We start from the raw sequence: 114,612 nt of genomic DNA on the forward strand, positions 1-114,612 counted from the left end.
ATATTCTCTGGTAATATGATGAGCAATTGAGATTTATTGTACTTATTACAAGCTGGAGAGTTGATTTTTCCTGCCAGGACCCCTGTGAATGATCTGTGTGTTCTGGAGATGTATTTTTGAGCTCATGTTCTTCCACATGAGCCTGGCTTCTGTTCTACTAGACATGGATGTTCATGAATGGTACCAAGGTTGTTTCACCCTGGAAACAACATTCACCACCCTAGAACGTCTTCAGGATCCCACAGGAAGGAAAAGAAGGAGCAGCGCAAGGGGCAGTGGGCTTGTGGAAGCGCTGTTCCTAGCACGTCCCAGAAAGAGTGACCTCAGAGAAAACACAGTCAGTGTGAGAGGGCCTGCCATCCAGGAAACCTTTCAAACTGCTTCATGCCAAGATTTCCCATCTCCTCTAGGAGCAGGAAGTGAGGGATTGAAAAGAGGAGTCAGGGCAGAGCTGGTTTAATGCAATCACCCCCTCTTATGAACATTTGTAGTACTTTTTATTGAAGAAGAGCTAGAGAAGACAATGTTGGCTGGACCACCCAATAGTCATTCCTAACCCCATTCTAGAAGCTAAGAAACCAGAGCCTCACTTCCCCAACCCTCCTAGCAACTAAGGGTGGTCATAATGCCAAACTATGCTGGCTTTATCTTTTATCCCTCTTTACCACCTTCAACATTGACGTGATGTTTGGAGTTGTGGCAGCCATCTTGCAACCATGAAGACAAAAAGCAAAAATGCTATGGATGGCAAAGCAGAAAAATAGAATCTAAGTTCTTGAGATCTTATTAAATAAGTAAAAATGCCCTTAAAGGTTAAGATGGGCATTCTGTTACTTGCAAATGAATGCAGTCTTAATACAGTTTCCTTAGAATAATTTATACCTACTTTTGTTATTTTTATTTTTACATGTTTTCCAATTACTGAACACTCTTCTTACAAAGAAGAAAAAACAAATCCTGGACACAAATCTATGCCACAACACTTCAACACTTACTGCTCTGTTCCAGCCTCTCTCAGAGGAAGATCCCCTGGCAGGACCAAGGCTCAGTGACAACAACAAGCTTGTAGGCTTAGCAAGCTCTACAAGCTTACAACAAACGCTTCCCTCTTCTGTCCATGCTAATGGACACCTGCACCCAAGCTGTCTTCTCCTCATGAGGTGATACACATGGGAAAATTCTACAGTCCTCCATGAAAATATCTCCCAAGCTTGATTTAAAATGAGGCTGGTGTCACATTTAATTCCTGATTTGGAAATTAATCAGAAAAGTACAGAGACAGAGCAACAGCGAAGATCTGTTGGCTCCAACAGCTACTGCTAGTCATCTTCTGCCACCTCTGCTGGTGGAAAGCTGGGACATAGTGTGAGAAGGAACAAGCAGCCTCGGAGAGGAGCTGAAATGAGAAAAGAGGAGAGAGAATGGTCTTTCTGGGTTCCCTCCAGCCCTTGGTTCCTATCCTCTTCTGAGGGTCAATCACATCCTTCCCAGTATTCTTCTAATAAATTCTCATTATCCCTTGACAGAACAGACTGGGTTATTATCACTGGCAAATACAGGAGCTGTGATCCTTACAATAACCTTTCATTAATCAGCAGGTGCCAGAACTTTGGTGCAAGACAGAGAATACATTAGAAGATTAGGAAAATGTTCTGCTAAAGGCTTTGTTTAGACAAATCATCCAAATGAGTTAAAAAAAAAAAAAAGCAAACAAACCAACAGCAAACTCAAATTCTCCATGAAAATTCAGAATAGCAAAGGTATTGGCTGATTCTTCTGCTATAAATGAACTAAAAAGCTTTATTTGCATGCATCTATGATATACAAAATGCCCTCCTTTTGGTCCCATTTTGCAATGCCACAGTTAGGTCTTATACAGCCACAGTTACCATATTAACATTTATTTAGAGATTTGCAGTTTACAAAGCATTTCTGTTGTATTAATAGATCATTTGTGGAATGACAGTCATTGGGGATGGAAAGAAGGGGAAAGGCAATAGGATGCACCAAGACACCCTAGAATAAGAACATGGTCAACGAGGCCAGGAATTTACTCTTTATTCAAGTCAAATACATCAGGCTGTCCTTGCTAGAATTTGGGGACTCAGAGATTTCTAACCAAACTTTTCAGCCTTTATATTGACCTGGGGCTGCCGTGTGGCCATCCTTTGCCATGTGAAGGCAGAAGCAGACAAAATCAGGGGCACATGTGAGGTGCAGGCTCCTGGAAGAGGGAAACGGCAAATAAACTTGTAGGCAGGGACAGACAGGAGTAGAGCAGAAATCAGCCACAGTAGCGATGGTAGGAGGTGGGGCTGGACAGGTCCTGCAAAGCCTGCTCCACACATGGTAAGGAGAGTGCAGGTTCTAACAGGCAAGAGGAAACCAGAGAAGAGGGGGATGTAAAAGCAGGAAAATCACAAGATCAAGTTCCTTTCTGAGAAGTTGGCTCTGGCTGCTGGGTGGCCAAGGCTTGGACAAGACAGGGAGACAGTCAGAAGGCAGTCCTTGACTTGGTAGAGGTGGTGGTGCTTTGGGTTAGGTGATCACTGGTGGGGAAGGAGGGCAGGCGGCCGATTCCACTCTGCCTGTCTACACCATGCTTCTTTTTTCTAAAAAGGGAGACAGAAGGTTCCTCCTCTCTTCTTAGGGAAGATGAAAGTTATATGAGGTAATGCATGATAACAGTTTGATATAGAGTTAGTCCCCGATAAGCAGCACTTATTACTATTATTCTAATAATGAGAAAGAGACCTCACCATAGTTTTCCTTTCATTGTATTCTAGCGTGAGAAACAAAACAAGTAGTGAAAATAAAGACCTAGAACTGATAAAGCCCATAGGGAGCGCTGTGGAAAGATGTGTGCCTCCCCTCGAAATAAAGCAATAGGTAAGCTGACTGTGGCTCAGATCATGAACTCCTTATTGCCAAATTCAGACTTAAAGTGAAGAAAGTAGGGAAAACCACTAGACCATTCAGGTATGACCTAAATCAAATCCCTTACAATTATACAGTGGAAGTGAGAAATAGATTTAAGGGACTAGATCTGATAGAGAGAGTGCCTGATGAACTATGGACGGAGGTTTGTGACATTGCACAGGAGACAGGGATCAAGACCATCCCCATGGGAAAGAAATGCAAAAATGCAAAACGGCTGTCTGGGGAGGTCTTACAAATAGCTGTGAAAAGAAGTGAAGCGAAAAGCAAAGGAGAAAAGGAAAAATATAAGCATCTGAATGCAGAGTTCCAAAGAATAGCAGGAAGAGATAAGAAAGTTTTCCTCAGTGACCAATGCAAAGAAATAGAGGAAAACAATAGAATGGGAAAGACTAGAGATCTCTTCAAGAAAATTAGAGATACCAAGGGAACATTTCATGCAAAGATGGGCTCAATAAAGGACAGAAATGGTATGGACCTAACAGAAGCAGAAGATATTAAGAAGAGGTGGCAAGAATACACAGAAGAAATATACAAAAAAGGTCTTCATGACCCATATAATCACGATGGTGTGATGACTCACTTAGAGCCAGACATCCTGGAATATGAAGTCAAGTGGGCCTTATAAAGCATCACTATGAACAAAGCTAGTGGAGGTGATAGAATTCCAGTTGAGCTATTTCAAATCCTGAAAGATGATGCTGTGAAAGTGTTGCACTCAATATGCCAGCAAATTTGGAACACTCAGCAGTGGCCACAGGACTGGAAAAGGTCAGTCTTCATTCCAGTTCCAGAGAAAGGCAATGCCAAAGAATGTTCAAACTACTGCACAATTGCACTCATCTCACATGCTAGTAAAGTAATGCTCAAAATTCTCCAAGCCAGGCTTCAGCAATACGTGATCCGTGAACTTCCAGATGTTCGAGCTGGTTTTAGAAAAGGCAGAGGAACCAGAAATCAAATTGCCAACATCTGCTGGATCATGGAAAAAGCAAGAGAGTTCCAGAAAAACATCTATTTCTGCTTGATTGACTATGCCAAAGCCTTTGACTGTGTGGACCACAATAAACTGTGGGAAATTCTGAAAGAGATGGGAATACCAGACCACCTGACCTGCCTCTTGAGAAATCTGTATGCAGGTCAGGAAGCAACAGTTAGAACTGGACATGGAACAACAGACTGGTTCCAAATAGGAAAAGGAGGACGTCAAGGCTGTATATTGTCACCCTGCTTATTTAACTTATATTCAGAGTACATCATGAGAAATGCTGGGCTGGAAGAAGCACAGGCTGGAATCAAGATAACCGGGAGAAATATCAATAACCTCAGATATGCAGATGACACCACCCTTATGGCAGAAAGTGAAGAGGAACTAAAAAGCCTCCTGATGAAAGTGAAAGAGGAGAGTGAAAAAGTTGGCTTCAAGCTCAACATTCAGAAAACGAAGATCATGGCATCCGGTCCCATCACTTCATGGGAAATAGATGGGGAGACAGTGTCAGACTTTATTTTTTTGGGCTCCAAAATCACTGCAGATGGTGACTGCAGCCATGAAATTAAAAGACGCTTACTCCTTGGAAGGAAAGTTATGAGCAACCTAGATAGCATATTCAAAAGCAGAGACATTACTTTGCCGACTAAGGTCCGTCTAGTCAAGGCTATGGTTTTTCCAGTGGTCATGCATGGATGTGAGAGTTGGACTGTGAAGAAAGCTGAGTGCCGAAGAATTGATGCTTTTGAACTGCGGTGTTGGAGAAGACTCTTGAGTGTCCCTTGGACTGCAAGGAGATCCAACCAGTCCATCCTAAAGGAGATCAGTCTTGGGTGTTCTTTGGAAGGACTGATGCTGAAGCTGAAACTCCAATACTTTGGCCACCTTATGCGAAGAGCTGACTCATTGGAAAAGACTGTGATGCTGGGAGGGATTGGGGGCAGGAGCAGAAGGGGATGACGGAGGATGAGATGGCTGGATGGCATCACTGACTCGATGCACATGAGTCTGAGTGAACTCCGGGAGTTGGTGATGGACAGTGAGGCCTGGCGTGCTACGATTCACGGAGTTGCAAAGAGTCGGACACAACTGAGTGACTGAACTGAACTGAAAGGGGAGTTAAAAGATGCTTGTTCCTTAGAAGAACATGTATGACCAACCTAGACAGCATATTAAAAAGCAGAGACATTACTTTGCTAACAAAGGTCCGTCCAAAGCTATGGTTTTTCCAGTAGTCATGTATGGATGTGAGATTTGGACTTGATGAACATGAGTTTGAGCAACCTCCAGGAGTTGGTGATGGACAGGGAGGCCTGGTGTGGTGCAGTCCCTTGGGGTCACAAAGAGTTGGACACAATTGAGTGACTGCTCTGAACTGAAAGGGAGTCAAGAATTCGATATTTGATTCTCCTTTCTGTCCTACTTGCCATCCTTCCATCTGAATTTCTATTTTTCCGGCTACCAGCCTTTCTCCCCCTTCTACTTCCTTCCAACAGGAGAGTTCTGTGACCTTTTCCCACAGAACTACCCTATTTCTGTTCCTGTAAAATCAGTGATCACCTGAAAGGAATGAGACTCCTTCAGGATTGTTGTTGTTGTTCAGTTGCTGTCGTGTCTGACTCTTTTCGACCCCATGGACTGCAGCACACCAGGCTTCTCTGTCCTTCACCATCTCCTCGAGCTTGCTCAAACTCATGTCCATTGAGTTGGTGATGTCATCCAACCATCTCATCCTCTGTGGTCCCCTTCTCCTCCTGCCCTAAATCTTTCCCAGCGTCAGGGTCTTTCCTAATGAGTCAGACACTAATGAGTTGCACACTCCTTCAGGATACAGGGCTCACTGCCCTGCCCCAGAGAGAACCCAGGGCCTCTCCTGGCTTAGGATGCAGACCAAGGCAGGGCCATGTGCCAGGTGAGACATAGGAGGAAGATAGTGCCTGGAGTTGGGAGCCTCCATCCGTCTATTTCTAAATCTGTGGCTGGGATCAGGGGCTGAGAAGTGGACTCTGGGGAGGAAGGGAAGATGTCAACTGTTGATGTTGACCTTGATCATCTCTCTGAGGAAGTGTTTATCAGGTATTATGCAGGTAGTTACCTGCCGTAACCCGCCCTCCTTTTCCATAATCCTCTTTGGAAGGGAGCCCCTGTGTGTAACCCACACTTAAAGACTGGGTAACCACACTCCACCTCCTTGACCTATCTGCATAACTTATTAAAATTCTTCTGCATAGGCAGTTTACCTACACTTTCCATTTAGGCTTCCCTCATAGCTCAGTTGATAAAGAATCTGCCTGCAATGCAGGAGACCCTGGTTTGATTCGGGGGTCGGGAAGATCCGCTGGAGAATGGATAGGCTACCCACTCCAGTATTCTGGGGCTTCCCTTGTGGCTCAGCTGGTAAAGAATCCTCCCGCAATGCAGAAGACCTGGTTCAATCCCTTAGTCGGGAAGATTCCCCTGGAGAAGGGAAAGGTTACCCATTCCAGTATTCTGGCCTAGAGAATTCCATGGACTATATAGTCCAAGTGGTCACAAAGAGTCAGACAGGACTGAGAGACCTTCACTTTCACTTTCCCATTTATTTAATTTGGCAGTTACCTGTATTATACACAAACGTATGTGTGCTATGTGCTGAGTGGCTCGAACTCGGGTCTCTTATGTCTCCTGCATTGGCAGGTAGGTTATCTACCACTAGCGCCACCTGGGAAGCTCCATAAAAACGTACATATGATTCAATTCAGTTCAGTCACTCAGTCGTGTCCCAACTCTGCTACCCCATGAACTGCTGCGCACCAGGCTTCCCTGTTCATCACCAACTCCCAGAGCTTGCTCAAACTCGCGTCCTTCAAGTCGGTGATGGATGCTATACAACCATCTCATCCTCTGTCATCCCCTTCTCCTCTTTCCCAGCATCAGGGTCTTTTCCAAGGAGTCAGTTCTTCAAATCAGGTGGCCAAAGTATTGGAGTTTCAGTTTCAGCATCAGTCTTTCCAAAGAATATTCACAACTGATTTCCTTTGGGATGGACTGGTTGGATCTCCTTGCAGTCCAAGAGACTCTCAAGAGTCTTCTCCAACACCACAGTTCAAAAGCATCAATTCTTTGGCGCTCAGCTTTCTTTATGGTCCAACTCTCACATCCATACATGACTACTGGAAAAACCATAGCTTTGACTAGATGGACCTTTGTTGGCAAGGTAATGTCTCTGCTTTTTAATATGCTGTCTAGGTTGGTCATAGCTTTTCTTTCAAGGAGCAAGTGTCTTTTAATTTCATGGTTACAGTCACCACTTGCAGTGATTTTGGAGCCCAAGAAAATAAACTCTGTCACTGTTTCCATTGTTTCCCCATCTATTTGCCATGAAGTGATGAGACTAGATGCCATGATCTTAGTTTTCTGAATGTTGAGTTTTAAGTCAATTTTTTCACTCTCCTCTTTCACTTTCATCAAGAGGCTCTTTAGTTCTTTTTCACTTTCTACCATAAGGGTAGTGTCATCTGCATATCTGAGCTTATTGATATTTCTCCCAACAATCTTGATCCCAGCTTGTGCTTCATCCATCCTGGCATTTTGCATGATGTACTCTGCATATAAGTTAAAGAAGCAGGGTGACAATATACAGCCTTGATGTACTCCTTTCCCGATATGGAGCCAGTCTGTTGTTCCATGTCCAGTTCTAGTTGTTGCTACTTGACCTGCATACAGATTTCTCAAGAGGCAGGTCAGGTGGTCTGGTATTCCCATTTCTTTCAGAATTTTCCACAGTTTGTTGTGATCCACAGTCAAAGGCTTTGGAGTAGTCAATAAAGCAGTAGATGTTTCTTTGTAACTCTCTTCATCTGCGATTCAACAGATGTTTGCAATTTGATCTCTGGTTCCTCTGCCTTTTCTAAATCCGGCTTGAACATCTGGAAGTTCTCAGTTCGCATGCTGTTGAAGCCTGGCTTGGAGAATTTTGAGCATTACTTTACTAGTGTGTGAGATGAGTGCAATTGTGCAGTAGTCTGAACAATCTTCGGCATTGCCTTTCTCTGGAATTGGAATGAAAACGGACTTTTTCCAGTCCTTTGGCCACTGCTGAGTGTTCCAAATTTGCTGGCATATTGAGTACAGCACTTTCACAGCATCATCTTTCAGGATTTGAAATAGCTCAACTGGAATTCCATCACCTCCACTAGCTTTGTTGGAAATGATGCTGCCTAAGGCCCACTTGACTTCACTTTCCAGGATGTCTGGCTCTAGGTGAGTGATCACACCATGGTAGTTATCTGGATCATGAAGATCTTTTTTGTATATTTCTTCTGTGTATTATTGCCACTTCTTCTTAATATAATATCTTCTGCTTCTGTTAGGTCCATACCACTTCTGTCCTTTATTAGCCCATCTTTGCATGAAATGTTCCCTTGGTATCTCTAATTTTCTTGAAGCGATCTCTAGTCTTTCCCATTCTGTTGTTTTCCTCTATTTCTTTGCATTGATTACTGAGGAAGGCTTTTTAAATCTCTCCTTGCTATTCTTTGGAACTCTGCATATACGATTACATTTCTTTATTTGGCCTTTATATTTGGTAATTCGTTTTCATTTTATCTTTTAAACTGTACACGGAGAGAGGCAGAGAGGAAACGTGGATAAGGTTCAAAGATAAACGAGATAAACTGAAAAATCCTTCCTTGAACCTTTCTCACCCAGCCTTCCAGCGCCCCACTCGAGAGTCATGCGTTTATAAATACGTACAAAGATATTCCTTCTTCTTCGTTTTTTTGTTTGTTTGGTTTTTTTTTTTTTTGGTACCCAGTTACTTACTGGATACACTTGTTCTGAGTCCTGGTTATTTTTATTACACTTTTAAAAATCCGGGAGTTAGCCCTTTATCGCGGCCGCTGGATGGAGCCCGTTCCCGGTCCCTCTGGCTCTCCACCCGCGTCTCCCATTCCAGGTCCCGGACGCCGTGGGGCCGCACCCTCCGTCCGATCCTGGCCGGTACCTCGCGTCCCGGCTCGGCGCGGCTCCGGGGGTCCCGCGCGGCGGGCGTGGGAAGGGCGCCGGCGCCCCGCCCCCGCCTCTATGACGTCGGCGCCGGAACCTGGAATCCCGGCTGCGGCAGGGAAGGGCGGGAGGCGGCGGCGGCTGCCGGAGCAGGTCTCTGGCGGTCTCTCGGGGGCGCGGGGCGCAGTCATGAGCGAGTCCAGTATCAGTGCGCTCCCGCCCGGCAGGCCCAGCAGGCAGCCCTTCATCCACCAAGGTAGGGCGGCGGGGACGGGGCTCCAGGCGGCGGGCGGGCACGCGGGCACCCGGGCGCGCGGTGCTGGGAGCTCCGCGCGGGCCGAGCCCCCTTCCCACCTCCCGGCTTGGGGGAAAGCGGATCTTTCTTATTCCTGCTCTCGCTCCTCCAACCCATCCTCACTCCATTTAGAGACCTCTCTACCAAAAGAAGCACTGGAGTGGGAGTCCCGATCGCTGTGAGTTTGTCTTCCCAGAGCTGGTCGAGGAGTCCCCGGCTAGTCTCAAAATCATCCTATAAGTTAAATGAAAAGATTCGGAGAGCCCAGCTAGTCCTCACATTGTAATACGAGGTGACTGCTTCCCAAACACATGAGGCTTTACCATTAGATGGGCTTAGAACTGAATTCTGCATGGGCTGTTGATCTCTGTGTGATCTTTGGTAAGTGACTTACCCTCTCTGAACCTAAGCTTCTTCAGTAAAATGGGAATAAACTGTTGGTAGGATTAGTTGAGAGAAAAATGTGTGAAGTGCCTAGCGCAGTGCCTGATACAAGAAAGACACTATCAGTGGTAGCCAGGCAAGTATTATATGCTTTTCCCTTTTCCCTTGGGTAAAAGTTAAGAAAGTGTATAGCTCTGTGAATTTTTACACAAATGTGCAGAACTGCTACTCAGTCAAGACAGTGACGTTTTCAGCACCCAGCAGGCTTCCTTCTAGCATTTGTATTTTATATTTGCCCTTAACAAAATGCAAGACCCCTCTGTGAAGTTTTATCCAGAGCGTTTTTTTCTCTTTTAGTTTGAGAACAGAGATTTTGTTACAAGGATTTACAGTAAAATATACGTGTAGATTTGGGCTTTGGACCTTTCTAATTGGATTGATCTTAACATTTAGAAGATAAAAAAGAGAGAAACACCTCGAGAGACCCAAACTCTGGGAACTTACACAGGGATCAGAATAAAGAAGTCAGCCTGGGATTGATGTTAATTATTTTCTAATGCATTATAACAACTTCCCTGTAGCTCAAATGGTTAAGAATCTGCCTGAAATGGAGATCAATGTTCGATCCCTGGGTTGGGAAGATCCTTTGGAGAAGGAAGCAGCAATCCACTCCAGTATTCTTGCCTGGAGAATCCCTGGACAGAGAAGCCTGGTGGGCTACAGTCCATGGGGTCGCAAAGAGTCGGACACGACTGAGGCATATATATAACATAATGCATTGTTAATAGTGTTGTTAGCAGCCATGAAATTAAAAGACGCTTACTCCTTGGAAGAAAAATTATGACCAACCTAGATAGCATATTGAAAAGCAGAGACATTACTTTGCCAGCAAAGGTCCATCTAGTCAAGGCTATGGTTTTTCCAGTGGTCATGTATGGATGTGAGAGTTGGACTGTGAAGAAAGCTGAGCGCCGAAGAATTGATGCTTTTGAACTGTGGTGTTGGAGAAGACTCTTGAGAGTCTCTTGGACTGCAAGGAGATCCAACCAGTCCATTCTGAAGGAGATCAGTCCTGGGATTTCTTTGGAAGGAATGATGCTAAATCTGAAACTCCAGTACTTTGGCCACCTCATGCGAAGAGTTGACTCATTGGAAAAGACTGTGATGCTGGGAGGGAGTGGGGGCAGGAGGAGAAGGGGACGACAGAGGATGAGATGGCTGGATGGCATCACGGACTCGATGGACATGAATCTGAGTGAACTCCGGGAGATGGTGATGGACTGGGAGGCCTGGCGTGTTGCAATTCATGGATTCGCAAGGAGTCGGACACGACTGAGCGACTGAACTGATCTGAACTGATCAGCTCAATTTCAGCCTTTCAGTAACAGCTATTCAAGTACTTTCCACTTGATTTTTTATTGCTCTTATTTTGTCACAATTCATCACATTTAAGATGCCAACACTGGTTTCCCATACAGAAGGCGTGAGATTCATCTTTTTTAGATCTTTGCTGGGTGTTCACGGGGATCTTTAAGCATCTTTTCATGAGTATTATAACTAGCACCTCTAATTAAAAGGTTCCTCTCTCTGGCTGCAATGCAGGAGACTGTGGTTCGATTCCTGGGTTGGGAAGATCCCCTGGAGAAGGAACAGCTACCCACTCCAGTGTTCTGGCCTGGAGAATCCCATGGGCTGTGTAGTCCAAGATTACCCTGGAGAAGGGAAAGGCTACGCACTCCAGTATTCTGGCCTAGAGAATTCCATGGACTGTATAGTCCAAGGGGTCGCAAAGAGTCAAACAAGACTGAGCAACTTTCACTTTCGCTTCCCTTGGACAGATGATATTTTATCACCTTGTTAGCGCAAGCATGAGTGGGGGACTCAGAAAGGACTGTGTTTATAACTTTGTTGCACTTTGTAAACCATGACACACTGTATGAGCATCATGAGAGGACAGCTGGAGGGAGGCAGGAGACAAAGGGGCATCTGGTTTATAGAAATGGGAAATGTGTTTATCTTCTTAACGATAAAACAGATCACAATGCTTGCCTTATTTTTTTCTCATGGTTTATTACATTGAATATAGTTTCTTGCTCTATACAGTAGGATCCTGTTGTTTTATCCATTCTGTATGTAATAGTTTGCATCTGCTAATCCCAAACTCCCAATCCATCCTTCCCCCAACCTCTTTCCCTTTGGCAGCCCCAAGCCTGTTCTCAGTGTCTGTGAATCTGTTTCTGTTTTGTAGGTAAGTTCATTTGTGTCGTATTTTAGATTCTACATTTAAGTTATACCGTATGGTATTTGTCTTTCTTTTTCTGACTTACCTCATTTACTATGATAATCTCTAGGTCCATATGTGTTGCACAAATGGCATTCTTTCTTTCTTTCTTATAGTTGAATAAACAATATACTTGCTCGGCTCAGTGGTAAAGAATTCTCCTGCCAGTGCATGAGACCAGGGTTTGATCCCTGGGTCTCGAAGATCCCCTGGAGAAGGGAATGGCAACTCACTCCAGTATTCCTGCCTGGGAAATCCCAAGGACAGAGGAGCCTGTTGGGCTACAGTCCATGGGGTCGCAAAAGAGTTGGATGCGACTTGGTGGCTAAACAGGGCTTCCCTAGTGGCTCGGACAGTAAAGAATCTGCCTGCAATGCAGGAGACCCAGTTTTGATCCCTGGGTCTGGAAGATCCCCTGGAGAAGGGAATGGCTACCCATTCCAGTATTCTTGTCTGGAAAATTCCATGGGCAGAGGAGCTTGATGGGCTACTGTCCATGGGGCTGCAGAATCAGACATGACTGAGCAACTAACAGTTTCACTTAGTAAAACTAAGTGTTGTTTCACTAAACAACAATACTTCCTTTCTTAATTGAAACTTTACAGTGGCTTCGCACTGCTCTGAGAATCAACTTACGGCCTCCAACAAGGACCCCAGCCCACCTCTGCAGGCTCTCATCACCTCCAGCCTTACCCTTAGCCCATCTTGCTCCAGTTACACTGACTGCCTTGTCATTCCTCCAGCATATCAATGTCATTTCTGCCTCAGGACCTTTACTTCTGCTGCTGTTTGCCTGGAGTACATTTCTCTTTGATTTTCATATGGCGCCTCTTTCTGCTTCCTGTTAGGTCTCTGCTCACTTGTCACATCAGAGAGACAGACCTCTGGAGTCTTGTTGTCTGCAGAAGTGGCCCCATCTTTCTTACCCTGACCAGTTACCTTGCTTATGCCTTCAAAAACACTTAGTACCATCTGAAGTCATCTGGTTTGAACATTTCCTCATTTATTTAGCTCTTTTCCCTTCTAGACTGTGGGTGACATGAAAAGCAGAGGCTTTTTCTTGTTCCTCTGGGATGTAGAACAGCATCCGGCACATGGTACCTGCTAAACATTCATTGAATAAATCAATGATTGACTGTACCTGATTTCTCTGAGGCAGCAGTGAGTGGTAGCATGAAGCAAGATCTTAATTCTCTGCCCAGGAATTGAACCTGGGTAGCGGACGGAGGAGCCTGGAAGGCTGCAGTCCATGGGATCGCTGAGGGTCGGACACGACTGAGCGACTTCACCTTCACTTTTCACTTTCATGCATTGGAGAAGGAAATGGCAGCCCACTCCAGTGTTCTTGCCTGGAGAATCCCAGGGATGGGGGAGCTTGGTGGGCTGCCATCTATGGGGTCACACAGAGTCAGACACGACTGAAGTAACTTAGCAGCAGTAGCAGCAGCAGCCTGGATGAACACCAGGAATCCTAGCCACCACCAGACCTGCAAGGGCTAGAGGCTAAAAGCTGTTTTTCCCTGGATCTTTGCCCTCAAGGGAAATTCTTTTCTCACAGAGGCAAAAACTGTAAGTGCAGGTACAATGTTTAATATTAGAGACACAGCACAACTACAAGAGGGAGAAAACGGAGAGAAGTGGTTTAGTTAAGATGGGAGAAAAGCAGAGATGCACACCCATAGAGAAAGGGTTTGGACATCCCCCCTAGTGAGGAGGAATGCAGAAAAGAGGTGGTTACGGCATTTGTATAGATCTCCCCTACATAGGTGTGCAACTTTTTTCCAACATGGATTTCAGCCCAGAGGCCTATGGACACCCATAGCATCACATATTATGGGGTGTTGTCTCCTCCTTTTTGACTCCCAATGTCTTCCTTGCTGCAGGGATGGGAAATATATGACCCTTTAAAGGGTTTAATCTCACTCTGTCCCTGCCATAAAAATGACTAATGTCTGGTTATTAACCCTATTCCAGTTGCTGCTTTCCATATCAAGGTGTGGATCTCGAAATATAGACAAGAGTCCGGTCATAAATAGGTAGTCCTGGAGCCTGATGTCTCTTGCTTCGGGAGATATAAACAGGGGGCTGGAGCCCGTCTTCTCATGCCAGGAGGCTGAACAGGAGGCTGAACAGGAGGCCAGTTGTAAATGCCTAGGCTAGGGGCCATCTCCTGCCTCATACCTGCAGCCACAGTGGCAGCTGTAGTGTAGTTGGTTTCGAGTCTAGACTCTGGACTCCCAGATGCCCATCCTCTTTTTCCCATTTACTGGTTTTGTCCTTGAGAAAGGCACGTAAGTGCTTGGTGCCTCAGTTTCCTTATGGATTAAATAATGATAAAACCTACTTCAGGGGTCATTTCAAGGGTTCAGATAATTTACATAAATAAGTGCTTATATCAGTTATCTACACTGTGTAACAAATTATCCCCACATTTAGAAGCTTAGAACAATAATAATCATGTATCTCCCAGTTTCTGTGGGTCAGGAATTGGGAGATGACCTGTCTCAGCTTTCCTGGCCCAGAGTCTCTTATGAAGTTGCATTCGTGGGGTCGGCCAGCGTAGCCATGCAGTCATCCGAACGCTTGCCTGGGGCTGGCGGATTCCTTCCAAGGTGACTTGCTCACATGGACGGGCAGACCCTGGCTGTTGAGAGGAGGCCTCAGTTCCTCTCCGTGTGGACCTCACAGAGGGCTGTCTAAGTGTCCTTGAGACACAGTGGCCGGCTTCTTCCAGAGCAGATGATCCAAGAGAGAGCAAGGCGGAAGCTGTGGTGTCTATGAGCTGGTCTTAGAAATCACTCTGTTACTTGTTTTGTTCCCGTGGGTCAGCCCTGTTCAGTGTGAGTGGGGCCCGTTTAAAGGCATGAATATTGGGAGGAGAATATTGTACTCCTCCTGGGGGGAGGGAGTGCATCCTGGGGACTACTGCCGTGGACCATGTCAGCATTAACTGTTGCTATGATGTCGCTGTTCCCCTGTGTTCAGTCGCTCAGTTGTGTCTGACTCTTTGCAGCCCCATGGACTGTAACCTGCCAGGCTCCTCTGTCCATGGCATTTCCCAGGCAAGAATACTGGTCTGGGTTGCCAGTTCCTCCTCCAGAGGATCTTCCCGGCTCAGGGATCAAACCCACATCTCCGGCATTGCAGGTAGATTCTTTACCACGAAGGTCACCTGGGAAGTCCCTTTGTGTTCCTACAAGATGACAAACATTCGCAGAGTCTTCACATTTCACATCCTTGCTGGTAGTCAGTTGTATGTATAGTGGTTTGTTTGGGTGTCCCTTATTTTAGAGGACACTATGATTCTGGGATAATCAAAATGAAAAAGGATGGTTGGCCTGGAGAGTCTTAGGCAATGTTATGAAATTCTCTCTGTTCCATGAAGTTTAGACAGTGTCCCATAAAGTCTATCTCAAAAGCTTTTCCCAAATATTTTAGACCCTCTAAAATTACAGTAACCCATAGAGGCTCCTTCCGCCGCTTTTCCCAAATATTTTAGACCCTCTAAAATTACAGTAACCCATAGAGGCTCCTTCCGCCTTCCTCTCTCATGACTCAGAATTACTCTGACTACTTGTGCCCAGAAACACTGTTCCAGCCCTTCAGGACTTAATACCAGCCCATAAATGAGGTGTGCAGTATGTCTAAGGTAACTACATGCTTGTTCCAGTCGGGAGTCCTTCAGCTAGCATGCGCGCAATGCCTTTCTTAGGGGAGGATCGAGGTATAATTCACGTAACAAAATCACCGGTTTTGAAGTGTGTGATTCAGCACCTTGTAGTGCATTCAAAGTATGAAACAAGCATCACCTCTAATTCCAGAATATCTTCATAGCCTGGTCTGCTAGTGTCACTGAAAGGATTTAATGCGATAAGCTTGTCAAAAGGGGTTGAATGGTAGCTCTTGAGTTTGATTATTACATGTTATCATTATGCTTATTAGGGCCTTTTCTAGCCCAGTATTATAAGGTTTGATGACTGCAGGTGTTCTAGCATTACCTGATAGACACTTATGTAGTTTAACAGCTATTTTGTGGGCTAATTTAGTCTGACGGATTGTATGAAATCTGAAGACAAGTAACCCATTTGACCTGTAGTGGTTTTTCTGGTTTTAGGTTTTTACTTTATCTGCTAGGTCCATTCATCCAGGTCACTCCTCAAAGGTGTCCTGGGTGGGAGGACTCTTGTTCAGGTCTGGACACAGACTGAAGTGGTTCTCCGGTGAGCCAGCCATCTGACCTGAGTGATTTTTTTCCCTCTCTGTCTAACAGAGGCCGAGAGCTCCGTCTGCCCAGCAGCTCAGGCCCAGATTAGGGCCAAAGGCCCTCAGTGGCTTTTTTTGGTTTGTTTTTTTCAAGAAGTAAAGAATTTAAGATATAAAAGGGGGAAATGACTTTTCAGTACTGTAAACTTTGTTGCAGTCTGGCTGCTTTTAAAAGGAGCATTGTTTGGCTGTAGGACCACCCAGTCCTTCTGTGGGCCTGCCCCCACCCTCCTCCCAGGAGGAGGCCAGAAACTGACTCTGAGCCAAAAGCATGTACCAGGCGTGAGCCCAGTGATGAAAGAAGCGGGCGAGGGACGTGCTTTCATGAAGCTTCTAATCTAACAGGGGAGACAGAGGGAAATAGGGTCAGAGACAGCTAAGCATAGCTGCTGAGAAGGAGATAAACAGGTGACGGTATAGAGAGGAGAGCGGCTGCCTGCTGGCTCTCCAGGAGGGACCAGTGAGCTGAGGCCCAGGGATGTGGAGGAGCCAGTGCAGGTGAGTGGAAAGATCAGGTGGGAAGAGCATTCAAGAGGGGCGGTGAGGGGAGCAGAGGGCAGAGGTGGGGAGGACCTGTGTGCATCTGAGGAGGCCTCGGGCTGGAGCTTGGAGAGGAGACGGGATGAGCGCAGCAAGCTGGAGCTGGTTCCTGAAGGTCTGGCAGACTCCCTTAGCAGGTGAATTTGGAACTCGCATGTATAACTTTCTGGAATTCCACTCAATGTAGGTGGTATTCAGTTTCAGTTGAGTCGCTCAGTCGTGTCCAACTCTTTGCAACCCCATGGACTTCAGCACGCCAGGCCTCCCTGTCCATCACCAACTCCCAGAGCTTGCTCAAACTCATGTCCATCGAGCTGGTCATGCCATTGAGTCAGTGATGCCATCAAGTAGGTGGTATTACTTGCCCATTTTACTTCCCTGGAAACTGAGGCCCTGAGAAGTTACTTGGCAAGCTACTGAAGCAGAAGGAAGTTAATGTTGCAAATCTAGAGCAACTATATCTGTGTATCTGTGACATGTTTTTTTAGCAACTGTTATGTGCCAACCCCATGCTAATCACCAGGGGTATAAGGGTGAGTAAGACATGCTGAGGTCTTTGCCCTCATGATTTAGACCTTAAGTCAGCCTTGGACAAAGCTCTTGTCTTCTCTGAACTTTCTGTATGCAAAATGAGAGCAAAATGTAAGAAAAACCCATCCTGAGGGTCACAGGAGATAACTATGTAAAGGGTTTGACATAATCATGGCACATAGTAAATGCTCAGTAAAGGCGAATATGGTTATTATCACTTCCAGGAATGTTGGAAATCATTTTTGGAGAGGTCCTAGTCAAGGAAGATAAATTCCATCTAGGGAATCCTTAGCAAGACCTCCTCCCCCCACTGCAGACTACATTAAATTCATCAGTAAATAACCAGAGTCCTGGCTTCAAGTACATAGCACAGTATGCTGGGCACTGCTTTCAGCTCGGGGTCTGCAAACTACTGTTGTGTTGTTTAGTTGCTAAGTCATTTCTGACTCTTTGCGACCCCATGAACTGTAGCCTGTCGACGTCCTCTGTCCATGGGATTTCCCTGGCAAGAACACTGGAGTAGGTTGCCATTTCCATCTCTAGAGGGTCTTTCTGACCCAGGAATTGAACCTGAGTCTCCTACAACCCATGGGCCTAGTCTGAACCACCACCTGTTTTTATGACATTTCATTAGAAAACAGTCATGCACATTCATTTATGGATTATGGCTGCTGCAGTGGCAGGTTGAATAGTTGTGGCAGAGACTGCATGGTAAATAGTATTTATTATCTGATTCTTTACAGAAAAGGTTTGCTGTCCTCTTTTCTAAGCACTTGACATACAATAGCCATTTAATCCTTAAGATGGCTATGTGAGATGGGAACTGCTGCCCCTATTTTACGGGTGGGAAAACTGAGGCATAGCTTGGTCAAGAAACTTGCCAGGTCACACAGGTAGCAAGTGGAGCTGGGGTTAGAATCCAGGCAGCAGGCTGTGGAGCCAGTTCACTTAACCACCGGGTGGTCTTGTCACCTCCTTAGACAGACAGGATCACAGTGACTGCTCTGTGGACAGCCCACTGGGTGCTCTACCAGCTTGGAGACCAGGAGACCTGGGTTCTGGGGCCTGCATGACTCCAATTGCCCTGAGCAGTTAGTCACTGCTCCTGAAGGCTGTTTGCTTGTCTGGTCATAAAGCCTTGGACCCAGTCATTCCCCAGGTGCCCCACCCAGGTGCCCAGTGCTGTGACTCATGCAGGTCCTCCCTGCCCTGCAGACTGACTTGTGTAGCTCAAGGACCAAAATAGCCACAGGGCTGCCCAGAGAGATGCTGTTAAATCTGAGGCAGATGATGTCATTCTTCTGCTCAGAATCCCCCTCAGTTCCCACCTTAACTCAAGTATGGTAACACATTCCCCATAGGCCCTATGTGGCCAAGCTTGTTTTTTCCCAACCTCCTACCCCATTCCTCTGTTTTTGCTGACTCTCCTTCAGCTACCTTGGCCTCCTTTCTTGTTCCTTGAAGTTACTAGCCACAGTCCTGCCCCAGAGCTTTGTAAACTTTTTTTTTTTTAATGTTTATGTATTTATTTGGCTGTGCTGGGTCTTAGTTGCAGCATGGAGGATCTTCATTGCAGCACACAGACTTGGTTGCCCAATGGCATGTGAGATCTTAGTTCCCCGACCAGGATCGAACCCGTGCCCACTTGCATTGAAAGGCAGATTCCTAACCACTGGACCACCAGGGGAGTTCCAGGGCCTTTGTACTTGCTCTTCTCTGTCTATCTCTACCTTGCCCATCTTTATTTTTCTCCATGCATCTATCACCATTTGAAATGCACTTAATAAACTTTATTGTCTGTTTCCTCCAGGAGCAGGGAGAGTTTTTAAAGTCATCTTCAAGCCTGCGTCCTAGTCCTCGAACAGTGCATGGCACATAGCAATTGCTCAGTAAATCTTTTTGAGTGAGTGAGTGAGTGAATAGATGGATGGATGGGTGGGTGGGTGGCCTTGCCAGAAGTAGGGCCATAATGAGTCCCTGGCCTCGGAGGTTTTTGAGCACTTGGTGGAGATGTCATAGCAGCTTTGAGCAGACCCCCTGGACCGTGAGCCCCTGCATTAAGAACCTTTGGCAGCTGGCCAGTTATTGGGCAGATTATCCAGATGCCTAGCTCCAGTTAGCATCCAAAATAAAAACAATGTCACACACATAGACATGGGTGGAAATAAGTCTAAGAAACCCTGAAATTGTTGTCTGCATTGTCTTATTGGTAACATCAAACCGAGCGTATATGCACGTGTCTAATAAGGCTGGCTTATGTAAAGTACCTGAACTAGAAAAGGAAGTAATATATGGTCAGGGGCTCCCCAGGTGGCTCAGTGGTAAAGAATCTGCCTGCCAGTGCAGGAGACGCAGGTTTGATCACTGGCTAACCCACTCCAGTATTCTTGCCTGGAAATCTCATGGACAGAGAAGCCAGGCGGGTTACAGTCCACAGGGTTGCAAAGAGTCAGACATGACTTAGTGACTAAACAGCAGCAGCCAGCGGTGTGTGGTCAACATCTCAATACTTTTTGCTTGCTTTTTCAGTTGTGAAAAAAATCATCTCTAAAGAAAATAATATTAAATCCGTAAATTCCTTAGATCTTTTTCTCAACTTTGGTGCCCCTGTGTTGGTGGTGTGCTAAATATTTACTTTGATCTGCTGGTGGGTGGGCCAGTGTTGCCTGTATCCTCAGCACCAAATTCATTTATTCACAGTTGATGCTTGTGTTCATTAATTTAACAGATTTTTATTAAGCATCCACTGTGAGTCAGGCTCTGTGCTAGAACCTGGGGACTCAGTGGTAAAGGAGAGCAATGAGGTCCCTTTGCTCATGGAGGTCACAGTCTAATGGTGGAGGGAAAGGGTCAGAGACGATGCAGGTCAACCCTTAGGGAGGAGGATGGATGTAGTAGGCTAGACACTTAGGAGACACGTGCCGGTTGGAGGAGGGAGGGAAAGCTCTTCCAGGCAGGAAGCAAGTCTGCAAATCTTCATCGTCTCCAGAGCCCCGGGCCTCAGCCCAGGGTCCCACCCAGAGAGGGACCCCGTACAAGGTATCAAACAGAACTGATTCCCACAGCAACTGGCAGGTTGCCTGGACCAGATGACCCAGAAGGTCCCTTCTTCCCCAGAGTTCCCATAATTCTTTGAGGGAAGAAAAATCCTGCCGGGAAGCCAGCACCCATCTGGTCGGGCTAGGTTTTTGGCAAGCTTGTGAGGGAGGTGGTGGTGGTTTTAGTGCCATTTGGCCTGTGCCCACATTCTGGGCATGTTTGTGCCCTTTGGTAGCAGTTGGTGTCCTATGGAAAGAGCTGCCAGGGAAGTTGGGACCTGAAGATGCTCTCTAGATGTGCCTGCCTCTGCCCATTCATTCATTCATTCTTCAGATGGAGGGCTTTCTGTGAGCATGACACTGCTCTAAGCTTCAAAGAGACTAACTTGTTCTTAAGGACAGCGTTGTTATGCCTGCCCCTGCCTCCATATCTCCTGTAGTTATCTGACCGTCCTCCCACCTAAGGAACCACCTACTTGCTGAAATCTGGCTCCAGCAGTCAACAGATTCTAGACCTTCCTAGATGGGGGCACCCCAGTATCTGAGACATGCCCCCACCTCCCAGGCAAATGGTCATCAAGGAGCCCACACAACGCAGGCTTAAACAATCAACTCAAGAGAACATCTGACATGAATGAGACATTCTTGTCCTCTCAAACGAGAAATCCAAGGCTAGGAGAGGTGATGCTACCTGCATTTCTAAGAAGCGGTAGAACCAGGAGTCTGTCTTGGCAGCAAAGCCTTGGGCAAGCTGCCATCTCTCTGGGCCTCAGGTCCCTGAAGAAAGCCAGGGCACCTCCCCCAGGCTGGCATAAGAAATTCCGTGACATCATGCTGTACAAAGTGTGTGGTCCTAGATGCATAGGATTGGAGGTCGATCAGCTATAAAAATGATGCCTGTGTCCAAAGGTTGTGAAACTTTTTTTTTTACTTGAAGATAGAGAACTTCCAGGGATGTCTGAAAAGAAAAAAGCATTCCTCTTCAATGATGGCCGTTTCGGATTTTTTTGGTGGGGGAGGGTCACATTGTGGCATGTGGGATCTTAGTTCCCTATCCAGGGATCAAACCTGTGTCCCCTGCAGTAGAAGCTTGGAGTCCTACTCCAGGGACCACCAGGGAACCAGTGGCCATTTTGAAAATAGAATTTTCCACAAGTTGTTGGGAAATGTGGACAGGATGTATCCTTCCTGCGGTGTGGATGCAAGAATAATCCAATTGTTAATTTGTATGGCATTGTAGTGTCTATGAAGTATTTTCAAATTATAGTGAAGCCTATAGCTTTGCCACGTGATAGGTTCCTAGTTTCAGCACTTCCAGCTGCGTGAGTGGCAAAACACCTAGCCTTCTGAGCCTCAGTTTCTTCATCTGTAAAATAGGACAATTCAGTTCAAAGAGTAGCTCAGAGAATTGAGTGTGGTGATGCATATTGTATTTTTCAAATAGTTCAGATATTCAGAGCCAGTATTATTTATGCTGTTGGTAAATGTGTCCTCATGATCACGTTGATGAGATCATGGTATTATATCCCCTGTTCCTGAGATGAGAAACAAGTGACTCAGAGATGGTCTTTGTCTCCACTGGGGTGCCAGCTTCCAGCTCCAGCCCTGGGTCCCTGACCTCGTGGTCACTGAATATTCAGTGAATATGCCCCTCCAGATGCAAAGACCTTTGTTCTGGTTAATAACAGCCCTTTGTTGCTGGCCAGAGGGAGAAGCAGCCTCCAGCTGGGCTTGGACTCCATAGCCCTCAGCCCACTCCCACCCCGCCCCTCATGTTTGCTTAGGGACCACATTACCCATGGAAGTTTATGGAAGTCTGTCATAGCCTCAGGGAGCGCGGGGGCCTGGGAGTGAAAGGTTGAGTGGGATTCGCAGGCTTATACTTGGCGACTGGCAGGGCTCCAGACGCGTGTCTGTGTCATCATCAGTGGGTCAGCTGCCCTGCTCTGTGAACATGCCCATCAGAGAGGTGACGATTACAGCTCTGCACCGTCAGACTCCAGCTTGGATCAAGGCCTTGGCCGGTCCCGCCGCCACCACCACCAGTGCCCTGTTATCTATAAATGCATTTAGGGAGCCTGCTGCGTGCCGGGCTATCTGCATGATTGCCTTTGATTCTCCTAAGCTGGCGCTCCTGTGATGGGTCTCATCCTTAGCCTCAAAGCCTACAGAGTGACCCTTGCTGTCAGATCACAACATGCTTTGGCCCAGAACCCTGGGTGACTGCCCATCTGCCACATCAAAAGGTCATAGCCCAGCCCACAGAGTCTGACCTGGTCTGGCCCGGCCACCTCTGACCCCTGCTTTCTACTCTTTCTGTCCCAGCTCCCTATTATTGCTTAATAGATTGCACCACACGTGATAGCTTAAGCCATTGTAATCTTTCTGCTGATCCTGTGCATCTGGAACTGAACAGGCTACAGAGGAGACCGTTTGCTCAGCTGTGTGTCATGTCTGCTGGGTCTGAGCATCCAGTGGCCTCTTCATGCCCGTGGCGGGGATAACCCGGAGGGCTGGGGACCCTGGCTCACTGGGTTCATAAGCCAGGACCTTGGTTCTCGCTGTTGTCCAGTTCCTTGGCTGTCTTCCTTGGAGGCTTGCGATTTCTTTCTCTCCACGTGGTTGTGCCCGCAGCACAGGTGAAATTCTTACACAGCAGCCCCAGGCTGCCAACAGCACAAGTGAAAATGTTAGCTGCTCAGTCATGTCCAATTCTTTGTGACCCCATGGTCTATAGCTCACCAGGCTTCTCTGTCCTTGGGATTCTCCAGGCCAGAGTACTGGAGTGGGTAGCCATTCCCTTCTCCAGGGGATCTTCCTGATCCAAGGATCGAACAGAGTCTCCTGCATTGCAGGCAGATTCTTTACCATCTGAGCCAGCAGAGAAAGGTAGAAAGAAGCCTCCAGGCCTTTTAAGGCTTGAGTCTGGAACTGGCAGAGTGTCACCTCTGTTGCAACTTTTGGTGAAAGCAAGTCACAGATCCAGCCCAGATTCAAGGGGAGGGGACCCCAGAGGGCTGGTGTGGCTCTTTGGGGGCCACCAACAAAAGACCCTGGAGAAGTTATGAGGCTCCCACTCATTCACTCTTCCCCAGCCACCCAGGCCTCTGTCCTCTTCTTCAAACACATCGCGCACACCCCTGCCTCAGGGCATTTGCACTTGTTTCCCTCTCCCAGAATTCCCTTCACCTGATATCCACAGGGTATACATACCACCCCTCCATTTAGCCTCAGCTTAAATGCTACCTTAGTAGAGAAGCCATAGCTGAGTTGATCTTATCAAAAACAATGTACCCTGCCTGTTACCTCTGTGCCCTTACCCAACTCTTTTTTTTTTCACTCATGACATCCTGGCATGGGCTTTCCAGCTGGCACTAGTGGTAAAGAACGCGCCTGCCAATGTAGGAAGCACAAGAGACGCAGGTTCTATCCCTGAGTCAGGAAGATTCCCTGGAGGAGGAAATGACTACCCACTCCAATATTCTTGCCTGGTAAATCCCATGGGCAGAGGAGCCTAGCGGGCTACAGTCCATGGGGTTGCAAAGAGTCAGACACAGCTGAGTGACTGAGCACGCACACACCTTCTAGCATATTTATTGCCCGTGTCTTGTCTGATCTTGCTATGCCCCTCCTTAGAAAGTAAGTGCCGTGTGCGTCAGATGTTTACTTTGTTCACTTCAGTATCCCTTGCTCCACATCTGACACACTATAGGTATACTTGGTGAATGAATTCATTTTTGAGGTGAGGTAACTGAAGCAGAGTTGACTCATTGGAGAAGACTCCGATGCTGGGGGGGATTGGGGGCAGGAGGAAAAGGGGACGACAGAGGATGAGAGGCTGGATGGCATCACTGACTCGATGGACGTGAGTCTGAGTGAACTCTGGGAGTTGGTGATGGACAGGGAGGCCTGGCGTGCTGCGATTCATGGGGTCGCAAGGAGTCGGACATGACTGAGCGACTGAACTGAACTGAACTGAAGCTCAGAGAGTTTTAAGTAACTTTCCCAGAGACGCAGCTGGTAATTGACAGAGCCTGGATTCAAATCCAAGGAAGTTTTGCTGCCTGTCGGGGGAATTGCTTATTATTACAGCTGCTTCCTACCTCCTCCTTCCATGTCCTGTCTCCATTCAGGATGGTCTTCCCCAGTTAGGATCAGATCAGGCATAAAATCCACCCTGATGGTGGTGTTCATTCCTCACCTCCAAAAGGAAAGCTCTCCCTCTGTGGACTGCTGTACAGGGCGCAGTGAAACTTGGCCTCCAGCCATGACCAGCATGAATAGAGAGTCTTGAGTAGGCAGACCTGGCTCTGTTTGCAGCCCCGCTCCCCACCAACACACTTTGTAAGGCAAAGTACAGATGTCATCCTCTCATCCGCCCATCAGTGAGTGTTTGTTGAACTGCTCTGAGCCAAGCATTTTATTGAACTACTACGCTGGGTCCTGGGTCTCAATGGTGAGGAAATCATCACGGTCCCTGCAACTTAGAGTCCACGGGGCAAGACGGACGTGCTCACATAGCCATACAAATAAATACAAGATTATAGATTGTGGTAAGTGCTGTCAAGGGCTTACTGTGTATGGGAAAATATGACAGTAGAAGTACAGTGAGGCAGGGATGGTTTCCTCGAGGAAGAGACTGAAGCAGGAGCTAAGAGGTGGAGCAGATTCCTTCCAGGCAGAGGGAACACCATGTGCAAAGGCCCTGAGGAGGAGGGTCAGGCCCATTTTAGTGTATGAAGGATCCTAAGAAACGTAGTTTGGAAGGCAGAAGGGCCTGAGGAGCTGGACATGCAGGCAGGAGTCAGATCGTGCAGGGCTTTGAGGGCTTGGGCAAGGGGTTGGGGAACCATGAGTGACTTTGTTTTCTCATCTGTAAAATGGGGATGATAATAGTACCTGCCTCCCTATGTGTGAGGGATCGGTGGTCAGTTGAGCAGCTGTAGAGAAGGCAATGGCAACCCACTCCAGTACTCTTGCTTGACGAATCCCATGGACGGAGGAGCCTGGTCGGCTGCAGTCCATGGGGTCGCTAGGAGTCGGACACGACTGAGCGACTTCACTTTCACTTTTCCCTTTCATGCATTGGAGAAGGAAATGGCAACCCACTCCAGTTCTTGCCTGGAGAATCCCAGGGACAGGGGAGCCTGGTGGGCTGCTGTCTCTGGGGTCGCACAGAGGCAGACACGACTGAAGCAACTTAGCAGCAGCAGCAGCAGGCTGTAGGCTGGCCTAGAGCAATCATCCCCTCTCTGCCTGGTCTCCACCTCCAGCAGGTTAGCTCCAGCTTGTTCACAAAGCAGCAGCTGGTCCAGAGAGCAGCTGAAGCCAGCAAGGCCTCCTGAGGCTGGACTTAGAACTGACGCGGCATCACTTTTGTTGCAGTCTGTTGGTCCAGGCAGATCATAAGCCCAGTCCACATCCCATGAGTGCGTGTGAATCTCTTAACACAGTGCCTGGTGCATAGGAAATGCTCCATAAACCCTATTATTATTGTTGTTGTTGTTGACGATGATGTTCTTATCACTATGCAACCCATTTGACAAATGAAAAGCAGGTTAGGTTACTCCAAACCTCACACTTAGCAAGTGGCTGCAGCCAAACACTAGAATACAAGTATCATGTAATGTAAATCATGTTTGCAAACACGTCTACTTAAAGTGAACCCTTTTCCAGATGATTTTATTGTCCTGAGCCTGAGTACCATCCTGATAAATAAAATAATTAAGAAGTCCTTTGGCAAGCTACCTAGGCTCCTGACTGTCTGTGAGGTTTAGTTAGGGTCTCTGAGATCTGAGTGTCCTACGTAAGTTTTGGTTTTCGGCTCCCAGGTTCACTGGGGAGAATGATGGTTTTCTTCTTTCTTATGCAGAGAGCCTCTCTTTGGACTCCAGTTGCTTTTCTTCTCCACCTGTGAATTTCCTTCAAGAATTGCCAAGTTACCGCTCCATTGCTCGTAAGAGGACAACCATCCTTTCCCGGGACAAGCAAAGTGGCACTTTGCTGAAGCCAACAGACTCTTACAGTTTCCAGCTGGAGGGAGAAATCACAGAAGACCTTGATAACCAATCCATCCGAAAATATGCACTGAACATTTCTGAGAAGCGGAGACTAAGGTTTGTCCAGTCGCCATCAGGACGGTATATGATGTATGTTTTGGAAAAGGGGGCTTTTTAGGCATAGAATGCATTTCCTGACGAGTTCACATAATTAAGTTTATTACTTGGGATAAGCTAAGCTGCTATGACAAAGATAGCCACACTCATAAAATCTCAGTGTACTAGAAATTTATTTCTTGCTCACAGAAAAGTCCTGCGCTGAGGTCAAGGGGAGACTTTGCAGTCACTCAGGGACCCAGGCTCTTTCCGTCTTATGGCTCTGCAACCTCCAAAGCCGCATTGCTTTCTACAGTCACTCTGTTCCCCCTAAACCCCAGCCTCTGCCAACCATTATTCTACTCTCTATCTCTGTAGATTTGCCATTCTGGATATTTCATGTAGATGGAATCATATAACACAGGACCTTTTGTGTCTGACTTCTTTCACTTACCTGCGTGTTTTTAAGGTTCATCGAAGTTGTAGCATGTATCGGTACTTCCTTTTTATGACTGAATAATATTCTATTGTGTGGCTATATCAGTTTGCTTATTCATTTATCCTTTGATAGAGATTTCGGTTGTTGGCATCTTTTGGCTACTGTGATTAGTGCTGCACTGAATATTTCTGTCCAAGTTTTTGTTTAAGACCTTGTTTTCAATTCTTCTGGAGTATCTACCTAGGAGTGGAATTGCTGGGTCATATGGCAGTCCTTGGTTTAACTCTTTGAGGAGCTGCCAAACTTTTGCCCTGTGGTCACACTCTTTTGCATTCCCACCAGCAGTGTATGAGGGCTCCAGGGTTTCCACATCCTCTCGCTTGGGGCTTTATCTGATGATGAAGTTGGGGGCCCTACCATTGTCATGCTTGTTTATGAATGCAGGGACATTCAAGAGACCCAAATGAAGTACCTGTCTGAGTGGGACCAGTGGAAACGGTATAGCAGCAAGTCTTGGAAGAGGTTCATAGAGAAGGCTCGCGAGATGACGACCCACCTGGAGCTGTGGCGGGAGGACATTCGCAGCATAGAAGGTACCGCAGCCCATGCTGCCCGTGCTCCTCTGCAGAAGTAGCCTGCCCTTAGAGAAAGTACGGCTTTGTTCTCACCCACCTCCAGCTGAAATGTCATCTTTCCTTCCATGGGGAATGTGAGCAGCACACCACAGTTAGGGTTAATAGAGCCTGTGTCTTCATCACCGGGGAAGTCACAAGGGGTCTTCCCATCCCTTCTACGTGCTGCAGTTGTCCGGGAACAGCACGCGTGCTCGTCTTGACTTTGAAATTACAGCAGTGATTAGATCTCCCACTAGGTCTTGTTTTTGCATACTAATGAAGATGTTCATGTATTAATCTATCACCAATTTAGTTTGTAATATTGTGATATATGGACAAATAACCATTTGTATTTTGTGCATTTAAGAGTATTATTGCAAGATGGGGTTCAGTAGGACTTATCAGATTGCAGAGGCAGCCATGGCCCTTACACACTTACTTCCCCATAATGGTGAGAATTGGGATGAGGTACAGACAGACCAGGCTTTGCCAGTAGCTCCGTTGGTGAAGAATCTGCCTGCAGTGCAGGAGACCCAGGTTCGATCCCTGGGTCAAGAAGATCCCTGGAGAAGGAAATGGCAACACGCTCCAGTATTCTTGCCTGGAGAATCCCATGGACGGAGGAGCCTGGCAGGCTATACAGTCCACGGGGTCACAAAGAGTCGGACACGACTGAGCGGCTAAGCACAGCGCAGCACAGGCAGGCCTAGGAGTCACTGCAGGTTTGGTTCCAGACTACCTCAATCAAGTGGATGTGATAATAAAGCGAGTCACACAATTTGTCGGCTTCCCAGTGCATATAAAGGTCATGATTACACTATACTGTAGTCTGTTATGGAACAATAGCACTGTATCTAAAAAATAATCTATATACCTTCATTTAAAAGTACTGTCGGCATTTATCATCTGTGTGTCTCAGGTTAAAATACTTGCCCTAGTTCATTCTCTAAGATAAGGCAAATCCAGAATTTGAGCCCAGGCAATGAAGCTTCAGAGCCCACGGTTTTAGCCACCATGCCCAGCTTCCTCTCCTGTTAAGAGGCCACCTTTCTGGAGATTTTCATCATATATAATGGTGAAATGAAGTGAACGTGAAAGTCGCTCAGTCGTGTCCGACTCTTTGCAACCCCATGGACTATACAGTCCATGGAATTCTCCAGGCCAGAATACTGGAGTGGGTAGCTTTTCCCTTCTCCAGGGGATCTTCCCTACCCAGGAATTGAACCAGGGTCTTACCAGCTGAACTACAAGGAAAGCCCAAGAATACTGGAATGGGTAGCCTATCCCTGCTCCAGGGGATCTTCCCTACCCAGGAATTGAACCAGGGTCTCCTGCATTGCGGGCAGATTCTTTACCAGCTGAGCTATGAATGGTGAAATATTGAAAGCTTTTCTCTTAAGATTGAGAATGAGGAACAGGTTGATAATTATCACAGATTCTATTCATCATCATCTCAGAAGTCCTAGCCAATATACAATGATTGGGGGGGAAATTAAAAAGACACAATGACCAGAAAGGAGGAAATAAGTTGTCTTTTTTTCCCCAGATGACATGATTTATTTGTAGAAAACAAAAAAGACAAATTATTAGCACTGATGTGAATTTAGCAATGTTGCTAGTTGTAACAGCTGTATATAAAACTAATTGTATTTCTATATACCAGCGTGTGTGCTTGGTCACTGTTACCTGCGACTCTTTGTGACCCCGTGGATTGTAGTCCATCAGGCTCTTCTGTCCGTGGGATTCTCCAGGCAAGAGTACGGGAGTGGGTTGCCATTTCCTCCTCCAGAGGATCTTCCCAACCCAGGGACAGAACCTGCATCTCCTGGATTGGCAGGTGGATTCTTTACCACTGAGCCACCAGGGCTTCCCTATATACAGCAACAAACATTTAAAAAATAAGTTACACAATAGTATCATTATACCTAGGAATACATCTAAAGAACTCTGTGAAATAATTGTGCACAGAAAACTATAAAATGTTGTTGAGAGAAATTAACCTATATATATACCATGTTCATGGCTCAAAGGCTCAATATTATAAAGATGTCACTTGTTCTCAAACTGACCTATATATTCCATGTAATCTCAGTCAGAATCTCAGCACATTTTGCACATATGTATGTGTGCAAAACACATATGCTGATTTTTAATATTTATATAGAAATGCAGAGAACCAGGGATGCCTGAGGAAGAAGAGAGCTTTAAGACTTAGAGCACCATATATCAAATATTGTTTTAAGTCTGCAGTGACTGGAGAGTCTGATGTTGGTCCTAGGATAGACAGACAGACCAGCTGAACAGAAGAGAGAATTTAGAAACAGGTCCATGAATATATTTGTTGTTGTTCACTAATTCATGTCTGACTCTTTTGCGACCCCATTACTGTAGCCCACCAGGCTCCTCTGTCCATGGATTTCCCAGGCAAGAATACTGGAGTGGGTTACTATTTCCTTCTCCAGGGGATCTTCCCAAACCAGGGATCGAACCCATGTCATCTGCTTGACAGGTGGATTCTTTATCACTGAGCCACTTGGGAAGCCTTCATAAGTATATAGTCAATTACAGAAGTACTGCTGCAGTTCACTAGGGAAAAGTTCACCTTTTCAATAAATGATGCTGAATTAATTACATATTGCTATGAGAAAATGTAAATATTGACCCCTCCCTCACACCATTTCAAATTATTAATTTATAATTGATTGTAGATTTACATGTGAAAGTTTAAATCACTAGGAAATAGAGCCTTGAAGCCAACAATGGAGAATATAAAATGATCCTTCGTCCCCCCACCAAGATCCTCCAATTTCAGTTCAGTCCTCCGTGGCTGACTGAACCTGCAGTGGGTACTGGGTCAATACTCCTGGTCAGTGATTTCTGAATTTCTTTTTTCCAGGGAAATTTGGCACTGGGATTCAGTCCTACTTCTCCTTCTTACGATTTCTGGTGTTGCTGAATTTGGTGATATTTCTGATCATCTTTTTGGTGGTTTTGCTCCCAGTCTTGCTCACCAGATACAAGATCACCAACAGCAGCTTTATTCTCATTCCATCTCAAGACGTGGGTGAGTATAAGAGGCCTGGCTTGCCATGAAGAGTGTTCTTTTCATTGTGTACCTAGTTACAGTGCTTCTTTCTCTGCTGCTGCTGCTGCTAAGTCACTTCAGTCGTGTCTGACTCTATGTGACCCCATAGATGGCAGCCCACGAGGCTCCCCCGTCCCTGGGATTCTCCAGGCAAGAATACTGGAGTGGGTTGCCATTTCCTTCTCCAATGCATGAAAGTGAAAAGTGAAAGTGAAGTCGCTCAGTCATGCCCAACTCTTAGCGACCCCATGGACTGCAGCCCACTAGGCTCCTCCGCCCATTGGATTTTCCCGGCAAGAGTACTGGAGTGGGGTGCCATTGCCTTCTCCGGCTTCTTTCTCTAGTGGTCTTTATAATCTAAGTCTTGGGTGACTGTATTAGGATAGGCTAGGCTGTTTGCAGAAACAAATGACCCCATAGCATAGTGTCTGATAACCACAGAGTTTCTTTCTTATTCACACTGTGTGTCCATCATGGTTTGGTGGTGCCTTTGTTCCACATCGTCTCCTCTCTGGAGCCCAGGCTGATGGAGCAGCCTCTCTTCAGACCACTGGCAGTCACGATGTCCAGAGAAAAAAGGGTCGTGGCAAACATGTGCTGGCTCCTAATGCTTCTGCCTGGAGATGACACACATCCTTTTTACCGCATCTTATTAGCCAGGGCAAGTCACTCGCCACTCCTGGATTCAGCAAGGCATTTGGGAGAAGCAGTGAAGGGTAGAAAGTGGAATATTTAGTAAACATAATACAGTCTACTCCAGGGACTTTATTTCAGGCTTTTGTCTCCCAGAATGGTGATGCTCAGGCTGCCATTCATTAAACACTAGTAATTTGCCAGACTCTGTGGCAGTAATGGGGCTGTGTTTTCTTACTGAATGCTCGACATGTTTTGCTTCCATCACATGACTCCTTCCCCAGAAGAACTCTCTCTAAAGTCACTTCTGTGGCCCTCAGCATTCCTCTTCATCACATTTGTTTTTGTTTTAACTCTATGACACTTAAAAATCGAATGAGAATAACGTGGAAATCCTGACTCTGAGTGCCTACTGTATGTCCGATGCTGAATTCTCATTTCGCAGATAAATATCACCTGCTGCTATGGGAAGACCCTGGGTTCAGTTTCAAGGCCCACCTCCGCTAGTTGGTTAGACTGTCTGAGCCTCGTTTTCCTTATTTGTAGAAAGTGATGATATAAATAGTGAGACAGTTATTTCATTATTCAGCTAATACTATTTAATACTTGGGTCATTAAAAATGTTTACTATTTAGATTATAAATAATTAAAAACAATATAAAGTATATTATTCAATATGGAAAAAATTTTAAGTATAAGTAATGATTATTTAATCCATACTCATAATTTTTAAATGAGTATTAAATAAGATAATACAGTGCTTTGCCCATGGAAAGTGCTTAATAAATGGCAGCTGTTATTTATTTATTTAGTATTATTTCTTTCTAGAAGAACTGAAAACCATTCTGTCTCACTGGGCACCACTGCCTGTTTAGTGGTCCCTTCAGCTGTGAGCAGGGCCTTGGGCAGAGGGAGGCCACCCTCTTGGAGGAAATGGAGCTGAACTCTGAGCGTGGATGCCACGAGTCTCTGCTTTCTCATTATTTCCTTTGACTACATCCTCCTCCCATGCATGCTTTTTTTCTTTTTTTACTTACCTACTAGACTTTGTGCCTTCAGGAAAGAATCAGAAGTCCCTCTCTTCTTTTTCTTACCTTCCTTCCCTTTTTCATTCTTTTAGTGTTTATTGAGTACCTGCTGTGTGCTAGGCCCTAATTCAGGTCCTGGCAGGAGATACCACACCTGAGTCCATGTAGTGCCCTCTAGCAAAGGATGGGGGTTAGGAAGGGATCGCATGACGAGGCATATGAAGGATGAATTTGCCTGTGGGGAGGGGAAAGGATAGGGTACTGAGAGGCTGGACACCAGGACACTGGAGGGGTCCCCTGAGCCCTCTGTGAAGACAAGTGAGCCCAGCAGGACAAGGAGAAGGCTTCCACTGGAGAACTTGGGGAAGCATCTTCATGCAGACGAACAGCAGCTGCAACGGTTCAGAGATGAGAATAACTCAGCATATTGGAGCCATGAGAAGCCTAGTGTGACTGGTGCGCACACTTTCTGGGAAGGGCCAGACAGTCAATATTTCAGGATTGGTAGGCCATACAGTCTCTGTTGCAACTACTCAGTGCTGCCATGATGGCACAAAAATGACCATGTGTAGGTGTCCTGAATGAGCTTGGCTGTGTTCTGATAACACAGTACTGACAAAAAGAGGCCTCTGGCCAAATTTGGCCCTTGGGGACAGGGTGACAGCAGAGAAGCAGCCATCTCATTCCATCTTCCTGACTCTGCTCCCAAACAGAGTGACTATCTCCCTCCTCTTTACCTCTAATACTGTGTTCATAAAGCATTTGAGTACCTTACATATACCTGACTCCTACTTGCTTTTTCTCCCACTAGATGGTAAGCTTTTCAAAGGCAGTAACTTCTACTTACTCATCATTTTATCTCCAGCATCTACCTGATGCATAGTAACTAAGAAGTGTTTGTTGAGTAAATAAATAAGCACTCACATTAAAATTATAAAATAGAAAAGCTGGGATTGGCCTTGGAGAAACTGGTTCAACTCTCTTATTTTAACAAAGGGGAAACTAAGGCCCAGAGAAGGGGTAGTAGATTGGATTATTTTCCCCAGTTTTTCACTCTCCTGTAATTGTGACTTGGAGAGCCTCCCACTGTGGGCCGAGAATACTTTCTGACCCCACTGATATTGCACGTGGCTATGTGACTTGTTTTGTCCAGTGGAATTTTAGCTTGAAATGGCTTTATGTGGTTGGCCTGCCTTATAAGAAGAGTCATGAAGAGAGCACCCTCCAGATAGCCATTGCATCTCGAGTCTGTCCCCTGAGTGGAGTCATACAGAGAAGACCTCCATGTACCTGGGAGCCTGGTATCCATCCTGGCTTATCCTGAAAGAGCTTCATGTTCTCAAACTGCAGACCATGAAGAAGAAAATAAATTTTTGGAGGTTAAGTCATTGAGACTTGGGGCTATTTATTACACAGCAATAGCTGACTGATACAAAGGAAGTGAATTAGTTGATCAAGCACAACGTAGTGTCACTAAAATTGGTGTTCAGAAAATTTCTTGATCAGTTTTACATAGGTAAATATGTGTTTTTTTTAGAGTGAAACAGCTTGTTAATTTAGATATCTTTTAAAATTGGATATGCTTAAAATGCAATAATAATTATATCAGCCACATCTTCTAAAACATGTGCAAACATGAACTCCAAAACATAAAATACCAATATAGTCAGAAAACTTGTACTGTAGTAGACCCTTATACAAAATGTATAGAGAAACGTATATCCCTAGATACTTAGAATAGTGAAAGGGGAGAATGGTACTGTACTTGGTGCACTGGGGTTTGGGTTGCAAATAGATTCATAAACACAGCTATACATAACTGTATATGACTACATATACATGCATATATACACAAATTATGATAAGCTTCTAAAGACTGAGGCTGTTTCCACTGATGTTCTTATTTTTGTGTTTTACAGATATTCAATGCACAGTGTATCCAATAAGTAGTTCTGGACTCATTTACTTTTACAGTTATATCATAGACTTACTTTCTGGCACTGTAAGTATTTAACATAATTCTGGATTTGGATCCTCAGTACTGAAATAGGTTTCTGAATGTCTGCAGTGAGAGTCAAACATGAGTGTTGACACAAGTATTGGTTATAAAAGCAGTATTTGCAGTGACCTTATCGGCAAGGATGAAGTTCATCCACCCCTGCATATACAGGAAAAGTGCTTTGTCACTTTCAACCCTTGGCTCTTGCCTAATGCCTGCCACCTTCTTATTGACCTGTGACAAAATCTGAGATCCCCTATAGACAGAAGCTTCAGTGAATATAAACCCAGATAGAATGTGTTTAACTTCTCTGATGTTGAAAAACCTTAACATTTTGTAGTCCTAGACCACCTGGATGAAAGCTATGACTCCTCTCCCCAGAAATTACACACACAAGCATGTGTGGTGCACACGTGCACAACATCCACACACACGCACACACAACTGTGCACACACAGATACGTCCCATGAAATCTCTTAAAAGACTATTGAGATGTGTGCTTAGTCACTCAGTTGTGTCCGACTCTGTGACCCATGAACGATAGCCCGCCAGGCTTCTCTGTCCATGGGGATTCTCCAGGCAAGAGTACTGGAGTGGCTTGCCATGCCCTCCTCCAGGGAATCTTCCCAACGCAGGGATCAAACCCAGGTCTCCTGTATTGCAGGCAGATTCTTTACCATCTGAACTACTAGGGAAGCCCTGAAAGACTGTTAATCCCATGTTAACTCTGATGCTCTGAAATGGAATTAATGTCATCCTTCCTATGATAGTTCCAAAGGTTTTCTTGTCTTTTTATTCTTGACTCTAAAAAATGATTTTTGTGTGTGTGCTTTCATTTTTTTAATCCCACTTTTTTTCAGCAAATAAGAGTGCCCATGAAAAGTGGCTGTCTCTGCCTTCTGGATAGGGTTACTCAGCCTTGGACCTCATACTCCTATATTACAGGCCTGTCCTGTGCCCTGGGGGGCATTACAGCATCCTGCCTTCCTTCCACTCAGTGCCAGTAGCAGCCCCACAGCTGTGACAACCAAACATGTCTCCAGACGTTCCCAGATGTTTCCTGGGGCACGGAATTGCCCCAGGTTGAGAACCACTTCTTTACATGTTTTTAAAAACTGTTGTTTAGTCACTAAGTGGACAATATGTAATTGTCGTTGTCTTTTGCGACCCCATGGAAAACACAACTATATTAAAATATCTTTCTGAAGGTTACTGGTATTAAAATGCCGTGTCATTGAACATTTCTAAATTAACAAATAGAAAGCTTCGAATTTGCCCACTGTGTTCAATTTTAAAAAAGTGGTTCTTACATCTCTGCTTTCATGTTCTCCTTAGAACAACTGAGAGGAATTGTCAGGTGGGTGTTAAAATGTCCACTGCACAAATTGGAAAACTCAAACTTGCAAACTATACAAGGAGAGAGGCAAGTCAGTGACTCACCCGAGGTAAACGCTGGTGAGATCACATCCCAGAACTGCGGTTAGCCCCATTTGGTTTGGTCATATCCCATAAGTGAAGTTTCTCCTTGTGGAGCTCCGCACACTTCATCATAGAAAAGATTTTATAGAAGACTTAGATGCACTTGATCATAAATATTCAGTAAATTACGCATGATGAAAAATAGCCCTGCCCCAAGGAATGAAGTTTCTATAGTGATGAGAATGTTCTGAATCTATGCTGTGAAATTCAACAGCCACTAACTCTTAAGTACTTGAGTTAACGTGGCTACTGTGACCAAGAAGTTGAATTTTAATTTTATTGTTCATTTCAATTTCAACTTATTTGTTTTCAATAGGTGTTTTAAAAACCATTCAACACACATTACAGAATGGCCATCACGTACATTCCCTGTGATGTCACGGTTCTCACCTATGCAAGCAAGTTGCAGATTTACATAGTTTTCATGTGTTTTTAAACACTTCTGTTCATGTTTATGGAATGAGCAGAGCACCTACTCATGCTACAGGATGTTCTATGTAGTAAGCAAATGCTACTTGAACGTATTTCTTACAAGTGTTTTTTTAACATTTCTACATATATTACAAAACGACTGTCACATCCACTCGTGGAAATACTGGGATTCATTTCTCCATGTGTGTTGCAAGTCTGTAGCAGTCTTACAAACTTCTCTCACACTGACTTTTAAACACTTTTCTACACGCATTACAGAATTGACATCCCATGCACTGACTAAAATAAAAGTATTCTGAGCATACTGAGCATGTAGCGCTTTGACAACCACCTTTTGTCCTGAGGTTTTAAAATCTTGACTAATGTAGTAGAGTATGCCTGTCACATTTAGTCACTAAAAAACACAGTTTTCAACACAGCAAGTAAGTAGCATTCTTACATCTTTTGTGTGTGTTTTTTAAAAATTGAGATCTGATTGACATATAGTGTTATATACACTTGAGAATGTACAACCTTTTGATACATTCATGTATTATGATGTCTACAGTAGTTTTAGCTAATAACCTTTATCAGGTCACATGTAAATTTAAATTTAAATAGGCCCAGGAGGGAGCTGGCCACAGATTAAGCAGTGGCTTGCCTTTGCTGAAAACAATTGAGCCAAGCTCATGATCACACCAGAGAAACTGTTTTCCGGGCCCAGTGGACCTTTGTCCTGTTATGCTACTTGATTGAGGACAGTCCTGATACCAACCCAGGGCAATAAAGACAGGCTTTGTGTAGTTGGGCAAGTTTTATGGCCTGTGTGCCCCAGTTACAAAAAAAATACGGAGTCTTGTGTTTCTACATTTTTTATTTTACTATTAAAAATTTACTTAACTATTCAGTATAAGAATACGTGGTTTTAACACATCAGAAATATAAGACTTAATGAGTGAAAAATTAAATTACTTCTTCCCAGAGACCACTAATCCCTTCACGCCATGGTTCATTGCTTTCTCCACCTTTCTTATGCACTTATATGGGCTTCTTAATGTTCTACAGTATGGATTTTTCATGATCTAGCCAGTCCCTGATTGATGAACATTCAGATTGTTTCCATTTTCCCCTTTCTAAACAATACTGTAGTAAACATCTAGTTGCTACATAGACTATTTCTCTTCTCTGTATATTTCCTTCTTCACTCTCCTAGAATGTTCTATCCTTGCTATTCAAGGAGGAGTCTGAGGTGAACTCATTTATTCCCACCATAAGAGTCGTGGACTTTTCTCTGCTGTATTTTCTCATAGGGTTCCTTTGGGCTTGGAGAGGGGGCGTTGTTTTGTTATATTTTTCTCTGATAATAGCTTTATTGAGGTACCAGTCACATATTGTACAATTCACCCATTTAAAGTGTACAGTTCACTGGTTTTTGGTATATTCATAGAGTTATGCAGCCATTACCACAATCAATTTTAGAATATTTTTATCACCTGAAAAAGAAACCTGTACCCATTATCACCTACCAATTCCGCTAATCAATGCTAAGCAACCGTTAATCTACCTTCTGTCTCTATGAAATGCTTATCCATGACATTTCTTGTAAGTGGAATCGTATAATACAAGATCTTTTGTCTCTAACTCCTTGGCATATTTTTAAGGTTCATGCGCGTTGGAGCTTCTGTCAGTCTTTGATTCCTTGTTGTGGCCAAGTAAGAGTACATCGTGTGGAAATACTGCATTTTGTTTATACAGTCATAATGGACATCAGGATGGTTTTCACCTTTTGTCTATTATGAATAATGACGCTAAAAATATTCATGTTCGAGATTTTGTGTGCACACATCTTTTCACTTCTTTGAGGAGTGGAAATCACCGGGTCAGATGTTTAACTTTTTGAGGGACTGCCAAACTTTTCCACAGTGGCTGTATGCTTTCCATCCTCACTAGCGCTGAATAAGTCTGATGTGTCTCCTACATCCTTGCCAGCACTCGCTGTTACCTGGCCTTTTGATTATAGTCACCCTAATTTGTGTGTGGTAGAATTTCTTTGTGGTTTGATTTGCATTTCTCTAATGAATAATGTTGATCATCTTTTCATGTGCTTATTGGTCTTTTGTGTATCTTCTTAGAATAAATGTCTGTTTGGATTCTTTTTTTTAGTTTTAATTGGATTATCTATGTTTTTATTGTTGAGTTATAAGAGTTTTTTTTCAATATTCTAGATGTGCTGTTCTCAGTCACTCAGTCGTGTCCGACTCTTTGCCACCCCGTGGACTGTAGCCCTCCAGGCTCCTCTGTCCATAGAATTTTCCAGGCAAGAATACTGGAGTGGGTTGCCCTTTCCTTCTCCAAATGTTATAGATACAAATACTTTATCATGTATATGATTTATAAATATTTTCTCCCCTTCTCTGGATTGTCGTCTCACTTTCTTGATAGTGTCCTTAGGAACACAAAAGTTTTTTATTTTTTATGAAGTCCAGTTTCTTTTCTCTGTTATTGCTTGTGCTTTTGGTGTCATATCTAATAATCCATTGCCAGATTCAAAATCATGCGGATTTAACTCTCTGTCCTCTTCTAAGAGTTTTATAGCTTTAGTTTTTACATTTAGGCCTTTGGTCTATTTTAGGTTAAAATTTATAGATAGGGTAAGGTAGGGGCTCTGCTTTATTTTATTTTTTGCATGTGGCTATCCAGAGAGGAGCCTGGCAGATCACAAAGAGTTGGACACGACTGAGCAACCAAGCGTGTGTGCACACCCTGTTGTCTCAGCAGTGTCTCTTTTTCCCCCATATCAAAAATCAGCTGACCACGGATGTATGGGTTTCATTTTTGGACTCAGTTCTATTCCATTTACCTAGACATCTATTCTTACCCTAGTATCACATTGTTTTGGTTAGCGTTGTTTTGTTGTAAGTTTTGAAATTGGGATATGTTAGTCTTACAACTTTATTTTTCTCATTCAAGATTATTTTGGCTATTCTGAGACCCCTGCAATTCTATATGAATTTTAGGATTATCTTAGCAGTTTCTCATAGAAGCCAGCTGGGATTCCGATAGTGATGTGTTGATTCTGTAGACCAGTTTGGGGAGAGTTGCCATGGATCTCATGATCCATGAACAAGGGATGTTTTCCCATTTACTTAGTTCTTGTTTAATTTTTAAAACAATGTTTTATGGTTTTAAGAATCTAAGGTTTATACTTGATTTGTTAAATCTGTTCCTAAGGATGTTATTTTTTTTGCTGTTATTGCACATGGGATTGTTTCCTTAATTTCATTTTTGGATTGTACCCCTATGTATTTTCAATGCTCAGACTTTATCTGTGCTTTATTTCCCAAACCCTAATTGAGCAGCTATATACTTCTGGAATTTTTTTTAATTGGTCTAAATTTTAAAATTAATTTTAAAAAATTGAAATATTAGTTGATTTACAGTGTTGTTAATTACTGCTGTGCAGAAAAGTGATTCAGTTATATGTATATTTGTATAAATGTGTATATATATCTTTTTTTATCGCATTGTGTGGCATGTGAGATCTTAGTTCCCTGACCAGGGATTGAACACATGCCTCCTGTGTTGAAAGTGCGAGTCTTAAGAACGAGACCACCAGGGAAGTCCAGTACATTATTTTTTTTATAATATATTCCTACTGTACAGCACAGAGCTTGTTTATCCATTATTTATATAAAAGCTTACATATGCTAACTCCCAACGTCCTCATCTTTGACTACCAGTTTGCTCTCTATATTCATGATTCTGTTTGTGTCGTATTTTAGACTCCCACATACAAGTGATATCATGTGGTATTTGACTTTCTGACTTCACTTAGTTTGATAATCTCTAGTTGTATCCATGTTGCTACAGATCTGGAATTTTTCCAGTCTCTGGGAATTCAGGGATGAACAATGACACTGGAATGTGAATTCCTTGAGGTGGAGACTGGTTTCCTGGTTTCCTGCAGTCAGTTCACCAATCTGACCTCATGCCCTTGGCTTTATTTCAGGGTTTCCTGGAGGATACCTACCTCTTTTATGGACATTACACCATTGATGGGGTGAAATTTCAGAATTTCACCTATGATCTGCCTCTAGCTTATTTGTTAAGCACCATTGCCTACCTGGCTCTGAGCCTTGTTTGGATAGTGAAAAGGTACAGTTTATCTTGTCATTGTGTTCTTTTTGAATTACTCTTGATGGTTGGAGTCTCTTGGAGATTTGTGGACTCTGGGAGCCATTGCCCAAAGGATAAGAAGAATCCAAGGGTGGGCTTTATGGAAAAAAAGATTTGTGAACGTGCTGGAGGCTGTGGAGACCTGGAGGAAATGGAGGCAGCATTTGGGAGCTGGAGTAGCAGCCTGGAGTTTTCAGTCAATCACTATTGAATACATTCCCTCAGCATTATCTTTGATCTGGTGTGTATGCTAACAGGTCTCTATTGGGTTGCAAGTAGCAGAATCCCAACTCTGACTAACTGGGATAAAGGGGTAGTGAGTGGCTGAGAGAACCAAGGAAGAGAGGAAACTCCAGATTACAGGAAGGACAAGGATGGATTCAAAACAACTCAAAGCACGGGCTCTTGCATCTCTGATTCTGCTGGTGGCAGCTTCCTTGTGTGGAGTCCCAGGGTCACAAGCTCAGAAATCCTCTGAAGGAACTCATTGGCTCTGCTTCATTCAGGCACCCAGTCCTGACCCTTCAGTTGTGGCCAGTGGGTTAGGGTCATATGTGATTGTGGCATTTCCCATGGTGGACAGATATTTTAGTGGGAGATGTCAATTCCAAGAAAAATGAGGAATATTAATTATTTTAAGTTACTTTAACAAACAACTGTCCCCGAAATTACAGTGGCCCAACACGATGAAAGTTACACGTGAACATCTTTACGTGAAGTTCTTAGTGGGCGCAGGTTAGTGTAGAAGACTCCTTCTCAGTCCTGCCAGAGCTCAGGCTGACTGAAGTTTAGCCGTCGTCTGCACGTGTGGCTTTCCTGTTCCTCTGGAGGGCTGGAAGGGAAAACGACCTTGGAGGAGAATCACACGGAAGGTGTTTCTGGGCTCAGCCTGAGAGTGATGGACTTTACTCACATTCCATCAGTATAGCTTAGTCACATGATCACAGCTCACTGCAGCGAAGGCTGAGAAATGTTGTCCTTGCCTGGCAGCCACTTCCCAGCACTTGTGCTACGCTATGGAAGGAGAGCCACACATTCCTGATGGGCGGCTTACTGTCTCCAATGCAAGTGGGAAGCATGGATGAACACCTCTCTTACCCACTTCATTGTCCCTATAAAGCCAGGCAGTGCTATAAGCCATGGGGCTGTGAAGCTCCTTATTACAGATGTAAAAGAGACCAGGCTGGTAAAGTCTGAGTTTGTCCTCCATGGAGACCAGGCTTCGCCACCACAGAGAAAACCCCAGAGCCCAGCTAGGTACTTGTGTCCTGAGTCAGAATCTATTTGAGGAAAATGATCTGATGTGTGTCTATCCCCCACCAGACAGACAGCACACTGACAGGAAAGAGCAGTCATTCTGCTCATCTTGAGGGCGGAAAGATGCTTGGTAAAGAAATATTGGTTGACTGGGGCTCTGGCTTTGCTGTTTGTGCTCGTGGTAGGGGCAGACCCAAGTTTTATGGACCTTCTGTGTAGACAATATGGAGGGAACCTCTGTAAGACAAAGAGCATGGGAATATCTTTTGCATGTTATAAAAAATAAAAACAAGACCTCATGAACGTGTTGCTAGAGGTGCTTCTGGGGCCTTGGAAGGGGCCCTGAAGAAGAAGCTTTATTAGCTGAACAGTGAATCCACCTGCGGGTCTTGATTGAGCTCTTTCACCTAATGGCCTTGATTGTTTCATGGTAAGGCCTGCAGAGAGGATGCCTGTGATGTAATGGTGAGTGGCCTCCCCAGGGAGGAGGAAGTGCTTTAGGGTAGCAAAGAGAGTGGACTTGGGGTTCAGAGACCAAGGTTCAAATGTCACTCCACCTCTTTGGACCTCATTTTCTTCGTCTGTGAAATGCACAGACCTAGAAGGGTTGTTGGGAGGATTAACTGAAACAGGGCAGGTAAAGAACTTAGCACTGGGCTTGGCACCTTGTAGACATTTATTAAATTAAAATCATTATCACCATCATCGTCACCACTCAACTAGCCCCAGTTCTGCCTCTAGCCCTCTGGACCTAGGAAATAATTTTTCCCTTCTCTAGATCTTAGTTTTCTCATCTGTAAAATGTAGGTTTGGTCTAAATCAGACCATTCAACTGGAGTGGGACCTCAGAATCACCATGGAGCTTTACAAGTAGCATAATTCTGGATGCACCCCCCGACATGAGACACACTGAATTAAAAATCTCAGGATATGGAATCACCTGGGAGTCTACATTTTGGAAAAGCAGCCCAGCTGGTTCTGGCATAAATGCCTTGCTATGAACCTTTGGCAGAATGACTGATTGCTATAATTCCTTCCACTTCTATTTGTGTTCACAACTCAGTAGCGTATCCTAAAAATACCCTGGTTTGTCTACAGAGTGTGTGGCATTTGATGTTTTTATTGCTATGTCAAGTGCCAGAGTATGTTTTCCAGAAAAGCATTTGAATGAGTATTGATTATGAAGTTGTGCAACAGAGTTATGTCTGACTTAAGCAAGTGCTCACTAAATATTTGGTTATTTTTCTGTTCAAGGCATTTATTCATGCATTTATTTATCAGATGGATAGTGGCTATATTTATATCCAGGCCCTCTGGATATAAAGGTAGCAAGACAGCCAGGGTACTTGTCTTCAAGGAATTTAAAATTTAGTCAGGATAAGGACTTACAAACACAGTGAACACGTTAAATAACATGATTGTAGGTTAGGTTATTGCTGTCAGGGAAAGTAAAGAGACTGACTTGAAGTCGGAAACCACAACTTTAGGTGAGATACTGGGGGAATCTATGGAAGAAAGGGATATTTGAGTGAAACCCCAGGGAATAAGAAGGCAGCCATAGGAAAAGGGGAGGGCAGAGAGAACTGCAAGTGCAAAGGCCCTGAGGCTGCAGGAGAGGTTTGGGTGTTTATGGAAAAGAAAAAAGCTATTGTCATTACAGCAGAGTGCCTCTCTGGGAGGAAAGATGGTGCCATGCAGGATCCTGTAGGACTCAAGGGTGTGTTGAGTTCGGATTATATTCCAGCTGTGGAAAAAGGTCATTGAATGGATAAAGGGACCGATTTTCAACACTGAGATGCCTGGTTGTCTGCTCCGTATTTAGAATGGTCCAGAGCTGGGCCATGCATGTCAAAATCTGTGGAAGGTGCAGTTGCGTGTATATCCTTTTAATTTTAGACAAAGCCAGTCCACAGGCCTGTGTTTTGTTGTTGTAATAAAATGGATAATCATGTTTTGGGGTCAGGTCGGTGGAAGGGTTCAAAATCAACCTGATCCGGAGTGAGGAGCACTTCCAGAGTTACTGCAACAAGATCTTTGCCGGCTGGGACTTCTGCATCACCAACCGCAGCATGGCGGACCTGAAGCACAGCAGCCTGCGCTATGAGCTCCGGGTGAGTGCTGCTCAGCTCTCTCTTGGTGGGAGCTGGGGTTGCAGCCTGCAGAGGAGCTAGTGGGGGCCGGGCTGTCCTGCTTAGGTACCTTCCCCTGTGAGGTTTTCAAGAGCTTTTTGTAGAACTACTTCCTGAGGTTGATCACTTTAGCTCCAAGCATAAAGCTGGTGAACTGGTGCTGGGCAAAGAGATGGTATCTTCCCTTCTCAGAACTTTTTTTTTTAATTTAGGAAACTTATTTTAATCCTAGTTGAAGAAAGCTGATTCTTTTTTTAAAAATGTTGTTGGAGTATAGTTGATTTACAAAGTTGTGTTAGTTTCAGATGAACAGCAACGTGATTCAGTAATTACATATACATACGTTCATTCTCTTTTAGATTATTTTCTAATGTAGATTATCACAGAATACTGAGTAGAGTTCCATGTGTTATACAGTAGGTCCTTGTTGGTTTGTACTGTTATTTTTCCGCTTGATGAGAACCTGTCATAAACCAGGAGAAACAGAACGTAAGACAGGACAAATAGAACTGTGAATGCTATGATAATAAGGTGGATGCAGAGAATATGAAAATACAGAAGTTCCAAATTAATCAGGATAAAAGGAGTAACAAATACCATCTTTGTCAAACCTGCCCCAAAAGGAGGAGAGACAGATGATATCAAAAGATTAACAACATGAGATGGAAGCAATCAAACCAGGTGTATTCTTTGTTTAAAGAAATAATGCCTGCTGGGCTGTTTAGTCACTCAATTGGGTCTGACTCCATGTGACCCCATGACCTGAAGCCCACCAGGCTTCTCTGTCCATGGGGATATTCCAGACAAGAATACTGGAGTGAGTTGCCATGCTCTCCTCTAGGGGATCCTCCTGACTCAAGAATTGAACCAAGGGTTCCTGCATTGCAACTGAATTCTTTACCAGCTGAGCTACCACGGAAGCCCCACAATGCCTACTGCATAATTACTACATTAGATGATGTCCTAAATGGGTTATAGTTCAGTTTTCACATATATTGCAAAATCTAATTGCAATCTTAATAGGAGGTTCTGCCTTCACTTAAGCTTTTAGTAGACTTGGAAACTGGTTGGGCTTGGTCTGAGAGGATATCCTAGGGGAGATGAGTATTTAAGGAAACTGTAAAGATGGAGAAGGAAGGGTATGACAATGAGTCACATTTTCCACCCCTAAATATCCCTTCATCCCAGTGCTCACAAATGAGTTTTCTTTGATTCTCAGGCAGATCTGGAGGAGGAAAGAATACGGCAAAAAATAGCAGAAAGGACCTCGGAAGAAACGATACGAATTTACTCCTTGAGACTATTTTTGAACTGTATTGTGCTGGCCGTTTTAGCAGCATGCTTTTATGCAATCTATAAAGCGACTATATTCTCTCAAGAACACATGAAAAAAGTAAGTGCTCCGTGCAAGTCAATTTAACTTTTACTCCGGTAGGGCGTTATGTATGCTAAGTGTATTGCAAACCTGCAAGGGAGATAACTATCATCGTTCTGTTTTACATATGGAAATATACATTTGGCTAATATGACAAAAACCCTAAAATCAGACTGACCAATTTTTTATTTTCAGTAGGGAAAAAAGCATCCAAAATAGACTGTTTGGGGTATCTACTCCTCCTGGAATTTACAGTATTCAAGTCTAGGCTGGACTGCCTGGATTTAAGCCCCAACTGTACTACTTTAGTAACTAGGTAAAGGGGCCTCAGTTTACCTAAAATAACAGTGGTTTAAAAAATCCTAGTTGGTCTAGTGGCTCTGCTTCATGAAATCAGCCATCAGGGGCCCAGGTTCCTTCCGTCTTGTAGCTCTGCCTTCCTTAGGACGTGGCCTTCCGTATGGCACAGGGTGGCCCACCAGCCAGTGGGGAGGAAGTGAAGGGGATGGGGGGCAGCACATGGAGGTTGCACTGAAAACTTCTACTTATATCCCTTTGGCCCAAATTTAGTCAGATAGGTAGCCATTTACCTAGGGAGATAGATTGTGTATCAGTGGGTAATCTACAGCATGTTCAAGGCTGTAGTGCTAATTGACCTGGAGTAGCCATTCTCTCCTTTCGTAATAATAGAATTTTGGTGACATATATGGCTATCTGGGATAAAAATAAAATTACAGCCTTGAAAATGCTGTAAATCACCCATCAATCCAGAATGCATGGGTTTTTTTTAATATTTCACCTTAATAAATCCAGTAGAGCTTGTTTTTCTTTCAGTATGGTTCCTCTGTTTGAACACCCAAGGAAGAAGATTGCTTAGTTTTAGGTGCCATGTTGAATGAAAAAATGTTTTGTTTCATTTGCTAAATGTATTTGGGTGTTTTTCCCCCTTACAGTTTAATGAGATATGATTAACATTCAACAACTGTGTAAGTTTAAGGTGTTGAGCATAATGACTTGACACATGTATAGCTGTGTTCTCTTAAGGTCAGTTTATTTGTGATGCAATTTATTGTACTCCTGACCAGTTTTGTTATCTTCATAGGAAATTGACAAGATGGTTTTTGGAGAGAACCTGTTGATTCTGTACTTGCCTTCCATTGTGATCACACTGGCCAATTTTATCACCCCGATAATCTTTGCCAAGATCATCCACTATGAGGATTATTCCCCAGGCTTTGAGATCCGGCTGACAATCCTTAGGTAATGCCTAGGCATGCCAAACAGTTCACCACTTGTCACCTCCCCTGCCCACAGCAGCCATTGCTAATCAATTGTGGTACCTTTTTCCCTGCTGGGTCAAAAATCCTCTTCAGCCTTCAGATAGTCTCCACAAATGACTCAGAGTTTTCACATGCAGAGAAATCTCTTTGACTTAAGCATCTACTCAGCTATAGTGTATTTTTGGTTCATGTATTAGCACACTGACAGCTGAGCGCATAGGGTGGGTCCTTGGAGGAATGTTGCTCTGAAAATGTTAGAATGACCAGCAGGAGAGTAAGGAAGTGGGAGACAAGGGAAGGCAGTTAATAAAGCGTATGCTGTTTGGGAAGTTATAACTGGGGCTCGATTCTGCAGGACAGCTCAGGGAGTTTGCATGGAAAATATCTTTAGGGTTTTCCTACTGAGTAGAATGTTTGTCCTTCAAGAAATGTTCACCCTCCCCTGCCTAAGGGTGGCTGAGTCCCAAGGACATTAACTCCCCCACGAGTTCTATCCCACGGCCCCAATGCGTGGGCCTTGGGAACAGAGTTACACTCGAAACTTGCAGTAGGAACCTGAGACTTTTGCTGGAGTGAATGCTGAGAAAAAAGTGGCGCAGACACCGACTGCGTGTGCTACTGTTGCCCTTTTGTAATTTGTTGTTATATCTCTTCTCATACTAAAAAATATTCGGTTTTGTTAAAAATAAATAAATGCCAAGTGTAAAACTGGACCCAGGGAGTTAACACACATGAGTTAAGGAGGACCAGGTGGGGACTGTGTGAAACTGGAATGTTTTCTTTCTGTTTCTCAAATGCCTCAGATGGTATTTGCATTTTAAAAGAAAACTTTTTATCTTGGAAATTTTCAAATAGGGCTGTATCGTGACCCCCTGTGTGTGATCATCACTTAGTTCCAACTGTTTACCAACATTTTGCTAGTCTTCTTTCATGCGGTTCCCCCACTCTGCTGGAATATTTTAAGCAAATCTCAGGCAACGTGGTTCACCTGTAAAAGCTTCATTGTATCTCTAAAGTGACAAGGACTTTTCTTTTTGAACAGAGCCATCATCATGCCTCATAGAATTGTCAGGTCCCTGATGGAGCTGCAGAGGGCTTTCTGTGATTGGTTGGTCTTGGTTTATTCAAATCAAGATCCAGAGAAAGGCCCCCTGCTGTGTTGGGTTGTTAATGTTTCTTAAATCCCTTTTGTCCTTTCAAAAATCTCCCTCCCCTTGTGTTATGCCATTGGTTTGTGAGAGAAGCTGGGGCATTTGTCTTATATAAAGTTCTTTATTTTGGGTTTAGATCATTGTTGCTGTATGTGTCTTTTGTTTTTCTGTATCCACTCGTCATAATGACTGTGGATTCAGACTTTTTAATTAGATTCCAAATGAGTTTAGAGTTATGGAAGCCTCCCTGGCAATGCTGGGTACTCACACCTCCCAGGAGGACAGAATATCAGATGGATGGTATAGGTTTGCTCCCCAACTCACACGCTTTTTAATGTTTCTATTTCATTTAATTTTTTAAAAATTATAAACCAAACAATAAGTGAACCATTTTTAAAGAAAATGAGCCCTCTGCCCTCCTGTCTTGAATCCACTTCCCCCCAGCAGCCCTTATCTACATGGTTCCTATTGTTCATGCCAACATTCACACGTTTTGTTTTCTTTTAAAAATAGGATTGTTTCTACCTGAGACTCTGCAGTGTACTTTTTTTTCCCACTTCTCAATATATCCTAAGCCATCTTCACAACTGACACTTAGAAAATTCAGTTAGTTCTTTTCAGTTGTTCTGAGCATGGCTACATCATCATGGACTCAGGACTTCCGAGCTTTCTGATAATTTTTTTTCTTTTGCATTTAAAAAAATGTGATTATATATATATAACATGAAATTTACCATCTTAGCCACTTTTAAGTGTGTAATTCAGTGGCACAAAGTACATACTCAGTGTTTTGCCATCATCACTACCATCATTTCCAGAACTTGCTCATCATCCGAAACTGAAGCCCAGTGCCCAATTGTGGGTTTGCTGTTAAGAAAGGCAACTTCTCTGCACCCAGCCCTGTTCCAAGGGTCCAGCTTGCCCCAAGCCCTTCTTATCCCATGTTCCCCGCCTCCCCCCTTCCCTGCAGGTGCGTCTTCATGCGGCTGGCCACCATCTGTGTGCTGGTGTTCACCCTGGGCTCCAAGATTACATCCTGTGACAACTACTTGTGTGAGCTCTGTGGCTACAACCAGAAACTCTACCCGGTGAGGCTGGGGGGAAGGGCGTCCTACAAGGTGAGTCATTTGTGGGGGGTGGTAGCATTAAGGTCGAGAGAACAGCCCATGGAGCCGAGGGTGTGAATCCCAGGTGATCCTCTTTCTTGCTCTGTAGCTGAGTCTGTCACACCAGGAACTGCTAAGGGTTTGAAAACCCTCGTCGTGCTGGAGCTCAGGGGAGTGTTGGCTGGTGGCCTCCAGACGCACAGGATCGGGGGGCTGGAAATGACCTCGGTAGAACCTGGCTTTTTCTGCTCCAAGTCAGGCTTGTTTCTCTCTTGGTTTCAGTGCTGGGAGACCCAAGTTGGGCAGGAAATGTACAAGCTGATGATCTTTGACCTCATCATCATCCTGGCTGTGACACTTTTTGTGGATTTTCCTAGAAAGTAAGTGTGAGGGGCACTCCTCTTATCTCCCCCTACCCCTCAGCCCCCACAACAGGCTCCCATCACAGCTGCTCTTCACAAAGTGCTGGATGATTCCACATCCTGGAAACCACTTGACAACCACTGGCGCCTTCCAGGCAGCTCCAGGCCGTCACCCGAGTCCATTATGCGCCCCATTGAAAGGCAGCACAAAGAACAGAAACGAGGCTGCTTTCCGGGGGACGCCCTCGGGGTGACTTCTTGCCACGTCACAGCCACGGGCCCTGTTAGTGCAGGCCCTCCAGGCTGCAGTGGACACTGCATCTCCTAATCTGTGTTCAAGCCCAGCACTGCCCGTTTCCTCATCACGTGATCTTGGGCAAGTTACTTGAAGTTCTGTGCCTGTTTTCCTACCTGTGAAATGGGAATACTGGCAGTATCCATCTCATACCCCTTTGGTGAAGATTAAATGATAAAATGCAGATAAAAGTACTAAGACCACTCCATGCCACAAAACTCAACAGAACATTAACTGTCACCATCAGGATTATCATTACTATGCCTTCATTAAAAAAATTTTTTTTTCTCAGCATCTTCTTGAGCCCTAAGTGAAACTGTTCACTTAATCACATGTACAAATTCTTTTTTACTCACATGTACAAATTCTCCTGGCCTATGCCAGAAGTTTAATAAACCCATAAAAGTAAACATTGAAAAAGAAACTGTCCTTTTAAAAAAATTACACAAATATGATGTGAATGTTTATATTACAATTTTTTAATATTTAAATAAATATAGAAATTCTGAGAGTAGTGAGAGCCCTCTTGTTACCTTACCTCTAATTCCCCAGACCCACCCCACCTCTCAGAGGTGGCCGTTGTTAACACCTGTGGGTAGATCCAGCCATCCTTAAAAAGAAAACAAAAGCATATTTACATAAATACACATGTAAGTAAACACAGTCTTGCTGAAAGTGTCCTTTTCTCACCCACAGATGGGATCATGTTACATTTACATGGGTCCACAGCTTGCTTTTTCCCAACACAAGCAAAATACCATGACTTTACATGTCAGGACACATATATTTTCCTCATATGTTTTAAAGACTAATAGTCCGTTGTACACATTGCTTCTAATTTGATGCTGAAGCTCCTGCTGATGGGCACTTAGGTTGTTACCCAGTACTTTTGTTAATATGTGATAATGCTACAGTGAATAGCTGTGTGTATTTATCTCAGGCCCCTGGTCCTAGGGTTTCTGTAGGAAGCTTCTAGGATTCCAGCAGTGGCATACAGGGCGATAGGTCCCTCGTAAGCCATTGTCTGTGTGGATGAACAATAGCGCTGTACACAGAGACTGCCCAGGTCATTTACTGTCAAGACAGTGCAGTGCAGTAAGCTGTGTTATAACCCCCTACATTTCAGATGAGAAAAATGAGCCTTGTCTAATGTCACTTGGCTGGTAAACTATAGATCTGAGACTTGTACCCTAGTCTTAATGACTCCAGAGTTCACTGTCCTTTGCATCTTCTAGACATGTGACTAACAGTTTGCATGAGAAGTATGCATGGAAACAGCCCTTATTGTGTGGATGTGGTGCTGTGCCTCGGCCGACGCTGGTAGTCCAGGCGGTAAGCTGTCCTGTTTGTTTGCAGGATCCTGGTGACCTACTGTTCCTCCTGGAAGCTTTTTCGGTGCTGGGGAGAGCAGGAGTTTGCCATCCCTGATAATGTTCTGGGGATTGTTTACGGGCAAACTATTTGCTGGATCGGAGCCTTTTTCTCACCCCTTCTTCCTGCAATTGCAACCTTAAAGTTCATTATCATCTTTTACGTGAAAGAGGTAAGGAGAGGTGGGGTTGAGGGGCCGATAACCCGGACCATTCTTGATCTTGCAGGACATTCAGCACACACATGCCTGGAGCCCACCGAGATCCCATCAGATGTATCAGAATTGCATCCCTTATTTGATATATATATATATTTTTTTTTTAATGTGGAAAAAAAATCTTTGAATGGATTTTCACATTTTTATCATTTTGAGAGTTGAAGAATGGTCTTGCTCCTATGGTTTAAATGTTTTTGTATATAGCTAAGAGTTGAGTTGGCAAAGTAATATCTCTGCTTTTCAATATGCTATCTAGGTTGGCCATAACTTTCCTTCCAAGGAGTAAGCGTCTACAGTGGTTCGTTTTGGTGATATTTAAGAAAAGGTTTATTATTTAAAATTATTTAATTTTCTGCTTGGCTTTTGGAGCTGGTGCATTTATTTTCAGTTCTCAATTATTTATGTGGCTCCTCAAACAGCTCATACATTGTAGGCGTTATACCTGAACTAAGGGCTCAGTGGGTGAAGTAGCCCTACAGATGACTAATTTATCTTGACTTGTTAAGCAAACTTTTTAAAATTATAGATGTAATATATGCTCACTGTTAAACATTTAAACAGTGCAGGTATGTATTCCATCCCTTCTTCTAGAGGTACCCTCTAATAAGCCCAGCATAATTGAGCACCTAGTATACCAGGCCCTAGGAATTAAAAAATGGAAGTAATAGTAGTAGTATTAATAAGTACAACAGTACTAACAGGTGATGATAATACTGTGTCCTCTCACTCTGCTGAACCACTGTATAGATAATCACGTAATACTTTAAAGTAGGTACTGTAGTAACCATATTTTATAAATTAGGAAGCTGAAGTTCAGAGAGGTTAACTAACTGATCCAAGATCACACAGCTTATCAGTGACTCCTGAGATGTGAACCCAAGTTTACCTCACTCCAGAGCCTATGCTCTTAATCCAGTAGGCCGGGCCTTTCATTGGGTCATACTTTCTACCCAGCTGTTTTGGTCTTTGAAGAATGTTCCAGTGCTTTCATTTGAAAACTCAGTTGGCTGAAGTCCCCGTAGGAGAAGTGGATGCCAGAAAGCTCGTCGGAACTTTATCTTCTTCCAGAAAGTGTCAGTTAGGCAGTGGCTTCCCAGCGTGTAGCTCAGTAAAGACAGCGCGGGGGTAAGAGAATGGGTCACAGGCACTGGACCGAGTTCTGACACCCCAGCTTGACTGGCCAGCTGCCCCCAGACACCCTGACCAGACGCCAGGGTCCCTCGGCTCACAAGATGCTCTGCCTGCCGCCGTCACAGGAGCTTGATGCTCCTGAGACAGTAGCTTTCCGCAATACTCAGGAGGTATATGCCTCTTTCTCTCCTCCTCCCCACCTAATCTCCTCTTCAAGTCTTTCCCTCATTGGAAATATCTATTTTTAATATATAGGAAAGGAACTTAAGCATTGGTGCTCCAGTGCCGAGGGTGACGTTTCAGTCCCCAGTCAGAGAGCCTGAAATCCCACATATCATAGCCAAAAAAACCAAAAACATAAAAACAGAAACATTATTGGAACAAATTCAGTAAAGACTTAATATATAGGAAAAATCCATGTGCATGTAAAAATGCAAGCAAATTATCTCCTATTCTGGTATGTATACATTTAATACATATTTAAACCCCGAAGGAGAACCCTTTTTGAATCCTTTCAAATCTTCGTGCTGTATACTGTGAATGTATCATGTAGTATACTCTACCTTATAATTTTATTTGTCAATTATACCTCAGTAAAGCTGAGAAATTTAGGGTAAAATGTTTAAAAATTCATTAAAAAAAAACAACAAAGAGATCATGCAGTACAAAGTTTTGACATCCCAACTTTTCATTTGACAGTGCCTTATACAAGGTAAAGCTCTCTTGTATTTTCTAAGGGCTAGGTGGCTTTCCATTGTATGGGTCACTTTAACCTTTTAGGAACCACAGTGATAGCTGCTTTGGTTGCTTTCAATTATTCCGTTATCAGCAACTGTAGCAGTAAATACCATATACATATGTTTTGGCGATTTTTTTCATTTTGGTCTGTATTGCTGACTACCCGCTGGAAAGGTTATAGCCAATTTATATTCCCACTGTAATGCATGACTGTGCTCATTTATGGAGAAGCAGTGCTCTTCATTTTTCCTCTTTCTTCCTTTCTCTCCTTAGATAAGTCTTCTTTACACCTGCAGACCCTCTCCGAGGCAGTTCAGAGCATCCAATTCTAATTTCTTCTTCCTGTTGGTGTTGCTGATTGGACTGTGCTTGGCAATTATACCTCTGACAATCAGCATGGCACGGTAAATATGACTTTCTTTCTAGAACATTCCCTCATTGACTTGCCCCTCTTTTGTGTTAAAGCCTTCTTTGCATTCTTTATTGGCACCAGCCGAGGTCAGTAAGTCACTCCTGGCTGTCAGGTCTACCTTTGTTTTGGAATCACCCTCTGGATGATGAAACATCTTGGTTCACTTCTGAACTTGGACTTGGAGGTTTCCCACTGGTTTTGAGAGTGTTGTTTGGGTCTGCTCCACCCGATCCCTTTTCCTAGGACCTCTCTTCTGGTTGCCTTTGGGATTGTTTGCTTCTGATTGTAAAGATAATGCACGGTCACAGAAGATTGGGAGTGTCTTCTATGTGCCAGGCACTGTTCTAGGTGCTGGGGGTATAAAGACGACTCAGACATGGCACACGGAGTGTATCATCTAGAGCGGAATTTGGAAAGGGGAAACGCTCAGTCCTGAGGATGAGAAACTGAGGGTTCCAGACCCAGTGATGCCACTTCTTCTGTTATAACCATTTATACCAGACGCTGGGAAGAGAGTAAACGACAGCCTTTGCAAGCTATATGGTTTCTATAGCACTTATTGGGCTCAACTGATTGTATATCATCTATGTTGCAACCTCTGTAGCCTATGTTGCATCTATGTATATAAGCCAGCAGGCAAGACTATGCTCCAGTAAAACTTTATAACAAATAGACTCTGGGCCAGATTTGGTCTGTGGGCTGTAGTTTGCCACTCCTTGTCTTAGTCTCATGGAATTTCGTTTCTTTATTTTATTTATCTTATTTTGTCCCATTTCTTCATTTTTTTTTTTTCTTATACTGGAGTGGATTGCCATTTCCTACTCCAGGGGATCATCCCAACCCAGGGGTCAAACCCACGTCTCTTGCACCTCCTGCGTTGGCAGGTGGAGTCTTTACCACTGCACCACATTTCTTCATCTTTAATTGAAAAGCCTAGAGCTTTGAATTCCTCTCTCAGGTTTTATTATTTTTTAAACTAATTTGAGTCTGTGTCAGTTCAGTTCAGTTGCTCAGTCGTGTCCGACTCCTTGTGACCCCATGGACTGCAGCACGGATTCCCTGTCCATCACCAACTCCCAGAGCTTGCTCAAACTCATGTCCGTCAAGTTGGTGATGCCATCCAACCATCTCATCCTCTGTTGTCCCCTTCTTTTCCTGCCTTCCATCTTTCCCAGCATCAGGGTCTTTTCCAATGAGTCAGTTCTTCGCATCAGGTGACCAAAGTCTATATATGTTTATTGTAATGGTAGTATGTTATACATTGAAAAATTCAAGTAGTACAGAAAATAGTATAAATTAAAGAGATTATTATGAAAAATGTATTTTTTGATGCATATGGAATAATACTGATTGGCAACTTAATTTGTTTCACTTTTATAGTATGTCCTTTTCCAGGCCAGCACATACAGAACTCGTGTTTTTTAATTTTTTAATTTTGAATTTTTAAAATAAGAAATGCATTCACATGGCATAGAATTGGAAAAGTATAGACGAGTATGTGGTGGAAATTCATCTTCCAATCCTGTTTCCGGCTAGTTAGTTTCTGTCTAAGACAGTCATATCTATATGTGTGTGTGTCCCTCTCGGTGGTTCTTTATTCCATTGTATGAATGGATCACAAATTGCTCATCCATTTTCTTAAACAACATTTAGGTTGTTTCTAGGAATCTATTTTTATCCCTAAAATAGGGCTGCAGTAGAAAATTTCCTACACAGAACTTTGTGATGTGACTATAGGCAATTCTTGCAAGCCTTAATTTTTTTTCCCATTGTAATTCTATTTTTCCCTTTTTATTTAAACAAATTTCAAATCTATAGAAAAGTTGAAAAAAACAGCAGCAGCGACAGCTTATATACCCTTTACCTGGATGTCCCAGTTGTTGCATCCTGCTACATTTGTCTTCTCTTCTCTCTATGCATACCTTTTGTGTGTGTGCGGATGAACCACACCATGGTTGTAGGCGGCATAACGTTTCATTCCTAAATAGCTAAACCTTCACTTCCTAAAAGTAAGGACATTCTTCCTATGTATCCACAATAACATTATCACACCTAAGAAGATTAATGCCAATACCATATTCCTGCCGTTGCCAAGTTTCTCCAGTTGTCCCCAAATAGTCTTTTAGAGCTTTATTTTGTAAATGAAGCTCTTTTTCGGGTTTTACTCATTACTTTTGGTTACCATGTTTCCTTAGTCTTTTTTACCCTTTAATTCTTCAAAAAGTCAAGGCGAGTTTCCTCACCTCTAAATTAACAGGCTGAAGAGTGGTCTCCCCACATTCTAGAGCTGTCTGTTTTCTCACAGTGTCATTTATCTTGATCTTTTTTTTTTTTAATTTCTGATGCTCAACTTATTGCTGTTCTAGACTATCACCAGAGTATCTATCTTCGAGTAACAGGTTCTTTTTTTTTTTAACTGAAGTATAGTTGATTTTCAATGTTGTGTTAGTTTCAGGTGCACAGCAAAGTGATTTAGTTATATAAATAATATTCTTTTTCAGATTCTTTTCCTTTATAGGTTATTATAAAATATTGAATATAGTTCTCTGCGCTTTGCAGTAGGTCCTTGTTGATTATCTGTTTTATATGTATGTAGTGGGTATATGTTAATCCCAAACTTCTAATTTATCCCTACCCATTCTTCACCTTCTCCTTTGGTAACCATAAGTTTGTTTTCTATGTATGTGGGTCTATTTCTGTTTTGTAAAAAAGTTCATTAATTTTTTTTTAGATTACACATACCATTTCTCTGTTTGGCTTACTCCACTTAATATGATGATCTTTAGGTCCATCTATTTGCAGCAAATTGTATTATTTCATTCTTTTTTCTGGCTGAGTAATACTCCAGTGTGTGTGTGTGTGTGTGTGTGTGTGTGTGTGTGTGTGTGTGTGTACCACATCTTCCTATTCATTCATCTCTTGGTGGATACTTACGTTGCTTCCATGCAGTGAACATTGGGGTTCATGTATCTATTCAAATTAGAGTTTTCTCTGGAAATATGCCCAGGAGTAAGACTGCAGGATCATATATGGTAACTCTTTTTTAACTTGACCTTCTGTCCTTGATTTCTTATAAGTTGGAAATCAAGTCTAGGGACTTGAGACTTCAGGGTAAAGCATTTTTCACTGGGATATTCCAGAAAGCCCACAAGGTGAGGCAGTTCCTTGTGGGCCACTGTTAATGCAGCTTTGTGGGCGTGCAGAGGAGGGCTGCCCAGCCTGTGCTGCAGGCCTGGCCTGAGCCCCATGCTTTGTGTCCTGGCAGCATCCCTTCCTCCAAAGCCTGTGGGCCGTTCACCAACTTCAACACCACCTGGGAAGTGGTCCCCAAGACAGTGAGCACCTTCCCCAACTCGCTGCAGACGCTGGTTTATGGCATCACTTCGGAAGCCTTCGCAGTGCCTTTTTTCATGATCATCTGGTAAGTGAGAACCACCTGGGCTCTGCAAGAGCACCATCGAGACTGGTGGGCTGCTTTCCACTGGGAAATGGAGCTCACCTGAGACACTGGTGTGATACTGAACCTCTCTGGGCTGTACTTTACCTAATCCCTAAAATGTTGTAATAATAGTAATTCATTTAGGATACCATTGAACAAGTTCAGGGAGATCCCAAATATAAGGCACTTAGCCACATGGCTGACTTATAAAATATAACCCAATAAACACTGCATATTATTAGTATTACTGCATATTATTAGTATCACAAAATTAGTTGCTCTTCAGAAAAGGAATTGATAACTGGGCTGAGAGAAGAGTACCAGTGTAGGAGCAGCCCCTTGAATCCTGGCTGTACCATTGACAAGCTGTGTGGCCTCAGGTCATCACATATCCTCTCTGAGTCTTGATTTCCTCACCTGGAAAATGGGAATAAAAATGGCACATACCTTGTAGGGCTGTGAGAAGAAGGACACATGGTTACATGTGTGAAGTGTTTAGCAGAGGACCTGGCCCTTAGTGAAGGCTCAGTAAATGACAAGGGTTGGGTGCAGAGGCAATGAGGGCTTTTGTGCAGTGATTCATTTTGCATGTTAAAGTAATTCTAATCACAAATGTGTGCTGAGGGCTTACTTTGTACTAGGCATGTTCTAATTACTGTCCATTCTCATTATTCATAAATTCCATATTTTTTATGTATTATAAAAATGCTTACTAGCTAAAATATTTTTGTAACCAAAAAATCAATACTAGTGATGCTTTTTTGTGGTTATTTATGGAGTGCGTTACTCATGCATTGAGTAACAAAAACTGAGTTGCTTTGATACATAGTGTCTCAGTGCATTTATTATTCCACTGCTGTAGTGGAATATCATAGACTGGGTCGCTAAATATTATTTCTCATGGTTCTGGAGCCTGGAAGTCTGGGATCAAGATGCCAATATGGTCAGGTGAAGATCCTCTTCCAGCTTACAGACTTCTTGTATTCTGTAATGGCAGAAGGGGCTAGGGAACTCTCTGATGTCTCTTTAATAGGGGCACTAATCCTGTTTGTGAGGGCTTCATCCTTATGACCTAATCACCTCCCACAGGCCTACTTTCTAATACGATCACCTTGGGATTAGGACTTATATGAACTTTGGCAGGACACAGTATTCAAACCACAGCTCAGACTGTAACTAAGTATCCTAAATTTTATGATATGTTTATAGTGCCGTGTTTCTTGCATTTCATGCTTTTGGTGGGGGGTGATTTCGCTGTTCATGCAGACATGAAGTGTTGTCTAGGGTTTTCTAAGTGCACGAAGGCTGGGATGTGTTTTATGCAGAGACTGTGCTTATTAGATAAGCTTCATTCGGGCACACATCATGGTGCCGTTGGCTGTGAGTTCAGTGATATTAAATAAGGTGTCTTTAAATAGAAGCAGTTATTATGTATTAATAACTTTCTTTCTCAAGAAACATAAAAGAAAGTATTGATCAGCTGACAAAAATGTTGTGACCAGAGGCGCAAAGGAACCTGTTCTGTATTTCCTTTGGGACCATTGTTTCAGAATTCATTGGTTCAGTGTTCCTGGAAACTATAGAACTACCCCAAATCACTGAGTTGATTGTAGCTTACCTGTACTAACTCCTGCAGTCATCACTTACCCTATGACGTAGAAATTACTACAGTAAAATCCCATGGTGATGCAAGAAGAGGGATAAAAAATTATTTGTTAAAGGTAAGATACCTTTGATATTAATACAGTGATGTGGGAGTTGTAGCCCATTAGCCTGGAATCCCGCGGATCCTGGAATCCAGCGGCTCCATCGTTGTTGGTTCACTCCAGCTGTGGTTTGGCTGCCGCCATCTGGCGGTGGTTGCCTGATCTGGCTTCCACATCTTTGGGGGTCACTCTCGACCTTGGCCATGGGGACTTCCAGAAGAGAAGACTGACATCCCTGATTCCAGTGGCCCTCATTTCCTCAGCCTTCTCTGGGGAGATTGAACAGGCAGCCACCTCCACTTCATGGATGATGTTGCCTGCTGTTTACCTGGGCACTTGCCCTTCACTTCACTTGTCAGTCTTCTCAAAGAGAATAACTTCAGCACCCACAATTGAGGTCTGTGGCTGCACAGAAGACAGGAGCAATTGCCAGTTGCTTTTATTCAGAATTGTATAATGTTAGGCTTGTTATCACTGGGTTTTACTGTTATCCCCATTTTACAGATGAGGGGGCTGAGACCAGAGAGGCTCCACAGTGATCATCCACAGTCACTTTATTCTGTGTTGAGCTGAGCTTCTGGCCCGTCTCCTCCTCTCTCCCCTCTTGTGTGTGGCAGTGGAGATTCAAGAGCTTTAGTATTAACTTGGAAAGCAAGGCAGGAATCGGTCTCTGCTGCCGTTGCCAGATAAAACCTCTCTGGCTATTTCTGATGCTCTCTGCTTGGGAGAGGTGTGGGTTTTCTTTTTGTCTTCTGTTCAAACAAAAGTAAAACTGTTCCAGGCCAAGTGGGTTGGGTCATTTTGCAGCGGCCTTCAGATGGTACAAACTCCCTAGTGACCTCTCGCCTTATATTGCAGCCTCGTTATGTTTTACTTCATCGCCCTAGCCGGAGCGCACAAGCGGGTGGTCGTCCAGCTCCGAGAGCAGCTGAACCTGGTAAGAAAGCTCCGGTCCCGGGGGTCAGGACCCAGGGACATTTATGGCAGGACATGGAAAGGAATGGGGAGCTTCTCCCAGGGAGAGAGAGGGACGCTTCCATCACCACTCCCCCAGAACTCTGCCTTCAGGCCCGGACTCCTGAAGCTCTGTGTTCAGGTCCTGGAGTCATCCATGCCTTCAACATGTGCGTCCTCATATTGTGCTGGGATGCAGAGGGGAAGAAGGGGGACAGGACTGCTCGGTGGCTAAAGGAAAAAGACACATTCTGATTGCAATCACTGCTGTAAAGATGGTATAGATGAGCTGGTTAGAGGGGCCTGGTGGGCCATCGGCTGCTGAGATAGCAGCCATCTCAGCTGGAAGTGACGATAGAGCCGAGACTTGAATGATGAGAAGGAGCCAGATATGGGAGGTCTTGGGTATGAGAGTAACAGGCGGAGACAACAGCGAGGTCTGGGCCCAGGAGGAAGGGCAGTCTGCACGGAGGGTGCAAGATGATGGGAAAGGCAAGGCGAGCTTGAGTCACAGCGCCGCCTGAGGGTGCTGGGGAGAAGTCTGGGTTTAATTCTGAGAGTGATAAGAAGCCACTGGAGGGTATTGTGGACCCAGGGGCTGGGGTGGGGGGCCGCCCGGAGGACAAGAGTGAAAGAGACAGTTTGGAGGTCACTGGAGGCCCAGTAGTTTGGATCCTTGGCCTTGAATCTGATAGGTAATTTCTTGGGTTGAAATAATATTTGTTTCCAAATATATTGACTGTGCTGTTGAACCTATCTCTGTTTTTAGGAAAGTCGTGACAAGCGTTATCTAATCCAGAAACTCACAGAAGCCCAGAGGGATCTGAGGAACCGGCTAGACTGACGGGGAGATGCTGCCGCCTGTAGCTTACAGGCTGGCCTGGTGACCTGCCAGCCAACGATATCTGTCGGGGATTTTAGCGGAAATTTTAAAATATATTTTTCTGGAGTTTGGGCCTTTCCTGAAAGTGGTTCCATACATGCAGCTCCAGTGGCTGTGTTTACATTACCAGATCCCTGTTTAGGGCATTGGTAACTTAGAAAAGCAGGTTCAAAACCACGTCTTTTGCCTGTAACCCAGCAGCTCAGGGGCAACTTGACCAAAACACTGACTTGGAAGCTTTTCAACCAAAATTGTGGAGAGACCACTCATGTTTTTACAAGCTTACTTGTATTGTCTTTTAAAGTTAACTGTGGAGGTCATCAGTCCATGAGCCTGGATTTGTTCTTTTGAACCAGGTTTTGGGAGTTTAGGCTGAGAGGTGTTCCCTTAAGAAGCAGTGACTCTTGTGAATGGTTCTGTAGACTTAAAATACAGAAACCCTGGAATCATGATGTTTGAAACAGATGGTGGAGTATGGAGAGGATGGTTATGTAATTTCAGCTACGTGGTAATATGTAATATGAGAGTAATATACTGTATGACAGAGAAAAGCCCTTCCTGCCGTGTGAATAAGGAAGGCCCCGAGAGCCTTGGATTGAGCCCCTGATCGGGGAGCAGCGCAGCTTGGCAGCCTGGATTTTGTTCCTACAGCCTCATTACTCAGAGGAAGCTGCTTTAAGGGCCTGGATAGTCACAACCTTCCATTCCCTTCTAGTCCTGGGTTTGGAGACTTGGCAGAGGGTTCTGTGCCATCAAGATTAAGAGGCAGAGTGTGTCTCACTCTGCCAAAGGCCGCGCCCCTTCCTGCACTGAGATCTCTGAATGGCACTTCACAGTTCAGAGCCAGGCTAGAAGGGGCTGTTAAGTGTTTGAGTGTTGGGGCCACGTGGGCTGCAGCATCAGGCCAGCCTTTGGCGGTGTACCCAACTAGACCGAATGCTGGAGCTTTTAAATGTAGGTATTCATAGTTTTAAGGGCCCTTGTTTTTCTTGTGCTTAAAATTTTTAATTTCATTTTACAAAACATGTAGATATCTCTTAAGACTTCTGTTACCATAAAAACCTTATGCAATAAATACCTCAGCATAAGCTTACCTGAAATTGATAGCTTTAAACCTTTTCGCATAAGCCTTGAGCACAGTTTAATGAGTTTTCATTCGAATACCTTCAGAATCTTTTCCAAAGTACTGTAGTGTTGTGATGGGCTGTCTGTACCCCCCTCCTCCTGTTTTCCTTCCTTTCACTGGCTCCTTAAACCTTTCCTTGGGATACCCTGGCATTGAAAGGTGGGTGCAGGTTTTAGAAAGCTGCTGTTATGAAGACTATTTCCCAACCCCAGGACTCTCCCATTACTCAAAAATGATGGACTCCTTGCTCTTAGAAACCAAGCAAGCTCACCATAGTTAACACAAGGCTATCTACTTGAACCTTTGCCAGACTTTTTCTTTTTTTGCTCTTCTACAGTTAGTATTAACACAGGGTATTTTTAAAAACTATGAAACTGATGAGCTTTTCAAGCTTTTCCTACCTTTTTAAGGTTTATGAATATTTAAGTCTAATAACTAGTATGGAATTTTGAACAAATGGAAGTTCATTCCATCCTCACTTTAAGAATTCTAAATTATTGGCATTTTTGCCTAAAGAATTTATATGTAGTGCATTCTTGCCTTCAGCATGCTTCTGAGAACAGTCAAGTATTCTGTGCAGTGTGTGCGTGTGTGTGTGTTGGAAGCTCTGTTTTCTTTCCCTGTTATTATACTGAAATATGCTAATATATTTATCTTAGGTAAATGCTGCTAATTTGCATACTTCTTGAATATTTTTATATATTTTGATAATTTTAATAACTGCAGGAGATGTCTGTATAATTGTTAAAGTGCAGCTCTCTCTAACAAATGTGCATTAAAACTACTGATTAAACTGTGTCTTGAAGGTTTTAAAATGTGATTGCGTGTGATTGGAGGGGTCTTGTCAGCAATCTAGTGACCACAGACAGCTATAACAGTTTGTAAGGCTGCTGCTGCTGCTGCTGCTGCTAAGTCGCTTCAGTCGTGTCCGACTCTGTGCGACCCCATAGACGGCAGCCCACCAGGCTCCCCCGTCCCTGGGATTCTCCAGGCAAGAACACTGGAGTGGGTTGCCATTGCCTTCTCCGATTTGTAAGGTTACTCTTTGCCTTTTCCTAGAATCAGAGAGAATAAAGAAATATTTAATTTTAGAAAGTCATCAAATGAGTGCTTTTAAGACTCTCTTTTAAGCCAAGGAGGGATGTGTGTGTGTGTGTTTTAAACTTAATAGACATAGTTATTTCAAGCATTCCCTATCCCACTTCCCAGATGAATTTTATTCTCCCAGAAAATTATATAATATATATTCAAGCAGATATGTATCTGTAGTTGTATCCATGATATTTATTTCTGAGCTTCTCCTTTTTTCTCCTTAATAATATCTTGAAGACCTTGAAGAGTAGCTACCCATTCTTTATGAGTACATGGCATCCTTCCATATGTCATTGTTTCATAATCATTTACCAGTGCTGGATACTTAGTTTTCAGTCACTACCCACTCCCTGACCCCACACACCTCATTATAAACACTGGGAGCTGGAATTTTGAAAGTCCATGCAAACATTTCTCTTTTCTCTGTTCACCCCATTCAGCTTCAGGTTCTTTTTTTTTTTTTTTTACATATAATGCATTTATTTATTAAGAGTTCAATATTATTTCTTTTTTAAATTTTTAATTGGAGGATAGTTGCTTTACCCTGTTGTGTAGGTTTCTGCCATTAAACAATGTGAATCAACCATAAGTATACATATATGCCCCCACCTTAAAACCTCCCTTCCAACCCCCCACCCCAGCTTCAGGTTCTTGTTCTTTATCAAGACAGCCTTGCAGCACTTCCTTGCAATCAGAAAATATTCTCATCCCAGTAGAGGAGAATCCAGTTACACAGGTCTTTAATTTGTATTAACTCTTTACGTTAGCAAAGTAAATTTCTGCAGCTACATGCCTGATTGCAGATACTCACTTGAGTAAGTATTGGAGAGGGCTTCCCTGGAGGCTCAGTCAGTAAAGAATCTGCCTACAATGGGAGACCTGGGTTCGTTACCTGGGTTGGGAAGATCCCCTGGAGGAGGACATGGCAACCCACTCCAGTAGTCTTGCCTGGAGACTCCCCATAGACGGAGGAGCCTGGTGGGCTACAGTCCATGGGGCTGCAAAGAGCTGGATACGACTGAGAGACTAAGCAGAGCAGAGCAGAAGAAAGGAATTAAAGGGATGGCACAGCAAGGTCTGATCTCGAGGAAGATAGAACTTTTTAATGTGTCTTCTTTATACAGGGTGTTGCTTTATTAGTAAATTTCATTTGGTTTATTTTCTTTCCAATATATGGGATGTGCTTGGGACATAGAGTGGCTTTGTAACTTGCTTAGTTGCATAATTTTTTACAGGTTTCCTTACCTTTCTGAGATAAAATACCCTCATTTTTAAAATGAAAAAATAACTGAATTCACTTTTATTTTTGAGGATTGAACTAGGGAATAATAATAAACTGTGGAAAATTCTGAAAGAGATGGGAATACCAGACCACCTGACCTGCCTCTTGAGAAACCTATATACAGGTCAGGAAGCAACAGTTAGAGCTGGACATGGAACAACAGACTGGTTCCAAATAGGAAAAGGAGTGTGTCAAGGCTGTATATTGTCACCCTGCTTATTTAACTTACATGCAGAGTACATCATGAGAAACGCTGGGCTGGAAGAAGCACAAGCTGGAATCAAGATTGCCGGGAGAAATATCAATAACCTCAGATATGCAGATGACACCACCCTTATGGCAGAAAGTGAAGAGGAACTCAAAAGCCTCTTGATGAAAGTGAAAGAGGAGAGTGAAAAAACTGGCTTAAAGCTTAACATTCAGAAAACGAAGATCATGGCATCCGGTCCCATCACTTCATGGGAAATAGATGGGGAAACAGTGGAAACAGTGTCCGACTTTATTTTTGGGGGCTCCAAAATCACTGCAAGTGGTGACTGTAGCCATGAAATTAAAAGACGCTTACTCCTTGGAAGGAAAGTTATGACCAACCTAGACAGTGTATTAAATAGCAGAGACATTACTTTGCCAGACTTCCCTGGTGGCTCAGATGGTAAAGCATCTGTCTACAATGTGGGAGACCTGGGTTCGATCCCTGGGTTGGGAAGTTCCCTGGAGAAGGAAATGGCAACCCACTCCAGTACTCTTGCCTAGAAAATTCCATGGATGGAGGAGCCTGGTGTCCATGGGGTCGCCAAGAGTCGGACACGACTGAGCGACTTCACTTCACTTCACTTCACTTACTTGGCCAACAAAGGTCTGTCTAGTCAAGGCTATGGTTTTTCCAGTGGTCATGAATGGGTGTGAGAGTTGGACTGTGAAGAAAGCTGAGTGCCGAAGAATTGATGCTTTTGAACTGTGGTGTTGGAGAAGACTCTTGAGAGTCACTTGGACTGCAAGGAGATCCAACCAGTCCATTCTAAAGGAGATCAGTCCTGGGTGTTCATTGGAAGGACTGATGCTAAAGCTGAAACTCCAATACTTTGGCCACTTCATGGGAACAGTTGACTCATTGGAAAAGACTCTGATGCTGGGAGGAATTGGGGGAAGGAGGAAGAGGGGACGACAGAGGATGAGATGGCTGGATGGCATCACCGACTCCATGGACATGAGTCTGAGTGAACTCCGGGAGTTGGTGATGGACAGGGAGGCCTGGCGTGATGCAATTCACAGGGTCGCAAAGAGTTGGACACGACTGAGCAACTGAACTGAACTGAACTGAAGCCTTTTCATTATGAAATTTTGTTTTTTCATTATAAAAATACTTGTTTATTATAGAAATTTGAAAGCTATAGAGAAAAAAGAAGTGAATTATGTATAAGCAACATTTATGGACATCCACTGTTAATCTTGGCAAAATGCCTCGTAAGGTAGAAAGAACAGAGTGAGGGATGGAGGACAAGAACAAAAGGAAGAAAAATAAAAATCCTCATTTCTTTTTCATAAGTGTTTTTTCACTTTATCCAAAGTTCTTTATAAGCATTTCAGTGGGCTACATAACATCATACAGATGGATCACAACTTTTTTTTTTAACATTCCCTTGCAGCTCAACATTCATTTTGTTTCCAAATGTCCGTGATAACAAATAATGAAGACACAAAAATCTCTGTCAACATTTTTTTCCTTTTTTTTTGAGACAGAGACCTGGAAATGGGATTACAGCCAAGGTTTAGAACATTGCAAGGCTTTTGAGAGCAAGGTTTACATTCAGGAGCTTTATGTGAGAATGTTACACACCTTCACTTTCACCAAGTATTAGGAATTAAAAAGCTGGACTATCCTGGTGGTCCAGTGGTTAAGTTTGCCTGCCAGTGCAGGGGATTCAGGTTCAATCCCTATTCTGGAAGGATCCCACATGCCCCGCTCAGAGCAACTAAGCCCATGCACCGCAGTTACTGAGCCTGTGCCCTAGAGCCTGTGCTCCACAACGAAAGCCACTGCAGCCGGAGAATAGCCCCCTCTTGCTGCAACTAGAGAAGCGCATGAGCAGCAACAAAGACCCAGTCCAGTCACAAATAGCTATGTAACAATTGCAATTTTAAATCATTGCAGTGTTGTTAGGGAAATTAAAATGGAGGAAGTTTTGTTCAGGCTTCAGAAGCAGGAGACCAGGCCTCTGACCTGCTTCTGACCTGCCTGGACACTGCCCAGATTCTGTGCCTGCCTGCAAGCATAGCAAGTCAGGCAGTACTTTAGATAAAAAAGAGTGGGTCTTGGAATTCTTGAGTCACCAGAGGTCTGGCCAACCCCTCAGGGTCTAACAAAATCCTATGGCTCATAGGGTGAAACAAACAGCATTGTAAAAAGGTGAAAGTAAAACCAGAGCTGCATTTTTGCATGCAAACAGATAATGATACATATTTGTGGCCTGGGATTATAAGCAGGAGCCCCTGAAACTGCAGTCGGAAGCCTCACCCTTGGGATGCATGCACAGTCTGGTATCATTTCCCAATCAAGACTCCAGATTGCTGTTAACAAGAAACTTCCCAGCACTGTTCAAGTCTGGATGTAGGCCGGCCCAATTTGATGATGTATGCACTGTTACTTCTCTCTATTGTTTCTATTTTTTTTCTCTTAATGACTGTATATTGAAATTAAGTCAAATAATCTATTAAAATTGAAATTGTTTATGTGTGTAACAAGGGGTTTCTTGTGTAAATGAATCCTTCAAAACTAAGATGAAAGTAAAACTTTTAGCAAAACATAAATTGGTGCTATGAGCAGGATTCGTGAAACAAAATGCCACTCAAGAAGAAAGAGGTTAAAACTAATCAAGCTTTTATTTCTAGATGGGAAGATTTGCCTTATTACTCGTTAGCTACTGAATGGAGCATCTGCGCTGGATTGTGTGAGAAATGGGACCTCAAATTAAAGCGAGCTGAACCTTTAGTAGTTACCGAACATTTGTGGCTTGTGATAACTGAGAAAGGACAAGAATATACCACACTGGTAGGAGAAGCTGAATCCTTCTCTCTGCCTACCATAAGGTGCATGAAGCTAAATTAAAATTAGTGAAGAGAAATTAAAATTGGAGAAAGAGTTATGCAATTTGAAAGGACGATTATCCATGTTACAATGTCAAAATTACATGTTAGCTGACCAAGTCTCCACTTTAAAGTCAGTAGCCAAAAAAGTCGCTGTAAAGTTTGCACAAGCTAAATATTGAAATTGGTACAGCCAGATTAACAAAAACAGTTTATCTGGCAATAGTTAAAACAGCAGTAGCCTAGGACCTCAGTGCTTGAGATGGAAGATTAATCCCTCCAAAATTCAGGGACCTGCCCAGACTCTAAACTTTTGGGGAATACAATGGGTTAAAGGACATAAAGAGATTTTACCTAAGGCTAAACAAAAGATAATGGAATTTAAACTTCTAAGACAAAAAGAAGGCACAAAAATACATAAGAATATTTGGCTTCTGGTGACAGCATATTCCACATTTGGGCCAGATACTGAGTCCACTTTACAGAGTAACTTGATGTGAAGAAAGTTTTAAGGAAAGAAAATGTAAATGAGATAAGAGCTTTTAGATAAACTCTATTAGGAATAATTATGCTCAGGCAATGTGTACCTAAAATAGTTTCTCCAGATTTGGTAACTTGAATTTCTAGGCTTGTGCTAAGTCACATTAAATGATGGAAGTTTATTAAATAATTAGGCCATTTCCAAATAAAATAAGATGCTAAAATAATTACTAAACACTGGTTTCTATTTATAGAAAATAGGTTTAGAACTATTAGTGAATATGTTTGGTACCATCCTGAGATGTTCTCTATAAGAAAGCAAGTATTTTTAGAAATTATCACTGGTATTTAGGTTCACCAATGTACAGAATGCTAATCTAAAGGGGAGTTCATGGTTGCTTAAGGAAAGTAGAATGTGTGTTTTTAGTAAAGTATGAGGAATGGGATTGCAGTTAAGGGAAAGGAAAGGTCTGACTTACAGGTACCTGTTTCTGAATGGGAAAATAAAGTTATGGATACAGAAAATATTCAAAGGTAAATATAGAACAGATCACTTAAAGGGTAAATAAACTTAAAAGTCTATTATCAAAGGCACTTCAGCATCCCAGGGAAACTTCTACCATGCATAAAATCTCTTCTCGGGGTCCACTTTCCACAAACCTTTCTTATCATAAAAATCTGTATATCCGGGTAAAATGTTATCAGTCATAATTCTAGTTATTGTATTAAAGTGTTGCATGTCACCGCAGTAACCAAGTTACTTTGTCAATTGCAATATAATCAGATTTTAAAGTTTCCTTCTTAAGCCATTTTGTCATATGGATAGCTCATGCTTCCACTCTGATGCCTTTGTGAAAAAAAGATACTATCACCTGGTCAAGATTTACAGGAAGGACCTAAGAGTACATTAAAATTAACTAGATAAACCAATTTTGTTATTAACAGTAAGCTATTATCCGACTAGAAGTTGGCTTTCTCTCTCTGTTAAGATAACAAAGTTTTCTTGGAATGTGGCTTCTGATAACAGAGTATGTGAATGTCTTTGCCTTTAAGTGATTTATATTTGTTTTTAAAGGGTTTTGTTACTTTGGTAAAGTAAATAAATATTATTTCACAGTCATCTGTGAAGACTGTGGCACACATAAATAAAACCTGTTCTGCTTCTACAAAAAATTAACCCCTCATTGTCAGACTTTTGCTATCCTGATGTCCTTAGGACAAAGCACAGTCTACTTCTCAATCAAGGAATGTAAAATAGCTATAAATCAAACAGTCTAGGCTAAGGGAAATCCAAGATGGCCACTTGGCTTTTCCCAGTCCCCTTATAAACCTCATTTTTTATTTGATGGGATAAAGTCTTCCCTGGCTGCAGGGTTAATATCCTTACACACACAAACACATACAGACAAATTTTATGTTTCACTGAATATTAAATTCTGGTTTTGTTAATTGAGATGTTGACCAAGACTAACATATATGCAGAGTACATCATGAGAAACACTGGGCTGGATGAAGCACAAGCTGGAATCAAGATTGCCGAGAGAAGTATCAATAACCTTAGATATGCAGATGACACCACCCTTATGGCAGAAAGTGAAGAGGAACTAAAGAGCCTCTTGATGAAAGTGAAAGAGGAGAGTGAAAAAGTTGGCTTAAAGCTCAACATTCAGAAAACTAAGATCATGGCATCCGGTCCCATTACTTCATGGGAAATAGATGGGGTAACAGTAGAAACAGTGGCAGATTTTATTTTAGGGGGCTCCAAAATCACTGCAGATGGTGACTGTTGCCATGAAATTAAAAGACGCTTACTCCTTGGAAGAAAAGTTACGACCAACCTAGACAGCATATTAAAAAGCAGAGATGTTACTTTGCCAACAAAGGTCCATCTAGTCAAGGCTATGGTTTTTCCAGTAGTCATATATGGATGTGAGAATTGGACTATAAAGAAAGCTGAGCACTGAAGAATTGATGCTTTTGAACTGTGGTGTTGGAGAAGACTCTTGAGAGTCCCTTGGACTGCAAGGAGATCCAACCAGTCCATCCTAAAGAAATCAGTCCTGAATATTCATTGGAAGGACTGATACTGAAGCTGAAACTCCAATACTTGGCCACCTGATGCAAAGAGGTGACTCCTTTGAAAAGACTCTGATGATGGGAAAGATTGAGGGTGGGAGGAGAAGGGGATGACAGAGGATGAGATGATGGATGGCATCAGTGACTTAATGGGCATGAGTTTGAGTAAACTCTGGGAGTTGGTGATGGACAGGGAGGCCTGGCATGCTGCAGTCCCTGGGTTCACAGAGAGTCAGACACGAGTCAGCAACTGAACTGAACTGAACTTCCCAGATAGTTCCTTGCTATTATGTTTATTGCTATAAGTTAACTGAATTATTCTAAAGCTTATTTCAGTAATCTATGTTTGGATAGAGATTGAGGTGAGGTGAAGTGAAGTCGCTCAGTCATTTCTGACTCTTTGCGACCCCGTGGACTGTAACCTACTAGGCTTCTCCGTCCATGGGATTCTCCAGGCAAGAATACTGGAGTGGATTGCCATTTCCTTCTCCAGGGGATCTTCCCGACCCAGGGATCAAACCCGGGTCTTCCACATTGGAGGCAGATGCTTTAACCTCTGAGCCACCAGGGAAGCTCCCTGGATAGAGATTAGATACCCCAGTAGCTACAACCAGGGATCATAAAATTACATGTATCTATCAATGAACTGTATGGTAATTGGAGTTTATGGCAAAAACAACAAGACAAAACAGTAACCTTGGGTTTCTGGAATAGGAAATTTCCAGAGGATGGAAAGAATGAATCAGTTTGCTGAATTATATGCAGTATGTGTGTGTGTATGTGTGTGTGTTAGTCACTCAGTCATGCCCAACTCTTTGCAACCCCATGGACTGTAGCCCACCAGGCTCCTCTGCCCATAGAATTCTCCAGGCAAGAATACTGGAGTGGATTGCCATTTCCACCTCCATATATGCAATATACTTGGCTCTAAAACAAGAAAATTTAACTGAATGCCATATATATACAGATTCTTGGTTGGAAACCAATAGATTGGCCACTTGGTGTCCCCTTTGGATAAAGAATAACTGGCAAATTCACTCCAAAGAGTTATGGGGAAAGGAATTATGTTCTGACATTTGGGAAACTGTTCAAACTACTAATGTTTCAATCTTTCATGTAGAAGCTCACAGTGTTTCAAATCCTATGGTGTAACTATTATGTATTCGCTGAGTCGCTCAGTCGTGCAACCCCATGGACTATAGCCCACCAGGCTCCTCCGTTCATAGAAGTTTCCAGGCAAGAATAATGAAGTGGCTTGCCATTTTCTACTCCAGGGTATCTTCCCGACCCAGGGATCGGACCCATGTCTCTCATGACTCCTGCACTGGCAGGTGGGTTCTTTATCACGGTGCCACCTATTACAAAAGTACAAACACAAATCCAAGCAGACTCAGCAGATCCAGACTCCTGTGACAGAAAATGTTTGACTTTGTGGGTACACGAAAAATGTAGCCCCCCGGGAGGAAAAGCAAAGTACAACTGGGCTCGGGATTGAGCTATTTCCTTAACTATGGATGTCATTAAAATTGTTATTTTAGTGTGCAACTTGTCAACATATTAAGCATAGAAGCTTGCCATGTCTGACACTTTGTGACCCCATGGACTATACAGCCCATGGAATTCTCCAGGCCAGAATACTGGAGTGGGTAGCCTTTCCCTTCTCCAGGGGATCTTCCCAACCCAGGGATCGAACCAGGTCTCTCGGATTGCAGGCAGATTCTTTACCAGCTGAGCCCCAAGGGAAACCCAAAAATATTGGAGTGGGTAGCCTATCCCTTCTCCAGCAGATCTTCCCGATCCAGGAGTCAGCCAGGGTCTCCTGCATTGCAGGTGGATTCTTTACCAACTGAGCTATCAAGGAAGCCCAGAAGCTTGCCACAGCTAGTCACAGGACAACTGGCATGTGGCAAGCTGCCTAGGGAAATATGGCAGATTGATTATATTCATCCATTAATTTGAAACAAAGGATGCCAATGTGTGTGTACTGCTGTGGACACCTATTCTGGATACTTAGTGGCCATTCCCTTCAGGAAAGCCAATCAGACTAATACTATTAAAACATTGGAGACTACTAATATTATGACGTTCCACTTCAAAGTCCGAGTGACAGTGGGTCACATTTTAAAGCTAAGTTAATACAAAAGTTTACCCCAGAACATAATGTACAATGGACCTTTCACATTCCTTATCTCAAGCGGCTGTTTGAAAGAATGAATGGTCTGCTTAAACAGCAATTAACAACTTGGAGAGGACTCTCTTAAAAACTGGAGAACTAACTTAAATATAGTCCTCAATATTTCAAATAACAAACCTACAGGAGAATCAGAAACTCCTTTGATGAGAATAACTATACCAGATTTACAAATTCATAACATCAACTTCCATCTTCAAACAACTGAGTATTGAGAAATTAGCCCAGGAGCTCCTTTCAGAGATCCTCCTGAGGCTGCTGGACTAAATTTGTACTCTATATCTGAAACCAGACTTACTAATAGATTGATATGTACTGTTTCAACTGGTATTGGAATTAAATGCCTTCTGGACACTTTGGATTAATCAAAGAACACTCCAGTTTAGCATTAAATGGGATCTAAGGAAAGGATAATTATTTACTAATAAACATGACTGAATTGCCAAATTGCTGATTCATCCATGTGTAACTGACAAAGTACAAAAAGGAGAACCTCCCACCTAATTAACAGATAGAGGTGATGGAGGGTTTGGATCCACAAATGAAATACATGCAGTTGGAGCTAAAGTCTGGGTGAAGGAGGCTAAGGGTCCCCCCATACCTGCTGATGTCACTGTGCAGGGGAAGGATGATACATATTAGCGATGATCCCCAGGCAGGAAAAATGGAAATACGTGCCATTAACCCACTGTCATTCTTGCGCATAGATTTTTCTTGGAAGTTTGACCGTAATGTGGATTGTCATCCATGCCTCTATCCCTGGCCATTGTGCTAAGATAACATAGAGGAAATCATCAGAGAACCTTCAGCTAGAGAAACGTGAACCAGATCTGAGCTCAAGATAATTTCACCTGCCCTGCAAACAAGTTCTGGCCTTTCTTAACTTTGACTTTCTATGGATAAAATTTATCTGTCTGCTAGATTATACCAGATTCGTGTGTTACCCATTGTATTTGGGGAAGAGTATTGATTACCACATTTTACTAGAAATTATTTGGACTTTAATAATCATACCCACTTACTGACACAACTGTGGAAAGGCTATCAAAGGACTGCTATGTGGACCAACATCTGGCATTTGGGAATCCTGCTTATTGGAGGACTCTATTAACTACTGTGAATGGACTATCTTCCCTAAATCCTGTAGTATGTTTTTCAGATTGCCCCTCAATTCGTATGTAGTGTAACCAATTATGTAGAAACAATTTCCATGTATCAGTTAGGAACTCCTTTTTCCAGATGCCTAACACATGTTAATCATTTATATTGGAAGGAGACCACCTATTACTTTCCCCAATAAGAACTCAGGTATTGTGGACTCGAAGGTTATTCCCTATTCTTTCTGTTCCCAATATTAGCTTTCCCTTAGAACCCTTACAAAAGATTTTGCAAGGAACCAAAGAGTTACAAGGGCTTCCCTTGCGGCTCAGCTGGTAAAGGATCTGCCTGCAATGCGGGAGAAATGGGTTCAATCCCTGGGTTGGGAAGATCTCCTGGAGAAGGGGAAATCTACCCACTCCAGTATTCTGGCCTGGAGAATTCCATGGACTGTATATATAGTCCATGAGATCTCAGCCACGAAATTAAAAGATGCTTGCTCCTTGGAAGAAAAGTTATGATCAACCTAGACAGCATATTAAAAAGCAGAGACATTACTTTGCCAACAAAGGTCCATCTAGTCAAAACTATGGTTTTTCCAGTCGTCATGTATGGATGTGAGAGTTGGACTGTGAAGAAAGGTGAGCGCTGAAGAATTGACACTTTTGAACTATGGTGTCGGAAAAGACTCTTGAGAGTCCCCTGAACTGCAAGGAGATCCAACAAGTGCATCCTAAAGGAGATCAGTCCTGAATATTCATTGGAAGGACTGATACTGAAGCTGAAACTCCAATACTTTGGCCACCTGATGCGAAGAGCTGACTCATCGGAAAAGACCCTGATGCTGGGAAAGATTAAAGGCGGGAGGAGAAGGGGATGATGGCATCACCAACTCAATGGACATAAGTTTGAGTAAACTCCAGGAACTGGCGATGGACAGGGAGGCCTGGCATGCTGCAGTTCATGGGATCACAAAGAGTTGGACATGACTGAGTCACTGAACTGAACTGAAAGAGTTATAAAATTTCATAGATACAGGTAATCAGACCTTGACAGAACATTTTGTTGTTACTACTATTGCTACCAATAAGTTAATGGATGGAGGAGTTGATATACCAAAATATACTTCTCATTCATGGTGGAACTTTTTCTATACCAAGTCCCCTACTGCTCAAAAAGTGTTTCCTGCATTGCTTAACCCATTACTAGTTTCTCTGATCACTTTATTTCTATTGACTATCTGGAATTGTTATGTGACTTATAGAATGAAGAAGCCTACTTGTGTTATCGTGCCTTATTCCTATGCACTTCAGCCTAAACAATCCCAAGTCCAACTTTTAGGGAAAGTAAAATGAAGGAAGTCTTGTTCAGGCTTCAGAAGCAGAGCAGGCCTCTGATCTGCTTTGGACCAGCCTTGACACTACCCAGACTCCGTGTGTGCAAGCACAGCAAGTCAGGCAGTACTTTAGATAAGAAAAGGAGTGGGTCTTAGAATTCTTGAGCCCCTGGAGATCTGGCCAACCCCGCAGGGCCAATGAAATCCTATGGCTCACAAGGTGAAACAAACAGCATTGTAAAAAGGTAAAAGTAAAAACAGAGCTGCATTTCTGCACGCAAACTGTTAATGATACCAATCTGCAGTCTAGGACTATAAGCAAGAGCCCCTGAAACTGCAATATGAAGTCTCACCCTTGGGGTGGATACACAGCCCAGGACCCTTTCCCAGTAGAGACTCCAGATTGCTGTTAACAAGGGACTTCCAGCCTGTTCAAGTCTAGATGTAGGTTGGCCCAATTTGGTGGTGTATGTGTTGTTAATTCTCTCTGTTGTTTCTATTTCTCTTCTTTTAATTACTGTATGTTGAAATTGTCAAATAATCTTCCATAAAAATTTGAAATTGTTTATGTATGTATACCATGTGGTTTCTTGTGTTAATGAGTCCTTCCAACCTGAGAGGAAAGTAAAATTTTCAGCAAAAAAAGTGTGTTAAATTTTAAAACAATTAGCAACATTATTTTACAATAGCAGTCTATCTTAAATATTTTATAGTGATGGGTAAAAGATATATAATCCAAGAATGTAAAGTAGAAAATGAAAGCCACCTTCTCACAACTGGAACTCTGAAGTTACCATTATTAAACATGCCTCCACACATGCACAGCCTCCCGACCAGCGATTTGTTACAATTAATGAGTCTACCCTGACAGACTGAATACAGACTCAAAAGTATGAAATATGTTGCTAAATCTACTCATCCCAACCTTTCCCTCAAGAAACCAATTTGCACCAATTTCCTGGTGACTCCGATGGTAAAGAATCTGCCTGCAGTGCAGGAGACCCAAATTGGATCCCTGGGTGGGGAAGATCCCCTGGAGAAGTGAATCGCTACCCACTCCAATATTCTTGCCTGGGAATTCTATGGACAGAGGAGCCTGGCACACTACAGCCCATGGGGGTCACAAAGTGTCCTGCACGACTGAGGGACTAACACACGCTCTCCCTAACAGTAAAGGAGAAATAAGGATAGCAATAATAAATGTTCTTTGTAGAAAATCTAAAACTAGAGAAAAGGAGTAGGAAGAAATTTAGTTTGTCAACCCCAATACCTAGAGTCAACACTATTTGCACGTGGTGAATTGAATTTCAGACTGTAACTTCTACTATTTTAAAGAGCCTACAGATAGAAATTTCCTGTATTGGAAAAGCACAAAATACAATGGCTATGCCGGTAAACAATTCCCTCATGGTCCTTTTCCTCAGGAATTGAGGTGAGTAATCTTTTACCTGTTTGGATTTTTGAAAGAGCAGGTTAGCATTCTCATCTCCATGGCAACTCTTTACGTAGTGATTGATAGCGACCGCATCCACTAGAGTCTTTTCATTTGACATTTCCAACCAATCGAGTGGAAGCGGGGGACTGGGGGCGTTTCCACCGGTGCGAGAGCCAACCGCATCTGCCTTACGTCAGCCATGCGTCATCAGCCTGCGCCAAGGGCGCCGTTGGCCCCCTCCGTTCAAGAAGTAGTAGTGCTGCTTCCGCGGCAATGAATTGTGCCCGGGCGGTGGCGGCTTGCTGCCGGTGGCGGCTGCGCACAGGCCGCCTGCAGCCCCTCTCAGGTAAAGGGGAAGACAGCGCGACTGCGCGCGGGGCTGAGCCCAGGAATTTTCTCCTTAGGCTTAGGTCGGAGAGGTCACGGGGGGTAGACGTTCATACGTCACAGGGCTGCGACGGAGGGCGACTGCGCGGCTGGAAAAGCGGCGCGAGGCCTGTAGTCGGCCGCGGAGCCCGCCGAACGGAAAGGGGGTGGGTTTTCCTCAGTGACGTTCTGGCGAGCCCATTAGGCGTCCGTGCGTTTGGGGGATGACGCAATTTCGCGCCTGTATTGTGACGTCACGGCAGGTGTGGTAGGCGTTCGGAACAGAGGAGAGTTGGCAACCTTGACAGTTTAGTGTCCTGGGACGGGGGGCGGGGTCCTTGTAGCTTTCGCTTATGGCCTTGTAGGTGGTCCTACGGACCGGCAGCGTGGGTTTCCTCCCATACGCCCGCCCCACTCCGGAGCCGGTTAGAAACGCAGATTCTCAGATCGCTCCCTTAACCTACCGGATCTTAACAAGCCCTTGGAATGACTCGTGTGCATTTGCAAGTTAGAGAAGCACCGGAATGTTGGAAGGAGCATCGAGTTGGAGTAGGGAGACTTGGGCTTGGATTCTGACTCGTCTTTTCCTCACTTATCCGAGCTGCCTCAGAAAATTGTGAGGTCATTTTCTCAAATACCACCTTCAGGATTTTTGCTTTATAACAATACCACTGATATTTTACCACTGATGTTACTAGAGTTTTGTGTTGTTTTTAATTTCCCTAGACCGTATTACTTTCTAAAATCAGAACATTGGAAACTAGATCCCTAGGTAAACGGAAAACCAGTATCTCTTGTCCCAAGGAAAAAATCATGAAAGTACGCTGAAAACAAGTTATTGTATTAGATACTGTTGTCTACCAAGGTTTGGATTCAAGACTATCTTTTTTTTCTCGTAAGAAAGGAAAATTAACAAATGTTAGGAAGATTTTAAGATATGTCAGCTGTAAACTGAGACAGTCTCTTTGATAAAATCAAAGGAGTTGGAAGAGAATCAGTTAAGTTGCTCAGTGGTGTGTGCGACTCTTTTCGACCCCATGGCCTGCAGCACACCAGGCTTCCCCTGTCCATCACCAACTCCGGGAGCTTCCTCAGACTCACGTCCATTGAGTCAGTGATGCCATCCAACCATCTCATCCTCTTTCGTCCCCTTCTCCTCCTGCCTTCAATCTTTCCCAGCGTCAGGGTCTTTTCCAGTGAGTGAGTACTTCCAATCACATGGCCAAAGTATTGTGGAGTTTGAACTTCAGCATCTGTCCTTCCAATGAATATTCAGGACTGATTTCTTTTAGAATGGACTGGTGGGATCTCCTTGCAATCCAAGGGACTCTCAAGAGTCTTCTCCAACAGCACAGTTCAAAAGCATCAATTCTTGAGCGCTCAGCTTTCTTTATGGTCCAACTCTCACATCCATACATGACTACTGGAAAAACCATAGCTTTGACTAGACAGACCTTTGTTGGCAGGGTAACTTCTCTGCTTTTAATATTCTGTCTAGGTTGGTCATAGCTTTCCTTCCAAGGACCAAGTGTCTTTTAATTTCATGGCTGCAGTCACCATCTGCAGTGATTTTGGAGCCCAAGAAAATAAAGTCTCTCAGTGTTTCCATTGTTTCCACATCTGTTTGCCATGAAGTGATGGGACCAGACACCGTGATCTTAGTTTTCTGAATGTTGAGTTTTAAGCCAGCTTTTTCACTCTTCTCTTTCACTTTCATCAAGAAGCTCTTTAGTTCTTCGCTTTCTGCCATAGGGTGGTGTCATCTTGTGTATCTGAGTTTATTGATATTTCTCCTGGCAGTCTTGATTCCAGCTTGTGCTTCATCCATCCTGGCATTTCACATGATGTACTCTGCATTTAAGTTAAATGAGCAGAGTGACAATATACAGCCTTGACGTACTCTTTTCCCAATTTGGAACCAGTCTGTTCCGTGTCCAGTTCTGACTGTTGCTTCTTGACCTGCATACAGGTTTATGTGTGTATGGAAGAAAATCATAGCAACTTAAGATCTTCATATATAACTTGAAATCTCGTAGGTGCCATCACTGGTATATGTTTCACATTTTAGGAAATCACAAATATGATGCACTTGAGAGCTTTTAGCACTGGGCCTCAATTTTATTATTTCTCAGTTTTAAAGTGTGTGACAATGCAGGCAAAACTCAGGATCGTTGAAGATGAATTTTAATGCTCCTTCATTCTTTTTCATTTGTAGTTACTTTGCATCCTGTATCTTTTTATCTTTGTGATAACTCAATAAGAAAGGTTTTATTATTGTGTTTCCCCAAAAAAGGGAATAACCAGATTGTCCCCAATTTTATATGTAAGAAATGGCAATTCGGAATTGTCAAAAGTCTGTGTTAGAGAGAAGATAGGTATTTTCTGATTCCAGTTCTGTGCCCTGTCTATGGTCCATCTCCTGCTTGTTTTTCTTTTCCATTACAATTTATTACTAGATATGGTTTCCTGTGCTATAGAGTAGGACCTTGTTCATCTATTCTTTTTAAAAGCATTTTTGATGTGGACCATTTTTTACGTCTTTATTGAATTTGTTGCAATATTGTTTCTGTCTTATGTTTTGGTTTTTGGCCGCGAGGAATGTGAGATCTTAAATCCCTGACCAGAGTTCAAACCCACACCCCTGCACCGGAAGGCAGAGTTTTAACCACTGGACCACCAGGGAAGTCCCTTATCTATTTTATGTATAGTAGTTTGTATCTGTTAATTCCAAATTCCTAATTTATCCTTCCCCCACTCCATTTCCCCTTTGGTAACCAAAGGTTTGTTTTCTATGTCTGTGAGTCTGTTTCTTAAATAAGTTCTTTTGTAAACTTCTTAGATCTCATTTTAGATTCCACACATAAGTGGTATCACCTGGTATTTGTGCTTCTCTGCCTTCATTTAGTATTGTAATCTCTAGATCCATGCATGTTGCTGCCAATGGCATTATTTCACTCTTTATGAGTGAGCAGTGTTGCACTGTGTGTGTGTGTGTGTGTGTGTGTGTGTGTGTGTGTGTGTGTGTGTAGACAGACCACATCTTCTTTGTCCATTCATCTGTCAATGGATATTTAGTTTGCTTCCATCTCTTGGCTGTTGTGAATAGTCTGCTAAGAACATTGGGGTGCGTGTGTCTTTTCCAGTTATAGTTTTGTCCAGGTATATGCCCAGAAGTGGTATTACTGGATCATATGGCAACTCTGTTTTTAGTTTTTTGAGGAACCAGCATACTGTTCTCCATAGTGGCTGCACCAGTTTACATTCTTACCAACAATGTACAAGGGTTCCCTTTTTTTCACACCCTCTCCAGCATTTGTTATTTGTAGACTTTTTAATGATGGCCATTCTGACTGACTGGTGTGAGGTAGTACCTCATTGTAGTTTTGATATGCATTTTTCTAATTAGCAGTGTTGAGCATCTTTTCATGTGTCTATTGCCTATTTGTATATCTTCTTCGGAGAAATGTCTATTTTGATCTGCCTAAATTTTTTAGTGGGTTGTTTGGTTTTTTGTTTTTTTTGTGTGTTTTTTTGAGTTGTATGAGTTGTTGGTATAGTTTGGAAATTAAGCCCTTGTTGGCTGCATTGTTTGCAAATATTTTCTGTCTGCAGGTTCTCTTTGCATTTTCCTTTGCTGTGCAAAAGCTTATAAGTTTGATTAGGTCCTATTTGTTTTTGCTTTTATTTCTGTTGCCTTGGGAGACTGATCTAAGAAAACCCTGGTACTGTTTATGTCAGAGAATGTTTTGCCTATTTTCTCTTTTAGAAATTTTGTGGTGTCGTGTCTTATTTATTTATAACTTTACATTTTGAGTTATTTTTGTGTATGCTATGAGAGCATGTTCTAACTTGATTTACTTGTGGCTGTCCAGCTTTCCCAACACCACTTGCTGAAGAGACTTTTTCTCATTGTATAGTCTTGCCTCCTTTATCAAAGATTAACTGGCTAGGTATGTGGGTTTATTTCTGGGCTCCATTCTGTTCAACTGATCCATTTATCTCTTTTTGTGCCAGTGCCACGTTTTTTGATTACTGTAGCTTTGGAGTATTGTCTGAAATCCGGGAGGATTATTCTTCCAGCTTTGTTCTTTTTTTCTCAGGCTTGCTTTGGCAATTCTGTCTTTATGGTTCCATACAAATTTCATGATTATTTTTTCTAGTTCTGTGAAAAATGTCACGGGTAATTTGATAGAGATCACATTAAATCTGTAGATTACTTTGGATAGTATGGCCATTTAAACAATATCTTTGCAATCTAAAAAGCATCCATCCAATACTTTTTAAAGCCACCTTGCAGAGGTTGTGACAAGATAGGGATGGCAAATATTACAATACCTCACCCTCCACACATACCTCAAAAAAACATTTTTGAATCTGTTGCCTGAATCTGGAAAAGTGTTGCAGTGCTAGGGAAAAGTCAAATATGTTTTTAATAGAATTATAACTCTACCTGTCAAAAGTCAGCTGTGTGTTTGAACTCATGCACTTAACCCCTTGCTTTTTCTCAGTAAATGATTTCTTAAAAATTAATATTGAGGAATTTCCCAGTGGTTCAATGGTTAGAACTTTGCACTTTCACTGCTGAGGGCCCAGTTCAATGGTTCAGTCACTGGTCTGGGAATTAAGATCCCACAAGCCACTCAGCTTGGCCAAAAAAAAGAAAGGAGTATTGCGTTGTTTTAAAAGTTCTTTCTTATTTGTGGTGGGAGTAACAAAACGAGAGAACAAGCAGACAAGGTTATTTTAAGAAATAGAGTCATCTCATTATTTATTCATGGCTGCACTGCATCTCTGTTGCTTTGCACAGGCCTCCTCTAACCGCAGCAAGAGGGAGTGCTCTTCCTTGCAGTTCGAGGGCTTCTCATTGCAGTGGCTTCTTGTGGAACACAAGCCGTAGGCGGGTGGGCTTCAGTAGTTGTGACTTGTAGACTCTAAAGCACAGGCTCAGTAGTTGTGGCTCACAGGCTTAGTTGCCCTGTGGTGTGTGGGGTTTTCCAGAGCCAGAGATCGAACCCATGTCCCCTGCATTGGCAGACAGACACTTAACCCCTGGACTGCCAGGGAAAGTCCCATCTCATCATTTTTAACTTTTAACTTTTAGACCACATCTTTCTACAAGGAGGCCAGGCCTTGGACTTGGAGGAAGAACTTGGACAGGTTACCTTGACTTTGTCAAGTGTCTCAAATTGTTCTCCACATGGAAACATGGTCATGGAGGGACTTCCCTGGCAGTCCTGCAGTTAAGTCTCTGCACATCCACTGCAGGGGGTGCAGGTTCAAAGCCTAGTAGGGGAGCTAAGATCCTGCATGCAGTGTGGCCAAAACAAAACAAAAGGCCACGGACCACAGTGACCTGCTGTCCAACGAGACAGATCTGAGTGGTACCTTACACCTGGCAGAACTTGGAATCCACTCAGTTAAGTCAGGCATGCTCAGTGAGACGGAGCAGGTTCTCTGGAAGAACGGATCAAAGCTGGGACACCGTGCTTCCGACGCCCATACCCACTGCTCCTTTGTCTAGAGTGAGGCATTTAAAATCCTCAGCCTGAAAAGTTCAAACGCACATCTCAGATTTCATCAGGCCTACCCCATCACTTTGTGTCCAAAGCACTCAAGCCTTTTTTAATGAAAAAAAAAAAAAAAAGGCTAGAGATGTATCAGAATGAAACTTTCTACACATTTTGTGGGTATTCCTTAGCCTAAATGAAAGGTATCTGTTAAACAGATGGTAGTCATACATAAGAGCCCTGAAACACATCTCAAGATGATATCAGTACAGTCAGAGTTCACATTACCAACTCAGTGGTCTAAGTCTTCCATATCTGCAAAATGAGTTAACACCTTATACATCTGAACATGTTATAAAACTCTTCTCTTAGGGGAGAGAACTTTGGGAATGCTCTAATACAAGCCTCAGAGATTATAGTCAAGGTGTTAACTATTTGGAGATTTTTTTAAAAGACAAAATCTAATCTATCCTGAAGAATTTACGTTTTGAAAGCAAGAGGAGTTCAGTTGAATTAAGTACCAGAATGAGATGAAATGTAAGCGCTAGGCTAGATTCTCAAAGTCAGATGCTCACTGGCACAGATACTTTTAATAAGAGAAATCAAATCTACAGTTCTTAACCTTGGCTGCAGAGAACATTTGTGCACAGAACTCTTCAAAAGCATCATCTCCCAGGGATCAACTGGGGAGGAGCATCCATGATTCTGAGAGCCCCCTAGGGGTTGTGTGCAGCCAGAGTTGGAAAAGAAGGAGGTGTATGAACTGGGGAAACATGCCCATCCAGAGACAGCTGCCGTGTTAGCTGCCTGGTGAGAAGACGCCATCAGTATTTCTAGATCGTCATATACTTCAAGTGAAGCCAGGCTCCAGATCTTTAGTTAAATCTTCTATGTTTTAAATACTGGTAATTAATTTACTTAGAGAAAAAAAAAAAAAACTACACCCTGCTGTATTTAAAATGGATAACTCACAAGGACCCACTGTATAGTACATGGAATTCTGCTCAGTGTTATGTGGCAGCCTGGATGGGAGGGGCATTTGGGGGAGAATCGGTACATGTGTATGTATTGCTGAGTCCCTTCCCTGTTCACCTGAAACTGTCCCATTTTTTGATAATCGGTTATACCCCAATACAAAATAGGAAGTTTAAAAAACAAAGCCACAAATCACTGGAGGTTAAACAGAGTCCACTTGTAGGCATCCCCAACCTATGGGGAGCTTATTTGTGACCTTTGCTGTAAGATGCCTCTTTCTTCTGTGAAAGGAATCATCTCAGTTTTCCCCGAGAGTAATGGAGAATAAACACTTGCATTGCAGCTTATGGAAGAAGAATCAGTGTCAGATTCTGCAGTTCGGGAATGACCTTAGACAATATCAATAGGGAAGCTGTGGATCGAATAATCCGGGTGGATCATGCGGGTGAATATGGAGCGAACCGCATCTACGCAGGGCAGATGGCCGTCCTGGGTCGGACAAGCGTCGGGCCGGTCATTCAGGTGGGCGTCTCTTGATCTCTCAGTGATGAATCACACTGGGTCATGCATTGTCAAGGGAGGTACTGTTGTCCCCAAGAGAGGAAAAATTGGTTGTGGGTTGAGGGTGGAGGAGTAAAAAGCATATTATTCTTTTTTATACAGTGCAGACAGACATAAACAGATTTATAGTACATAAACAAATATACAGTCTAGCTGTAGGATTAAAATTTCATGGCGGGGAGCAATAAAAAAGGATTAAGAGTCATTGCATTGACTCAAAGCACCAGTTGTAAGACCCTGTGGGCCCACCGCTAGTGGAGCCCAGTGATATTCTATATTTTATACTGAAAGGCAGATTGGACAGGCCTGGGCTTCATAGTCACATAGACTGAAGGTCACATTCCAGCTCTCTCCCACCTCCTACCTGTGTGAGCTTGAGGAAGTCACGTGACGTGTTCCATGTCTGCAAAATGAGCTGACAAAACGTCATTCAGTTTTGGTGAAGAATAAATGAGCTGGTGTAGAGTAGCGAATACCGTGCTTGGCATGTAGCGAGCACTTAGCACAAGTTAAATGGCCTGCTGTGAGTACTTGGGCAAATTACCTGACCTCTCTGTGCCTCACTTCCTTCATCTGTATAGTGAAGATAATAATAGTTTGTCCTTCACAAAGCTTTTTGACAGTACCTGGCTATGGGACATACTCTAAAGTGTTAGCTCTTAGGATCATCCTTCCTTTTTCTTTTGATGTAAATGATACATTTCTGGCTGTCTGAAAGGAAATCATATAAAGGGTAATATTCTGCCCTCTTAATTTTGAAATGGGCTACATACACATCTCATGTCTTTGGGGGTGTGGACTGTTGTCCTCGAATAGGTGTGCTGTGGATCTGAGCAACTTCTGCCAGCTCTGTGGTTCGGAGTCTGCTTGTCTGGAATGGAGATAACAGACACTTCTCTTGGTTTGCTGTCTCTCTTCCCCGTAATCTGATGTTTGGGGCTTTTCCTTCGATGATTCAAGGGGGCTGGGGGAAGTAGCAGTTCTCATCATTCTCCCCATTGTGCTTCCTTTACCCACATGAGCACAGCATGTGGCTTCCTTATTATGTAGCGGGTGGTCTCTCTGAAATGCCTTTGTTTTTATGTTTCTTACAGAAAATGTGGGATCAAGAAAAGGACCACTTGAAAAAGTTCAATGAGTTGATGGTTGCATTCAGGGTGCGGCCGACCATTCTGATGCCCTTTTGGAACGTGGTGGGGTTTGCACTGGGTACGTGTCTATCTCGGAGAGCCTGCATGAGCTTAGGGATCTGGGATGATTGAATCACTAAATAACCCCTCTATAATTCTTGCTATGTCCCCTTACAACCTTTTCATTTGCTTAATATTTTTCTAAAGTTAAATTGGTTTTTTTTTTTTGCTTAAATTTATTTAAGATAGAACCTTAAAATCAGTAGTTGTATAAATAGAAGATACATTGAAAATACAACAGAGAGGGAAAAGGCTAGAGTAATTTGACAGTGGTCAGATGAAGTTCCCTGAGGAAGGTTCGAAACTTGGGATCTGCTCACTCGTAAAAAGAGAGTTGGAATTCCCTGGCAGTTCAGTGGTTAGGACTCAGCGCTTTCATTGCTGAGGGCCCAGGTTCCAGCCCTAGTTGGGGAACGAAGATCCCACAGCTGAGGCACAGCCAAAAGAAAACGACAAAAAAAGGGAGAGTCAGTGATACAGAAGAACCAAAGAACCCCAGTGAAGACTCACTCCTGCCATAATCAGTAGGTTAGAAAAAGCACTGAAAGAAGAACATTCTTACTGTGATTCAGGGTTTGACACTGTCATCTGGTACCGTGGTTTTCAAGGATGGCAGGTTGTTCCTGAGGACACTTGGCAGCATCTAGGGACAGTTTTGGTTGTTGCAACTGGGGATGCCACTGGCACCTAGTAGGTAAAGGTCAGGGATCCGGCTAAACATCCTACCACGTTCAGGACACTTCCCCACAACAAGGAATTAGCCAACCCCAGGGTGCCAGGTGACAAACCCTGACCTGGTCTCCATCCCCAGTGGTGTCCACCCCATCCTTTACCTTCTGGATCTAACCATTCCAGGTGCCGGAACTGCCCTGCTTGGGAAGGAGGGCGCCATGGCCTGCACGGTGGCTGTGGAAGAGTCCATCGCACACCACTACAACAACCAGATCAGGACGCTGATGGAGAAGGAGCCTGAAAAATACGAGGAGCTTCTGCAGGTATCTGACCACGCTCTGGAAGGGACTGCGGGGGGAAAGGGCAGATACACAGTTTGGTAAGAGGAACAAAATAGAGTTTTAGGGACTAGCACTGCCTTAGAAACTGAGGGCAGCACCTCATCTGAAGGGCGTACACATTGCAGCTGAGCTATGGGCCACGTCACACGCTCAGGCGGAGCTGGGACTGAAACCCGCGTTTCCTGAGCCCACACCTGTATTCTCTCTGCCTCTGGGTCATTGTTGGATCCTGAGCAAAGGCCATGAGCACAGATCCTTCAGATTAAATAAACGAATATCCTCAGAATAATAAACAAATATCCTCAGAAATTTTCTACAGAAAATAAGGCAACTGTTTAATCTTTTTTTTTAAGTCTAAGTCAGTGGCCACCCACCTGTCTCTGTAAATGAGTTTTTCTGGAACACAGCTGCACTCACTTGTCTGTGTGTCCGTGGCTATTGTCCCCTCTAGGGTGGCAGAGCTGAGTCATCAGGACAGGGACCTTATAGCCCAAGAAACCTGAAATACTGCCTCTGGCCCTTTGCAGGAAAAGTCTGCCTACCCAGGTGTTAGACAGCAATATGAGGCTTTGGCCACCAAAGTAAGTTTGAACAGTGGGGAGTTGGAAGGCTGACTTGTTTCAATTTATTTTTATTTAATCAGGTGATCAGGAAATTTCGGGATGAAGAGCTTGAGCACCATGACATAGGCCTCGAACATGACGCAGAACTGGTGGGGACCCATCTTTACTGTTTGCTTGTAGTGGTACTTTATTTGGAAGGTTGAGGGACAGGAACATTTCTGTTTCCAGAAAGTTATAAAACCACCGTCAGAGAAAAAGAACCCGTATCGGTCAGTTCAGCTCAGTCACTCAGTTGTGTCCCACTCTGCGACCTCATGGACTGCAGCACACCAGGCCTCCCTGTCCATCACCAACTCCCGGAGCTTGCTCAGCTCAGGTCCATTGATGTCCAGCCTGTGATGGCATCCAATCATCTCACCCTCTGTCGTCCACTTCTCCTCTTGCCTTCAGTCATCATCAAGCATCAGGGTCTTTTCCAAAGAATCGTTCTTCACATCAGGTGGCCAAAGTGTTGGAGTTTCAGCTTCAGCATCAGTCCTCCCAATGAATATTCAGGACTGATTTCCTTTAGGATGGACTGGTTGGATCTCTTTGCAGTCCAAGGGACTCTCAAGAGTCTTCTCCAACACCACAGCTCAAAAGCATCAGTTCTTCAATGCTCAGCTTTCTTTATAGTCCAACTCTCACATCCGTACATGACTACTGGAAAAACCATAGCTTTGACCAGATAGACCTTTGTTGGCAAAGTAATGTCTCTGCTTTTTAATATTCTGTCTAGGTTGGTCATAGCTTTTCTTCCAAGGAGCAAGCGTCTTTTAATTTCATGGCTGCACTCCCATCGGCAATAATTTTGGAGCCCCCAAAAATAAACTCTGTTACTGTTTCCACTGTTTCCCCATCTATTTGCCATGACAGGATAGGACCGGATGCCATGATCTTAGTTTTCTGGATGTTGAGCTTTAAGCCAGCTTTTTCACTCTCCTCTTTCACTTTCATCAAGAGGCTGTTTAGTTGTTCTTCACTTTCTGCCATAAGGGTGGTGTCATCTGCATATCTGAGGTTATTGATATTTCTTCCGGCAATCTTGATTCCAGCTTGTGCTTCCTCCAGCCCAGCGTTTCTCGTGATGTACTCTGCATAGAAGTTAAATAAGCAGGGTGACAATATATAGCCTTGACATCCTCCTTCTCCTATTTGGAACCAGTCCGTGTTCTATGTCCGGTTCTACCTGTTGCTCCCTGACCTGCATACAGGTTTCTTAGGAGGCAGGTCAGGTGGTCTGGTAGTCCCATCTCTTGAAGAATTTTCCAGTTTGTTGTGACCCACACAGCCAAAGGCGTAGTCAGTAAAGCAGAAGTAGATGTTTTTCTGGAACTCTCTTGCCTTTTCTGTGATCCAGCGGATGTTGGCAATTTGATCTCTGGTTCCTCTGCCTCTTCTTAATGCAGCTTGAACATCTGGAAGTTCTTGGTTCATGTACTGTTGAAGCCTGGCTTGGTGAATTTTGAGCATCACTTTGCTAGTATGTGAGATGAGTGCAATTGTGTGGTAGTTTGAGCATTCGTTGGCATTGTGTTTCTTTGGGATTGGAATGAAAACTGACCTTTTCCAGTCCTGTGGCCACTTCTGAGTTATCCAAATTTGCTGGCATGTTGAGTACAGCACTTTAAAAGCATCATCTTTTAGGATTTGAAATAGCTCAACTGGAATTCTATCACCTCCACTAGCGTTGTTCATAGTGATGCATCCTAAGGCCACTTGATTCACATTCCAGGATGTCTGGCTCTAGGTGAGTGATCATATCATCGTGGTTATCTGTGTCATTGAGATCTTTTTTGTATAGTTTTCTGTGTATAGTTCTTCTTGCCACCTCTTCTAAATATCTTCTGCATCTGTTAGATCCATAACATTTCTGTCCTTTATTGTGCCCATCTTTGCATGAAATATTCCCTTGGTATCTCTAATTTCTTGAAGAGATCTCTAGTCTTTCCCAGTCTATTGTTTTCCTTAATTTCTTTTCATTGATCACTGAGAAAGCCTTTTCTTATCTCTCCTTGCTATTCTTTGGAATTCTGCATTCAGATGGGGATAAGCTTTCCTTTTCTCCTTTGCCTTTCACTTCTCTTTTCTCAGCTATTTGTGAGGCATCCTCAGACAAGTATTTTTGCCTTTTTGCATTTCTTTTTCTTGGGGATGGTCTTGATCACTGCCTCCTGTACAATGTCACAAACCTCCGTCCATAGTTCTTCAGGCACTCTGTCTATCAGATCTAATCCCTTGAATCTGTTTGTCACTTCCACTGTGTAATCATAAGAGATTTGATTTAGGTCATACCTGAATGGTCTAGTAGTTTTCCCTACTTTCTTCAATTTAAGGCTGAATTTTGCAATAAGGAGTTCATGATCCAAGCCACAGTAAGCTCCCAGTCTTGTTTTTGCTGACTGCGTAGAGCTTCTTCATCTTTGGCTGCAAAGAATGTAATCAGTCTGATTTCAGTATTGACCATCTGGTGATGTCCATGTGTAGAGTTGTCTCTTGTGTTGTTGGAAGAGGGTGTTTGCTATGACCAGTGTGTTCTCTTGGCAAAACTCTGTTAGCCTTTGCCCTGCTTCATTTTGTACTCCAAGGCCAAATTTGCCTGTTACTCTAGGTATCTCTTGGCTTCCTACTTTTGCATTCCAATCCCCTGTGATGAAGAGGACATCTTTTTTTTGGTGTTAGTTCTACAAGGTCTTGTAGGTCTTCATAGAACCATTCAACTTCAGATTCTTCTGCATTAGTGATTGGGGCATAGGCTTGGATTACTGTGATATTGAATGGTTTGCCTTGGAAATGAACAGAGATCATTCTGTCGTTTTTGAAATTGCACCCAAGTACTACATTTCAGACTCTTTTGTTGACTATGAGGGCTACTCCATTTCTTCTAAGGGATTCTTGCCCACAGTAATAGATATAATGGTCATCTGAGTTAAATTCGCCCATTCCAGTCCATTTTAGTTCACTGATTCCTAAATGCCATCTCCTCTTTGACTGCCTCCCATTTACCTTGATTAATGGACCTAGCTTTCCAGGTTCCTATGCAATATTGTTGTTTACAGCATTCGACTTTAGTTCCATCACCAGTTGCATTCACAACTGGGCATTAATGGAACTGCTTGACAGAAAGCAAGCAAATGCCTTGCTCCCAGCTGGGAATCATTTCTTGCTTCCTTATCCTTTTCCCCAGCACATTCGCTCTTTCTGGTGAGAAGCTGGTTGGGTCAGATGTTTTGGCTGTAGCAAAGGCATTCTAATCTTTTGAAAAGGAATTTTTTTCCCCCTGTTAAAATAAATCATTTGTTAGATCTTATTACTTATCAGAGAAGTCCCAACCCTGCCATGCTAGACTTGTGCCTTGCAATGGAAGGTGAATATAGAACGGATTTGTTTGGTTTGCTTACTGTTGGTTTTTTTTTGACAGGCTCCAGCATATACCGTTCTGAAGAGCGTTATCCAGGCTGGATGCAGAGTGGCGATATATTTATCAGAAAGACTTTAAAGTATGCCCACTTTTCCTTGTGTGTAAGGATAATAGTAATTTTAACAGGTGACAGTGGCAGAGAAGGAAATGTACAGTTATTGTTCTGTGACTTTGTTAATAAATTATGAGAGGTTTTTTCGTTAATAAAATTCTCCAGTGTTGGTTGTTCTCTAGGCTGCTTTACGGCCATAAGGCTGACAGTTTACCAGGTGTGTTCAGATGACAGGAAATGAAGCTGGTTCTCATTTGGTCTATACATTTTTTCCTAAAGCAACAAGTATGAATCATTAAGAAAGTAACATATCTTTGAGAGAAAGAAAAAAATGAGTTTACCAGTATCACAAAGTAATTTAAAACAGTGATGATTAAAATTGACAAAGCAAGACTGTCTAGCCCATCAGGTAAGCAGAAGACTGACACTGTTTTTATTGTGAAATGTGGGTTGAGAGCAGGTTACTCCCATCAGAGAATATACTAAATTGTGGATTATTTGTGAAGTTGAATTATAATCATTTCCTTTAGGCCTGTTCCCTAAAGAATGGACCAAAATGAACTGTAATTTTCATCCTTTGTTGAAATCTTTTATGATTTACAAATTTTAAAATAATTTGTGGGAAAAAACCTAGATCAGTGGTTCTCTTCTCTGGCTGCACATTAGGGTTCCTGAAGAGCCTTTTAGAATTTTTCAGATTGTGAACCAAAAATTCTGATTTAATTAGGGAGGAGCCCAGGATCACAATGGTTTTGAAAGCTTCCAGGGCTGGGAACCCCTGGACTAGATTGTCAGCTTCTTGTGGTGAAGAATCATATCTCTGGGTCTTTGCCTCCTGTCTAGTGCCCTGTGTTTCATCACCGCCTGGCTTCAGGGTGTCCTGTTTTGAAGGACAGCAACACTGGGATAGTTTGGATTAGTCTTCTATAACCTCTCTTTTTCCTAAACCAAACATGCATTTAATCTTATGTGAGCAAGTGAATCAGTCTTCTGGTACTAATTGCAATAAATTAAACCTGGGAGAGAAGTGTTGAAGACAACTGAATTCTAAATTCTTGCGCTAGGTTACAAACAGATGTCTGTTGAAAGGCCAAGTTTCTACTCAGTTGTTGCCTGTCTCCACTATTTTATAAATATGCATTTTATTTCCTGTAAAGACAATGAGTTTATTGAGGGCTAAACATCTTTTCTAGTTCCTAGTCCACAGTAGGTGCCCATTAAAAGGGAGGGGAGGAAAAGAGAAAAGAAAAGGAAAGGAGGGACAAAATGTCCTTAAGTAGCTACCAGACTGCTAGGAAAACGGCCTCGGTGGGTGCTCTTCATCGCCTCTGGATCTCAGTGCCAGAGGCGCCCAGGGCGCCGTCCCTGGCCCTGTTCTGTCCATCGTTTTCTTCTTGGTGTCTCATCCTGCCTTGAGGCTGACTCCGTCACATTTATATGTCCAGCCTGGATTTCTCGTTTTCAAATAGCCGTCTGCCTACAAGATCCTCCACTTGGAAGTCAAGAAAGCCCCAAGTTCCACACACCCCAAGCTGAGCTCCCTGCCCTCCCACCCCTAGTCTTGCTTCCCCAGTGGCCTCCTCATCACAGGGAATGGCAACTCCTTTCTGGTCCTCAGGCCAAAAGCTCTACGGTCCCCTTTGACACCTGCGTCTGTTACACTCCCATCAACCAGGACATCCTCTGGGCTCTACCAGATCCTCCTCACTGTCTGAACTGCTGTCACTCAAGTCTCTCCCCCTCCCCCTTCCCCCCATCTCTCACCTAGGCTACTTTAGAAGCCGCCTAACTATTCTTCCTGCCTTACCTTTGCCCTCCCATGATCCATTTTCAACCCAGCAGCCAGAGCGTACTTTGAACTGTCAGTCAGATCCCAATACTATTGCTCAGCTCAGAACCTCGCTGTGGCTTTCCCCAGTTACCACAGGTTAAAGGTCATGGTCCCTAAGATGGCTTATGAGACCTACATGTTCTCGCCTCTGTGACAGCTTCCCTTTCCTCACTCTTCTAGTCACACTGGCTCCGTTCCTATTCCTTGAAATGCTGAGGCATATTTCTGCCTTGTGGCCTTTGCAATGGCTATTCTCTAGGCCCGAAATCCTTTCCCCCGGATATCTCCATGGCCAAATCCCTCACTGACTCCTAAGGTTCTGTTCAAATGTCAGTTTTGAAAGGATACCCGCTCTGAACACCTCTTTCCAAAAGATTGCAGAGCCCACCCCACTACATAACCTCATGCTTCTTGCTCTGTTCGGCACTTTCCCCCCATAGCACTACTACCTTCTAGCATATTATATAAGGTACTTACTTCCTGTGTTTCTTGTCTGTTTTCTCTCTGCAAGAATATAAACTCTATAGGGTAGAAATCTTTGTTGTAATCACTAACACATAACTAGTTGATGGGGTTGGATGAAGAAATCGTTCTCCCTTATTAGAAGTCATTTTCAGATAACTGGTAAATCAGAACTACTCTTTGCATCCCAGCAAAATTCAGTGGAGATTTATTCAAAAGATTTTACCAAGCTGTGCTGGGCCCCTGGCCCTGGTCTGTACAAATTGTTTTGCTGTAAAACTCAAAATCTTTTAGCCAGCAGATGGGGAGAGGGTGGGGATAGGGAGATGATACCAGGAAACCAAAGGAAGGCCCTTCTCTGTGTTTCTTGCTGATGATTTAAAAAAACACAGACTGGAGTTTTGCATGTGAATCCACATACAAAAGAATGAATTTAGATCTGTACTTAACAGCACATAAAAAAATTAAAACACTGCTAAATTTCTAAAGCTCTCAGAAGAAAACATAAGAGTAAATCTGTGTGACTTTGGATTAGGCAACAGTTGTCTAGATATGACACCGAAAGCAAAAGCAATGAAAGAAAAAAATAGATAAACTGAACTTCATCAAAATAAAAACTTCTGTTCTTGGAAGAACACTACCATGAAAGTGAGAAGACAACCAACAGAACAAGAGAAAATATTTGCAAATCGTGTATCGGATAAGGGATTTGTATCTAGAATATGAAGAACTCTTACAACTCTAAGACAAATTAATTAAAAATAGGCGAACATGTCTCCAAAGAAGATATGCAAATGGCCAATTAGCATTTGGGAAAAAGAAATGCCCCACATCATTCGTCACTACAGAAAACCACAACGAGATACCCCCTCACACCCACTAGGATGGCTACAATCAAAAACATGGAGAATAAAAAGTGTTGGTGAGGATGTGGAGAAATTGTAACCCTCTTACACTGCTGGTGGGACTGTAAAATGGTGCAGCCCCTTTGGAAAACAGTCTGACATTTCCTCAGATAGTTAATATATAGAATTATCGTGCTACAGCAACCCCTCTCCTAGGTATAAACTTAAAAGAAGTTGTATTCAAATAAGTAATTGGATATGAATATTCATAGTATTAATAACATTGTATTCATAGTATTGATAACATTGTGATAGCCAGAAAGTAGAAACAACCCAAGTGTCCATCAGCTGATGAATGGATAAACTAAATGCGGTGTAACTATACAGTGGAATGTTGCTGCTGCTACTGCTAAGTTGCTTCAGTCGTGTCCGACTCTGTGTGACCCCATAGACGGCAGACCAGCAGGCTCCCCTGTCCCTGGGATTCTCCAGACAAGAACACTGGAGTGGGTTGCTATTTCCTTCTCCAGTGCACGAAAGTGAAAAGTGAAAATGAAGTCGCTCAGTCGTGTCCGACTCCCAGCGACCCCATGGACTGCAGCCCGCCGGGCTCCTCCGTCCATGGGATTTTCCAGGCAAGAGTGCTGGAGTGGGGTGCCATTGCCTTCTCTGATGGAATGTTAATCACCTGTAAAAAGGAAGGGAGTGCTGATGCATGTTGCAGCACTGAGGAACCTTACAAACTCGATGTGAAAACATCTGGAGAGCGATGCGGCAGTAGCTGCACAATATGAGAGTGCTTAACACCGCTGAACTCTGCACATGGAAACGGTTAAGATGGTAAATGGTTACCTATATTTTACAGCAATAATTTTTGAGCCCACTTATATGAAATGTGCAGGACAGGCAAATCCAGAGACAAAGCATAGCCTGCTAGTTGCCTAGGACTGCAAGAGACAGAATGGGGAGTCATTGCTAATGAATTTAGGGTTTCTTTTGGGGGTGCTGAATGTTCTAGAATTAGATGGTGGAGATGGTTGCATAACCTATGAACATGCTAAAAACCACTGAAATGTAGGCTTTAAAAAATGAATTTTATGGTATGAATCATAGCAATTAAAAAAATACAGGATTTGTAGATTTATGCTTTAAGTGTGTGTTAGTTGCTCAGTCGTGTCCTATTGTTTGTGACCCTATAGACTGTAGCCCACCAGGCTCCTCTGTCCATGGAATTCTCCAGGCAAAAATACTGGAGTGGGTAGCCATTCCCTTTTCCAGGGGATCTTCCTGACCCAGGGATCAAATCCAAGTCTTCTGTTTTGCAGACAGATTCTTTACATCTGAGTCACATAGCAATTTTATGCTGTATTTGAAAGCAAATTTCAGTCCAGGCAATTGAATGGGAAATGATTTATTTAATGTACAAGCTTTCAAGCCAGCAGAGCATGTGGAAGTCTTGATCTTCTGAGATGCTGATGCTCTTTCTTGCCTTCCTGTATCAAAATGAATTTTATTAGTATTGCGGTCAGTAGTCTTAGTCCTATGAAGGCATTTTGTACAATCCTTATTGGAAGCCCAGATTTGCTACTGTTTGTTTAGCATCCCCTTCAGAATTGATGGCTGATGTTTTGTGCTTTCTGAGAGCTTCCTGAATATAAGGCTAGAGGGCTTTTCTGAATCCCCCTTTGATTTTTTTTAATTCCATTACAGCTGGCCCTCTGTATTAACAAGGTAATCTTATCTTTCTCTTACTTTACTGCTCTGACCTTTCAGGGGAAATGTGATTTTAGATTTGGACACCATCCAAAGATGATGCCAGGATGACGAAGGATATTATTCTTGCAAGCAGTCCAGTTCCAAAGATGTGATCTGAGCTATAGTTATTTGCATGTTTTTAATTCCTTCTCTACTCAGAAGTGGTCCACAGATCAGTAGGAGTGGTAACCTGGGAACATGTTAGAAATGCAGAATTTGGGGAATCCTCCCAGGACCTACCTAATGAGAATCTGCATTTTAACAAGATTTGGTGGTTTTAAAGTATGTCTGCAGATTCCTTGATATTTCTCTGTTTTGTTGTTGTTGGTTGTTTTAGTCGCTAAGTTGTGTTCAACTCTTTGCGACCCCTTGGACTGTAGCCCATCAGGCTCCTCTGTCCATGGGATTTTCCAGGCAAGAACACTGGAGTGGGTTGCCATTTCCCTCTCCAGGGGATCTTCCTGACCCAGGGATTAAACCCTCGGCCCCTACATTGGCAGGTGGATTCTTTACCACTGAGCCACCTGGGAAGTCCAAGTGTTCATTTGAAAAGTGAAAGTGAAAGTCACTCAGTCATGTCTGACTCTTTGCGACCCCATGGACTATATACAGTCCATGGACTTCTCCAGGCCAGACTACTGGAGTGGGTTGCCATTCCTTTCTCCAGGAGATCTTCCCAACCCAGAGATCAAACCCAGGTCTCCTGCATTGCAGGTAGATTCTTTACCAGCTGAGCCACCAGGGAAGCCCAAGAATACTGGACTGGGGGCAGCATATCCCTTCACTAGCGGATCTTCCCAACCTAGGAATCAAACCAGGGTCTCCTGCATTGCAGGAGGATTGTTTACCAGCTGAGCCACCAGGGAAGCCCGTTTCTCTGGTGGAGACTAATTCTCCTTGTCTTGAGTATGGGCTGTCCTTAGCGACTTTTTTTATAACACATATTGTGGCAGAAATGGTGGAGTGTGACCTGCAAGGCTGCTAAGTCATAAAAGACCTTGCAGTCTCCACATTTCTCTCTAGGATCCCTCTCTCAGTCACCAGGAAGCCAGCTGCCTTTGAGAACAGTTAACCTGTGGAATGGGTCACGTGGCCAAGAATTGAGGCCCCCTGCCAACAGTCATGTTGTGAAACATCTGTAAAGGGAATCCTCAGTCTCAGTCAAGCCAACATCCTGACTGCAACGTCATGAGAGGCTGAGAGCCAGAACCACTGGGCTGAGTCACTCCCGACTCTCAGCGACTACAAAGAATAATACGTGCTCAGTCATGTCCAAATCTCTGCAACCACATGGACTATATAGCCCACCAGTCTCATCTGTCCATGGAGTTCTCCAGGCAAGAATCCTGGAGTGGGTAGCCATTTTCTTCTCCAGGTGATTTTCCTGACCCAGGGAGTGAAACCACGTGTTCTGCATTGCCGGCAGATTCTTTACAGTCTGAGCCACCAGGGAAGTGCTCCATTACCTAAAAGTAACCACTGTTAGTAGTTCACTGCCTTCATTTCCAGACTCAAAAAATTTTCTATCCATGTTTGTACAGCTTGAGGTTTGTCTTGTTCCTCAAACGGGATAATAAACTGTGCATCCTGATCTGATGTGTACATTTCTGAGTTCGTGAGGGATATCGGCCACCTTTCCAATCTGTGGATCCAGCCAATGGGTCCACCTCATCCCTCCAGCTGGCTGCTAGTTCCCAGCAGGGCCACCGCCACCACGCGCCCCGCATCCCGGCTCAAAAGAGGAGGAAACGCTCGGTGCAGGGGAGGCTGGAACTTCACCACTTGGCTCACTTCTGTCCTCTTCTTTCCCCAGGCCTCTGAGGTCCCCCTCTTCCGCCAGCGGGGGGCATCTGGGTTATTAACAGAATTGGGGGACTTCTCATGCTTTGGGCACCACCCTTGAACACAAGTCTCTCTGGGATTTCTGGAGGAGGGGCCCCTTTGGGGTCCTTAACCCTTCTGGAGACCCCAGACTTCTTTGCCAATATGATAAAACCTCTGGACCCTCACCCCTGGGCCTCCTTTAGGCCTGTCAATCCGGGTGATTTGAGAAGAAAACGTGACCTTTCCCCATCGCGAGGAACAAAAGAAACCTTCCCTCAAAAATTGTTCTTTTCGGCTATACGGGAACACAAAGCACTTTTCTACTGAATATGTTTCCAAAGATTTAAAAGGCTCCTTTTGCCTTCGAGGACTTGCTCCCTCCCACTCCAGTTCCCGAAATGGCAGCCCTGCAGGTCCTTTGATCCGGATCGCGGAGGACGATCCGCCGGACTCGCCAAGGTCGAGCAAGGGCGCGCGCCGCCCGCCGCCGCCAGAGGGCGCTCTCGCCCCGGCGATCCGAGTCGCCCGGCCGCCGCCAGCCCGCCCGGCCCTGCCTGAAGTCTCGGGGACACGCCCGGCGGGCAAGGCCAGGTCATTGCTACAGTTCAGTTCAGTCGCTCAGTCGTGTCCAGCTGTTTGCGACGCCATCACCAACTCCCGGAGCTTACTCAAATCCAGGTCCATCGAGTCGGTGATGCCATCCAGCCATCTCATCCTCTGTCGTCCCCTTCTCCTCCTGCCCCCAATCTTTCCCAGGTCACTGGTACGGATGGTGATAATCCGCCCTCGTGAACTCGCTGTCGGACGGGAGTGGCTCGTCTCTTTCACACACTGCGAGGTGTGGGCTGACGCACCTGGCCGCTGCGGTCTGCGAGGGCCCACTGACGAGCGTCCTTAACCAGGAGGATACAATTTCTTTTTCAGGAGAGAGAGGAAAACACAGGGGTGGTCGATGATCCTCTTTCTAGGGGAAACGCACGATGAAACCGGCTTCAAGCGCCAAGCAGTGTCCGAGGGGGTCTCATGACTGTTTATTCATTAGTCCGTGCTGCTCGCTGGACACAAGCCTCCCTTTGGTCCACACGCTCAGCCCTTTCCCTGATGAAGGCTGTTTGCCCTTCTAAATCCGCATCTGCATCTCTTAGGTGAAGTCATCCCTCAGGGCCTCTCCCATCCCAGCCCCTCAGCTTCTTGCACCCCAGCGTTAATGCTCCCTACCATCTCTCCAAGCTGGCACAAACTCCCCAAAGTCAAGGGCTAGCCCAACACCTGGAGTTTAGCTTGCCCTCAGTCAATGTTTTTGATAAGCTAATCTAAACTTTAAAAAGCATATGGAATGGAACAAAAGTAATTACAAGTAATGAAAAATGAGCCTCCTGATCTCAATATGCACACACCTAGAAACTTCTGGATGAAAGTGTGAAACAGGGAGGGAGGGCCAACCTTGTGAGTGAGTGCCCTTCGGTCAGTATTCTTGTCCATCTGCACCCCAAAACCTGGCAAACATTTAATGCATGACTATGTCTCTACTCTTTTGAAACGCTTTTTATTCATTCCTGCTATTTGTCTTTTTTTTTTTTTGAGGCGTCCTTTTCATGATACATTTATACATTTTTCCTTTTTTTTTTTTTTTTTGGTTCAACTCCAATATTTCCAAGGTTGTACAGAATTTCTTCTTAATCCTGGATTTTTTAACTGGGCATGTGCATCAGAATAAACTCTTGAGATTAAAAAAAAAAAAATCTACAGATGTTCCTGCTCTGCCCAGAAGCAGAAAACTGGGCTGAAGCAGAAACTTCTGGGCTGGGCCTAAGTGTGTGTGCTCAGTCATGTCTGACTGTGACCCTGTGGACTAAAGCCAACCAGGCTCCTCTGTCCATGGGATTTTCTAGACAAGAATACCAGAGTGGGTTGCCACTTTCTACTCCAAGGGCCTAAGGGAGAAATATAATTTAAAAATTCATGCAGGGGCTCTGATACGCAGCCATGGTTAAGGATCAGTGGTTTGATTCCACAAGGACTTTATTTTAAACCTGCCTCCGAAGGGGGCTTTCCCTCCTTTGTCCATCCTACTTTTCTGGGCTGCTTCAGGATTTCCACTCTGTCCCACTTCTCCTGCACTCCTTCTGCTAAGATGTGACTTATAATTGCAGTATTCTCCAGCCCATTCAATGCCGTGACAGTTGGAAACATATTCCAGATCAAGTTGTCTTCATCAGGTGGGAACAATGCTGAACAGCCGTACTCCCTGTTCTGCTGGGTGAGTGGCTTTTGTGTGGTATTTTCCATGCCTAACTTCCAGCTGGCTTTATTGAAACAGTCTGAAAAAATTGCACGGAGATGCCACCTGTTACACTGACTTCCTGACGCTCTCTGTATGTGTGTTTAAATAAGAAAACATGGGCATGAAAAAGAATAATTATCTCAGTTATCTGGATACTTTAAGGTAGCATATCATTCTAAGTGCTGTGGAATATCCTAAATTTAGGATATGAAATTCATACTCCTTTTTTACATTATTTAGAAGAGACACAAAACATCTCACATTTGCTTTAGTAGGAAGTTGTTTGTTCTGCTAAATGGAAAATCCATAGGGTGTTTTGTTCAGGTATGGTTTGATCCAGGAGCTCAAACCAAGTACTTGCCTTCTCTCTCTCCTCTCTCTGCTTCCACAGTGTTGACATTAAACTCAGAGTGGCGCCTGGGGTCTTCTTCAAGTATGAGCACATTTTTATCACACAGCACTTTCATACATCACCTCCTAACACTCTTCAATCCAAAAGAAGGATGAGAGTCTGTTCCTCTAATTTCTGCAGAAGAGGGAGAAATTTTTGTTTTCCCAGAATCTAAAACATAGCCCTCCCCCACCTCTAGCTTCATTTCTCTCCAATCAGATCACATTCCTGGCCCTCAACCTGGCCTGGGGGATTGTGACTAATCTCATTGGCCATGCCTGGTTACACGGTTGCTCCTGAAGCAAGTGGAGTAGGGACAATTCCAGCCAAGCCATGTGAGTCAAGAGTGGGTAAGGTGGTTCCCCCAAAGGAAACCACAGTCCCCTCACCAGAAGGGAGAACAGATATTGGGCAGATGTCCCCTGAGCCCAGGAAGTTGTGATGGAGACAGGTCTTGAGTGGATGCAAGTGGGGCAGAAGGTTCCAGATGCGGTGGAAGGCTGAGACCCAGGGGACATGACTATAGCCTCCCCTTGACGGTGAACGAGGACCTCGGTCAGGGCTCTGGGGTGCCAGGCGGCCTAGAAAGATGGTCTGCACCACCCGGGTCTGAATTCTGGCTCTACCACTTACCAGGTGTTACCTAACCTCTCTGGGCCTTAATTTCCCCCTTGTAAAAGATGGCACTGGGGGTATCATGGATAAATATGAAAACAATATGCTAAGTGGAAGGAACCAGTCACAAAGGCCACAGAATATGTGATCCATTTACATGAAATGTCCAGAATAGGCGTATCTATAGAGACAGAAGGTAGATTCGTGATTGCTTGGGGCTGGGGGAAGAGGGGGTAATAAAAAGATTCTAAAATTGATCGTGGTGATGGCTGTACAACTGTGAGTATACCCAAAGTCAGTGAATTGTACATCTTTTATCTGTGAATTGTATGGTATGTGAATAAAAGCAACCATGGAGGTTTTTTAAAGATAATACGTGTCACGTGTTTTGAGCAGTTCCAGACACACCTGCTCTACCAGCACGATCAGACCCAGAGGTCATGGCAACTCTGACGCTCCCAGGTCCCTGGCATCACCATCCTGAATTCCCTCCGTCTGGTCCTCACTTTTCTGAACGGTCCCATCATTCAGTCCCTTCCGTCACTCCACTGGTGTGTGTGCCTCTCTCTCCTGGCAGGATACTGACAGCATGGAAAGAAGAAGGGCAGGACTTGTTGGCTAATCAGAAAGGATTCGTGATGGTCAATTTTATGTGCCCGCTTGACTGGGTCTCGGGGTGCCAGACATTTGGTCAGATGTGATTCTAGGTGTGTTTATGAGGGGGCTTTTGGTTGAGATTAATTCTTGGATGAGTGAAGCAGGTGCCCGCCCTCCTGTGTGTGGGCTTCATCCAATCAGCTGAAGGCCTGATTAGAACAACAGGCTGACCCTCCCGAATGAAGGAGGAAACTCCTGCCTGGCTGCTGAGCTGGGACAGCAACCTTCTGCCTTCGGACTCAGATGGAAACACTGGCCCTTCTTGGGTCTGGAGTCACCAGACTTGACAGAGAACCACGCCATTGGCTCTCCCAGGTCTCTGACTTGCTAGCTGCAGATCCTGGCCCTTGTCAGCCTCCCCAGTCACATGAGTCTCTTCCTTTCTCGCTATGTGTCCTCTTGGTTCTGCTTCTCTGGAGAACCCTGACTAACACAGAAACGAAAAGAAAGATGAGTCAGTGGGGAGTTTCAGGCTGGATGACTAGGAAAACAGTCAGAATATAAGACAAAAATAAGGAAATCAAATCAAGGAAGAGACTGGTTTGTGAAGTTTTCTTTCATTCACAAATACTAATTCAGCGTCTGCCCTGTGTCAGATAAAGTGCCAGTTGTTGGAGATTAAAAGCTCCACCAGTTGCTAAAACCAGAGGCCAAATCTGTCCTTGCCTCTGTCTTCAGCTTTGAGCCTGAACATGGAGTGAATCTCAAGATCTACAATTTAACCTCCTCAAATTGCTCTCTGCTCTCTTTCCTTGGCAGGTGGAGAGGCCTCTCATTGGAATCACCATCCCCTGGTGGTTCTCGATGGTAAAGAGCCTGCCTGCCAATGCAGGAACCGCAGGAGACACAGGCTGGATCCCTGGGTCAGGGAGGTTCCCTGGAGAAGGGCATGGCACCTGATCTAGTATTCTTGCCTGGAGGATTATATGGACAGAGGAGCCTGGCATGCTACAGTCCATGGGGTCACAAAGAGTTGGACATGACTGAACAACTAACACTTTCAGCTTCATTTTCACCCATCTTTTAAAAATCCACGACATTTAGTAATGATTTCATTTAAGGTTCAGGAGGACCATGGAAATATTTGAGGTATCTGAAGAGTTACTGTATATGAAATTAGAAAATAGAAAGTTATTGGTATTGATCAAGGTGTACCGACATAAAGTATTTTTGCAGTCCCAAGCAAGTCAAGGTGATAAGAGTGTTAAATACTAACCATGTTAAGTGTTTGTTGGGGAGGATGAGATAGTGTTCAAGGGAAAATTATCTACATTTTTCAATATAATGCCATTAAGCAAAGCAGGGCCTAAAGTATAGACAAAATGGGAAGGGGAAAGAGAGCCTCTTCAGACAGGGAGAAAAAGGCACCCATCCTGGAAGCAGCTAAGGCTGAGTCCTGCCTCCTAAGGGTCACTCCCTACCTCATGTTTTATTCCCATCTGAGGGAAGGGGATCTTAAGAAAGCCACTCGAAGAAGGGACAGCTTAGGCCATGATTGCCTCCTTGCAGGTCCATAGAGCATCATGTTCACCCACCCCTAGGAGCCTGGGGGGGCATTCAGACTGTTAAATCATCTTGGGTCAAGGGGTGGGGGTCGTCCATTCTCCAGTGGCAGGAAGTCTTGTCTTCCTCTTCTCCATTTCCTTCTTTGTGTTCTAAATAGAGTTAAGGGAGGGAATTAATCACTCTAAAAAGGAGACTGCCTTTGGTATTGATTCCTAAGTAGACTTGAGCACAGCTGGAGATTATCTGGAAGTTTTATCAGGTTTTAAAAAAATGCAAAACCATTCCATTTTCTCTGCACTGCCATCACCTCTTCCCAAGGAGTGGCCCCCGTTATCTCTTACCTGACGTCACTGTCTCTGTTGGGCTCAACGCAAAGGATGTTGTCTCCCCCTACAGTGCAACTGGATGTGCCCAGACTCTATGCTGAGGTCAGTGAAATACAAACAGAAGTTCTTAGGTGAGACTTTCAGCTCCTTAGGAATGGAGCAGACAGCTGGACCTGGTCCTTTTTACACGCTCCTAACTCTTGCTTCCAGCCTGGAATATGGATACGATGGCTTACTCCAGAAGTTACTGTGGACTATGAGGCATTGTTGGGGATGAAAGCCCTGGCTAAGGATGACAACCCAAAAAGAGAGAAGACTTCTAGATCCCTGGTGACCACAATACTGCCACCACCATTTCTGGACAGCCCACCTTCTGACCTGGAACTCTTATCATGTTTAAGCCATTGTTACTTTTGGTGTCTGCTAATAGCAGCCAAAAGTTATCAACCCTAACTGACACTTTTAGTGAATGGCTTCAAGTCTTAGGGTAGACCCCCTTTTTCCAGGAGGCTTTCTCTGATTGCCAACCCTCCACCTGAATTCCCTTCTATGGGTTCCTGTAATGCTCCATCTGTCCTATGTCAAAGCTCTTACCATAGCCTTGTCTCCAAGCCCCACCAGGCTTTAGCCTCCCAAGACCAGGGACCTTGTCTCTCCTGTTATCACTGTAGTCCCAGCTCTAGCACAGCATGGGACCCATTGTGGGTACTTGATACATATCTGTGGATGAATGGATGAATCAGGCACTCACAGTGGACCAAGACAGTCTCTTTTCTCAGGAAGCTCACAGTTTAGATTTCTGCTTTAGATGGAATAGATGTGAAGAAATTAGTTCAAGATCAAGAAGGCAGAATTGATAAAAGTTCACCTGTCCCAGCATAGCAATTTAGTCATTCATTGCCTCCTAGAGTTACCTTTATCTGGAGGCTAATCATGGTGTTTGTGCTTGCCAGCATGGGAGATCAGCAGGCTAAGCATGGGATGAAGGAAGGTTCTACAGTTCTTGGATCACCCATCTTCACACGGCTTCTTCACAAGAGTCTAGTTTCCGGCAACATGTTTTAGATGCTGGAAGCCCCAATCCCTCTCCTAGAAATCTACTCTGAAGATACAGTTCCCCTGGAGCAAAATGACTTTGCAAAAGGAGGTTTGTGTCATCATATTTGTGTTAGCAAAAAATGTAACCTACCTCCAGACCAGAAGGTAGAACTTCATCCATTAATCAGAAGAGGATCAACTAAACAAACCATGATTTAACTGCCAGGGATTGCTCTGCAGCAATTAAAAACAATGAGATGGCTGTTTATTGTAATACGGAAACATATCCAAAGAAACACAGTAGTGGAGCAAAACCAAGACGCAGAACAGTGTGTACCAATGTTGCCCATCCTTCACCAGCCTGACGAGCTTGAGCTGGAATTCACATCTGTAGGTCAAAGGTTTCCACAAACTATGGCCAAAAAGCCAGCTCTAGCTTTTTCTTTTTAATATATGTATTTTACTGAAGTATAGTTGGCTTACAATGTTTCAAGTGCACAGCAAGGTAATTCAGTTATACAAATACACGTATATTATTTTTGAAATTATTTTCCATCATAAGTTATTACAAGATATTGAATGTAGTTCCCTATGCTATACAGTGAACCATTGTTCCTTGTTGCATATCTATTTTAAATTAGAAATCTAGCATTCTGTTCATACTGTCAAACAAATAGAATCAAAATGTCATAATTTTTTTAGTTAGGCAAAAATTCATGTTTTCTAAAATATATTCAGTTCAGTTCAGTTCAGTCGCTCAGTCGTGTCTGACTCTTTGCGACCCCATGAATCGCAACACGCCAGGCCTCCCTGTCCATCACCAACTCCCAGAGTTCACTCAGACTCACGTCCATCGAGTCAGTGATGCCATCCAGCCATCTCATCCTCAGTCGTCCCCTTCTCCTCCTGACCCCAATCCCTCCCAGCATCAGAGTCTTTTCCAATGAGTCAAGTCTTCGCATGAGGTGGCCAAAGTACTGGAGTTTCAGCTTTAGCATCATTCCTTCCAAAGAAATCCCAGGGCTGATCTCCTTCAGAATGGACTGGTTGGATCTCCTTGCAGTCCAAGGGACTCTCAAGAGTCTTCTCCAACACCACAGTTCAAAAGCATCAATTCTTTGGTGCTCAGCCTTCTTCACAGTCCAACTCTCACATCCATACGTGACCACTGGAAAAACCATAGCCTTGACTAGACGGACCTTAGTCGGCAAAGTAATGTCTCTGCTTTTGAATATGCTGTCTAGGTTGGTCATAACTTTTCTTCCAAGGAGTAAGCGTCTTTTAATTTCATGACTGCAGTCACCATCTGCAGTGATTTTGGAGCCCCCCAAAATAAAGTCTGACACTGTTTCCACTGTTTCCCCATCTATTTCCCATCAAGTGATGGGACCGGATGCCATGACCTTCGTTTTCTGAATGTTGAGCTTGAAGCCAACTTTTTCACTCTCCTCTTTCACTTTCATCAAGAGGCTTTTGAGTTCCTCTTCACTTTCTGCCATAAGGGTGGTGTCATCTGCATATCTGAGGTTATTGATATTTCTTCTGGCAATCTTGATTCCAGCTTGTGCTTCCTCCAGCCCAGCGTTTCTCATGATGTACTCTGCATATAAGTTAAATAAACAGGGTGACAATATACAGCCTTGACGTACTCCTTTTCCTATTTGGAACCAGTCTATTGTTCCATGTCCAGTTCTAACATGTCCAGTTCTTCCTGACCTGCATACAGATTTCTCAGGAGGCAGGTCAGGTGGTCTGGTATTCCCATCTCTTTCAGAATTTTCCACAGTTGATTGTGATCCACACAGTCAAAGGCTTTGGCATAGTCAATAAAGCAGAAATAGATGTTTTTCTGGAACTTTCTTGCTTTTTCCATGATCCAGCGGATGTTGGCAATTTGATCTCTGGTTCCTCTGCCTTTTCTAAAACCAGCTTGAACATCAGGAAGTTCATAGTTCATGTATTGCTGAAGCCTGGCTTGGAGAATTTTGAGCATTACTTTATTAGCATGTGAGATGAGTACATCTGTGCAGTAGTTTGAGCATTCTTTGGCATTGCCCTTCTTTGGGATTGGAATGAACACTGACCTTTTCCAGTCCTGTGGCCACTGCTGAGTGTTCCAAATTTGCTGGCATATTGAGTGCAGTACTTTCTCAGCATCATGTTTCAGGATTTGAAATAGCTCAACTGGAATTCCATCACCTCCACTAGCTTTGTTCGTAGTGATGCTTTCTAAGGCCCACTTGACTTCACATTCCAGGATGTCCGGCTCTAGGTGAGTGATCACACCATCATGATTATCTGGGTCATGAAGATCTTTTTTGTACAGTTCTTCTGTGTATTCTTGCCACCTCTTCTTAATATCTTCTGCTTCTGTAGGTCCATACAATTTCTGTCCTTTATTGAGCCCATCTTTGCATGAAATGTTCCCTTGGCATCTCTAATTTTCTTGAAGAGATCTCTAGTCTTTCCCATTCTGTTGTTTTCCTCGATTTCTTTGCATTGATCTCTGAAGAAGGCTTTCTTATCTCTTCTTGCTATTCTTTGGAACTCTGCATTCAGATGCTTATATCTTTACTTTTCTCCTTTGCTTTTCACTTCTCTTCTTTTCACAGCTATTTGTAAGGCCTCCCCAGACAGCCATTTTGCTTTTTTGCATTTCTTTTCCGTGGGGATGGTCTTGATCCCTGTCTCCTGTACAATGTCATGAACCTCATTCCACAGTTCATCAGGCACTCTATCTATCAGATCTACGCCCTTAAATCTATTTCTCACTTCCACTGTATAATCATAAGGGATTTGATTTAGGTCATACCTGAATGGTCTAGCGGTTTTCCCTACTTTCTTCAATTTGAGTCTGAATTTGGTAATAAGGTGTTCATGATCTGAGCCACAGTCAGCTCCTGGTCTTGTTTTTGTTGACTGTATAGAGCTTCTCCATCTTTGGCTGCAAAGAATATAATCAATCTGATTTCAGTGTTGACCATCTGGTGATGTCCATGTGTAGAGTCTTCTCTTGTGTTACTGGAAGAGGGTGTTTGCTATGACCAGTGCATTTTCTTGGCAAAACTCTATTAGTCTTTGCCCTGCTTCATTCTGCATTCCAAGGCCAAATTTGCCTGTTACTCCAGGTGTTTCTTGACTTCCTACTTTTGCATTCCAGTCCCCTATAATGAAAAGGACGTCTTTTTTGGGTGTTAGTTCTAAAAGGTCTTGTATGTCTTCATAGAACTGTTCAACTTCAGCTTCTTCAGCATTATTGGTTGGGGCATAGACTTGGATCACTGTGATATTGAATGGTTTGCCTTAGAAACGAACAGAGATCATTCTGTCATTTTTGAGATTGCATCCAAGTACTGCATTTCAGACTCTTTTGTTGACCATGATGGCTACTCCATTTCTTCTGAGGGATTCCTGCCCGCAGTAGTAGATATAATGGTCATCTGAGTTAAATTCACCCATTCCAGTCCATTTTAGTTCATTGATTCCTAGAATGTCGACGTTCACTCTTGCCATCTCTTGTTTGACCACTTCCAATTTGCCTTGATTCATGGACCTGACATTCCAGGTTCCTATGCAATATTGCTCTTTACAGCATCGGACCTTGCTTCTATCACCAGTCACATCCACAGCTGGGTATTGTTTTTGCTTTGGCTCCATCCCTTCATTCCTTCTGGAGTTATTTCTCCACTAACAAAAGCTTTTCTACTATACTTGATAAAGCCTTGAGAAATAACATCAAAAATTAAAAAAGGAAGAGATGGAGAAATTGGAGAACATAAACTAAATGAAATGGGAGCACTGAATATGAAATAGAAAAAGGGAAACAAACTAGATAAAAGTAAAAGACCATCATATAGTCCAGTTGTTTTTCAACATCACTGTTCATTAGAAACATATCTGGAGCTCTGGAGAAAAAAAAAAACAATACCTGGGCATTTGTATCTTTCAAAAGATTCTAAGATAATTATCATATATGATATACATCAGATTTTTAAAAATGATTGCAGGTTTTTCTATTAGATCCTAGTTTTGGTGATATGGAACTCTATTATTTTTCTGTTGACCAGTCATGATACAATGATATTAAGTGAATAATAGCTCTATAATCACAATAGTAAAAGATGTTTATCAGTTTTCACAATCAAAAGTATATAAATATAAAATATAAATAAAATATAAATATAAACTTAAAAAAAGATCATTACAATTGCAAGCCATAATGGGAACATGATTGACTTAACAATATAAAATAATTACATACAATTTGGGGGTTTAGGCAGAGTGAAATAATAAGTGGAAGTGCATACAAGCACAAATTTTCACCCACCCAGGCAGTTTTGCTAGGTGCATTTAATCCATTTACATTTAAAGTAATGATTGATATGTATGATCCTATTACCATTTGTTTTCATAATTGTTTGGGGTTTATTTTCTGTAGGTCTTTTCCTTCTCTTGGGTTTACACCTAGAGAAGTCCCTTTAGCATTTCCTGTAAAGCTAGTTTGAGGGTGCTGAATTCTCTTAACTTTTGCTTGTCTGGAAAGCTTTTGATTTCTCTACCAAATCTGGAGGAGAGTCTTGCTGGGTAAAGTGTTCTTGGTTGCAGGTTCTTCCCTTTCATCACTTTAAATATTTCATGCCTTTCCCTCCTGCCTTATAGAGTTTCTGTTGATAAATCCTCTGAACAGCCAAACGGGAGGTCCCTTGTGTTATTTGTCCTTCTTCCCTTGATGCTTTTAATATTTTATCTTTGTCTTTAATTTTTGTCAGTTTGATTACTCTGTGTCTGAGTGTGTTCCTCCTCGGCTTTTTCCTGCCTGGCACTCTCTGTGCTCCCTGGACTTGGCTGACTATTTCCTTTCTCATGAGAGGGAAGTTTTCGGCTATTATCTCTTTGAATATTTTCTCAGGTTCTCTCTCTCTCTTCTCCTTCTGGGACCCCTATAATGCAAATGTTGGTGCATTTAATGTTGTCCCAGAGGTCTCTTAGGCTGTCTTCATTTCTTTTCATTCTTTTTTCTATATTCTGTTCTGCAGCCATGATTCCCACCCTTCTACCCTCCAGGTCATTTATCTGTGCTCTTGCCTCAGTTATTCCGCTACTGATATCTTCTACTGTATTATTCATCTCCCTTTGTTTGTTCTTTAGTTCTTGTAGGTCTTTAGTAAACATTTCTTGCATCTTCTCAGTCTTTGCCTCTATTCTTTTCCCAAGATCCTGGATCATCTTCATTATCATTATTTTGAACTCCTTTTCTGGAAGATTGCCTATCACCACATTTAGTTGTTTTTCTGGGGTTTTATCTTGTCCTTTCATCTGGGATATAGCTTTCTGCGTTTCCTCATGATTAACTTTCTATAATATGGTTTTTGTTTTAGCCGCTGTGAGACTATGCTTCTCTTTGCTCCTTCTGTCTGCCCTCCGATGGCTGAGACAAAGAGGCTTGTGTAAGGTTCTTGATGGGAGTGACTGCATGCGTGCATGCTAAGTTGCTTCGGTCATGTCCGACTCTTCACCACCCTATGGACTGCAGCCCACCAGGCTCCTCTGTCCATGGGATTCTCCAGGTGCATGCTAAGTCGCTTGGGTCATGTCCGACTCTTCACCACCCTATGGACTGCAGCCCACCAGGCTCCTCTGTCCATGGGATTCTCCAGGTGCATGCTAAGTCGCTTGGGTCATGTCCGACTCTTCACCACCCTATGGACTATAGCCCGCCAGGCTCCTCTGTCCATGGGATTCTCCAGGCAAGAATACTGGAGTGGGTTGCCATGCCCTTCCCTAGGGATCTTCCCCACCCAGGGATCGAACCTGAGTCTACTACATCTCCTACTACATATCCTTGCAGACAGATTATTTACCCCTGAGCCCCTGGGGAAGGCCTATGGGAGTGACTAGGGAAAACTGGGTCTTGCTCTGGTGGGCAGGTTCTTGTTCAGTAAAGCTTTCATCCAATTACCCGCTGATGAGTGGAGTTGCTATCCCTCCCTGGTAGTTATTTGGCCTGAGGTGACCCAGCCCTAGGGTCTACAGTCTCTATCTAGGGTTAAAGGTGAACTCCAAGAGGGTTTATGCCAAGTGCCTGTCTCTGTGATGAGCCCCTGCCAACCTCTGCCTCAGCAGGAAGCCCTCCAACACTAGCAGGGAGTTTTGATTCAGTCTTCTGTGAGGTCACTGCTCTTCTCTGGGTCTTGGTGTATGCAAAATTTTGTTTGTTCCCTCTAAGACAGGAGTCCCTGTTTCCCCCAGTCCTCTGGAAGTCCTACAGTCAAATCCTCCTGGCCCTCAAGGCCAGATTCCCTGGAGAATCCCAGTCCCTTTGTCAAATCCCCCGGCTAGGAAGCCCGACGTGGGGTTCAGAACCCTCACAACAGTGTGAGAACTTCTTTGGTATTATTGTTCTTCAGTCTGCAGGTCACCCACCTGGTGGGTATAGGATTTGATTTTATCATGATTGCACCCCTCCTACCATCTTGCTGCACCTTCTTCTTTGTCTTTGGATGTGGGGTATCTTTTTCTGGTGGGTTCCAGCATCCTCCTGTTGATGGTTGTTCAATAGCTAGCTGCAATTTTTGTGCTCTTGCAGGAGGAGATGAGCCCACATCCTTCTATGCCACCATCTTGAACCAGAGTAGCTGTTGTTATAAATAAGGTTTTATTGGATCACAGTCCAGTCACACCTTTTTGCTTCAGTTCAGTTCAGTCGCTCAGTCGTGTGCAACACTTTGCAACCCCATGGAGGTCTCCCTGTCCATCACCAACTCCCGGAGTTTACTCAAACTCATGTCCATTGAGTTGGTCCATTGTCAACTCAATGGACCATCTCATCCTCTGTCGTCCCCTTCTCCTGCCTTCAATCTTTCCCAGCATCAGGGGCTTTTCAAATGAGTCAGTTCTTCACATCAGGTGGTCAAAGCATTGGGGTTTCAGCTTCAACATCAGTTCTTCCAATGAATAATCAGGACTGATTTCCTTTAGGATGGACTGGTTGGATCTCCTTGCAGTCCAAGGGACTCTCAAAAGTCTTCTCCAACACCACAGTTCAAAAGCATCAATTCTTCAGTGCTCAGCTTTCTTTATAGTCCAACTCTCACATCCATACATGACTACTGGAAAAACCAAACTTTAACTAGACGGACTTTTGTTAGCAAGGTAATGTCTCTGCTTTTTAATATGCAGTCTAGGTTGGTCATAACTTTTCTTCCAAGGAGCAAGCATCTTTTAATTTCATGGCTGCAGTCACCATCTTCAGTGATTTTGGAGCCTCCCAAAATAAAGTCTGTCATTTCCCTTGCTTCCCCATCTATTTGCCATGAAGTGATAGACCAGATACCATGATCTTAGTTTTCTGAATGTTGAGTTTTAAGCCAACTTTTCCACTCTCCTCTTTCACTTTCATCAGGAGGCTTTTTAGTTCCTCTTCACTTTCTGCTGTAAGGATGGTGTTTTCTGCATATCTGAGGTTATTGATATTTCCTGGCAATCTTGATTCTAGCCTGTGTTTCATCAAGCCCAGCATTTCTCGTGATATACTCTACATATAAGTTAAACATGACTGCTTTCTTGGTACCATGCAAAATGAATAGTTGGACCCTCAAAACCCAAAATATTTAACTCTCTGGCTGGCCCTTTACAGAAAACATTTGCTGACCCCTGATGTAGACCTTACTCTCCTAATCTTTAAAATGGGTCAACAAAACCATGACCTGCTTCATAGAGATTGTAAGGATTATGAAACACAATGAACATAAAAATGACTTAGCATTTATAGAAAACATTCAATAAATATAGTGCTTATTATGATTTTTTCACTGATCTTATCCTCCTTTTCCTCTAGCAGAAACAAAGTTTCATGCAAATCTAAGTAAACTACTTTAGATATTCAAGAGTAACTTATTAGATTTATAAATGTGTGTACGTGTGTTGTGTGTGTGTTTGGGGGATGGATGGCATTGAGTTGAGTTATGGGAAACCAATAGATTTTAAACTCCAACCCATGTGCCAAGTGCCCTCCATGTGTTTCTTCACTTAATCCTACTACCCAGGGCACCTGAAGACTAGAAAACAAGAGACACAGAGTTGATGAGACCCAGTGAGAAAGTCGCTGAGCAGGGGCTGAAACCTGGCACGGTTTTCCTCCAGAATGCCTGTACTTCACGCTATAGGAGCGCCTGCCTGTGTCCACTACAGGCAAGCTCTTATAACACCGCGTATCTCCCCTGTGGTTTGCCAGGATGACCTGGTCAGTGCCTGTTGCCCTGCCTACTTATCTGTGGCAACATTTTCCCTCAAGAGTGTCTGAGTCAATAAATTCCAGGATCTTCTTTACAATGTCAGCCCAGGATGGCTGAGACCTGTGTTTTGTCCACTGGGTGCATCTGAGGCGCTTACAGAAGAGCATGGCACATAGTAGGTGCTCAACAAGTCTGTTCTGAGTCAATGGATGGTAAGTGAATCATCAGTAACCCACCTGCAAGTGAACAAAAGCCACACAGCAGCATGACGACTGTCCTGTAAAATGACTTTGGACACACAAGGATGCCAGGCTCTTGGTCCCTCTCTGTGCTGTGACAAGCTGGACTCAGTTTGGATTTGGGACTTGATTCATGGGACTGAATCACCCACTTCACATCTGGCATGGTCTGGATGGCTCGCCCCAGAGGAAGGGGGTGAGTATTGTTCAAGGCCTCCTACAGGCTAGGGGTGTTGGTAGGCTGTGTCACGCAGGAGCAGAAATGAAACACATCAAATTGAGCCCTGGGTGGCTTGGCCGAAGAAAAGCGCGGTAGAGCATGTGCTCAGCACAGCCCTGACATGAAGGCCGGGCTGATAATCCATCCCTTTGATGCCCGCAGTGTGTCATGGGCCACCTTCAGCCTCAGAAGAAAGCCTAACCTTTGGAGAGGCTATAAAAAGACAGCCTAATTCACTGCTGCTTTCCTCTCCAGCCGCCTTTAACAAAGGAGGAAAGTGAAGGGCCTCTGTTTCTGTGGAAGAAGCACAAAAGCAGCTCAGCATTTTGTGAAGCTGATGGCCAGAGTGCCCTGCCACAAACATGCTGCTGCCCAGGCTCAGGGCAGCCTGGTGTGGCCGGGGAGGCCCTGACAGTGGCGGGCAGGGGGGGCATCCTTTCACGCCCACCCCTGGCACCGGCAGACTGAGCTAAGGAGGCATTTAGGAAGGCTGCTCCCAAGGTCACTGGCAATGCCAGCTTTCAAAGACTCAGAAATCACATGTACGCCTATGGTGTGTTCACAGGGTCAGATGAAGACCGCCAGACCCTCCAACAAGAGCGTCCCAGGCTGCAATTGACCAAAACGTCCCAGAGGATGAGAGTTGCTGCAGGTTTCACAGAAAATGGGCTGTGTTTTCATTCTCGCCATCCTTTCCTATGTGAGGATGCAATGGGGCAGGTTCCAGCATCAGCAGGGACGATGAAATCCACGTACTGGGAAAGATTCCTTTGGACTAGTTTCTCAAATTCCTGGAATATACAGCACTGTATTGATGCATGTGCTCAGTCAGTAAGTTGTGTCCAACTCTTTGCAAACCCATGGACTGTGGCCGTCTGGGGTTCCTCTGTCCATGGGATTTCCCAGGCAAGAATACTAGAGTCGGTTGCCATTTCCTCCTCCAGGGGATCTTCCCACCCAGGAATCGAACCTGCGTCTCCTGCGTCTCCTGCATTGCAGGTGGATTCTTTACCACTGAGCCACCTGAGAAGCCTGTACAATCTGTCTGTACACCTAGCTTATTTCTTCCAAGGCTGGATCCCACCACTGTGTTCTCTGGTCGAGCACTGTAAGAGGTTGTTTCTTGGGGCTGTGTTGAAGGGGACAGCAGATTACCAGCTTCCATCTCATATGTACCAAGATGGGGGCGTGTGCTCCAGACTCAAGCATAGATGGGCAAGTTACCTGCAAATTTCACATAAATTAAAAGCACTCCAACTGTGTTCCAGACCTAAACAGTTTCATCCATTTCCATACATCCTAACTTCATTTCCAAGTACATTCTCCCAAACTATCTTAGAGGTACAAATGGCCAAATTCTAAGCCTTGTGGGGTTCAGTTTAGGGATGGGGCTTTGCTGTTCAACTCTTATAAGAATACTAAATGGTAGAGATTTGGATGCCCGTTGGAGGGGGTTAAGATACCACCAAAAAGTGACCAGTATTCAAAACCGGGCATCTTTTCCAGGTCAGAAGGTTCCACCAGACCGGCTCATCAGTAAGTCAGTAGTTACAGCACCCTTGATGTCTTTTCTGAAAGGCCCTGTACCCTTGGCAGTTCTGGGCTCCTCTCTGCTTTGTTTCTTTTTGGTGTCTTTTTTTCCTCATCCAACAGAGATGCAAATCCACAGTGACCCTCCCTTGGGGGTCAAAACACGAAGGTCCTCTAGGCTTTCGAGGTGCATCACAGAGCCCTGCTTTCCGTCCTTGTGGGAAAGACGTCCCAAGCGAAGTTTACGGAGCGGGGGTGACCCTGGGGCATCGCGGCCAGGTTGCAGTCTGCTCCTGTCGGTAGAAGCGCCTTGACAACCGTGTCCTGAGCAGATGATCACAGGACATCTGTTTGGGGCCGGGTACCAAGCAGTCCACGGGCTCAGTAAGGACTTCTTGTATCTTGCTGCAGGCTTTCATTCTCCCCAGCCCTTCAGATTTCACAGGCTTGTAAAGTGAATTCAACAAATATTTATTCAGTGAGTGATTCTTGTGCCAGGCACTGGGGAGATAACGGGGCATGAAGCAGATAAAAGCCCTGCCCACATTGGAGAGGCCTGGGATCGCCGAGTTTTCACTTTGTTGTTAGCAGTTCAAGAAAGAAACCCCTTCCTGTGAACATCATTGCTATCCATTTCTCCTCAGAAGAAAATGACTACTTAAACCTGTAATAGAGTGGAAGGACATACTCTTAAAGGGCAGACTTTTTAAATGACTATATTAGAACCGTATCATATGAAAATTTAAACTGTTGGGATTCAGCTATGACAAAAAAATCAATCAGCTAATATAAGAAAGAAATTGAAACATGTGTTATATCATATGTGAAATGAATCGCCAATCCAGGTTCGATGCATGATACCGGATGCTTGGGGCTGGTGCACTGGGATGACCCAGAGGGACGGTATAGGAGGAAGGTGGGAGGGGGGTTCAGGATGGGGAACACATGTACACCCGTGGCGAATTCATGTTGATGTATGGCAAAACCAATACAATATTGTAAAGTAATTAGCCTCCAATTAAAATAAATAAATGTATATTAAAAATAAATAAATAAAGACAATAACTAAAAAGGAAAAAATAAAAGAAATGGAAAGTTTTATTTGAGCCAAATTGAGGATTATAACCTGGGAACAGCCTCTCAGAAACCTACAAGAATTGTTCTCTTGGTTGGAGGTCAAGCATGGTTATACAAGTTTTTGAGACAAAAGGATGTACCGTCAATGATAACAACAGTTTCACAATTTAGCAGAACAGTAGTGGGTCTTGGGTCCTCATGGCGCCTTAGAGGATCAAGAAGGGAAGTTATCTCCTCAGGAGTTGTCCTTTTGATGTTGGGAGAATACTGCTCTTTAGAACTGAGTAGGTGTTTCTGCCAGTGGGGAGGTTTGGTCGATCAATGACGCAGATATACAACGCACAGTGCAGGCAGAGAGGAGGGCAAAGGGCAGAGAAAACTTTTTATGTTTAAATTTCTTGTATTGCAGTACAATATGAACTTTAGTTCACAGCTACGTAAAAATGTCTCCGGGTGTGGCAGAAAGCTCTCTAAATAGTGTGGACTGTCCTGTTCATCACTTTACTTCAAGCTGAGTGCCCAAAGAGACATATGATTGCCACAACTTGGCCCATAAACTCAAACCAACCACTTCATCAGGTGCTCAACCACTAAAATTTGGTTTTAAACACTGGAGAAAACTGTGACTGTGATGGCCAACGGGGGACAGAGTATCAGTTTCTGCAACAGCAACCTCCTAACAGATTTTCAAATATTCCTTTTCTCTCTCAACATTATATTAAAAACATCTTCAGATATACAGATAAATTAAAAGAACTGTACAAAGAACACTGATATACCCACATCTTCTGTTCTACCATTACTGTTTAGCTTGACAGCTTTCTCACATTTGTATATTCCTCCATCCCTCTCTCCGTCTTTCTCATTTTTTTCAACATT

The 114,612-nt window shown here is 43.6% G+C and overlaps 2 protein-coding genes across 3 annotated transcripts; both read left to right on the top strand.

The window, feature by feature from the left end:
• The first annotated feature begins 8,992 nt into the window (after positions 1-8,992).
• On the top strand, positions 8,993-59,973 carry TMC7 (transmembrane channel like 7). Its single transcript, XM_052635484.1, has 16 exons — positions 8,993-9,170; positions 26,119-26,362; positions 27,225-27,373; positions 30,291-30,458; positions 34,060-34,142; positions 40,040-40,185; positions 43,427-43,574; positions 44,812-44,985; positions 46,070-46,227; positions 48,369-48,486; positions 48,787-48,884; positions 50,518-50,704; positions 52,892-53,022; positions 56,296-56,451; positions 59,034-59,112; positions 59,899-59,973. Exons 1-16 carry the CDS (start codon positions 8,993-8,995, stop codon positions 59,971-59,973), a joined length of 2,292 nt encoding a protein of 763 aa, XP_052491444.1.
• A 15,466-nt stretch (positions 59,974-75,439) lies between these two features.
• Positions 75,440-89,082, top strand: COQ7 (coenzyme Q7, hydroxylase). Of its 2 annotated transcripts, none has more exons than XM_052664326.1 (6): positions 75,440-75,558; positions 82,404-82,582; positions 83,716-83,830; positions 84,667-84,806; positions 85,468-85,536; positions 88,848-89,081. In XM_052664326.1, the coding sequence occupies exons 1-6, from the start codon at positions 75,486-75,488 to the stop codon at positions 88,923-88,925; spliced, it is 654 nt and encodes a 217-aa protein (XP_052520286.1). In that variant the 5' UTR covers positions 75,440-75,485; the 3' UTR covers positions 88,926-89,081. The 2 variants fall into 2 exon arrangements, with proteins under 2 accessions (XP_052520286.1, XP_052520287.1); XM_052664327.1 differs by lacking the exon at positions 75,440-75,558 and adding an exon at positions 75,671-75,745 and having other exon boundaries at positions 88,848-89,082.
• The last annotated feature ends 25,530 nt before the right edge of the window (positions 89,083-114,612 follow it).

This window comes from Budorcas taxicolor, chromosome 2 (genome assembly GCF_023091745.1).
Source record: "Budorcas taxicolor isolate Tak-1 chromosome 2, Takin1.1, whole genome shotgun sequence".
Taxonomy (NCBI): Eukaryota; Metazoa; Chordata; class Mammalia; order Artiodactyla; family Bovidae; genus Budorcas; species Budorcas taxicolor.

Excerpts from the sequence above, each read along its gene's own strand:
- TMC7 (XM_052635484.1), top strand. The coding sequence starts at position 8,993 with ATGACGTCGGCGCCGGAACCTGGAATCCCGGCTGCGGCAGGGAAGGGC. Across the intron at positions 48,487-48,786 it reads ACAACCAGAAACTCTACCCG|TGCTGGGAGACCCAAGTTGG; the intron begins GTGAGGCTGGGG and ends TCTTGGTTTCAG. Across the intron at positions 53,023-56,295 it reads CTGACAATCAGCATGGCACG|CATCCCTTCCTCCAAAGCCT; the intron begins GTAAATATGACT and ends GTGTCCTGGCAG.
- COQ7 (XM_052664326.1), top strand. The coding sequence starts at position 75,486 with ATGAATTGTGCCCGGGCGGTGGCGGCTTGCTGCCGGTGGCGGCTGCGC. Across the intron at positions 82,583-83,715 it reads GCGTCGGGCCGGTCATTCAG|AAAATGTGGGATCAAGAAAA; the intron begins GTGGGCGTCTCT and ends TGTTTCTTACAG. Across the intron at positions 83,831-84,666 it reads CGTGGTGGGGTTTGCACTGG|GTGCCGGAACTGCCCTGCTT; the intron begins GTACGTGTCTAT and ends TAACCATTCCAG.